Source organism: Passer montanus, unplaced genomic scaffold (assembly GCF_014805655.1).
Source record: "Passer montanus isolate IOZ18808 unplaced genomic scaffold, ASM1480565v1 scaffold102, whole genome shotgun sequence".
Lineage (NCBI taxonomy): Eukaryota > Metazoa > Chordata > Aves > Passeriformes > Passeridae > Passer > Passer montanus.
The window spans coordinates 342,169-482,290 of record NW_024356727.1 but is presented as its reverse complement, the minus strand read 5'-3'; the positions used below and the strand labels follow the sequence as shown (position 1 = coordinate 482,290).

General features: G+C 44.2%; 8 protein-coding genes, 1 long non-coding RNA gene and 1 other non-coding gene across 23 annotated transcripts; 1 reads left to right on the top strand and 9 right to left on the bottom strand.

The window, feature by feature from the left end:
• Window positions 1-34,954: 34,954 nt before the first annotated feature.
• Window positions 34,955-36,484, bottom strand: LOC120506263. The gene is made up of 3 exons (XR_005628465.1): window positions 36,456-36,484; window positions 35,263-35,326; window positions 34,955-35,036 (listed from the first exon to the last, which is right to left on the bottom strand). It is a non-coding gene; the product is annotated as an uncharacterized LOC120506263 (long non-coding RNA).
• Window positions 36,485-49,586: 13,102 nt separating this feature from the next.
• On the bottom strand, window positions 49,587-62,057 carry DTD1 (D-aminoacyl-tRNA deacylase 1). Of its 2 annotated transcripts, none has more exons than XR_005628445.1 (6): window positions 61,917-62,057; window positions 60,066-60,156; window positions 57,877-58,112; window positions 54,203-54,300; window positions 51,475-51,742; window positions 49,587-50,204 (listed from the first exon to the last, which is right to left on the bottom strand). XR_005628445.1 is itself a non-coding variant. In XM_039717492.1 (6 exons), exons 1-5 carry the CDS (start codon window positions 61,957-61,959, stop codon window positions 51,587-51,589), a joined length of 624 nt encoding a protein of 207 aa, XP_039573426.1. In that variant the 5' UTR covers window positions 61,960-62,057; the 3' UTR covers window positions 49,592-50,204; window positions 51,566-51,586. The 2 variants fall into 2 exon arrangements, 1 of the variants encoding a protein (XP_039573426.1); XM_039717492.1 differs by having other exon boundaries at window positions 49,592-50,204; window positions 51,566-51,742.
• A 937-nt stretch (window positions 62,058-62,994) lies between these two features.
• SMIM26 (small integral membrane protein 26) lies at window positions 62,995-64,467 on the bottom strand. The gene is made up of 2 exons (XM_039717449.1): window positions 64,287-64,467; window positions 62,995-63,454 (listed from the first exon to the last, which is right to left on the bottom strand). Exons 1-2 carry the CDS (start codon window positions 64,414-64,416, stop codon window positions 63,270-63,272), a joined length of 315 nt encoding a protein of 104 aa, XP_039573383.1. The 5' UTR covers window positions 64,417-64,467; the 3' UTR covers window positions 62,995-63,269.
• A 249-nt stretch (window positions 64,468-64,716) lies between these two features.
• On the bottom strand, window positions 64,717-79,532 carry SEC23B (SEC23 homolog B, COPII coat complex component). The gene is made up of 20 exons (XM_039717435.1): window positions 79,370-79,532; window positions 77,352-77,588; window positions 76,305-76,362; window positions 75,633-75,719; window positions 75,216-75,452; window positions 74,772-74,857; window positions 74,173-74,317; window positions 73,473-73,631; window positions 72,357-72,472; window positions 71,314-71,437; window positions 70,762-70,842; window positions 70,358-70,447; window positions 70,006-70,112; window positions 69,717-69,870; window positions 68,314-68,391; window positions 67,856-68,017; window positions 67,535-67,621; window positions 66,384-66,539; window positions 65,512-65,577; window positions 64,717-64,989 (listed from the first exon to the last, which is right to left on the bottom strand). Exons 2-20 carry the CDS (start codon window positions 77,570-77,572, stop codon window positions 64,900-64,902), a joined length of 2,304 nt encoding a protein of 767 aa, XP_039573369.1. The 5' UTR covers window positions 77,573-77,588; window positions 79,370-79,532; the 3' UTR covers window positions 64,717-64,899.
• Window positions 79,533-84,617: 5,085 nt separating this feature from the next.
• On the bottom strand, window positions 84,618-91,822 carry POLR3F (RNA polymerase III subunit F). 2 transcript variants are annotated; one of them, XM_039717605.1, is made up of 9 exons: window positions 91,721-91,822; window positions 91,165-91,282; window positions 90,253-90,320; window positions 90,041-90,108; window positions 89,652-89,764; window positions 89,046-89,189; window positions 86,761-86,868; window positions 85,866-86,057; window positions 84,618-85,294 (listed from the first exon to the last, which is right to left on the bottom strand). In XM_039717605.1, the coding sequence occupies exons 1-9, from the start codon at window positions 91,774-91,776 to the stop codon at window positions 85,217-85,219; spliced, it is 945 nt and encodes a 314-aa protein (XP_039573539.1). In that variant the 5' UTR covers window positions 91,777-91,822; the 3' UTR covers window positions 84,618-85,216. The 2 variants fall into 2 exon arrangements, with proteins under 2 accessions (XP_039573539.1, XP_039573546.1); XM_039717612.1 differs by having other exon boundaries at window positions 86,797-86,868.
• A 25-nt stretch (window positions 91,823-91,847) lies between these two features.
• Window positions 91,848-113,050, top strand: DZANK1 (double zinc ribbon and ankyrin repeat domains 1). 11 transcript variants are annotated; one of them, XM_039717594.1, is made up of 21 exons: window positions 91,848-91,907; window positions 92,882-93,005; window positions 93,631-93,784; window positions 94,843-94,960; window positions 95,281-95,377; window positions 96,129-96,241; window positions 97,216-97,301; window positions 97,960-98,077; window positions 98,953-99,066; window positions 100,021-100,113; window positions 101,999-102,121; window positions 102,837-102,998; window positions 103,607-103,829; window positions 107,150-107,253; window positions 108,459-108,530; window positions 109,439-109,535; window positions 110,335-110,423; window positions 111,481-111,561; window positions 112,098-112,225; window positions 112,580-112,654; window positions 112,845-113,050. In XM_039717594.1, the coding sequence occupies exons 2-21, from the start codon at window positions 92,897-92,899 to the stop codon at window positions 112,963-112,965; spliced, it is 2,277 nt and encodes a 758-aa protein (XP_039573528.1). In that variant the 5' UTR covers window positions 91,848-91,907; window positions 92,882-92,896; the 3' UTR covers window positions 112,966-113,050. The 11 variants fall into 11 exon arrangements, 10 of the variants coding, with proteins under 10 accessions (XP_039573528.1, XP_039573443.1, XP_039573463.1 ...); XM_039717509.1 differs by having other exon boundaries at window positions 112,580-113,050; XM_039717529.1 differs by having other exon boundaries at window positions 112,098-112,229; window positions 112,580-113,050.
• A 391-nt stretch (window positions 113,051-113,441) lies between these two features.
• On the bottom strand, window positions 113,442-114,997 carry BIRC5 (baculoviral IAP repeat containing 5). The gene is made up of 4 exons (XM_039717383.1): window positions 114,774-114,997; window positions 114,581-114,690; window positions 114,335-114,452; window positions 113,442-114,124 (listed from the first exon to the last, which is right to left on the bottom strand). The coding sequence occupies exons 1-4, from the start codon at window positions 114,885-114,887 to the stop codon at window positions 114,044-114,046; spliced, it is 423 nt and encodes a 140-aa protein (XP_039573317.1). The 5' UTR covers window positions 114,888-114,997; the 3' UTR covers window positions 113,442-114,043.
• A 755-nt stretch (window positions 114,998-115,752) lies between these two features.
• KAT14 (lysine acetyltransferase 14) lies at window positions 115,753-133,819 on the bottom strand. Of its 2 annotated transcripts, none has more exons than XM_039717333.1 (10): window positions 133,543-133,819; window positions 131,646-131,764; window positions 128,770-128,891; window positions 126,945-127,126; window positions 126,008-126,427; window positions 124,565-125,136; window positions 123,917-124,053; window positions 123,234-123,409; window positions 120,007-120,197; window positions 115,753-117,545 (listed from the first exon to the last, which is right to left on the bottom strand). In XM_039717333.1, the coding sequence occupies exons 1-10, from the start codon at window positions 133,796-133,798 to the stop codon at window positions 117,372-117,374; spliced, it is 2,349 nt and encodes a 782-aa protein (XP_039573267.1). In that variant the 5' UTR covers window positions 133,799-133,819; the 3' UTR covers window positions 115,753-117,371. The 2 variants fall into 2 exon arrangements, with proteins under 2 accessions (XP_039573267.1, XP_039573276.1); XM_039717342.1 differs by having other exon boundaries at window positions 126,008-126,424.
• On the bottom strand, window positions 120,347-120,483 carry LOC120506319. Its single transcript, XR_005628487.1, has one exon. It is a non-coding gene; the product is annotated as a U1 spliceosomal RNA (small nuclear RNA).
• Window positions 133,820-134,020: 201 nt separating the features above from the next.
• On the bottom strand, window positions 134,021-138,242 carry LOC120506147 (protein PET117 homolog, mitochondrial). The gene is made up of 2 exons (XM_039717355.1): window positions 137,524-138,242; window positions 134,021-134,206 (listed from the first exon to the last, which is right to left on the bottom strand). The coding sequence occupies exons 1-2, from the start codon at window positions 137,617-137,619 to the stop codon at window positions 134,057-134,059; spliced, it is 246 nt and encodes an 81-aa protein (XP_039573289.1). The 5' UTR covers window positions 137,620-138,242; the 3' UTR covers window positions 134,021-134,056.
• Between the last annotated feature and the right edge of the window lie 1,880 nt (window positions 138,243-140,122).

Sequence of the window (140,122 nt, the reverse complement as noted above, 5' to 3'; positions counted from 1 at the left end):
TGCCAGGGAGGAGAGCACAAGCCTTGGCAGAGCCTCGTGTGTGCATCAGCTGAGGCAGCCAGGATGAGGGAGTTAAGCAGGGCAGCAGGAGCCAACAGCCTGTGTGGATTCCTGGTACCCTTCCCCATCACCCTCAAGGGCTCCATGAATAAAGATAAGCTCCACAAACTCTCCATCCAGTTTTTCCCTCCAACATCATCCTACATGCACTCAATAAACTTCTTTATCTCTTTTGGTAGCAGTGACCTGAAAGATTAAACAAGCCAAAGCCTGAATAATTTAATGATATCCAAACAAATAGCTGAGGAAGATGATAAGGGAATACTTTGCTGACAGTGGTGGATGAACTAAAACTTATCTTTAGCTGACAATGTGGTCAGTGTGTGATGTCAGCATCACTTAAATTGCATCAGGTAAACAAAAAACAAGTTAGCTTGACATTTCTCACTGTCATTCGGTGATTTCAAGTTAAATGTCTGCAGCACTGAGAGACAAAAAAAAAAAAAGAGGAAAACATGTAAATGTGTTATGGTGTACTGTGAGGTTCAGGTTCTGAAAACCAAAGGGTTTTGGTATTGCATTAAATGTAAAGTTCTAAGCTTTTTCCATTTTGGTTTTGAGAGTTCTGAATAATTTCTATTTGACCCTCATGCTACAGCATGATAGCATCCCATTGTACTTCAGAAAAGAAAATTAGGAGATGCTATGCTTTTCTACAGAGTTACCACCCCGAGGCATATCTCTTTGATAGTCTTAGTTACTTAGCTGCTCAGATTTCACAAATCCTGCTAAAATTAATGCAGCCTACAAGTGTTTGGTGTCACTGAGCACTAATCACTGAGCAGCTGAGGCTCATACTGCAGAGTTCTGCCTCTGTGCCAAAACCAAGCTGTCACCTTGACTGGCACTGTTGTGCCAGCAAAGCCTTCTTAATGTGTAAAGCAGCAACGTGAACAAAAAGGAGATTCCAGTATTTGTTTAAAAATGCTGCGTTCTTAACTCTACCATCCGACATGGCCTGGCTAAGGTTCAAGTTAAATTGGAGGTGGAGGTACTCACAAAAGCAATATGGCATGCACACTTTTATTGGCATGGAGAAATTCTAGTTCAAATCATGGAGAATCAGTCTGTAAAGGATTTTTGAGACTTGCTTCTCCACTTCTTTGGCAACTGAGGGTATCCTGATATTTACGTGTTCTCTGAGCCACCTTTTACTAAAAGCACCAACAACTTTTAACCCTCTGAAAGCTAAAGGAGGATTTTAAAAGCAGGTCAGTTGCTTAGAAGTGTCACTTTGGCAGGTTTCAAAAAAATATGTGTCCTAGAAAGGAAGAAGGGAATTATTAGAAAATACATGAGGACTCCTAAGAAAAGCAAGCACTAAATTCTCGACAGCATCAGAAATTTCAAAGCAAGTAGAAGAGCAAAATAAACCCTCTAAGAAAAGAAATGTGGTTTATACATTCTAGAAAGAACACTGGACTTTCCAGGTAGCACTGGGGAACTGCTGGAATTACAAGAGAAAATCCCTTGAAAGTACAGTAAGGAATTCCCTGAAAGCAGAGAAGAATTCCCAGGTATAAGACTGAATTTATCAAAAAGAGGGGGCTTCCTAGAAGACAAGGGGGAGTTTTTAACAAAGCAAGTGACAGAAAGCAACTCTGGGACTCCCTACAAAGATCAAAGGAGAGAATCTGGAAAGACAAACAGGGAATTGCCAGAAAGAAAATCAATATTTCCTCAAAAGAGACCATCCCTGGGAAAGCAAGGACAAACCACTAGAAAGCAAATAAGGCATTTCTACAAAGCAGATTAGGAATTCCTCTTAGAAAGTTCAGAGGACTTCCTTCTATGTAGGCAGTCCTAGAAAACAATGAGGAATTGCTGGAAAGCAGAGCAGAAATTCACAGGATGGGAACATTCCTAGCAAGTGGATAGGAAAGAAGACATTGGGGTTTCCCAGAACATGGGGGGAAGCATAATCAGTCTGGAATGTTCCTGGGGTGGGATGTCTTAGAGATTAAACTGGTGTGCTCTTAGAAAATGTGGACAATTATTACAGGTGCATCCCAGGAATCCTAGACAACATCAAATGTTCCCAGAAAGCATCAAGGAGCAGTGCTAAAAAGCAGAATTTCTAGAAAGCAAAATGAATGGGTTCCTACAAATTGTGGAAAATTCTGAGAAATCAAAAAGCAGGGGGAGAAGCCTAGAAAGCAAAACCAGATGGAGTCCTAGAGGGCATTGAAGGGTGAGCCCTAAAAACCCCCATAAGGTTCCTAGAAAGAAAATAGGGGAGGATATGGAGAATGGAGAGGGTTGTGATCCTAAAAAGACCGAAACAAGGGAAAGCTTCCTGTCATGCATTATGAAAGGAAACATTGAAAGAAAGTATTATGAGGAAACCATCCTTGATTTTGAAGCAGCAGCAACATTCCAGACTAAGGACAGGACATTTTCCACACTAGATGTGCCTCTCAGCTGCAGGCATGCAACAGAGACACTTCTGAGGAAAGAATTTCAAAAAAGAATCAACAGAAAAATGTCTCCAGCTAAACCCCTAAATCTTTGAACTGTAAAAAATCGCTGAGCCTTGGAGAAGACAAGGGGTGGACAGAAAGTTCAGAACTTGAACTCTAAAGATAAAAAGGCAGTAAAGCATAGCAGACTTTGAGAAGTTCACCACAGGACATTTTACCTGCACCAACCATTTCCTCTTGAAGTATTGTGTGGGCTTATCTCCAGACAATGGTAGTGCACGTGTGTAAACTCCAGGGAAATTGAAAAAGAACAGATTTTTACAGGAAAGTCAGAATTTATACACAGAGGGTTACCATGTTATCTTACAAGACTTATCTGTGTGCCTGTGGGGAATTACTCAGCAGCCCTCTGTGTTAACATGTGGGGTGATTTCATCTTGGAGCCTTATTCCTGTATTAATCTGTGTATTTTATGTAAACTACTACTCCAAGGCGCAACAGAGAAAAGCAGCTACTGCCACTTTTATCTTTAAATGGAAAACAGATAAGGGAAAAATATGTGATTCCTCACTGTCTGGGAGAAAGTTATTAATCAGGTTCTTGGTTCCCTGAGCCATAAGCTAAACCTTTGCTGGAAATTTGGCAATGCCTGTAATTGCCAAAGTATCACAAGGCTTTGCTGCTGGTCTAGGTGATCCACCCCTCCATGGACAGCAATTACAGATTTGCCACAAAACCTCCAGGAGAGCAGGATTAAGGGCCTATTTTCTGTTTCATTACCTGCCTTTGCTTCTATTTACATAGTGGCTGGCTTCTTTCCAAAGGAGAGAACCTCTTGTGAGGCAGGATTTGACTCCCATCTTCCCCTCCCACACTTCTCTTTCATTTCAGGAATTACTGGTTGGTTTGTATTCAAGGGACACTCCATAAAAATGCCATATGTTTATTCATGACCATACCCTAGCAATCTTGCAGGCATGGTGACAGACTGACAAGGCAAAACCACACATTTTTGAGCTCACCTGAATGCTCCTGCCTCAGGTGGCACACAGGGAATGGGTCACAGCCTTTGCTAGCAGGAGGACATCAGCCATGGAAACCTCCAAAACATCCTCATTTTCATTCCCATCTTAGGTGTGAAGCACTGGAAAGCAAAATGGCTTGCAAACAAGGGTAGTTTCAGATGGGATTTTGCAAATAGATGGGGTATCTTTTTAACCTTTAATAATATAATAATTGTTATAATACATATAAATAAAATAATATAATACAATGAAATAATACCATAAATTTGCATTGCATCTTTTTAACCATAGCAGTTTGGGAAATGCAGGTAACATATCTTAAATTAAGGTTGGTACCCGTGAATGTGAAATAACTGAGGCTACCTCAGGCAGAACAGGAATCCCAAACTGCTGCATTCAGTACTGAATGAAGAGAGAGAATGCTGCCCCACAGAATTCTGGTCACCATTTTAAAAACAGCACTGGCTGCAAACAGGTAACAGGGCAGTTGCACCCTTTACAGTGCCAAACCTCTAAAATCCCAAATAGAAATAAAAATTGAAAACCATGCAGTATCTCATGCTAAATATAAAACATGAGTAGGCAAAGAGTGGATTCATCTCCTTTGGCAACACTGGCCATTGAAGTTGGTCTTGAACAACTGCTCCCAGTCCTGCCATCCCTCATCCCCAGCTACAGCTCAGCAAGTGATGTTACCTCATCCAAATTCCCCGTTGCTCAGGCCAGCCCCTGCCAGAACCACCCTGCCTGGGAGCTGTTCATCCAGGAACATCCCTGTACCCATCCCACGCTGTCCCTTTGATCCTTACCCTGGTGGAGGGCTGTGTGCTAGGGATCTGGAATAAAGCTGCTGCTAAAATAATCCCAGGGAACAGAGGGGAGAGGGTCCTTGCTGGGAGATCCTCCTCTGATGACATTTCCAAGGGATAAGAACACAGCACCCACATAATCCCAATCCCATTACAATATTCAGAATACACACAGTCCCAAGGCATGCAGGGATGAGCCCAACCCTAACTGAGAGGATGCACAGGAGGTCACATAAAGGACATAGATGGTGCCTTCAATCCCTATTTCAAACTCCAGTGGCACTCACATTCTCTGAACAGAGAGAGACATAATTCTCTCTCTCAGGTTTTTTTTTTCCTGGAGAAGCACAGAGAGAAGAAAGAGAAAAAACAATTCTTATCTCTACTTGCTGCCCCTGTTGTTTTTGCACATGTGGAATGTGTTAGGAAGATTGTTTACCTGAATTTCTTAGTTGGACACCAGTGAAGGTTGTTTTGTTTCCTTGGCAATTAGGTCAAAGCTGTGTCCTGGCTGTCTCAGACAGTCACAAGTTTTTCTTTAGTATGTAATTTAGAATAATATAGTATGTATTTCTTTAATATAGTATAGTATAATGTAATATAATATAGTTTTAATAAAGCAATTGTTCAGCCTTCTGAATCAATGGAGTCAGATGCCAATCATTCCCTGCTCAGGGGTTATCCTGTTTTATTATAGGATTCTATTCCAACTTACATCCTCTGCTCCTGCTTCCATCCCTTCACTGTCTCTTGAAAACACATTTTAGAGGTTTAATTCAGATGTCATCCAAAAAGCATTTGGCCAAAAGCAGCTATGCAGAAACAGAGAACCCATCTCCACTTTCAGGCATTAAGACACTTCTGTGAGCTAGTGGAAAACACACTTTTTTCATTCAAATAATATTTAATTAAAAGACAGAATTGCAAGGTTTAGTATTTGGAAGAGTTTTTAGTTGGGTTTTGGGGTGTTTGTTGGGTTTTTTTGGTTTTTTGCTGCTTCTTCTAGTCAATTCCCACTGCTGCCCCAGAAGCAACTCAAATGCCGTGTGATAAAGACTCCTAATTAAAGTGCACAGCCAAACAACTAAATCAAGAAATTGGATTGACTTATTTATTCACCACCTGCAGAATCATAGAATGGTTTGGGTTGGGAGGGACCTTAAAGCTCATCTACTTCCAATCCCCTTGCCGTGGGTGAACAAGTCCCTGCACTTCCACAGAAATGCCCAAACTGTGATGGCCCATCAGTTTGCTGTCGGGGTACCCGGCAGGGATTTGGGTGGTCAGGGCTGCATCTCAACAGGTCCTTGAGCAGAGCAGGATCTGCAGCTCCTGCCTTGTCACAGCCAGGAGTGCCAAACCCCGTGGACACACAGATCTCCACCACAGCACGTACCTGGGAGGGACACGTTCCCAGCACTAATGAGGCAAAGAAGACTCACCACTTAATTAAATTGCACACACTGAGTAAAAAAAGTCACATTTCTCACCTTGAAGGAGAAGAAACTCACTCACCTGCTGTCCTTACAAGCCCAGTTTGATTAATCACTTGAAGTTCTGCCTTAGACCTCCACTACCTTTTCCCATTTTTCAGCACTCATGCCTCTCCCAAAACTTGCAGGCAAATGTGTCCTGTTGGGAGCAACCTATGCTTGGGGAATCTCCTGACACTGCCAGGATGGGTCAGCACCTTCTGGGGAGCTGCCCAAGACCTGCTGCAAGGTAGCCCTGCAGGAGGAGGGGTGATGTTTAGCACAGCCTCTCCACACCTATTCCATGCCATGCTCATGCTGGCTTCAGGCTCAGCAGGACAGACTTGTTCAAGGCACAACCAGCCCTAAACTCTGCTATCTAGTCCTGCCTGGTCTGGGTCACACAGATATCAACTAAATACCCTTTTTTATTTCATCCTTAAAATATCATGTTTTGCATTCTTATTCTGCAGCCATTATAAATAATATCAGAGAAAAATATCAATAATTTCCAACAAATGTTTGACTCATGATTGCCAATGGCAGTTCCATGGGCATGTTGGAACTGGATGATCTTCCAGGTCCCCTTCCAACCCAAACTATTCCATGTTTCTAAGAATAATGAAGCCATTCAATGCAACACAAAACCAGTCTGTTGTGTTGGGTTTTTTTTAATAGAAAGCAAAATTACTAGAAGATTTTATATTTTAGTGTCTTGCAGACTTCTATGAATTATCCCAAAAGTCTCCCAATAACTGAGCAGACAATCTCTTTGCTCAGCATTTTTCTTTATGACAAATTCATCCCAAATGTTTACTGTGAAAAATGCAGGATACAGAAGCTTTTCATGCATACTGCTATGGAGGCTGTGCTCCATGCCAACAACAGTTATAAGGAATCAGAGAGGGGAAAGTGTTCAGCAGAGTGCAATGCTAAGCAAATTATTCTGTCTGCTTTTCTAGCATCAGAGGTTCTTTGAAAATATCAGATATATGCAATGTGTGCGCCTGAAAGAGAGAAATAGTAGTTTGAGAGTCAAGAAATTGCTCCCAAACTGATGGCCCAGTAAGATAAAATAATTGCTCAAACAGAATAAAACAAGTAAGTGGAATACTAATGACTATCTAAGAGCTACATCCTTCTAGGTAAGCCTGTAAGTGGTTTACTCTGGTTTTTATGCTTATATGAAAAAAAAAATCGTATAATATGTAAGTAGACAAAGAAAAGCAGAATTTTACTCCCTTCTTTCACACACACTTTTTCAGTAGTACATGACAAATTGGGCTGTAGAGCATAAAAGCCCCCTGTTTTCAGGAAGAAATCTCTGCCTCTGTCACACAAGCAGCTTTTTCCAACAGAAGAGCAAGAAGAGCATCCCCCATGCACCTGGAGATACAGCAAGGAGATGAAGTTTCTCTTTTTTCCCTGCTCAGGCAGGATTCAAACCTTAAATCTGCTGAAAGAAAATAATTAAATGCATGCTCCACTGATAAGCCTGCTGCACTGGCAGGCAGCAGCTGGGGGAGGTAACCTCAATCTGAAGTCACCTTTAGCTCTTGGACAGAGAGGTGACACAGGCAGGAGGGTCACCACAAACCCTGGGCCTGCAGGAGTGTTAGCTATGAAGGGGCAGCATTTCTGAGTCACAAAGGTTTGCAGGAAGCCCAACAGTGCCCCATGGTGTCAGTTGAAACTCCTTGAAATTCCTTCCCCTGCAGATATTCCAGGCTCCACTGTTTTCTGTTTGCAGTTCTTTCCTCCTGCATTCCTTTGCCAGGAGAGATGAAGGTCAGAGGAGAGCAATTCAGCTCAAGGTGACCAGAAGTTCAGAGCTCACCTCACTCCACAGATGTGAGGTATCAAACCTCAAGGACAGCACCCACTTCCCCCTTGCAATACGTGCCAGACCCCAAAAGTCAAACCAGACTGTGAGCTACTCCCTTCCAAACACATTTTATTTGCCATGAAGTCTATTCCAAGCAACGCTGTGTGTCACCTGTCAGGGTAAATGCAGATGAGACCTCCCAGGTTTCAAATTCAAGTGGATGCACATTTCCCAAGCAGGGAGCTACAAATGTAGTTTTGTGTAGTTTTTGTAGGGTTTTCTGGGGCATTTCCCAGCCCAAATGCCATGGGTTTAACACGATGCACAATCTCATCAGGGCACCAGAGGTACCCAGGCTCCCAGGCAGCTTCCAGGGTGTAGGAATCCATCTAAATCTGTGCATTTGTCATCTAAACTTCACACTGCAGCATCCTACCAAGGATGACAAGCAAGTAAATCCTTCATCTCCCTGTCCCTTTCCTCTTCTTCCCTGTTCCTAGCAGCTCTTTGGTCTGCCACTGCCTCTAAAAGGTTCCTTACTCCTTGTAACTGCTGTGTGAGAGGGAGGCTCAGATCTCTGGGCTGTCAGAGGGGAAAGGAGACCCAAGAAGCAGCTGGTTTGGAGAGCAGAGGCCCTCCAGCACGGGAGCTCACAGCAGCAGGCAGAGATTTGCCTCATCAGGTCCCTGGCATGGTTTGCACCTCACACACACAGAGCTCAGCAAGCCTGTGCTGCACAGGACCCTTCTCCAGAGCAAACAGGTCAAGGGAGTGATAACAGCATGGGGGGAAAAGAAAAAAATACAACCAAGCAGAAAAAAAAATAAAAAAAAGAAAAAAAATCCAGAAAAAAACCTACCACCCCATCACACATCACTTTTCAAGACTGACCTAAACGAGATGAAGCATTAGGTCAGATCACAGGTTTCAAGGACCTTTTTTTTTGCCATCACAGCAGGTCTGATATCTTAGCAAATTATCAGTGCAAGCAGACACAGCACCAGCAGGCCTTTGTTTTTCTTCCCCTGTGAAGGTATTTTTATTACCAGAGTGCAGCTAAGGCTCCCAGATGACAGGAACCCCCATGTCCTTGTGCTGTGCAATGTCCTGAAGGTGTCACACCCTCCTTTGAATGAGCACCTTGCAGCCAGGGGCTCTTAGCTGCCAGGGGAGGCATCACACACAAGCGGATTCTGTGTTTAGAAGCAAGCAACATCCCTGGCAGCTGGTATGGTGAATATTACTTAGAAATTCACACCATTTATCTACTTGTTCCTCTGTGACAGGCAGAGGTAAAAGCAACACAAATATTGATCCAGCTGGGACAGAGATGTGTCATCTTATTTAACACCCTCACAATCCTCAGCTCAAGGGGCTGGAGTTTAAAAGCACTTTGCAGACTTGGACAATCTAATTTTGAAAATTACCTGAATTGTGCTTTAATTATTCTGCATTTAATCACATTGAAATGGCTTTATTTCTGAGCACAATTCTCCCACCAGTTTCCTCAAAGAAATTAGTTTTTAAAATCTGATTCAGAACAGTTTTATTTGGCTTTCAGGAGGGGCAGTAAAGCAAAGGATGAGATACACCAAGGACAGTATGCATACATTCTTAAAATAAACGTCTTCTCTGCTAAAGAAACATTTAATCTATTTCTTTGTATGCAAAGAAATTGATTTATTATCTGACTTCTTTCAAGAAGCAAAGATAATCAACAGTATTATACAAATGACCAGCAGAGTAACTAATCAGAGCTGGTGTAAGAACAGAAAAAACTGCAGTTAGAAGCCCAGGTTAAGGCCAAGGAAAACTTATAATACAATAAATTATAAATTTCACACATGACACCATTTAGCTCCTTTTGGGGTATGATAGTTTCTGCTTTAAATGCAGATAAACAACACTAAGTTAATATAATTAAAATGAAGAGCTGTCAACATCAATGCTATTAACAAGAACAGATTTTTAAATTAAGTCTGAGGCAGAACAAGACTGAAATCCAGGACATTTCCATCTTTGTATTTGTTTCCTCCTAATCTGATTTATGAGATGCTGTGAGGCCTAATACCCAATATGAGATGAAACAGCAAGATTAAGTAGCATGAAAAACAGGTTTTAGGGTCCCTCCATAATAGATGTAATTAAAGAATTAAACATAGATATTGGTCTTAAGTTATAAAAAAGAAACAAAAATAATCACGTTGTCTTTTTTAAAAAGTACCAATTAAAACAAATTTCTCGGCGCTGGGATTTATGGACACTAGAACAGGAAAACCCCACTCTAACTCAAAGCTTGGGGAAATCACAGAGTCATTTTTGTGCCGTCTTACCTATAGAGAACAACTCCTGAGCCTGGGTGCTGAGCTCAGCTAAGGGTGACATGGCTCAAGAAGCCCTGGGACTGGGACAGTGACAGTGCCCCAGAAAACAGTGCAGCCCCTTCCCTCAGCCCTTCCTGCCCAACACATTGAATTCCTGCACTCAGGGGAGAAAGGAGAGAAGCCTGGCTTAGCCAAGCACAGGGGCACAGCCATTCCAGCCTGGGGAACAGAAGGGAGCTCATTTGCTCTGCTAATAAACCAGGCTTACCAAACTGGTGTTAAACCCTGGGTAACAGCCTCCCGTTGCCTGGAAATCCCTCCAGCAGCACCCATGCACCTGGGAAATGGCCACCCATTGCTTCCACCCCCCTGTACCCACACAAAGAGATTCTTGATGGCCCCATCACCAGTTCTCAAAAGTATAGGGAAAGTGGAGTACTGCAGTCTAAAAAATTTGCAGTGAGACTGAAGGGTTTGGGGGGAGCTTTGGTGGGTGTTATCAGGGAAAGCTTAACTCCCAGGAGCTGAGGGGCACCCCTGGGTGTAGTCTGGATTAACTCAAAATATAAAAAAGGAAAGATTTTATTAAAGAAAAAATTGATGGTGAGTAGCAGGCTGATCCTGGTATCTGAGTGTATGCCCAATAAAGAGGGTCCTTCAGCCTGCTGCTTTTGCTGCCAAGAGCCTGGATCAAGAGGCTAATGCTGCTATCTCCAGCAGTATTATTTGGGCCACAGAGGTAAAATAAATAGGGCTTTCAGCTTGCCTGAAGTACCAGGCACAGGACAGGGCCTTATTTGTCCTTTATTTCCCAGGCTGGAGGACTGGTTTTATAAAATGCCACTCAGCTCCAGAGGCACAGCATAAACATCCAGGCAGGCACACTCCAGACTATGGGGACAAGCAATGTGGCATGTTAAAGCAAGGATTCCAGGAGCTCTTTGAAAGAAGCTGTTCCAGCATCCCAGCCTGCCTCAGAGCTGGGGTTTGCAGGGAGCTGAAGCCGTGTCAATGCCATGGAATCACACCTTTGGCTCCTGCCCCACAGCTGGAGCAGCACTGGCTCCACATTCCCTGTGTGCTCTGCCCCTCACTATTGTATTCATGGGGTTCCCAGACCAAGGAATGATGGATCTGACTCCATGTTCTTAGAAGACTAATTTATTATTTTATGATACTATATTATATTAAAGAATACTATACTAAACTATACAGAAAGGATACAGACAGAAGGCTAAAAAGATAATAATGAAAACTCATGACTCTCTCCAAAGCCTCAACACAGTTTGACCCTGATTGGCCATTAAGTCAAAACAATTCACATGAAACCAATGAAAAAACCACCTGTTGGATAAACAATCTCCAATCACATTCCAAAGGAGCAAAACACAGGAGAAGCAAATGAGATAATTATTGTTTTCCTTTTTCTCTGAGGCGTCTCAACTTCCAGGACAGAAATCCTGGGCAAAGGGATTTTTCCAGAAAATATGACTGCCACACCTCACTGACCAGGCTGAGGGCTCAGCCTCAGCCTCACAGCTCAGTGCAGCAAGTGCCTCACTGCCCCAGCACATGCCATGCCCTCTGCTGAGGCTCAGAAGGCTGTGGAACTCTTTTAGTGGCCATTTAGTGCATTACCTGACAGGTACAGTCAAGGTAAGAAACAGTTTTGTTTTCTCACCAACCAAAGAGTTGTCAGGGTGAGATTCGTCCCATTGTTTAGCTGACACTGGCTTAAATTTGGCTCTTTTCCTGCCTTGGGTGTGGTGGTTGCTGACAGTCTGGTCATAGAGAAAAGTCAGATAAACTTTCCCATGCACTGCTCTGGGGAGTTTTGGGAAAACTCAAATAATTAAAATACCTTTAATCTTTGCAGCTGGTGTTTTGAACATGCCATTTACTTGTAAGACGTTTACAAGAATGGTGTTGTTCCTAATTAGCCAATGATGTGAGGGGTGTTGACGGAGGAGCAATCAGGTCCCAGTTGATTGGAACAGGTCCAGTTTATTGGAACAGTCTATAAAAAGAATGTGGTGTGTAATAAACCTTGCATTTGCCTTCTGAGAACACAGGAGTCTGTGTCACTTCATCCATCCATCCCTAACACAGCAGCCACAGGGTGTCTCTTGCTCATGCTGAAAACACCACACAGAAATTCCCAGCAGCGAGCACAAAGTCAAACACCACCTTTGGATGATCAGCTTTGTTCTTGCTGAGCATTCCCAATACTGGGAGCAGCGTGGGGCTCCTCTGCTGGGGAGAGCTGCCATCACCTCCAGTGCAAGAACAGCACCAGGCACTTGCTGACAAGAAGGCTCATTAAGAGGCAGCTCTGACAGTCTTTTTTAAGATAATTACATCCTGAAAGAGAAGACACCTTTGCAGATGGCTGGATATGACACAGCCCTGAGCAGGAACATGGAGAGCTACTGTGGTTTGTCTGATCGTGTCAACGGGGGGAATAAACAAAGATATGACTGCTTAATATGGCAGAAATTAGTACCTACTAATTATGGTAGACAAACACGTGGTGATTCCCTACCTGCCATCACCTCCTAATGCTGGATGCTTCAGCTGTAGGCTGAATGTACCTTTTCCTTTTGAACTGAATTCTCCTCTTTGCAAATGGAGCAGTGGAATGGCCCCCAGAGCGTTTCCTTTTCATCCCTCACATGCACACAACACTTGAAAAGCAGTAAATCATAACAAAAGAAGTCTTCTATGGCACTGCCTACCAGCCCTCATTCCAGTCCCATCACAATCACTCCAAAAACCAACAAAGAGGAATAGATGCAATAGATGAAAAAAAAAAAAATAAATGTGACTATCTGAGAGGGACAAGGACAAGCAAGCTCTGAAATTAACAGCTGGGGGAAGAAGGAACCTCAAGGAACTTGCAGTAAATGGAAACAATTCAGTTCCATCAGAAATTGTTAAATCTTTCCCAGACAACTCACAAAACCAGGAGAAAACTGAAGCTTTACAAACTTCTTTGGAAGGAAAAATAATGCTCTTTTGGATGGATGAGGACTGAACAGCCAGGGGTGGGACAAGCTGAAGGACACCACAGACCAGGACTATTTTTGGGTCCCTTATTCTCCAATTCCCTGGCATAAACACAACAAAGCAAAAACAAATAAACAAAAATCTCCTAACCACAACAAAACAAAGTGAGAGTTTCTCCATTATTCCCCACCTCTTCCTGACCTGTAATTAATAATTACCAAGCTGTATTCATGGATGGCTTGTCAAGATTGTCTTGCAAGACAAATGGCTCTAGTGGGTTTTAGGCTGCCAAGAATATTTATTGGCTATGAAACAGACTGCTCCTGACTCCCAGGAGGATCCAAGGGCCATCACTAGGAAATGTACTTCCAGGAAAAGGAGAGCAAAAGAGCAGCACCCCTCAGAAATATTAGCACAGGCTTTTTAACAAGCACCCAGCAAATAACACATTTTAAAAAAGGAAAACCATTACCCTAGGTTTATTTACTTCTCTCGCTATCAGCAGAGATGCCTTGACCCAAGGGATTAAACATCTAAGGGGCCTCTCCTGACTCTAAGGAGAAATGGGTCAGGCAATCTGTCACTCAAAATTGCTCATGTTAGATGATGTCAATCCAGTAACACCATCTTAAATGCAAGTTAAACTGAAAATATACTGCAGCCAGTGGTGTAGATGTCTTGAAACCATCAGAGGTAGAGCCTCAGCACACAGTGTGCTGACTGATCAAATACATATGGAGCACGCAGCAAAATAAAGCACGTATTAACTCGGGTAAATAATACTTTTGTCAAAATATCTCCTACAAATTTACACAAGTCTAAATGGTGTTTACCCAGGAGTCCAAAATAACTCCAAGCTACCACAGTATTCTGCTTTTTCCCAGGTTAATTCAAGTTCAAGTTTTCACAACTGTTGATCCATGTTGGAGGTGCACTACCAGTTCCAAACAAAGCCCCCATGGGTAGAGGTGGTGCTGAATTTTTGGGGAATGTTTATCCTGCCTGTCATACATGGATGTTACACTGAAATGGAGCATCTCATGTTCTCATCAAACCCTCAACATAACCCTGCTTCTGAGAGTTTCATAGTTGCATCATCTGAAGTTCATTTATTTTATGTTAAATGCTCATCTTTGCTGCTTCTGCTGCACCTTTTCAATGCTCCCTGCTTTTGCAGCAAACACCATCCCTTCAGCAGCAAAGCCTGGGGCTTGTTTCCTTCCCCACACATTGCCAGCACCCCTGTAAAATTTTAGTGTCAGCAAGGTTCAGCAGATATTTTTTGGGAGCTGAAAACAAGCAGTAACCTGTGTGGCAGTGACTGTGCAAAAGGAGAAACACCTTACCTGTTGCTGAAAACAGCTGACAAACCCAAAAGAAAAAAAATAAATAAATAAAAATAAAAATTTAAAAAAAAGGAAGCTGGCAATAATCTACAAGAGCCATTCCTTTGGGAATCAACCAAAACTGCTCATGTCAAGTGTATGTGGCGGCATAATCCCAAAATTCCTTTCTTTTCACTGCCTTTGGGTTTTGTTGTTACTCCTTCCCTACAGACCCAGCTGAATAAGCACTAATCTCTTGAACTCTGCCTGCAGCTTGCTAACACAGCATTTAGTTCAAGCCCTATGAGAAGTAGGTGGAAACCAGTAATTACTTGCAGGAGGAATTACAGTGTACCACTGATAACCAAAATGGCTTTGTTCCTTCCTTGCTTGTATTTATTTGTTTGAAAGGCCTTTGGATGACACAACTTATTCTATCAGACTCCACACAGGCCAAAGGAGAGCCCATGGCTCTAGTTCAGATTGTGCAGAATAACCCAGAATTGTTAACCAGAGCTTGTAATTACAAACAAATCCAAGAAGCAGGATAAAATACACCCACTGTCCTCACTAGCCAAATTAACACTTCTGCACTCAATACACCTTACTTGTCCCAGCTGCCTTCAAACACTGTTCCTTCACTCTGCTCAAGTGCTGTTTCTTTCAAACTGCTTCACTGTGAATCTCTTTTTCTGCCTGGTCCCAGCACTTACCTTGCTGATACTCCTGGTGCCAGCCAGGGAGTTTGGTGGCTGCAGCAGGCAAGGTGGCACCAGGGATTTGGGCAGCATGAGATCCCTGCTCCCTGTGCACCACACAGGGAGAAAGAGCCTGTGTCTCTTTAGGCCTTTCTAAATTAATTGCCTTTCCCTAAATGCAATCAGAAAATCAATCACAATTAATTGACCTAAGGAAAACATTTCCCTACACACACAGACACACAGAGCATAATTAAACAGTGTCAGAGCCCTGAGTGTTCTCAATCACCCTGACCATCCTCACCTGGGACCCCCAGCCAAACCTTTGGCCACCGTGCAGAAGCTCTGGATAAATTTGGGCTGCACTCCCACTCCTCACCTGAGCTGTGTAATTGTTTTCATCCCTGTCTCCCAGCACAGACTCTGGACCTCCCTTGCAGTCATGCATCTCCCCCTGCCCACCCTGCTGCTGCTGATGTCCTGCATGGCCCCAGTGTGGCTCCTCTTTGGCTCTGAGCTGCTGAACCCTGGTACCAGCTCCCTGCTCTGCAAAAGGAAACCACTGGAAGTTCTGGGGTCCCCCTTGGCTCCCAGCTCATCCCACACCTTACAAAGGAGCTCCCTCACAGGCAAGGCCAGAGGAGTGCCTCAAAGTCAGCAGTGAACTTTCCAGAAAATTGAATTCTTTACAGAAGAAAACATCCCCAGGTTTTACAGCTCCTACAGAGATTCAACCCCCTCCTCCAGAGGTCTTAGTTCAACCCTTATGGGTATTCAGGTATGCTGCACTTAAACCTAAGCCTAATTTCAGGAAGTAAATTAATCTGACCTTTGAAAAAGATAGAAAACTCCTTTTGTCCCCAATAGGATGTGACTAGGTGTTTAAGCAGCACAAGCATGGCACATCATCTGCATTTCACAGCAGAGAAGCAATTTGTATATAGACCAGCAAGCAGCACTACCAGGAGTGTGACAAAAATTATCCCTCCCTGAGTTTAAATAAAAAAATAATTCTGTTCAGTTAACTTTGCCTGCACTTAGCCATGATTTTTTTTCCATGTATCATTAGGAAAAATGAGAAGAAGTCTAACTATCCACTGGAAAAAGCTTGTCCCTGGGAAGGGCCAGAATTAGGATCAGGACCAGAGAGTTGTAGCTTTTTGAAAGCCAAATTCAGTTAAATGAAGTTACTGTGCTTCAGATGCAATGGGAAGAAATTGAGGGAAGTGAGGAGTAAATGAGGTGAATCAGGAGTTCTGTTTGCATAAAACTTGTTCCACTACTGCAAAAAATATAATGTAGCAGCTGTAGCATTCAAAACAAAAGCTATTTCCTAGAGTATAGGAGAGATAATTGTAACTGCAGAAATTCTGTAAAGAAAACTAGATGATCAAATTAGTGTAGACAAAAGGTTTACTGCTACATTACATTAATATAGCCCCTGGAAATATAAAATACAGGAGAATGAAAATTCAGAGATTGCAATTTGGGAATCAGATATTAGAGCTCACTGCTAACTAAAAGAATTTCTGAGCCCATCTCACTTTTGAGGGGACTTTTGGGAAACATAAAGCAATGCTTGAGGTAAAGAAGGGCTGTGGTGAATCACCCAGGAGATCAGACAGATTTAGAGGAGTAGTCTTTAATCACTGTTTGCCTCTTCATTACACAAATCTAAGATTTACTACAGCATCCTCTCATCCCAGTCATTTGCTCCAGTGAAACCATCCCACCTCCACTGGCTGCCACCAGACTCCAGCACAACTTCCCATGGGGACACACACTCATGCAGGCTCTGCAGCTCTCCAGCAATTCTTTATTGCTTCTTCCCCTGTTTCCCTCTTTCAAACTCCAAAGAGTGGCTGGGCTGACTTGTGAAAAATGTGTATTTTATGATTGGCTTTTTGCAAATATTAAAATGAATATTGTATGTGTTATGTTAGAAAGTTGTGCTGTACTAATTTTCTTAAGTAGTGTGTTAAATATAGTTTTAGATTACAACATTATGTTAAAATAGAAACTATGTAAGTATGTAAGATACTTTTTTTAAAGAGAGGACTTGAGCAAGATAGCAGCCACAGGACACCTAAATCTTTCATAGAATTTATTGCCCCATTATCAGAAGAAACGAACTTCTTCCTGCCCCGCTCAGCCCTGAAGATGCAGTTAGGATTCAGAGGAAGAAGCTGCCACTGACCAGACAGAATCCTGTGTTTGAATGGAATTTATGCATCATGTATGAACTGTATGAATATGCAACAGGCTGTTGCTTTTAAGGGTTGATCCTCTGTTAACGTGGGTCCTTTTTCGGGCTTATTTTGCCCAGAAAGAGATACCCAAACTGTCCGTAACTCTTTGTTTTTATTGTCTCGTATTGTCCTAAATCCTAATTGTCCCAATTTTTTATTACTCTAATTACATTACTCTTTCATAACCATTTTGTTCCTATTAAACTCTTATAATTTTAAAAACAAGTGATTGGTGTTTTTGACAGACTGGCTCTGGATCTCTTGCCCTGGCTGGGAAAGCCTGTGATGGCCTCAGGGATGGCTGGAGCTGTGCCCCTGGCACACCAGCACTGCTGCCATGCCCTGGGGAGGCTTCCAAGAGCCCTGGACTGAAGCTCCTTTCTCTCCCTCTTCTTCCACTGGCTTCTCCTGAGATTTTAGCTACTGGTTCACTTTCTTCTCAATGCCTCTGCAGACAAAGTCATACATAAACATCTATCAAACTAGGATATCAAAAGCTGTCAAACACACTTCCCTTCTTTGCCCCACGTAAAAATTCTCTTCTGCTCTCAAGCAATTAATTTTTTTTCCTTTTCTGTAGCTAATAAAAGCCATTTTCCTGCAAGCAGAAGCCATGGGGCCAGGCAAGCAAACCCATCCTCTCTTTAAATCCCAGGCTGTGCTTTGCTGTCAGCACCATACAGTGACCTGTCCACACCTGGCCGGAGACAAACCAGACTTCAAACTCTTCACAAACCTCAAGTTACACCCACACACTTCTTGAAACAACTCAGATATGTAATTGTTCAACTCATATATGCAATTATCTGGACTCTCATTTCCTAGTGGCACTCACTCCCTATTTTAGTATTTGGTTAAAAAGAAAAGAGTTTAAAACACTGAAGGACTTTCAAAGGTATTTGATAGAGCTAAAAAGAAATGACAGGAACCCCCATCCTGCCCGTGGCAAAGGGGTTGGAACTAGATGATCTTTAAGGTCCCTTCCAACCCTATGAATCTCTGTTAGAATTGCACTAATTATATGTTCATTAGCCCATTCAGGTTAGGGGAGTCTGGACAAAAAGCAGAAGTAGACATTTACAGTAATAACTTTCAGAGACATTCTGAATTGCTGACAACAGTTAATACTCATGCCATGAATTATCCTTCAATCTGAAGGCAGAATGGAAAAAAAAAAAACCAAACAAACTTGAAATGGATGAAACAGCACAGCACAATCTGGCTCACCCATTTCCTCTCTGTTACTGTGAAATTTATATCCTTGTCTCAGTTGGTACCTGATGTCATTTAGATATTGAGAAACATTGGACTGTACCAGTGCTCTGCTTCTTTAAGACCTGTGGGTTTTTCTTGACCTGTCATTGTTTTCCTGCAAAGTAATGTCCAAATGGCATCTCTGACATTTCAAAGTGACAGCAAACAGGCTGAGTAAGTGCACTCTCTGGAGGGAGAAAAAAAAAAAGGAAAAAAAAAAAAAAGAAAGAAGCCAGCAATAGAAAAAAGAAGGAATTTGTTTAGAATAAACTGAAATTTGTTTGCATGAATTCTCAGAGCTGGGCTAAGCAGACAAACTGCTACAATGAGGATCTGAGAGTTCTCACTTGAAGGTTTGGCTGCTGAACAGTAGTAGGGGGGGTCCCATTAAGTCATTTTGTGTAAGGAAAGGTGAAAAGAGAACTACACAAATCCATCTGGGAAGCATATGAACACTTATTATGAACACTGCTATCAAGTTTTCCAGTTAAACCTGGAATGGATCAGCCAGAAAAAGTCAACTCTCTGTTTATAAATGGAAATAAGCACACAAAGCAAAGCAGTGCCTATACCAAGAAACCTCCCAGATGCTGGAAACCTGCAGGAGCTGTCAGGCCAGACATATAATAACTTCCAGCATTCTGATATCTCATTTCAATAGGACATAAACTAATGACAGTGGGAAAATATGCTAAGTGCAAGAATGATACTTTGCTGCTCAGCAAGAATTTCTGAAGATCTGAAGTGCAGCAGTCTCTGGGCTATTATTCAGATACAGTGGATAAAGCTGTGCAAGGCAGCTTTGCACTCTGTGATAGAAGTGATTTCTGAAGTGAAAAAGGAGCTAATTCTGTGCAAGGCTGAATGCCACAGCAATCCCTGTACATTCAAATGAGATGGAGATAATGGATGTCACACTGGGAACAGAGTACAGCACCACAGAATCACAGACAACTCCCCATCAGGCTGCTGGGTAAAGTCACTGGTAAATAGAGCACTTCAGTCTTTATTGCCAAGGGAATGGATACACACAATTAAATGCCATTTTAGGAAAAGCACCCTCCTCCTCCCTGCCAGAGTGAGGCTGGCATTTGACTTGACATGAAAACAAGGAATGTAGGCACTGGCAAGCAGAGTTCACCTTGCACTTTCAAGCAAGGACCTGGTCTGCCCCTGCCCTAACACAAACGGGGAAAACATCCACTGAAAACAGCCAGAACTGGGAAAACTGGAGGGAAGACAGCTCTGTTTCCTGTACATTTCAAGAGCACAGAGTGCCAAACCACCTGATAATAAATTACCCCACTCCAGCTTCAGGGGGCAAGCTGACAAATTGCATTTCTTCTGATTTACTCTTTCATAAGAAAATCATCATGCCTTCTGGAGATGCAGATATTGCTGTATCAGCCTGCTCTTTGCAAGATTACAAAGGGAGCACTGAAAAGCATTTTTAGCAATTGCTTTTCACAGGTGAAGAGATTTGCAGAAATTCTGACTACTCACTCAATTTTATCTTTTCCTCCCCAGTACACACAGCAGACACACATCAAAACATGCCTTGAGCTAAAACATCATGGAGTAAACCTAGAATGAACTGAAATAAATAAAATTTATTCATTTAACTTAAAAATGAAATATTATTCTGACTGAAGGGTTCAATTTCAATTCCCACTCCAAGACAGTCTCCAAAGCCTCTCACCTCATGTCAGCTTCACAGAGGGGAGCCTCCACCAAATTTATGATGGCTGACGGAAAAACTGCTCTGAGAGTCAAGCCTGGGGTCTTCTGCTAATTCTCAGCTCAAATAGGGTCTGTTTCTGAGGATCATCCTTCACAAAAGATACACACTAATGAGAAAGTATCCAGAGACTCCAACTCAGAGAGATCAAGGCTTTAGGAAACATGGTCTCATGGGATTAATCAGAGGATTAATAGACTTGGGGTTTAATGTCAGGAAGGTAGGAGAGAGCTGTGAAAGAGCCTTCCAGTATTCCAAAGGATACTGCAAAGGAAAATTGGATTAATTTCTCCCTGTGTTCCATGCTGAGCACAGGGAGTGGACAGGGATGACAGGAGCAAGCTTTTCACCCAGGAGGAGAAGACAGAGCTGCATAGCCAGAGGCTGGTAAGGGCAACACCAGCACAGCAATCACAGAGCAACTGAATGTCAAGAATTCATAAAAAGAAACATGCTGTCAAAAGAGCCCAAGTCATATTTGCTCTTGTTCATTCCCATTTTCTTAGCCTGCACTAAGCCTTCTGAACTTCCATTTATGCACACTCCAATCTCTCAGGAATTAAGGGAATTTTATTCCATAGACCAACTTTTTCTATCAACTAAGCCTCCATACAACCTTCTTGATAATTGTTGCATGCTCAAAGCCCCAAGGTCATCCAAGCACTGGCAGTACTGAAGGTAATAGAGGTTGGAGAGAAGTAATTCAAAAGACTAAAATACTGGTGAGGTTTTAAAGACCACTTTCTGCTAATTGCATCTGAATTTTACACAGTGCCTACACAGGCATTGTAAAAATCCCTTTTCCCTTGGAAAGGACTGCAACTTGCTTTAACATGATTGTGGATTTTCCTCACCTTCCCTCAGAGCACTGGAATTTTTCTGCAAATTTCCTGACTTATTTTGCAGATCAATTTGGGCCTGCAAATATGGCTCTAGAGGCTAATTCTCCCTATGCTGGCACTCTAAACATACTCAAGGAAAAGCAGCAGCTGAGGACAGAATGCTGCTGCACTGCCAGGGCAATGTCCACCATCATTGGGAACAGGAGATAATGCTCTGCAGCTGCCAGGATGTATGGGATCTGACAGGTCCAAGTGACCCCCCAAAACCCACTGGAGAGGGCCCTGCAAGCAAAAAGGCAGGTCCAGATATTTTAATCTTTTAGTCTCTAGACATTTCAAGTCTTGTAATAACTCACGGAGAAGAGGCAAATGCTGTTTAGTACCCCACATAGTTTGTCTGGCATAATTTAAGGGAAAAAAAAAAACTGAAACATTTCTGCTTGCTGTGGGAGCAAAATACTAGAAAATAAGTGTTAAATCAACATAAATGCTCACTTCAAGTACAATCCAGCATTTCCTAGCAGCTAACAAACAGATTCTTACATTAGTCGACATTGTTCTGATTCAGCATAATCATCCAACAATCAATACCTCCTCTTGTGACAATGCATCAATTCAAAAGTTGCATTTGAATGCTGCTCACTTCTAGGCATTGCCAAATCTGACTCTGGTTCATAGAAGTCACTGCTTTTTAGGCCAGCTGTCCTTTCCTGAGGGCAATGGAGATCAACAGCTCAGCTGTACCCACACCAGACTAAGGGTTATCCAGACCTCCCTTTATTTCCTCCATCATCTAAAAGGTGTTATACAATTACATAAGGTTGCACATTATTCTGCTATTACTACTTCCTAAATGCAAACTGGTCAGATTCTATTACCCTCTATGTCCTGAACTTGCCAACAATGAGGAACAAGGGCTCTTTCCTCAGAGGAGAGAAAGAAATGTAAATGGACAGGCACAATTTTGAAGTCAGTGGAAGTTCTTTCCACCTTGCTCCAAATTGTGCAATGTAACCTAAAACTGCAAAATTCACTACTGCTGGGGAAAGGGGGTAAAAGACCCCTGCACTGGGGTGTAACTGGGGACAAAATTGCTCCTCAGAATAAATGCCCTAACCAGGGGAACCGTGAGTGTAAAACTCACACTTGTTTGGACGCCGTCTGCCAAGATATTAAAAATGCAATTCCAGGCACAAAAAGAAGCATAACAAATTCAAGAACCTGCCAAGCATAAGGATTCTGAAATCCTAGCTCTGAGAGGCCAGGAAGAAAAGAATTGACAAGATGAGAAACATGTTTCTTGCCACAGATGGTCACACCATAAATGTCTACAGTTCGAAGATAAGCCAGCACAAACAAGAGAGCACATTTGTACTTTTAGGAATCAGCACAATAGCTGGGTTTGAAGTACTTGTTACTTGAAAATTATTTACTGCGTACTCTTTTTCTGTATAGAATGTCATTAGAATGGAATATTAGAATGTCATTATATAGAATATATCTGGCCTTATACTGTAAATATTTTAGTCCCAGAAACACATCCAAGAATTTACTCATGGCTGCTGCTGGCCACTGTCTCATGGAGTGGTATTCCTCAGAGGCAACTCCACCCTGCACTTCAGACAAATGGTCAGTGTAAAGCACCACCAGCATCCCTGATTTCTACATATTTAAAATTCAGTCCAAGACATTAGACTGAATGAGCTTCAGAAAGCAAACACAGCCCTGATACAGCTTTCCCTTCCTATTATTTTGGATTTAGAAATTATTCAGATTAAAATATTCTTGTGAGTGCTGAAGTCAGAGGGTAAAATGCCAACAGGCAGTTTACAGAAGCTGTTACCTCTGAAAGCCAGATAAACAACAGGATGTCTGTCCTGTGCTCAGGCTGCTCTGGGTGAGGGTTAACTGCACAACAGTTTCTAAAGAAAGGATGGCCAAGCAAAAATAAATAAATAAATAAATAAATAAATAAATAAACTAAACCTTAAAGAAGAAGCTACAGGACCCAAAACACATCTTCCCTGTACAAGGTATAAGACACAGGTGCATTTGCTAACATGCCAGAATAATTTTGTCCCATGACTCTCCTATAAAGATGTCTGTAGAGATTATTTCCATCCTAAATCTCTGGGGAGGACCTTGCCTGCACCCCTCCTCCCCCAGCCTTCTCTAGCAGAAACTGCCAAGAAAATAAACCTTATCCCTTAAATTGGTATTGGAGCAAGTATTTCAGATGAGACAGGACCGTGGCTTTTGGTGACCTCCTGGACTGTCAATAAGGCTTTTAATTGATCAATCAGTCACTAATCCATGTAGCCTGCACAACTGATTCAGCCCATGGCAGCAGCACCCTCAGAGAGAGGAGGGAAAACAGCAAGAGGAGCTCATTTGCCCTCTCTGCCCCTGCCTGGGGAAGCTGCTCTCCATGCCCTCCCCGAGGTATCCTGAGCAATAACCCTGTGCTCCTTGAGAAAGGAGTGGGGACCAGGCTTCACACTGAGATAAGGCTCCACATTAAATTACAGCACAGGGATTTGGTGCTAAACTGTCTCATCACTCGGTGGCTTAGCTGACCTGAGAACCTCAGCTTTCTGGGCTCAGAGATAAATGGCTTTAAATGTTCCACCCAAATTCCCTTCCCGGCATCCCAGGGCACATTTCACTCGCATCACCTGTTTTTTCAGCCACCTCAGCAAGAAACTGGATAGTGCAGTTAGCTAAGTACAGTCTGCAGCAAATGACCAACATCACAGTTTCAGAGCACCTTCTCTTTATTCCTTCCATCAGAAAATGAGTGGCTTTTGCTCTGAAATTGCAGAGGAGTAGCCAAGGCCCAGCATAGTGCTGTAAGTTATGTCTCTTTGGAGTAGACACAGCTTTTTTTTGCTGTTATTTCCAAACATCCTGTCACTGCAACAGGATCTTGCCATGTTCAGGAGTGAAGTTCCAGACCATTGGTGCAGGACTCTTAGATATTTCTGAGGCTTTTCAAGCAGAGTATCAGAACTACCTCGCTCCTGTTTGAAAAATATCAGCTTCGCCCCAGTCTGCAGAAGAAGCAGAGCTCAGCCAACATAACCCAGGAGCCTTGAATTCACAGGGCTCTGGTGCTGACACAGGTGCAAAGAAAGCCCCCTTCAATAAGTGGGAGATGGGATAAATTGCAGGAAGCCCCTGGGTGCCAGCACTCCTCACTGGGGAGCTCAGCTGACTTGGGCAAGAATGTCCAGTGCAAATGCAGCTCTGAGCACTGTGAGCAGCCAAGGCTGAGTGCTGCCAGCTTCAGTCAGCAACAGCCTGCAGGCAGAAATAATGGCTGGCCTAAAAATAGGGAGGGGGAAACAAAAAAAAAGAGATGGTGGTGGACACACCCAACATATCAACAAAGTCAGGAAAAATAAATTGTTTCTGTAAAACCACACTGGTGAGTAGATGGTTGAAATCATTCCCAGCTGGGCTCCTGGGCTGTTGGATGACAGAGGAAGATGGGATGTGTTGGCACTGCTAACCTCTGCATGCAGAACAGGGAACCCTCTAAAGGTGATTTGTGGGAAAGTCTGATCACCATCCTCTTCAGGGATTAGTGTCCACATATTCCTGCAAAAATACAGACAAACAAGGCCAGGTAAATTCCAGGCCAAGGCCTCCAAGAACAACTGGAGACCCCAGATAGGGCTGCACTGGTGTTTCTCATGGCATAGCTCGTGCAAATTTATACAGCATTGTTCTGGCTTGAAAGCAAAATCAGTGGGAGACTCCAAGGCAGAAATGCAATTTATTAGGAAAAGGGAAAAAAACAAATACAGGCAATAATACAAAAGGAAAAAAAACACTGACAGTATCAGAATACAACCTGACATCCTGCTAGTTAGGGTGGTGGTAGCAGTCCAGATGAAATTGTCTTGTTGAAGTGGTGATCCTGTAGAAATTATCTGGTAGCTCTTGTCCTCTGGAAACCCAGTGGGTAAGGACGGCCATTCCTCTGGGAATCCAGTGGAAAGCCTGCTTGTTGTGTCCCAAACCCAGATCATATCCAGGTGGGATTGCTTAGCTCCTCCCCTCTGGGCAGAGCATCTCACAATGGGCTGTTATCATTCTGTGAGTCATGTTTTGGGTCCATCAGAAAGAAATGGCTCCAGAGGGAGTTATCTCCGAGTCACGGGGAAAGGCACTGATGGGCCCATTGGCAGGAAATAAGGAAAAACAATGCCCCTCCTGGTTTCAACAGCTCTTGAGGATGGGAATAGAATACATCTTTATATTGTAACCTAGGACAAGCATGTAAAGAAAAAGTGGGATTTCTGTAACACACAGGGCGAGAGCTGTCAGAGCTGGGATTTATTATTGCAAACCCATTTTCCCCTCCGTTAAGACACGAAGCATGCTGCTATTTCAGGCAAGTATCCCAAAGATAATACTTTTTGTTCCAGTGTGTATTACTTCTCTCACGTCTATTTTGCATTTCTAATGAAAGATCTGTTTGTTGCTTAGCTGAGCAAACCCTGATATCTTTTTCAATGGGGACTTGCTTGGGTATATTCAACCCAATCCATGCTGGAAAGATGCTTCCAAAGCCAATGATTTCTCAGAGCAGCGAGGAGGAGAACAAAAGGAAACTGGGTGAAACAGCAGAGCAGAGAACCCCACTTACAATTGTGAAAAACGCCAATCACTTGGTTTTAAAATTTTAAAAGTTTAATAGTAACCAAATGGTTATAAAAAGAGTAATATAATTAGAGTAATAAAAAATTTGGACAACTAGGACTTAGGACAATATGAGACAATAAAAACAAAGAGTTACGGACAGTCTGGGTATCTCTTTCTGGGCAAAATAAGCCCAAAAAAGGACACACATTAACAGAGGATTAACCCTTAAAAGCAATAGCCTGTTGCATATCCATACAATTCATACATGATGCATAAATTCTATTCAAACAAAGGATTCTGTCTGGTCAGTGTCAGCTTCTTCCTCTGAATCCTAACTGCATCTTCAGGGCTGAGCAAGGTGGGAAAAACTCGTTAAGAGAGCAATAAATTCTTTATTCTATGAAAAATGTAGGTGTCCTGTGGCTGCTATCTGGTGCAAGTCCTCTTTTTAAAAAAAGTATCTTATATAGCATAGTTTCTATTTTAACACTATGTTATAACCTAAAACTATATTTAACACACTACTTAAGAAAATTAATACAGCATAACTTTCTAACATAACGCACACAATATTCATTTTAATATTTGCAAAAAGCCAATCATAAAATATGCATTTTTCACACGATGCCCTGGGGGTAGAAGGGTTTTGCTTGTGAACTGGGAACCCCCCATCCCTCTCTCCTGAGAGCTGGCTGATCCCCCCATCACTGGTTGTGGATTTTCCAGCGTGGGAAGAGCTCCCCCAGGCTGCTGCAGGCGGTGCCGGTGCCTTGGGAGCACCCAGGGAAAGGGAGAGCTGACTGCTGGCCGAAGCCATGCCATCACTTTAATTTCTCTTCATCCACATCAGGCTCCTTTCAAGCTGCCAGGCGTCCGCTGCTCCTCCCAGGCTCACGATCACCTCTCTCCTTCTGCCTTCTTGGATGTTTGCCATTCCTGCTTTGCGGCTCCCCAACGCTCTCCCGTCCCTCTTCAGCTCCCCCAGCCCTTTCTCCCTGTTGTGTTTGTCAAGAAAAAATAATGAGCTATTCAGGCACACACAAAAATCTATACATCTTCTGCATTAAATAAATACCAGCTCGTGTTTGACTCTCTCTCTCTATATATATCCTGAACTTTCTGTCTCTTTAACATGGTATCCTAGGCAACCTGGATTATCACACTGGAAATACAACTATCCCAGCTTTTCTTCTTTTAATATAAAGATTAACCTTTGCACATCATCTGAAATTTTAAGAAAGTTCATAACCTGATTATGCCTAAACTCCATGAATTATTCATTTGTCTGCCAGTAAGTGAGATCAGATTTAATTACATTTGAGGGACATCTTCTACAGAATTAAATATTGAAATCCTTGTTTGTCTTTGTTGGAGCCTGAAACACAACATTGGCCTTTAAATGAACACACATACCCATGGCATTAGTTAAAAAGTTAAATTAAAATCAGTTAAGAAGTTAAATTTAAAAAATACCAATACCTCATTCAACAAAACAATAGGCATGTTTAATTGTTTGTATATTAAACCAAACACAACTTTATCTGACAACAAAATTAAACCAGCAATAAATTAATACTACATTATCAAGAATGTGGCTGTGAGTCATATACAATATTTATAGCACAGGAGATCAGTTTCTTCAACAGCTATAGGCTGATACCAGCCATCAAAAAGCATGTATCAATAACAAAGTCACAGCCTCTTGCCATATTTGGCATGCCTTAAATTCAAATTCAAAAGAGAACTTTAATTGTAATCGATATTAGTTGTCTGTGTAAGCACTTTACAGAACAATTTTACTCTGAAGCACTGGTAAAAAGCATCTTACAAGAGCTATAAGAATAATAATACAAATGCTTCCACCATTTCAAAGAAATTCATTGCCAAAACCCAAGATATAATCAAGGTTTTCACCCCACCAAAATTTATTCTAAGGACTGACACACCCCTGCACCTCAATTCATACACATGTGTAACCCAGAAAATTTTGGTGTAGCCATTCCCCAGTAAAACTAGAACTATATCCCAGTTAAGCCACTCCACAATTTCTCTGTATTGAGAGCTTTAATTTGGAGGTTTATTTTATTTGGGACTGCTAATGCAAATCTAAATTTCAGGACAGCAAGCACTCTTGTTTGTAGGGCCTGATGCACAGGCTGGTTCCCTTGGCAGCCAGAGGAGATAGAGCCACATTCACCTTATCCCCCATCCCCACAGCCTGAGATGAGACTTGGCAGGGGAAGAATTTACACTGCCTCACTTTTTCTGCCTAAAAGTTGATGACACAGATATTTCTTCTCCTACGGTGTTTCAAGCCCTACTGAGAACAGCCCTATTTAAAAGGCTGCCTTTTAAAGTGTGTCATTCCCAAGCCAAAACAGAGAGGTTGGTTTTTACTTGTATCTCCTGGTGGTTTGATTTTCCTGGGTTTTTTTTGGCTTTGTTTTGGTTTGGTTTTTGTAAATGGAAATAAGCACACCTCGTGTGTCTGTGGGCTGGGTTTTGGTGGGCAGGTTTTGGTTGTGGGGTGGGTACAGGGCTGCCGTGTCTGGCATCCAGCCAGGGTCAACCCACTACAATCTGAAACTCTCCCTGGATATTTGCCTTTTCCAAGGCACACTGAAAGGATCTGGAGAGCAAGCTCAGCACCCAATTCCTTCAAGCAGCTCCTCTTCAAAGCCTGCAGCTGCCTTAGTGCAAATTTACACCTGCACATGCAAAAGCTCATTGGACTGGGAAGCAAACATAACATTTGGTGACATATAAAGGATAAGGCTTCCCAAACCTCTGCATAAAGCCAGCAGCAGCCCCCTGAACCTGCCATAACCAATGAGAACACACAAAAATCACCCTTGTGGGTTTATCCCAGGTTCCAATGTATAGTTTAAATGTGTGTGGCTGCAAAACCAGGACAGATCCCAAAAATTGCTCCCCTGCATCTTTTTTAAGCCCCCAAAGCTTTACATCTAAAGTAATTTTCAAGTCTACCCTGGTGGTTTTTTCCTATGAGATATCTTCTTGTGGTTTGTTTCCCATTGCAAGGCAGCAAAATGGATAACATTATATTTTAATACTTTAATATACAACATTTTATTGGTTAGTGAAATATTAATGAGTCCTCAATGCATCCTTATGTAACAACTGTAGGTGTCTAGACTGCCTGCTTCCTTCAAAACTGCTATGCTGCATAAATTTAGGTTTTCTGTTACTTTTCCAAGTGCATCATTTTCTTATGGGAACAAAGACTTTATGGATCATTTTTTCCACATAGCAGCTCTCTGAGCCCTGGGGTCTTTGAGCCCAAAGTCTTGCAGGGATTCACAGGAGGATTTCAGGATGCACAAAGATTACCCTGACTCCTGCAGTATCCCAGTAAATGTTATGTTCCCTCCTTTCACAAATCAGGATATTGCATTATACAAACACGTTCTTTCAGAGGCCACAACTCAAACACACATTTAGCCAGGCACTGCAGCAAGAAATTTAGCACAAGCTAAAATCCCGGTGGTCTTATATTTGTGCCAAAATGAAGCCTCAATGGGACTTTAAACACGTGCTTGATGCTAAATCCATAACAGGCCTGGCTGAACTGAGACAGGTTCAGACATGGGCAGGGAAGGCTCTCCCAAGCTGTGGGGAGCTGCAGCTTTTCCCTGCTGACATCAGAAAGGCACCTGCAAAGAAATTGCAGAACATGCAGCAGAACAAGAGTTTCACTCCGGTTTGGGGTTTGCTTTTTTCTTACTAAAAGCAGATCAGTTTTTTTCCACATTTATCAGTTTCTCTGGGTCTGGATTGAAGGAGACAGTAGTTCCTGTTGGGACTCAGGTGTTTATTATTTCTTATCAGTAAAACAGTCTCACAACCATGAGTTCAGCAGCTTTTCATTAGCAAGGCACAAAATGGCTACAAGGTCTTAGTGCTCCCCTGGGGGTCAGGACACCCCAGAGCAGACAGAGAAATATTCACTGTACCCTAGGTTTCCACACACATGGCAAAATTTGAATTTTCAAATTTATCTATTCAAAAAGACTGTCCGTTTGCCTGGTGTCTCACTTCCAGTCCTTCCTTATTTCAAATCCCAAGGTGCATTATTTTTCAGTACATATAACACACACAATACATGAAAATTTCACTCAAGTTTTCTGAGATTTTGATGGCAAAGAGCATAAAGTCTGTTAACCACCCTATGACAAGAAAGTCTAAAAGCCAGCTACAAGACTTTAGAAACCAGGGACACTCCTAGGTGCTGCTTACATGTTCTGGAGGAGCAGTAGCTCTGAGATCTTTCAGTTAACTTTTTCTGCTAAGAAAAGCTAAAACAGAGACATTTCTTGCAACTTTGCAGGGGCAGTTTTCTTCTGTGAGCAGCTGCCATGTTCCTTCCAGCAGAGGATGCTCTGGTTTTGCATGTCCTTACCACTATAACATCAAGATATGTACAAGAAGGAGCACAGGGCAGAGTCCTTCAAACTCAGTGTTTGCTTCCTGAAGAAATCCTCTCCTGGTTTTAAAGCATGGGATTGTTACCCTGGGGAAGCATTTGACACCTTGAAAAGTCAAGCAGTTTATTGATGTCTCCTGAAAAGGAACCAAAAATATAAAATAGAGGCTCCTGCCTCTATGATTTGTTCAAGATCATGCAGCCAGAACTAGTAAAGACTATCTCCTCTTCAGAAACACTCTTGATTTGATGAAATTCATGTATTTGAAAGCACTGGCCAGAGCTGAGAGTAGCAAATTATGTCTGAAATGTGCCTTTATGAGCCCATCCAGCTCCCACAAAAATCAATAGGATCCTGCCCGTGTTCAGCTCAGAGCCTGGAAGACAGATTACCTTCCTGGGAGTGATCCTTCACAACAGAGCTGCCTGAGCAAAGAAAAGGGAGAAGTTATTTCCCCAGCAGATGTGTTCCCTGGGCCAAATGCTCTGAGGTTCTCTCTCCTGCCACTCAGGCACAGCACAGCTGCCCTGCTTTCCAAAAGCTTCGTGCAAGTGTGGGGCTGCAGGTGAGCACTCTTTTCACCCTGACCCTGAAAAGCCTTCCCTCCCTAAAAATATGAAAAGTCAAGAAAGAGATTAAAAAAATAAATAAGTGTTTTAATAACCTGGCATTTAGGAAGAAAATGGCTAAGAAGAGTGAAAGGGATGCACAGCCATTCTCCTTAGTCTTTTGCCCTCCCCTCTGAGCAGCTGCTAATTTTTTCTGCTCTGTAAACACTGTTATTCTGTGAGCAATGCTGAGCTCCTTGCTGTTTCTGGAATTAGCAGAGCTCATTGGAGTCACCTGGAGTTAATGCTGCTGGTTTTTAATCCCCTCTGATCTATTTCAGAACCCCTGGTTGTGGTAGGATGAAAGTCACTCGAGTTCTGAGTTCACGTTTGTTGTATTTCCCCTGTGGATAGATGGGGGCCCTGCTGTGGAGAGGCCTGGAATGAAGTCTGAGATCCCCCATGAGTGGCAATCCCTGGATTTTAACAGGGCTGAGTTCACTCAGGCTCTTCAGGAAGACCCTTCTGTATGGCAAACCCTCCGCAGAATTCAGGGGCTTGAGCTGAGCCCTCCCCAGAGCTGGAAACACTCCTTGCTTCAGTCCCTCCCTCTCTACACAGATTTCTTCCAGGAGATCTCACTTTTTTTGACCCTCACACCACAAGTGAGGGCCCTGCCAGCCTTTCAATTAGGAGAATATCATATTGTCACTTGTCAGGACTCAGCTTTGAAGACGCTGGAGACGGCAAACAAGAAAAAAGTGAAGACTCTGCTTCAATCCAGAAACATGGTCCAGCCCCAAATTCACTGACACAAACCACATTTTGTAGGAAGAGGGCTGGAAACTGAAAAAAACCCTCAGGATGTTCACAAGGATTAAAAACAGACTCAGGTGGAGAGGTGGAGGTGCTCAAAGGGGTTTCAGTAGAAACAGGTTTTGCTTTTTGTTGGCTCCATAAGGCTGATATCATTCTTTGTGACACTGGGCTAGGAGTTTTATTCACACCTCCTGCCAATTCCTGTTATGCATGTCAGTTTTGGTTGCCTGTAGTAGGGTGTCTTATTGATGTCACTTCTTTTCTGCAGTGCTACTGCCTGGGAGCATTTGGTTGGAAACTCAGCTTCTAAAAGCTAAACAACCTGAGAAGGTCAATCCAGGAGACACAGATCCACAACGTGCAGTGGGACAATGCAGAGTTTGCCCCTGTCTTAAGGTGAATTTAAATGCCTTGAGGGGAATGTTACTTAAAGTGAGCCGGCCAAACCACGTGGCCAGAATATGAGCAAAACTGGAAATAAAACTGCTCCTGTCATCATTGCTGTAATAGCAATTAGGGACTGGGAAAAAGTATAAGGGGAAGCTTTAGAGTCATTCACTGGAGACATTAGGACAAGATTATCCTAATCTTCAGTTATAATATGTTCCTTAATGACAGAGGCAGTGAGATCAAATGTTTTAGCACATTCTTACCAATAAAAGTGGGATTTCTTATGGTAGTCTATAAAAAGCACTAAAACCTATTGCACTTCTGTAGTTTTGATGTTGTTTTCAAACAAAAAAGGCAGCAGCTCCCCAAATGTAAATCTTGGCTCCAGCCTACTCCCCTAATGACCTGCTTTGTCCATTGATTCTACAAAACATTATTCAGTCACACCAGCAGCCAAAAAAACATGAATAAAACTTCTTAAATCTATGTTTGCTTCACTCAGTTCAATCCTAATACTCAGATGCTTTACAGTACCTTTGGTGTTCTAAAATGAAAGTCGTACTTTGGACTGCAGCAGAATTCAGCTTCTTGGGAAACAAACGCTTCCATTGCACACTTGCTATTTCCTATCATAATATGAAATATGTTTTTGAAGACAACTGCATATACATCAAGTCCCTAAACAGTTCTTTTAAGGCACAAAAGAAGCTGGAGGTTGCACAGAAACTTTTAGATTTGTTATCAAACTTTAAGTGTTGTGCAGCTCAAAAGTGATCCTAAATACAAAGATAAGAGAGACCCTGTTGTCTTTCCTGTAAAAACACAGCCTTCTCTTCTTAAAAAAGCTCCAAGCTGAGAAGAAAATTAATTCATTCTTACAAGGACAATGGTGAGCAAAGTAACAGCTGCCAGAAGACAGCATCTTCTTGAAGCAAAACTATTTAATTTTACAATATTGCAAGGTTCCAAAGAAAAAGCTTTTCTAAAAAAAAAAAATATTTCATTACATCACCTTTTACTCCCATATATGTGGAAAAAAATCTGATTTCTGTTATAAAGGAGACACAATGGGCAGTAAATTCAGTGTGCCAGGGGCAGATGTCAGCTGGAAGTGTGAACACCAGTTCTTGAACTTGCCAGCATGAACATTCCACTTTTAATTTCCCATGCTCAGTCATGTGATGAGCTCAGCTCAAGCTCTGAGTCCTGTAGGGGTGGGAAAGGCTGTATCTCAGCAGAGCAGCTGCCTCCCTACCTGCTGCTGGTTGAGCAAATGAAAAAGGGAAAACTTGTGGCTTTTTCTTCCCCTCCCTCTCTTTGTGTTTGGTCTCTGGAAACTGAGCCTGCTGTGCAAGGACAGAGCTGCTCACCTCCTGTAATTTCAGCAAAACTACCAAGGATGCTTCCCAAAAGCCTGGGCAGTGCAGCTGCCCATCACATCCTTGCTTCTCCTCAAAAACATCTTCAAAACTCTTAGTGACAGGCTCACTGACACAGCTTTTGTGCAGAGGTAGGCAACTTGCATACACACAAAAACGATGAAAGAAGGTAATCATGCTTTTCCTATGTAAAGTTTCAAATGGAAGTGGAAACAAAGAAAGAACTGTAATTAAATTTCCCCAGGCAACCCCTTTTGTCATTCCAAAAAAAATATGCCAATTAATGCTAAATATAATATTCCAAAGAAATTCTAATAACATTAACACAGTTTTATCACCCTTCAAAGAAGAATTTTGTTGGATGTGAGTCAGTACTGAAGGCATTTGAGCACAAGTTTCCAAGAACAATATACATATTGTTTCCTAAATTCTATATACTAAATCTGCTGTTGTAGAGGATGGCATTTGAAGACAAAGAGCCATTGAATCTTTTCCTTTTGGCTGACCTCGTTTTGATTATAGAATTGACAATAAGCTGCAAATATTTATTATGATAATCTCTGCTGTTTGCATTTTAGTTGCTATTAAGTGCTAAGATAGCAGGGTAGACACTTTGCTATAAATACAAATCAAATTCCAAAACTAATAAACAAAGTCAGTGGGATATTGTCTAGAAAATGTAATCAAATAATACTCATTATCATCTCCCAAATTTTCTAAGAGGCTGAACAAATCATGTTAGGAAGGTGCAGTTCTCATTGACATTCCCTGCCCATACCTGGGTTTTCCCATGTGAACTCATCTCCCCAGCTCCCAGAGTGAGTCCCAGCTCCTTCTGGGGAACAAAGGTAGCCTCTAAAAAGCAAGAGCCTGTCACCATTTCCCATTTTTTTTTCCCTCATTTAAGGTTGGAGCTGTACTGGGAGCACAGGTTGATGTGTGTGCTCTCAGCATCACCTTGTCACAAGTGCTGGGGCTCATGTGACAGCATCTCAGGGACTTTCTAGAGCATTCAGTATGAGGCACACACATCACTTGGAAGGGGATACATATCAAAAATGCCTCCTTTAACCTGAAATAAACACCACAATCAGCAAAATGCATTCAGATACCATTTTTTTTTTCTGCAAAGGTAACTGTTTCTGCCCCTCCCCAGGTTCTGGATAATGCCTGTTGATAATTTGATGTTCTGTTGGGTAGGAGCACAGAGAGCTGTTTCCCACTTAGGTTCTGGAAATTGGGGCAGGCAGAGGGGATTTTGCCAACTGTACCACTCACCAAAGGGACTGCTGGCAGCCCAGGCAGCATCCTCTGCAGAGCCTGAAAGGTTTTACTCCACAGCTGAGAGTCCCTCCCAGCTCATTACCTCCAAAATGAAATTAAGGGCATCCTTATCCACAGGGTAAATCCCACATAGCCAAACACTCCTCTGAAATTTTGACACAAAATTTTGCACACAATAGCACTAAAATAATAAAGGAAACAATGCACAGACAGCTGTGCTATTTTTTAACAAATCCTTACCCGACTTATATCCTGAGGACAGTAAAACATCAAAAGCAATTCTAAAGTCAATTTGACAGTATCACCCTTGCTAATGCAATCAGATATCCCTCTGTTTCTTTTTGAAAGGAAGTTAGGCTGGAAGAAAGTGTACCTGCTTTCCAAGGGGAATGCCTCAGCCTCAGGCAGCACCTTCCTCTGCAGAATTTTGCTGTTCCACTTCTAATTCCAAACTCTCCTGCTACCAGGGAGGCACTTTTGGAGGAGAGAGGGAAAAAAAACCACTCAGATGAAGCATATTTACTAATTCCAAACTCTCCTGCTACCAGGGAGGCACTTTTGGAGGAGAGAATAAAAAACACTCAGATTAAGCATATTTAGCTTTTGGGGTTTTTGTTTTTATACAGAATTAACAAGCATTTCAAAGTCTCCTTCCACCAGAGACTGCATTAGTGCATATTCAGGAATTGGTCTAACTTACATTTCAGATCTTTAGAGCGTGTGAAGAACTTTTAATGATGGCTTCATTGGCTAAGTGGGGAACACTGTGGGGATGAACAACTGTTATGGTGTTATGTAGGATAAAAAGCCATGTCATTCCTGCCTAGATCTACAAACATTCCTGAATTTCTTCCTGAATGGGAAATTAAATGTGCTAAGTGGAAAAAAAAATTAAAAATCAAACCAAGAATCTTTAATAATTTGCTATTTTCAAAGAGATTTGTGTCAAAGGTTCTCCTGTACACACTCTAGTGTATTTTTTTTAATAGTTTCCTCTTTCCACATTATGGGACTTCATGTTTGACTTCAACCAGAAGAAAATAATATTTTATTATAATTTTTAAGCAATAAATGACTAAAAAATATACAGGGGAGAATCCCAAAAGCCCAGCTCTCTTTAAGAAAATGGTGATTTTGCTTTGCCACTGGCAATGGGTAAACTGCAAAGAACACAACATCAAACTCTCGTAAATACTTTTAAAAGTTACACTCAGCCAAAAAAATTTTTACTAAAATACATTTGATATCTCAATGGTATCTGAAATATAAATCAATATTTAAAACTAAGTAAATCTTAAAATCCTGCATTTTTCATGGAACTGAGTAATAATTTTAATGACATTATAAAGCTTAAATGATTTTGGTAAAAGCTTATAAATATGGAAGTCTAAGCATCTTTTCATGGATAATAAAGACCAGAAGAAAATACAAATAAGCCATACGTTTAAATACAAGCTTATTTCTATAGGGCCTAGCTAAGATCTACACATTACCACCCAATTACTTCTATGGGATAAAATGCCAATATCAGAGTGGTATTTTTACCCTGTTGTTTTGTCCCACACAATCTCTACCTGAACCCATTTCCTTCTCTCCTGACCGTTACTTTCATCTCCTGTATCTTCAGACCTCTTTCTGTGCATTTGAAGTTATTCTTGTTGCTCAGCCAAATCTGGGGTCTCATACAATATGTTTGATATAGGAATAGAGAAAAGATGTCTTTCTCCAGGTAATGAGTAATTTTTCTAGATGGCTTTCTTCCTATGGAGAGAAAAGCAAATGAATTTTTTGAAACTGAATTTTACTGAATTTAGCCTTCGCACACTCACTTCTTTATTTCAGATTTTCTACAACCCTCACTAAACCTGATCACAGTAATTAATTACCACATACCATCCTTTGAAAGCACACGTTGGACTAGCCAGACAAGAGGTTTGGAGATTAGCAGCCCTTATTTAAATAAGCACCACAGCATTATCTGCTTCCCAGGTGCCCTGCACAGTAAATTCACTGAATTAAAGCCACCTGACAGCAGACAAGCAGCTGATCCCCGTGCTGCTCATGGGCTTCAACTGCATTAGTTAAGAATCATCCAAATAAACTTCTGGTGTTACAAGGAGTATCCTAAATTACTCCAGAGCAGGGGGGTTGCATGTTTCAGGAGTATCTTCATTAAGCCTAGGGACAGACAACACCGTGCCCACCTGCTTAGATTTCACCTTCAAGCTGTGGCACATAAAATAAAGCCCTGCATCTCAAATACAGGGACTGTCCTAATACTGGGAACAGGTTTAGGACTTACATCCAGCTGAGCAGCTTTGGCTTCGTGCACAGCATGGCACACAGAGAAAGTCAGTCAGGATTTTCCACTAACCCATCCTTCCTGAATAGAATCTAACTAATTAAGAGTCAATTTGATTCAATTACAGCGGCAAGCCAAGTTCCCAGAAGACAGAGATGAGGCTGATAAGGCCTTTTGAAAGCACAAAATCTAGACTGCAATTATGTTTTACAAGGCTCCCCTTCAAAGAGCTGAGTTTCCCAGGGGAGGTCTCAGCAAGAGGGCTTGGCTCTTGCAGGTGGCCCCAGCCCCACACAACATCCAGGTATCAAAGGTGTAGCTCTGTCACCAGTATTAGCAACTCCAGACAATTTCAAATATCTGGAGCCACTAATTATCTCGGAGACATTATGGAACAACTACATTTTAATTTTTTCTTATGACTGAGTTTGCTTTGAAGAAGAGCATTTCTTATTCAACCACTAATTATCTCGGAGACATTATGGAACAACTGCATTTTAATTTTATTTTTTTTCTCATGACTGAGATTGCTTTGAAGAAGAGCATTTCTTATTCAGTAATATTCTCCTAACAAGGTGTGCTTCAGCACTGATTTACATCTGTGACTGGCTGTGTAAATTACACTGCACACAGAGGCTCAGGTGCCTCTAACACCCTGTTTTCCATTATTCTGAGTAGCCAAGCAATAAGTGTGTTTTAATTGGAACCAGAAACACATACTTGATGTGACCAGGAGTGCCTTTTGCAGTGGTACTGGGTGGCTTGCATTTAGATCCAGGCTTCCCTGGAGTTTAGAGGTGAGCATGTGAGCTGCAGCTAAAATTAATATTTCCTCCTTCTGAACACTGAGATATTGAAGCAGAAAAACAATCTTATTCCATGGCTCACCCCTCTGACCTGCATCCTCCCCAGCTAACAAGGGCTGGGGGAGAGACACTCTGCTACTCATTTATTGATGCTGCTCAGAGATTGCAAACTTCATGTTGTTGCAAAAGTTGCAAAGGCTGTTTTTGATTTAAAGAAATCACAAACATCTCTGGCACTGACAACTTTGCCAGCCCATCTTTCATTCCTGAAGGGTTTAAGGAAAACCCTCACCAGCCTGGAAGGAGCCCTCAGTCTGACACACAGCTCAGTGACAGCTCAGAAAAAGGTCCCCTTTTTTTCTAAGAGTTAAGATCAAGCATCTCCTCATTATTTTGCAGTTGTACACATTTTTCATCTGTATTAAATATCTTTCCTCCTAAATGCTGTCAGTCAGGTGCAAGTCGTGGGATTCCAGGGTGAGCTCTTCAGTAACATCCCAACCAACCTTGCTGAAATCTACCCCCTTGACATGTGGCAACCCTTTTCTGTGTAGTGAAGAATTCCCCTATCTTCAAGGAAAAGCATTTTCAATATTTGGGGCTGCATAGTTCTCCAGACCAGCACAATGTCCTCACCCTGTTATGAAGTTAATAATAAAATATTAAAAATGTAATCCTTTGGTATTAATTATTTCTGCTGCACTATTAAAACTGCACTGAAACAACATAATGCAGAAGAGAATCACCTCCTCCACATAGAGAACTCCATGGTTTAACTCACATGCCAATAATCTTCCTCAGCTGACAGACTGTTGGGTTCATACAGACACATATTATTAGTGGCATATTGCCTGCTAATAATAAAAAATATGTGAGAAGTGGAGCTGTAAATCATATTCATGGCTCATTACCATCTACAGTCCTACTTAAGTGCTACATGTGGTTTTCCACTCCTACTCCAAATGGTTTTGCACACCTGCTTGCAACTAAAAATCGATTGAAAACTCTGAAATTTGACACTGCAATGTCCAAAAGTACAGCTAAACCTGTAAAACTGTATCTGATGATAAATCAGTGAAAGTCTAAAATCCCACACTAAGGCAATGATGACCATTACCAAGGGGTAGAAACTTTCTTGAATTCCCCAGCTTTGCACACTGAGCAGACAAATGTGTAATTCAAAATTATCCCCACATTGCTGAGCTGCTCCTTTATCCTGGATTGTTTTTATTTTATTTCAGGGACTTGTGTATCCCTAAAATAAGTTGGTTTCTCTCCCTTAAAAAATGCTATAGAGCTGACATAGCCCATTTTTCCCCCCACACATTACAAACAGAAATCAGAAAAAATGCAGTATATTCAGTACTGCAAATATAACCTGAAACATTGGTGGTGGAACAAATTAGACAAATTTAATTTCATTTTTCACATTTGCTCATTTAGCCAATAAACAGAAATGGAACTCAAATTAGCTTATTAGAACCACTAAACCAATACATTTCTGTTCTGGAAATAGGTCATATGTCTCACTTATGAAGAGTTATTAAATAGAAACCTTTCTCAAAAAAATCTCTTAACAGATTCCCTTCCCAAACATAACAAATGAACTCATAAATAGACACAATATTCATAATACCTAAAGACTTATTGCTGTTGTAGTCTCAATGCATTCTTTTAGTGCATTCCAACTCTATTCAGACTGCCTTACAGCTGGCAGGATAGGGCAGGAAAAAAATCACCTAACAATGGAAAAACTATACAAAATGTCATTCAGAATGTGGCATTATGTGAAAATGGGGTGGGAGACTCCAAGGTTACCTGAAACAAAGCTTGGGGCATGGAATTTCATCCAACATCCACACTGGAACAGGCCAAAATGCCTGTGTGCATTGCCTGTGTGCCCATTTTCAGCACCTTCAAGGCCAACAGGAAAGTGAAATTATTCTCATAAAGAAAATATAATTAAAGGATTCAATGCACAATTCAATTTTTTTCCACTAAATTTTTACTGCAATAATCATAATTCTTTTGCTGGTTTCCTCCCCAAGGCAAAACTAATTTGTCCTAAAGGATCACACAGTGCTGGTTTCCAACTCTGTGGTCTGGTCTAAAAATCAAACACACACCCCCCCTCCCCCCTTGACTTCTGCTGGGTTTCATGTCAAACAAATTCTTTCCAACATTGCACAGGGACAGGACAAAATATTTCAGAGATGAAAATAAAGGTGTAGCCAGTGATTAGACAAAAGACAAGCACATCCCACTCCCTTCAGGAGGCACAGCAGTAGAAATCACAGCTAAACTTATCAGTAGCTGATTTCTTACCCCCAGAATTAAAGCACTTTATTTTAAATACACTCACTACACCTACTCACACTGAAATGTGGAAGTTCCTGCAAATAAGAAGAGGCAATTACTTGTGCAAAGCAGTCAGGATTAATGTTAAATTTACCATCTGATGATGTTTAAAGAGCACTTAGAACATCATTCTCTCTGTGTGTTCATGAGAAAATGCTGGTTTTCTTATTAATTAGAATTTCATTAGATGGGTATAAATGATAATTTGAAGCTGTAGGAACTTTTTAGGCCTAGGCATGGGATGTAATGGTCTGAGTATGTGGGAATAACAATTTAGGTCACACAGACCTTGCCTGTAAAACTCCAGGTTAACAAGGGGTTTTAGTTCTGATTTACACCAAAGGTGGGGAGCACAGAATCATAGAAAAGATTCCTTATTTACCTTCACCTTAAAGAGGATGTGTAAAGCATTCTTGCTGATACAAATCAAGATATAAATCAATATATAAAAACACCAGCAAATTGTCAGGTCCCCAAAAAGCAATCACTGAAAAGAAGGAGAAACCCTTAGAATCACAGAATCATTAAGGTTGGAGGAAATCTCCAAGATGGCCAAGCCCAACCTTTGACCAAACACCACCCTGGCAATTAAACCACAGCACTGGATGTCACATCCAGTCATTCACTGAACACTTCCAGGAATGGTGACTCCACCACCTCCCTGGGCAGCCCATTCCAATGCTTGACAATCCTTTCCATGAGGAAACATTCCCTGATGTTTAACCTGAGCCTCCTCTGGTGTATCTTGAGGCTGTGTCCTCTTCTCTTGCTTGTTTGGAAGAAGAGGTCAGCCCACACCTGGCTACACCCTCCTTCCAGGGATTTGAGCCTCCTTTTCTCCAGGCTGAACACCCCCAGCTCCCTCAGCCTCTCCTCATAGTATTTACTCTCTAGATCCTTCACTAGCTTTGCTGTCCTTCTCTGGACATGCTCCAGTGCCTCAAAATCCTGTTAAAATAGTAGAAATCTAGCTACAGGTTTTTTTTGGTGGGCTGCATTTCTGGAGTTTATATAAGCACGTCTGGGGAAAAAAAAAAAAATTAAAAAAACCCAACCTACTGCTAGAGGTGTTTATATTAAAAAAAAAGTAAAATTCAAAGTACTGGCAGCCAAAGCAAGAAGCAAGGAATTCACCAGAAATAGTCTGTGAGGGAAGTTAAGAACCATCTGCTTGGAAGAAGTCTTGTAACTGCAAGGAGTCTCTAAGGTACCAAAGAAGGCTTAGGTTTCACTGCAAGATCAATGAAGAATTAAAAGAAAATACAAGTGTATGCAGAACTGTCCAAAAATCAGCTGAAGTGAAGTACTCCTGATGCAGCATTTCTCCTGCTTCAGTTTTGCTTCCAGGAGCATCTCCTGTGACAGCTGGAGCTGCTGCAGGGGTTCTGGCATCACAGGCTCTTGTCAAACACTTCTAAATTCAAGGACCAAATAAAAGGGGGGGGGAAATGAAAATAATAAGAATAATTTTCCCCAGTGGTTTGTCCAAACATGTGCATTGTATAACACAAGGAGCATTATCAGCTGAGGATGGTTGACAGACTCCCCACTTCCCACATCCATTTAAGCTCTCTTGGACCTACTAGGAGAGATTAAAAAGGCAAAGTCTTGCAGCTGAGGCAAGGGATCATTCTCATCTGATAGACACTGCAGGCTTTCCCAGAGAGACCAATAACGAGTTATCACATGGCAACATCATGAAATGAGATGCTGCAAACTTCAATGTGCCCTGCAGCCCTCAAGGAGACAAATTTGGGGTGAAGGAAGAAGTAAAACTGCTCCTACAGGCTCTCTCTCTCTCTCTTCACTTATTGTGAAGCTTGTACAGCAACACCTAAAGGGCCAAAATATACTCCAGATATTCCACTTTGTTACTGAAAAGGCTGTTCAAGATTTCTGTGAACAGGGTTTTTATGGGTGAGAACACAGGTCTAGACAAAAATCTCTTGAAGTATTATTACACTGTGTTTTATTATACAGTAAATATTTTTATTCTTTTTGAGAATTGGATAAGATGAGGTGAACTGAAGCCAGTTGTTCCAAGAAATGAGCAGTACCACTTCAGGAAAATACCCATGCTAAGCAACACAACACAGGAGACTCCAGCAAGGGCAGAAGTAAATTGTCTCTGAGTGAGGATTTTGACAATCAAATCAGTTTGGAAAAACAGAAGCACACAGAATTTAGCACAGTCTGTGAAGCAAAAACCTGCTGGGCCTGCTTATGTCTAAAGTTTAAGGTAACTTCAAGGTTGATCTTAATAAGAAAATATTAAGTATCCCTGGTTGGATGTGACAGATTTTTGAGGATAACCCAAAATGTTACTGTATTCCATAATTCTTTGTGTCCAAAATTGTTATTGTCTCTTTAAGACCCTGCAAAACACAGATGCATATGTATATTCATATATATGTTATATATTATATATATTTATATAGATGACATGCATATATGTAAATTTTAAAGTGGCACTTTTATAGTGCCACTTCATAAATTTCATTTAGTTATATACATATATACATACATACATATATATATATATATGCATTTTCCAGCAAGATCCATCTTGAAGGAGAAAAGCTGGCAAATCTCCAACCAATCAGAAAGAAAAATGCTGTATGAAACCCTGTTGCTTTGAGGACAGAAAATAAAAATACCTACATTCAGGAATCCAAGCTGGTTTGACAAATTTCCTGAATACAAAGAGCTGCTGCTGCAGTTTCACCAGCATCTCTGGATTTGCCCATCAGAAACATAATTTTCAGCTTATTTAAGTAAACCCTCTGTCCACCCACACTCATGAACTATACCTCACTTCACCCAGATGCTGTTGATGTAAGAAAACTGAATGAAGTGAATCTGATGACCACACTGGCTAGCTGGAGGTGAAAACCATCATCATACAAATCATACCATGGCCCAAAAAGTTATTCCTCAGCATCTTCTGCACATTCTGGATGGGGGGCCAGTAGCAGAATCTGTCTGGGACCGTATGGCACAAAGTTCAGAGTGTCTGTGTAGCACAAGGTCAGGGTGTCTGTGTTCCTCCTCATTGCTCCTGCTTCCAGGAGTGACCAGCCCCTGGATTTTTGGCCTCTGTAGGAAGCATCCTGCAGCAGGTCCAAAGTAAAGCTGTGGTTTTGGTGTAAAACAGACTCAACAGGAGCAGCAGAGAGGGGACAGTGGATGGACCTCAGAGCTCACAGATCACACTTCAGAGATGTACAGCTCCTGGAGATGGCTGGGAAATATTGTCTTACACCAACGCAGCAGGCCAGAAAGATGCAAACAAGTGATGGCCCAAATTCCTGCCTCATGCACATTTAGAGATGAAGAGATGACCAGTCTACAGGCTCCACTTCAGAGCTCCTCAGATTACAGGTCAATGTATTTTATATTTTATTTACAACAGCATGGCAACACCATTCTGCATTTAATTAATCTCCTATGGCATCTGCACTTGGTAATGCTGGGCATGCTGCCATCAGTGTAGAAACATCCAGTTCACACCTGAATCATCTTTTACTCCACTTGGTTTGCTCCAAGGGAAAAACCTCACAGATTCCACTCCAGCTTCCAGCTGTTCCCCTTCTCCCTTACTCACCATTTCCCCACTGGGACCTCAAAGGGATTTATGCCTGAGAAGGAAAAAAACAGGTTTTTTTCCTTCTCGTCATCTTTTACTTTATTTTTACATCCTTCTAAATATTTCCAAAACCAAAACAAAGACAACTTTGCAAGCTGAGCTGGAAACTGGGCTTATGCAGGACCCCCAGGGGGACGGGTCCATTTTTCAGCATGGGGTTACAGTGGACAGAGGAGCAGGAGCTGATCAGCTTGGTGATAGGGAAAGAAGGGATGCTGGAAGGCAAGATAAAGTGTGCTCAAAAGCAGTGCATCTGGCACCTCCCTTAGGAGGCACAAGTCAGAAACAGGAATTAAATGTATTCTGTGTTTATCTTTACAAACACGTGTATTTCAGGTAGGAAATAACAGGGAAAAATGGTGACTGACCTGGCATTGATATGCAAAAATCTTTCTGCCTTGTCTGGTGCAGATTGGAGGATCACCAACAGCAGCACCCACATCAGGAGCAGCACAGCTCGTCCCAGCCCGAGATCCTGCTCACCCTGAGAGATTCCAGGAGCTGGCACAGGTGAAAAACAAGTGAAAACATCAACACAGCACAGTTCCAACACCAAAGCAAACAACAGCAAACAAGATTTGAAGTTAGGGGGTTGTAGCTAAAACTTCTGGGCTATTTTGAAATCCTTTTTCCTAAAACATGTTGAATTTTTCCTAAAATATGTTGAATACAAATGAAACTGTTTCAGTTTTAATGTCAGCACTTTTATCCTTTCAAGAATGCTGCTCTTCAAAATGGTTTTCTTCTCAGCATGTGGCTGCATATGACTCCATGGACTTCTCAACAATAGCTCCTGTTAGAAAATTACATTAGTCTGAATCTAAATACTCTGATCAATTTTCTTTATGGATTTTAATCCATAATACATTATATTTCACTGTAATTATTTGCAGGAACATTCTGGCTAGCTCAGTATATTTTCACCACTGGAGCGTAATGGAAAAAATACAATTTGTCCTACCATCAGAAATATTTCTAATCAGTTTTATAGAAGAACAACATGGATTTCCCCAAAACACAGGTGGGGAAATGGAAATTTATTCATAAAAGGTTTTGTTAGATGTGTTAAAAATATGTGGATGTTAAACTAATTGGAATAAAAGAGTTGCTCACCTCCCTCTTCTCCCCTGAAACACAGAGGCAGTTTTGCAGCAGGCACACAACAACTTCATGGTTGCAGTAAGTACTTCAACTTATGAAGCCCATTGGCTATATTCCAATAAATTTCCTAAAACTTAACGTTTTCATTGGTACTCCTTTTAATCCATAAGAAACATCTGCATTGCTCCACTCTCCCTCCCATTTCATCAAGTGCTCACTATGTATTAGCACACCATAAACTATTCTAGCAGGTTCAGGGGGATTTGCTCAGGTTTCTTTTCTAAGGATGTTTATCAACGTCTTGGAAATTTTCCACGCCAGCCAGGAGTTCCTCGGCTGGGCACCACAATCTTGTTGCCCCCACTGCTCCTCTTCCTAAAGCACACCAGGGAATGCTGCCTGGCTGATTGCTGTTTGTGCCTGCTTCAGGCACAGCAAACCTCAGCACTGTGAGGCCATGACACAATAATCAACTCTCCATAGGGAGAAATATTCCAGCTGGCTGCCCCATGGAAACATCCCCCTGAAACCAGAGCTTTTCCAATGTGAATGTATTCTAGGATTGACAACCACTGTGTTTGCTCTTTACATTCCTGTCTTGTGTCCCCCTAACCCCAAACAAACAAAGAAAAGCAATTAGAGAGAACTTCTTTGGAGCTATCACGAGGTAGAAATAAGAATCCATAGTAAAACAAACAGTGTGTGTGTACTGAGGAGCGAGAGCACCTCAAAGAAACAAAATAATGCCAGAATGAAAGAAATGTTCATTTTCTGATTCAAACTGCACCAGCAAAAGCAACCACCTCCCCTAAAAGAGATCCTGTAGACACGAATGTGAGTAGCATCATACCATAGCTTCATTCAAAAGGCACCCACCTATTTGTCAGTCCTAAGGAGTGATTGTAAGCACTGGACCCCTCTCAGGAAATCCACCTCCACACCCAGAACACATCTATTGGTGCTGCCAAAACTGCAGTCCTGTAGCTTGACAGAAGTGCTCTGGCCCGAGGAGCTGAGAGGCTGAGGCTTCCAAAGGGCAGCCCAGACAGCGCTGATGGCAGCACAGGCTGTGTGAGCTGTGGTAACAAAGGGCTGCTGCTTCCCCTCGCAGCTCCTCTGCAGGGCTGAGGGCTTTGCACAAATGTCATGCTGATCACTGGGTTAATATGCAGAAAAATTAATGTATTTGCACAGTGGAGAGTGCAAATACTTAGACCAAATGCACTCTGAAGAAACAGCAGCGTCAATTATCACTGGAATGGTAATTTTTCTTTAGGGAAGGAGTCGTTAATGAAAACCACCTTAATCCACTGTAATGGTTTTCAATTTCTTAGGTTCTGCTGACACCAGGTGGCACAAAGGGAAATAGTCTCAAAGCAATAAACATCCCTGGTCCTGCTTCAGCAGCCAGTCACACCTCACCCTCTCTGAGTCAAGATTTGCCATTTCCATTACCACAAAACCAATACACTCAAAGTTTTGTAAGGGATGCCATGGAAGGCTTTTACAGGTTAATAACATCTGCCATATGAACTGTTCACCCCCAAGTGCTCCAACCTTTTGCATACATACAGCTGTGTTAGTGCAGAAGGATTAGTAAAAAGACATATATATGCTCTATACAGCCAGAGGCTTTTTAACAACCCTTATAAATGAGTCCTAGTTCTTAAAGGAAAAAAAATTACTGTCATACCTCATCTGACACTGGTCAACATCAGCCAGATAAGCTAAACACAAGAAGAAAAACACTTGTGCATGAAGTGCACACCATAGCAAGGTACTGTCTTACACAAAGTTAAATCTCTTCTTCCCAAGTCACAACTGAGGCACATTCCCCACACATCTATATGTTGACAATGTATTTATTAAATCAATTAATTAATCATTTTTGGGCCTGGAAAAACAAGGAGCGGCCCTAAAATATTGTGGCTATTAGGTTAAACTCACAAAGAACAAAAACACATTCAGATACTGCTGGCTGCAAATACTAAACTGTTTATTAAGTCAGAGGAGCTCTCAGAAAGGAGAAACTCCAAGACCAGCCACAGCTCAGGTTTCCATGGTTTATTTTCAAAGACCATTGTCAAAAACCCCTCATGCTTCATCCTGGCTCCTCATCCCTTTGAATGAGCTCAGCTTTGAGCCATTTATGCCAGGGTGCGCAGGAAGCCACTTTTCATAGGAAGGACTGGGATTTGGCCTGGCAAATGACTTTGTCCATGGACTGGGGAGAAGACAGGGTGCTCTCCTCCAAAGGCATTGGGAGTAGAACAACTTACAATAAAATTGAGGTTGGTGTGAGAATGAGTGTGTACTCCAGAATATGGAAAGGTGACCTGGCTCCATTGTATTTTCACAGCATCTGCTCTGATTCCTGCCAGGCCCTGCCATGTCACTTCCACTGAGAATCAAACACATGCAAAGAGTTTAGAAATCTCTTCTTAAATTTTCACCAAACCTTTGCTGTCTGCATAATCCATAGCTACATGCAGTTGAGCTGACAGAGGACCACTTCTAAACAAAATGGGCATTTCTGAGAACATTTTGGGGCTGCTCAGGATAGACTGGCAGCCAGACAAGAGCAGACACTTCACACCAGCTGAAAACCTGCTTGTGGAGATCTGTCTGCCCTTTGCTGGGCAGGTACTGAAAGGAGGAAACTCCACTAGTCAGAGTGGGGGTGCTCCATGAATGAGCATATCTGCAAATGAGAACATTTTTAATTTATTGTCCACACTAGCTTCTAAACTATGAGCTTAGCCACTGGGTACTTACATCAATAGTCATGTTATTTTGACTTTGATTACTGTATTTACATCCCAAAATAAAATACTCTGATCATTTTTCCAAACAGCTTTGCAGAAACATCACTTATTCTGACTGTTCCATTCTTAAAATCCTATTTTCCAAACTATCATAGCCCCTAGGGCCAGTATCTCAATGGAGATGTTGGAAAAACACCTGCAAAAGTTTTTTAGTGTTATAATAATTGTATTTTCTGGTTTTAGGCAGTTCATGACAATTAGCAGCATTGTCAATTTCCATTGGAGGTGTCTTCTGTTGAGAAAACATTTTTTCGTAAGAAATATCAAGCAGAGGAACAAGACACAGGAATTCATGCATCCTGGGTTTTGCTTGCAGCTCTGTACAAGCAGAAATATCCATGGGATAAATATCCAATTTCAAAGCCATGTGACTGCACTTGGAAAAGTGGCCTTGCCAAAGTTTGGCTGGCAGTAGAGTAAGGTAGTAACTTTTGTAAAAGTAAACAGTACTTTTAAATGAAGTAGGCTTGGCTGGTTGGTGGTTTTTTTGAAACTAATTGTGATGCTTAAAAATACTCTGGGCACAGGACAACAAGAAATATCTGTCCCAAACCTACAGCTTTTCCTTATATTGCATATAATGGATGTGGCATTAACATTCTCTGAACAGAGAGAGACATAATTCTCTCTCACAGGATTTTTCCTGGAGAAGCACAGAGAGAAGAAAACAATTCTTTTCTCTACCTTCTGCTCTTGTTGTTTTTGCACATGTGGAATGTGTTAGGAAGATTGTTTACCTGAAGTGATTTGTCAATTGGATTCTGCTGAAGATTGTTTTGTTTCCTTGGCCAATTGGGTCAAAGCTGTGTCCTGGCTGTCTCAGACAGTCACGGGTTTTTCTTTAGTATCCTATCCTTTTAGTATTCTTTAGCCTAGTATGGTATCTCTTTAATATAGTATAATATAATATAGTCTTAATAAAGCAATTATTCAACAATCTGAATCAATGGAGTCAGATGCCAATCATTTCCCTGCATCAGGAGTACCCCAGATTCAATAAATGGTCACATTGGAAATTAATTCTTAAAGGCAAGACCATGTGTAACACTTCCTGCCCTCTCACCATTCCTTTTCAAATGCCAGCTTAATGTAATATAATATAGTCTTAATAAAGCAATTATTCAGCATTCTGAATCAATGGAGTCAGATGCCAATTGTTTCCCTGCATCAGGGGCACCCTGGATTCAATAAATGGTCGCATGGGAAATTATGTCACTCTTAAAGGCAAGACTACGTGTAACACTTCCACCTATCCTGCCCTCTCACCACACCTTTTCAAATGCCAGTGGTGTAGCTTGCCAAATCTTTACTTAAGCTTCATGGTGTTTAAATAACCATGTCAGGGTGCAGCTCTAAATCTCCTGTCTTGGTTGACTGATATTTTACAATACAAGCAGCCTACAAGTTAAATAATAAAAACCGCAGTGGTTACACGGCGTGCAGCACTGTAACTGTGCTGTGCATTTGGAGTAAAAGTTATCCCAACAATCATGGAGAGAGCTGTGCATCCTGGCAGTCACAGCAGGGGCCCAGGGCAGACTGGAAGGGCAAGGCAGACCTGGGGAACAGCAAATACAAAAGGTGCCATCATCTCTGAAAGAAGTCAAAGTGTAACAACCTGCAGTCTTTCATTTCCCCCGAAGCTTTCCTGGCAATTTTGCAGCTTCTTCTCAGCTCTTGTTGTTTGCTGGCAGTTTCCAAATGCTCATCTGCCTCCCCTGATGTGACAGAAGTGTCTGTCAGCAGCCCTGGATGCAGTAGGTGGAGCAGCTGTGTGGCATTTTGATAGCCACCACAAAATAAATGACTTAGATTCTGTGTTAGAAACAGCAAAGATTTCAGGTCAGCAGCCTGATTTCTAACCTTCCACAGAAAGGTGGGTGAGCTGAAGCAAGATGTGTTTCTTGGCCTACTACTTTAGCTCTGTGTCCCCTGCTTTGTGACACCCAGGAGTGACTCAGGGAGTGCAATACACAAACACCAACAGGCACTCAGCTGGCATCATTTGTTTAATAAAGTTTTTTCTGGTTTTAAAAAAGTTTACAAGACACATGTGTTCCACATGATAAACAACTAGAGGCTGATCTTCTCTTGTAATAACTTAATCCATGCAGAAAGACTGGACTGCCTAACCTGATGCTAGGCAGCAGCTAACAATTTACCAAAATATGCACAGATCTGCACACTGCAATGGAAACAGATAGCACACAACACCACGGAGTGAGAATCAATACACAAGCCTGCTCAGAGAATTTTCAGAATTCAAGTGTAAGTTTAAGGAAAAACCCTGATTTATTCTTTAAATGGAGCTCATGTACTGAGAGTGAAATGCTCTGCTACAATCTGCCTACAGTCACCCTTTACTCAGCAGTCGTGTGAGAACGCATACACAGAAATGTCACAAGTCCTTTTCACTACTGACACTACACATTAACAACTGAATCTGATAGCATTGCTTTGGTTGGTTCAATACAGAATGAAAGGTTTCTAATGTCTCAGCTCTGCTTTCCCATTTTCCATCCTTCTCCAAAGTCGCTGAAGAGTGTTGCTGAGGCCAGTGTTGGGTCTTTCTTCAAGAATTCAGTGTAGCATTTGTGTAAGAAACTGTGGAAGGCAAACAAACAGGAACATTACTGTAGGTAGAGCAGAAATACTGAAGGAGTCCTCCAAACCCCATGGAGAAAAGTATCTTTACTTATTGTCACAGCATGAAAACTAATGCTAGGTTATCTGTATGCCACATTTTAGAGACCTTCAGCTCCTTAGAAATCCAAATGTTATTGGAAAGATTGGACTGACCCAATCTTTCCAATAACATTGCACACCCTCTAAAATGTTCTTATTTCAACACACAACCCAGAAACAGTGGGGGGGAACCCTGTACAGAACAGAAATCATCACCTAATGTCTGACCACCTGGGAAATTATGGATTTAAAAAGAAAAAAAAAAGTAAGGAACTTTGTGAGCAATGAATGATGCTGAATTGTATAAATCACAGCCAGACTAAACTCTGGGGACAGGAAAATGAGAGAAAAGTTAAACCTTAACTTTGCAAAGCTGTTAATAATTAAACTGCACAGCCAGCTCAGAGCTTCAGTGTGCAGATGAGGATAATAACACTTTCTTTAGAGCTTCGACACATTTGAAAAGTCAAAATCAGCAATGTAGCTTTTTGGGGGCAGGAATGGGTAGGGAAGGTAATGAAAGCTGTGTCCTGAAGGCTTAAAGCTGACTGGAAGAGTATGATAAACACATATCTACATAGGCAGATAATCCATGACAAAAGATTCAGGTCTGTATTCAGCCTAATTCCATTCACTGATGTCTAGGCATGTCCTGCAGGTCGAGTGCCTGAAGGCAGAGAAGATCTCCTGCTGCTCAGGCAAGTTTGGCTCTCAATGCCTGCCCCAATGTCCTTATTAAATCGTGGAGGTCTATAAAACAGCCTGTGACTAATTCATCCTGGGAAAAGAACAAAACTGAGGAGGGGCAGGTAAGAACCATGAAAGGAAGCTGCAGTTCTGCCCTGTCTCCAGCCTCAGCTGTTTTCCACCTCCATTGCTGAGGACTGTGTTGTATTTGGGCTGTTCCAGAGCGAGCTCCCTGCTAGGCGAGGACAGACAGAAACACAACCCTGTGCCTCTGTCTATCTGAAGAACACAAAGCAGGATTCTGAGTTAAGTCACTGCTGTATTATCAGATCAAACTTTCAGATTTCCTGAGTCAACATGGAAGCAGTCACAACTGGGCCAGACCCACAACTCCAGCCAAGCTGGGAAGAGGTCAACACCCACCCCAACATTCTGGTGTGCGACTGCAGACGGGAGCAGAGGTTGCAAAATTTATAAAACCAACAAGATTATAAAATTTCACCTTCCAGCACTTCTAATGCCACTCTCTACATGTGCTGCTTCAATAAAACAGGCAGGGAGCCAAGCATTCCAGAGGAGAGGAGCAGCCAAACCTGAGGCCTGCCTTGGATGAGCTAAGGCTCTCTTTCCGAGGACACATCTCCTTCTGCTCCGCTGCTGGCACTGGGGTCATCCTTGTTTCGGGGGGCATTTCTTTCTCTGCTTGACTCAGAGGGCACCTTGGTTCTGGTCTTCTCTTTTCTTTGTTGCTGTTTTTCAAGTTTTGTCAGCTATTCCCACAGGAAGGAAAAAATACATCATGTAATAAAATTATTTCAGAAATCTATTTCTAAAAAAATTGTAAAAGTGAGCATTTGTATAAAACTTGAAACTTAGATTCACAACACCAATACATGTATCAACAAAACAAAAAAGAAAGAAAAAAAAACCTGAAGGCTGAGATTTTCAAAAATTTTAAAAAGACAGTGAATTACCACCATAAGATAACATGATCACCCCAAGTATAAAAGAGAAGTGATTTATTTATATCCCTCAGCACAAGTAATACAAAAAATACATTTGGATTGACTAATCCAAATGTATTTTTACTAATTACATTGCAAATTACTTACAAAGTTCTGATTACCAATTACAAACACAGACAATTGCTCAGACAAAATAAGATATTTCACTGTCACATCCAATGACATAAAAGAGCTACTCATCAGCAATTATTTGTCTAATCTCTTCCTGTTAACATCACATTAAACACTGCAGGATGGTTCAGTTATCTCTTCCTGCTAAAGCTGAAAGCTCAAATATAAAAACCACACCATCCCTAAGCCTTACTTCCCATGCTATAAACAAATCAACAGATTTTTGTCAGCAAAAAAAGAATGCAATTGCCAGGGAAGAGGAAGGAGAACAACAATTTAAATTGGTTCTCCCTCATCATACTATGCATGATGGATGTCTTGACCCCACCTCCTCTTGGAATTTATATCAGCTGAACATTGCTGGCACCAGGAATGGAAGTTATATTCGTTTTTTTCTGTATCTTTTCTGTTTCTTTCTTCTAATTCCCTCTCCTCTGAGTTTTCAACAAGTTAAAATTGAACAGGTTTTGAGTTTGTGAAGCTGGATAGGTTAAGCCAATGCTTTGTGAAATGTTTTGTGTTAACTGGATGTTGCTCTAAATTTTTGCCAAAGCTGTCTGATTTTCTGAAGGTTACTAGTGAAGCTTTTGTTGTTTTGACCCCTTGAAATTCCTGTTGGAATTTCTCCCTTGTGTCTAACTCAGGGCACATGAAAAAGGTTGGAATTTCTCCCTTGTGTCTAACTCAGAAAAAACCCTAAGCCCTTTTAAGAGGCTTGTCAAGGGAGTTTTCAGACTTACACTGCCAGAGAAAGTTTAAAAACCCTGTCTTCAGCCCAAGTTGTGACCACCAGGAAGGTGCTGTCAGATGGATAAAGCAAGCAGCCTTGAACTGGGAAAGCAAAACCTTTAAACAAGCCAATATTCCCCAAGAAAGAAATGAAACCTTGCAGAATCCTGCACACCTTGGTTATTTTACACCTACACACTGGGCAGCAGTTCTCACTCCAAAAACAGAGCTGCTGCTGCTAATTATGCATGGTTTGGCCTGAGAACTCTAAAACTCTGAGGGTACAGAAGAAAAGACTAGAGACAGAAGTAGATTTTTTCAGGGGCTAAAACATGATACAAGAATCTAGAACAGAATTTGAAGGTAAAAATGAAACCGACTTCAAACCAAGTTGTTTAAGGCAACCCAGGGCACTTTTGTCTGCTCGTTTCACAGTTGGAGGACTTGTTGATGTGAGGGACAGTGACAAAAGCTTTACTAAAACCTAGAAAAACTGAATCTACCACCTTCTCCTCCTTCACTTGGCAGGTGACCTTATTGTAGAAGAGCATGAAATCAGTTAGACAGGACTTTCCCTTTAGAATCCATGCTGACTGTGCAGTGTCCTTTAAATGCCTTTCAGTAGCACCCAGCATGATCTTCTCCACAATTTTTCCAGGCACTGAGGTGAGGTTAACAGGCCTGTAGTTTCCTGATTCTTCCCTCATGCCCTTTTTATAAACTGCAGTAACAATTTCACCAAGGTTAAGTAAAGCATTATACAAATGAGGTTGGTGTGGCCTTGCTGAAGCACAACAATCCCCTTTGCCCCTTTTCTCTCAGCCTGGAAAAGCTGGCCCCTGTTGTGTTTAGGGGATGAGGAAGCCTCAGCACTGCATTTGGCTTTCAGCACAGCTTGTGCTGTTCCTCAGCAGAGCTAGCTCACTCTCCTGTCCACTCCAGACTTAAATTCAGGATTGAAATTCACTATTTCCCTGTTTCTGACAGAGAGGCACCTCTTCACTTCCATCCTGTCACCCACATGCCAAAGCTCCCACATGGCAAGAAACTTCACTAAAGGCAGGGGGGTGGTCCAGATTTATTAAAAACATTGTTAATGAGTCATGATTAAACAACAGCTTTAATGAGGATGAATAAACTGTGAAAAGCTGTTCTGCATTACACACACACAACCTTTCACAGGACAACAGGCAGTCACCAACAGGCCAGGGAACTGAAGAAAACAATGCAATTATTTGACTGTTCAGAGGCTGCACAGGAAGGACAAGGTCCTTGTACCTGATGGAAGCTTTACTGCTTCACAACAGGAATGCTACAAATTTGCAGAGGATACATCATCCTTTCCAGACCTTTTGAGTCACTTACTTGTTTAGGATCAACAGTGGCTGCTGGGGACTCCAGTTCTATTGTTACAGGACCATCATTCTGGATGTGGACCTGCATGTAGGCACCAAACTTGCCATCTGAAAAGGGAAGAGACAAGTGCTCAGAGCCCTTGGGAGGATAACACACACCAAAGTTTTTACCAAAAGTGATACAAAAAAGAAATAAAAAATACATAAAAGGGCAGCTAACTGCAGAAAGCTACTAAGAAAAAAACCAGTGTATGTGCACCCAGGTATGTAGCTTGACACTCAGAGAGGATAAATACACAGCTAAGTGGAGAAACATGCACAAAGCAAACCAAGTCTACAGGTAATCAGTGTGTCCACAGTCAGGACAGGCAGGATGGTTCTCACTGCCACGAGATGACATTTCAAAGGCTGTAACAGATCAGCCTAGGGATCCAGTCCAACTGACCACTTGATATTTTGAAGAAACTTTATAGCTAGGCAAAAGGTAAGAAGACCTGAAGCCTACTCTGAAGCATTTGACAATTGAATACTGTAGAGCAGGGACACTGGGGTGCAGCTCAGTCCCAATCTGCTACAGCCATTTCTACATTCCTGCTGGTAACTTAGGCTGGTCCTTCAGAGTTACACAGATGTAACCTACACCCCGTGACCACAAAACCCAGTCAAAACTAATGCATCTTTCTTTAACAAAATAATAAACAATGATTATTATCTTAAACTTTATTAGTGGGAGCACAACTTTCCAAATTGCACTCTACATCCCTCTGCTGTACTTCACTTACAAAAAGGGTTGGTCTTTTCCATTTCCCATTCATATGTATGGACCTAAAAAAAAGTAAACTCTACATGCCCTTTTTTTCCAGAGGCTGATAAAGTGGTCAAATAAACCTCTAACTTTACCAGAACATTCAAAGTACTCCCATATCATAAGCATTTTCTATCTTGTTTTGGCACCAGAACTAGTGTCAAGGAACATCTCCTTGTAACAGTTCCCTCCCATTCTCCTCACACATTTAAATTTCTAGTTACTGCTCTTCATCTTTCCCCACTGTAAGACTTCTGGACTGATCAATTCATCTTGCAACATCTTCTGCAATAAAATAGGATCCTAGAAGTATTATAGTTCTTCAATTTAATTTAATACTTCTAAACAGAAGTATTATTAAAATGACAAGTTCATTCTACTGGACACCCACCTCTCCAAATTCCTTGCCTCTAAAAGCCCAGCACACATGCCTTCCTCAGATGGAATATCTGCACCTGACATGAGTCAGAGAAGCCACATCTGAGCCATAAACACTTGAAAAAGAGGCATCATTTACTTCCAGAATATTTTTGTACAAATTTCATGACTTATGACCTAGAAATTTCACACTGGTTTTATACTTCTAAGCTTGTCTACTTGGAAAGTTATTCTTAATTAACCTCATGTGAATACTGTTGCTCCAGATAAGAGCACTTATTCTGAAGTGACAACACTCACAAAGGGAATTAATCAGGGAGAATAATTGTGCTTTCAACTTGTACCAAACCTTAATCTGAGTTAAACCCTTCCTTGTGGAACAACCTTCTCATATTTACTCAGATATTACTACTAAGGGAGTAAGACATTTCACACTCCTTGCCATGTTAACCTTTACTACCTCAGAAAAATAAATCCACATTCAAGACAGAGAGCAAGGGCCCTGAAACATAAGGAGGAGCATTGGTAGGTCTGATATTTGGACATTAGCTTGCACAACAAGAGTGCTGAGGCCTCAGACACCAGCTCTGCTCCCCAGAGGGGAGTGGGATGTTTAAGAACACAAGAAAGCACTGAAGCACAACAAGCAGGGACTTCTGATGCATCCTTTTATTTTCTAGATATGGGTGCCCATGTGTTAAACTGTGCTGACCTAGGAACTATGGCTCTGAACTGAAGGAACCTTCTCCAAGATTTCATTTGTCACTGTTCTTGGTGTGAAAGAATGGGTTGTGCCTCTGTTTGGGGAACACTTCCCACCCTGAGCTCCTGGCTGGCAAGCTCCAGCTAGACCAGAGAGTGGAGAGGAGCTGCCTGCCCAGCACCTACAACTTCCAACAGCCAAATTCTCTACTGGAATCAGAAAACACAAGGCTCTTAGGAGATAGGACAAGACCTTTACTGATCTGTCTTTGCCTCAGCTACACAAATTCCACTTTCAGTGATTAAATTGCTCCTCTAAAATGCATTAAGCAATTTGTAGGATCAAAAAGGGAAGGGCACCTACAACAATCCACAAAATCAAACTCTAATCTCCCAACAACTACAACTGTTGTGTTTGTGCCTGTGTATATGTAGGGGCAAAGTGAGTACAGATTTTCCAGACAGCAAAGAAGCAAAAAAAAAAAAAAAAAAAAAAAAAAAACTGACAAAGCAATTGGCACAGCAGAAACTTCAACCTAGGAGAATCTTAACAGACTTGGGTGCAACACACCATAACTGGCACAGCTTAATAAGAAAGCAAAATCATAAACTGACAGGTAGTTCCAGTGCTGCCAGCAGTTTTTAAATTCATGTGTTATCTGACACAATAGCACTCTTGGGTTTCCCAATCTGTGCTTTTAACACAGAAAGAAAAATGCAGAAGTGAAAGCTCGTTTTGCAGAAAGCACTGGCAAAAAAAGTGCCAAAATAAGGGCACTTAATATTCAATTCAGATACACAACTGCTATTCACTGAGAGAATGAATTCAAAAAGCTGCTTTCAAAATACAAAGTGATTGAAGGGGTATCAGAAATGCATTCCTTATCAGGAACAAATGTTGGAAGAACATATCAAGCTAGAAAAGCTTGAAAAAATTGACATTTTTGGACATGTGTGCATTTCACTGTGCCTCCTTGGAAAGCACTGGAATAACTATCCTAAACTAGAGTCAATATGAAAATTAGCCTCTAAATCTTTCCTCAGCTTTTTTTACTTTTTTCCTCATCAGGAAATTGAGGCCAACCACTATCTACTAGCAGACACCATTTAAAAAGTAGTCTAAAAAACTTGTCTCCTGTCAAGTGTAGCAAAAAGTCAAATCTGAATACGAAAATGGACAGAAAGTACTCAGAAAACCAAACAGAAAAGATTGAGTGTGGACAGAGCACAAATGAACAGGAAAGCCAGGTATTTTCTGATAAAGAGAAAACTGCTCCACACATGACACAGAGTTGAGGAAAGAGATTCTAAATCAAAACCTGTTCTCAAGTAGCACATTACACCTCCCACTGTCACAATTCCATTTAACAGGATGTGGAAGTGACAGATGGAACTGTGCTGTCCATCACACACTGGTGACACCTGAGAGCCTCACTAAACACACTCCTCAGAAAAAAATGCTTCTCTTGGGTTAATCTATTTGTACAGCACAAAACATCCAGCAGCCTTTGAGGGAGCCTGAGCACAGAGCTTGTTCTCAAGGCTGCAGCCTCTCTGGGCTGCTCATGTTGTGCAGCCAAAAGGAAAACAACATCTACATGTCATCCAGAGGAAGGCCAGGAAATGGGTTGGCTAGAGGAAGACTGGAGCAATCACCCTGACAGACTCTAGTGAAAGTATTGTTAACATCCCTTCAGCTACAGAAAATCACAGAATAAAGAAAGCAACAATCCAGAAAGGACACACACAAGGAGTGTCCCCTGGTCACAGCAAGGACCTTACCAACCTTCTGTCCTTACCTTTAATAAGCTCTGGTTTGTAGGCTTTTCTTAGCTGCTCTAGGAAGTTGTTATAAAAAGACTCCGCCTGCTCCGTGGGCATTGCCATGTGATAGTCAGGCTTGTTTCCCTTCAGGATGCACTGGAGAGTAAACTGGCTCACACACAACACTTCATACTGTTTGTCCATCACACTTTTGGACCAGTGCTTCCCACTTTCATCTTCGAAGACTCGCAAGTTCAAGATCTTTCGAACCCTGGGAGGAAGAGAAGATAATTCCTAAATTGTCCCCTGTAGGATCAACAGGTACCATACAGAATGAGATAACAGATGCATACTCAGTCTGCCTCCACATAACATGATATCCCTCTGCCCCTTGACTCCCAGACATGGGAATCTCACCACATGAGGCAGAGCCTTTACCAAAAGAGCCCTCACAAAGCTACACAACAGTGTCAGGGCATTAATCCACACTATCATTTTACAGTGTGGCACCAGGGCAGAATAAATGCATGTTACACAGCAACATAAAGATGGCACAGGAAGTAAGAAAGCTCACTCTTTACTATCGGCTTCTATGTGTCACAACATTATTTAATGTGTGAACAGCTTTGGGAATTTGAATCCTCCCACCACACCAGGAAATCACACTCAGTAGGAAATGAGATCATCCTAAACTGTGTTTAAAACTGTGGGTTTTTGTTTCCAGTCATGATTCACATACACTCCTCCTGCTTTGTCACTTCCTAGCACTATTTCCAGACCAGGCCCCATAAACCAGATGATGACAACACTTTTTCATCGGGATGAGAAGAGGAATCCAAGGAACAGGGCAGAACTGCAGCTGGCAGCAAAGTGGTTTGAATTTGGGCCGATTTTCTAGAGACAGGGGACAGAACTGACTGGCTCAACACAACAAGGGGACTTTCACAATGGATCCTGCAACCCAGTCCATGTCAGGACTTTGATAACAGGACTGCATCCAAGCCACTCTCCTGTCTTTGGTTTCTTCTTCTGGCTTCTCCACGCCTGCAGCATATCAAGGGAGCCTATCAAGTACAAAGGGTTTCAACTGCAGCCATCAGCCAGGCATTTTGCACTGCACCAGAGGTGAGGCAGTCAGTGCAAGACAGGGTGAGACTTTGTTATGGTCTAGCTTCAGGGTTTTGCCATCACTAAGGCAGTCACAAGAACATCCTTGCCAATTTGTCTGTGTCAACAGCAAACAGAATTAACTCCTGAATGAAGTGGACTGTTGAAAGCATCCACTGGAAGGCCCCAGCAGAAGGCTTAAATCATCACCACTGCTCTGTTTTCTTCATAGAGGTGTTTGTTGTTTCATTTACAGGATTACTAAAGTTTCCTTTAATAGGACCTGAAAAGCCTGGTTAAGCTGCTTTCTCTCACTCCTTTTGCCCAGGTGCTGGCTTCCTGCCCTTCCTGTGTCAGCCATCCCAACAACCTGGTGCTGAAGGCACGGTAGCTACAGATCTCCTGCCTGAAAAATTCAAAAGCAGCTTCTACATCCACCAAGGCAGGGATGGGAAGTGATGGCAGAGCAGATGCTACACACTGGGGGAGGCAAACAGGAAGGTAAACCAATGGAGCCTGTGAGAATAAAAACCCCTTCTTCTTGACATCAGTCAGCTCCATTACCTGTTTCTTTTTTACCTTTGCAAGGACTGAGGTCAGCCCTAGAGCAATAACCAGTCCAAAAGAGACAGAAGAAGCCCCTGGAGAGCTCTCTCTTGCATGTGTTTGCTGGCTGAATCCCAGTATTCTGTGGCCATGGAGCAGATGGCCAGAGCCAGTTCTCCAGGCTGCCAAAACTGATTCCTGTTTGCAGACAAACAACCGACAAGACTATCCCGCCTTTAGGAAGAACACAACTCATGTGCAAGCTAAAACGAGAGCTTGAGGATGCTCATAAATCCCATCATTGAAGGATGGATTTCTTTTGGACTCAAAAATGTTTTAAAAGACTCTGCTCTTGATAAAAAACACATAGAGGAAATTGGGACCAGATTTTTCTCAATGGAACATGAAGAGAAAACTCTAAGAAATCTGTATTCAAGGTAAAATCTGAAGAGAAACTAACAGGCAAACCTGTATTTCCCAATAGGAATAGCTGATTTGTTTGGCTACTGCACAGGTATCATCAATGCACAAATAGGAAAAGGAACAAGGCAAAAGGAAGGGAGTGACTTACATGTGCTCCAGCTCTCTTTGTGTATCCTCCAAAGAAATGCCCAGCAGCACACAGAGGCCTCGTCCTATTGAACTGATTTGTTCACCACCCACTGGAGAAAGCAGAGAGGGAAAAGAAAGATAAGGCTAAATGCACTGTCTTGTTTTATGGCACAAGTTAGGACTGGTTTCAGTCCAACCAATAAAGAAAACAGCATTCTAAACCCTGTTTCCTCTGTCCTAAATTTGTAAATTTCAAAGATCACGCTGAAGCATTCTTTCAAAAGCTTTCCAAGCCACCACTTCATCAGATTAGGTTACTTATTCCAGCATTTAAAAACACTGTATGAAGATTTTTTTATACTACAATTGTCCTAAACAGAAAGGTGGTAAAACTCTCCCCAATCCTCGAAAAATTATCCACCTGGTTGATGCCACTAAGTGCACTCAATTTCTCTACTCCACCATTCCCTTCATACTTTGCCATTTTTTTTGAACAGGTGATTTCTACCTGAGTCCTCATGGATTTTTTGAAACATGATTTTCAACAACCTGCAAATTAGACCCTCCTAATTGGGAAAACAACCCCTTTAATGACATTTACAATAAAACACAATCTATCGCAGATCTGTTGTGTTTTCCTAAGAAACGCCTTAAACTATCTTAATTTAAATAAATTATCTTAATGTTGTTCATCCTGAGATGACTGTAGTGAGAATAAATGCCTGCTGCTGAGATAAGCACCAGCTGCCCAGCTGCTAAAATTGCATCCAGGCTCATGACTGGGACAAAAAGCTCCAAATATCTCACTGAATGAAAGGAGATCAGGAATCCAGTGAAAGCTGAAAGTGCCTGTGCACTGGTGGCTGGATCAGGGTATGAGTCCTCCAGTCTAGAAATCTGTCCTGCTAAGTACAGCACCGTCCTCCTGCTCAGTACAGCACCGTCCACCAAACTCTTCAACGGCCAGGAACAACAGCTGAAATTCTCCCCAGAAAAGTGGAACTAAGGCAGCAAGAACCCCCATGCTGACAGGGTGTGCCAGCTGTGGCCACGGTGCCAGCTGTGCACACAAGCTGTGCCCTCACAGACACGCCCTGCCCGTGCTGACAAACAGGCAGAAGCTCTTCAATAACTTCCCACAGCAGGCACTCACTGCCTCACGGGCAAACTTCTTGGCGATTTGAAGCACCCCGAGCACAGAGGGTCCAAAGCACTGCAATGGCAGGGACATTCCACCAGCAGAGCAGTGCCCGGCGGTAGCTGGGACAGCAGCACTGACACGCACAGGCAGTGCAAAAAGACGAGCCAGGCTGCACTGCCAGCACGCCTGCCATGCACGGGGGTGGCTGTGACTGCAGGGCCAGCGCATGCAAAGGGGAGAGGGACACCGGGATGGTACTGCCAGCACACGCACAGCAATGCACGGCCGTGCAGGGCAGCCCCGCCAGCACAGCTTCAGGCGCTGTCACAGCACCGAGCCGGCCGGAGCCCAGCAAGCGCCGGGACAATGCTGCCCGGCACACGGTGTGACTCCTGGGCTGTCCTGCGCAGGACTCCACAATCCCTGTGGGTCCCTTCCAACTAGGAACACTGTGTGATTCCGCGAACACGAGCGAAGCGAGACCACTGCGACTGTGCTGCCAACACAAAGGCGCTCGAGGAGGCGATGGCAGCGTGTCTGGAGCCCAGGCCCGCCAGGCAAGGCTGCACACAGAGCTCCACACACAGCCCACACACGCACCCGCGGGGGCCGGGCCGCGGGGGAGCCGCGAAGGAGCGGACCCCGGCGGGGGGACAAGGGGAGGGGAACGCCCGCACGCACCCGCACCCACACACCCACAGAGCAGCTCCGCGGCGGGGACGCACTGACCTGTGACGCTGGCCTGGGCCACCCGCTGCACGATGGCCTTCATGGCGCAGCGCAGCGCAGCGCAGCGCGGCCGGCGCCGAGCGGGGACAGCGGCGGCGCCCGGCAGCGGCAGCAGCGGCCGCGGCCCCGCACAGCGCCCCCGGCGCATCGGAGGTGCCGCCGCAGCCCCGGCACCGCCGCCCCGGGGATTCCGTTCCATTCCCAGCACCTGGACACGCACGGGATGTGTGTGCAGGTGCTCGGCCTTCCTCTTATTGCCTGTAGGGATTTGGGGTGCCGTCCAAAAGGAGAATATGCGCGTAAGCAGATTGGCATCCGCTATAGGAACAGCTATAGGGAGACAGAGGGGTGTCCATAAAAATGAGTGGCTGGGGGTGCGCTCGGGAAAAGGAAGCGGTGGCTGTAAGGACCTGAGGAGTCCATGTGGAAAGGTGGGTCTGTAGGTGCATGGGCGGGGTGTGGTTTGGGTTGTAAAAGCTCCTATGGAATCAAAGGTGTGGGCTGGAAGGGCAGGGACACTTTGCACCAGGCCAGGTTGCTCTAGGTCTTATCCGAAACCTGGCCTTGAACACTTCCACAGCTGGGGCATCCAAACCTCCCCAGGCAGCCTGTTCCAGTGCCTCACCACTCCCACTGTCGAGAATCTCTCCTAATATCTAACTAAATTTCCCCTCTCCTTATTTGTACCAACTCCCCTTTGTCGTATCAGCACAGTTCCTGATGAAGAGTCCCTCTCCCAGCAGCATCCCCCTGCTGGGCCCCTTCAGCAACTGGAAGGATCTGGAAGCTGAGGTGTGTGGGCAGAGGAAATGGAGACAGCTTTCCATACAGCAAGATGGGAAACCTTAGATCCCCTTGTGGGGCAGGGCAAGATGTGTCCTAAAAGGGCTGTAGGGAGAGCCCCAAGAGAAACAGGGAAGGGATGTCCGTAAGGACTAGGGAAAACCCCACAGAACGAACATTGTTTCTGGCCACAGAGCTGAGGGACAGTACCCTAAAGAACAAGATCCCTAAAGAACAAGAGCCTGGAGCAGAACATTCAGTAAGACTTTAGCTTACAGAAACATTTCCACACTTGTAACTCATCTCTCGAGCTTTTATTTGAAGGACCATTAAGAGCTCCAAAACATTAAACTACATTCCTCGCCGTTTACTCATCATTCCTGAAGTATCCATTTCAGAGCTGAGGAGCTGAGGTACAGCCTGGATGGCCTGGGTTTGTCCTGCTGGGAAAGCAGCTCCACACCAGCGGGGCAGAGCTGCTGCTCCAGCAATGCAAGGGACAGTGTTCCAGCAGTGCTCTGGGATGATGTTCTCAGAGGTCCAGCACAGCGTTCCGAGCTTCTGCACAGCTCACTTTTCAGAAGGAGGGTCACCATTAGGAACAAAGAATGATACCACACGCCTGAGCAGCCGAGTAAGAGGAGGCTGAACCTCTTTGTATGTTATTTCTGTTGTCACTGTCAATCCAAAAGGATATTCCTTAGTGTATACTTCCTTGCGGGGCCCTTGGTTTGCCTCAGGATCATTTTCATTCTCTAAGGAATAGAAAGGATGGTAAGGGGGGGCAGGGGAAGACAAAAAATAGCACATCAATAAAATGTTTTATCCCTTTATCACTGCAGCCACATGGGCATTCAGTATTCTTTTTGCTTTTTCTTCCATTCTGAGGATCAGATAGGAAAGATCTGTTAACCATAGCCAGAAAAACGGATTTAATGGGATAAATCAGATACCTGCACTGGTTACTGGACAATTATCAGTACTATAATAGCAGTAACAACAGGTTTCCCAAGCTATCCACATCAAAGCTAGCCCAAGCAGCCCAGTGCAAACACCCATTAATTCCATTATCTGACCGCACTCGGTAAAGAAATGCTTCCTAATGTCCAGCCTAACCCTCCCGCAGCACAGCTTCGAACCATTCCCACAGCGCAGATAAAAGCAACAGGTTGGGAAGAGCCTAGTGCCCGCTCCTGTGACTCGAGACAGAGCACGAGCTTCTCCCATGGACACGGGATTCACCTCCCTTCAGGAGGGCCTGCCGGGGGCGGCCCGGGCGGACACCCGGCTCACGCAGCCCGAGCGGAGCCCGAAGCGCTCCGGCAGCCGCACAGTGCCCCTAGGGGCGGGCGGGCACCACCCAGCGCTACCTTCCCCGGCCGGGAAGCGCTGGGAGCGGGACAGGACGATCCCGGTGCCTGCCCGGGCAGCGAGGAGAGCCCGGCACCGCCCCCGGCCCAGCTCCCCCTCACGCAAGCCCCGCCCCCCGGGCAAGCCCCGCCCCGGACGCGACGCGCGCCGAGCGGGCTGTCCCTCAGCGAAACCTCCCCACCCCCCGGCGGTGACCGCAGGCCCCGCTGCCGGTACCGGTGCCGGTGGCGGTGCCGCCTTTCTCCAGACGGCTGTAGTAGATGAGGCCGCCCAGCGTGGTCCAGGCGCCCAGCGAGTAGAGCAGCGCGGCCCGGGCGTTCCAGACGGCGGCGCGCGCCGGCTTCATGGCCGCCCGCGCGGACGCGAGAGAGGCCCCGCCCCCAGAGGGGGCACGCGCGGGGGGCGGGGCCAAAGGAGCCAAGAGCCGCCCGCGGCACCGGCAGCGGGATTTGGGAACAACACTGAGGAGCTGTGCTCCTAGCCGGCTTTATTGTCACTATTACAGCCCCCTGCTTGCTGGGAGACCTCTTAAGGACATTAAATGTTAAGGTAAAGGCTGTCGAAATCTCTGTTGGCTAAAACACCTTTCAACTCTAATTAGGATGTGTGGAAAACACAGAGTGAACAGAACACAGACCAACAGCAATACAAATAAATTAGAAGGGAGAAGTAAAAAACTCTCCCCGAATGTTTATTTCGTGTAACAGTTAAAATCCCTAGTTTAAAAGAGAGGAAAGGAAATGTAAATAAATTGGTCCACGTCTGTCATCAACACGATCCATGTAAAGATCCATGTAAATCCTCTGCTCCTGCTGCTCAGTCCGACCAGTCACGATGCACTTGAAACCGCCAGCTTTTTAAGGTGGTCCATGAACACCTGGAGACTCACATCATCTGTCAGGATCGGAGCTCCGGATTCCTGCAGAAGAAACAAAGTAACAACGAGCCTAAAACACTGTTGCTAACACAGGGGAAGAACTGAAAGTAAATCAAAAGTCAGCACTCCGACCTAATTGCCTGCTAAAACCTTTTTCTCCCGCAGCAGACAGATGCTGCCCTTTGGCAACAGCACCAGCATTATCCTCTCCTACAATCTGAACTGCTGCAGGGAAGTCTCTTCTTCCTAAAGCACTGGGAATTTTGCTGCCCAAAGCTCTACACAAACAAGGTAAGCAAAGAGGATACAAAGTCTAGTATTCTCAGCTAAATTAGATCCATATCTATCCATATGCTAGTTGCTTTTTCCAGAATACTGAAAAAGCATGACATGCAGGCTTGAAAACTCCATTCTGATCATCCAGTGCTGCCATGATAAGGAGCCAAAGACAAATGTAGCACTGTTTGTGGCCACTTGGTGAGACAGGATGGCCACTGCACACACAAACGTGTCCATGTGTATTTTACAGCACTCCCAAAGATGAGCAGCTCCTCCGTTGCTTACCTGGCCCCAGGCATAGAGGTTGTTGTGGGTCTGAGAAGGATTCACTTTAGACAGGAGGAACCGGGCCTATAAAGACAAAAAGAGGAGGAGTTTGGTAAAATGAGAGACCTGTCGGCTCCCTCAGGCTTCATCTCACCTGAGATGCATGGTCAGCAATGTTCCTCTGCTTTTGCAAGGTACTGAGTTAGCTTAAGCATGTTTCAAGTCCAGAAATCCCTGCTCCACAGACAGGTTGTCTCCAGGGGCACTGAGTATCCAGGCTGTGCTCGCCTGGCAGGGCAGCTCTGATTCCACGGGACAGGAACCCATGGCACAGGAAACACCAGCACTGTTCTTCTCCCCATGCCACATCTGCTCCTCCAAAAAGGGCTCAGTGCCAGACCAGTGTAACAGGGTCACAGCAAAAATCAACACCAAACCTTTAGTTTGGAGCATCAGTTCCTGCCCTTCACTGCTACAAACAACTGCAGCACATTGCAATTCCAGGAAGAGTGAAAATAGGAACAATTTTATATCCTCATTCAGTGCTTGAGAATGAAGATACAGATGGTGAATCATTCAGCATTACTGTCCTAGCAACCTAACTATAGACACATAGCCAAATCATTTATTTCCCACCTTTTTACTGGGGAATAGAAACATATTTAAGTTAGCTTTTCCATTTCTTTTTCCACCCTCAGATTTTATAACCATATCCAGCACGTGATCAGCCTATTAAAAGACAGAGTTGTAGTAAAAGTTGATAAGAAAATATGCAAGCTCTGCACTTTGAAGAGCTAAATTGTGTTTGACTACCAGAACCTTTCAAAAAAGCAGAATGAGTCATTTGCTCTAGGCAACAACAGAAAGAGTTCCTCCAGAAACTTCCTTACCTGACTGCCCCCGTGCTCAGTGTGGATGTAACGTGGCATTGGGAATCTGGTCTGCAAGATTTCCTGGGCATCATCCAGTGGGGCTTGCAGGAGGTGCTTAAAGTTTTCATATTCAGGCATGTCCTGGTATCCAGCTTTCTGCCACTGGGCAATAGTCTGTTGATGGGACAGGAAAAAAATTAAAATGGAGCAGGGATGTCTACAAGCCTTCCCTTTTTACCCTGCATGTCTCAAAGCAGCAGAATGCTGCATGTGCTTCCACTTAGGGGCAAACACACACCTTCACCACTGTGCCTACAACATTACTTTCTGTCCCCAAATTTAAGCACAAGAACCCAACACAAAAACTAGCAGCAATTTGTGCAGTGCCAGAGCAGTTTGTTGAAAATCTTCAATATGCTTCAGCCTGTGCCAACACAGAAGCATTTATAAATCACTGACATTTTGAATCTGACTTGGCCTTACAGTATTTTCAAGGTATCCATTGCATGCACCATATGTCTGCAGCAATTCCTCTATAAGTACACAGGCCAGACACTCAGCTCTTCCCTTGTCTGGTTTTTACCCAGTTACTGAGTGTCCTGCTCTGCAACAGAAGACAGAAACTCCTTAAGGTAACTCCTGAAGATTTTTAGAAAGTATCTAAGCACTTCCCTCAGTCATGAGAGGAATATAGCATCAGCTTCCAAACCCATCCAGTATTTAAAAGCAAAAACTGGAAAACTGCCTAACTGATTTCTTGAAGAGCCGCAGTACTTAAGTATGAAAACCCTGCAACCAAAATTCTGTCACTCCTCTGAAAATACTTGCAACCCTGTCAAACTAGGTATCCTCTTGTTAACTCTGCCCTGCTTAATTTCCAGTTTCTCTGGCCTTTTCCAGGGATGGTAAGGGACCACCTTCATGGCCAAGCTACCACAACAGCTGGTACTCAGTGCAGAACATATCCTTAGTGGTTCCAGTATTATTTTTACTCTGACAGTGGTGGGAATTGTATTACAACAAGCAGCACGTACATGACATCGTCCTTATGCTGTGTGGGCTTTGCAAGAAGTTAGTCTGTTCATATTTCCTACTAGCAGCAAAGCTGTCTGCATGCATGGCAGGAGGGAAGGGGCACAAACAGAGAAAGAGAATGTGTTTCACCATACCTCACCAAGGTAGATAACTATCTGGAAGAAAGTATCCATCAGCAGGATTCTGTCAGGAAGAATACTGCTGCTGTCCAAAAGCACTGGCTGGGGAAAATAAAGAACAAAGTCAGGCACCCCTATGCCCTCAGATCTTAAGATGCCAGAGAGCAACTTCTATGCCCATCCAAGTGTAATTTGGTACGATCTTGAATAAAAGTATCTTGTCCTTTAATAATTTTTTTTAAATCTACAGGGGCCTTCTGGCTGAAATAGTGTTACTTCAACTGAACACTCGTTATTTTGAGTTGATTGACCTCTTCCTGGAAAACACAGACTCACCTCAGGAGGCCCATGGAAAGAATAAGCATAAAGGATGGGCTGGATCATAATGAGGGACTGGGTCAGATCCTGCCTGGCAAAGTGGTGCCGGTAATAGGAAGACTCATCTGGGCTGTTGTTGAAGACCTGCAGGAATGGCGAGCGGCGCAGGTGGAAGATGAACTGCACCACAAAGAGGAGTGACACAAGAAATGTCAGCCAAAGTTGCCAAGGCATCTGGAACCAATTCCAGTATTTTTGAACAGCAAATTCTTTGGGAAAAGTGTGCCCCTTAATAACTCCCCAGATTTCTTCTCTTATTGGTCTCTTGCAGTGCTGAACTACAGGACCAGTCCATTACATTAAAAAAGCACCTGTTCCTCCCCTCCTGAATCTGATAAATAGTGCAAGATGTTTTATCATCATTCCCACTCACCCCTGCACACTTTTCCCATGGCTGTGGGAAGTGACATTCTTACCTGAGGATACAAAGAAAATGATTCTGACAGCCTAAAGGAGTTGGGATCATCTTTGTTGTATTGTCCAAATTTCTGACACTGTTGGAAGCAAAATGGGTACTTTAGTTATCTGTTTTTTCTACTTTTTCCTTTTTTTAGTAGAATTTACATCTCTTTTTCTACAGAGTGTTCTTCTGCTAATTTTTAAACAATCAAGGCATGAACCTAACAAGAACAATAACTACAGCACTTACAGGCTATTTTTCTTTAAATCAGTGGTTTCTCTGTCTTTCTGGAATGAGAATGAATATTTAATCTATTTTGATATATATATATATTCATAAAGTCTAGACTTGAAATTATCAAAGAATGAAAGAAATGGTGCCTCTACAGCACTACCCTTTTTTTTTCCATTCATTCAGGGCTATTACACCTAAACTGTTCTGTACCCTATAGAACACTTCTTGCAGAATAGCAGATCAGTATTTCACTCTTTCACTGAAACTAAGTATCAGTGGTTTTAGAAATTAAACTCTAAATTATCCCACAGTCACTGCAGCAAACAGTTTGCTCCTGTTTGTGCTTGTGCTCCAATCTCTATTTGACTGGCCCTGGTTTTTTAGGGTCTGATGTGCCATATTGTGTTAGTACCAACCCCACATGGGTGTTTGGACAACCAGCACTGATTTAGACAATTTGGGCTTGTGAAACTGAAACCAAGAGACAGTAGGAGGTTGCAGAATTATTTCAGATTACTATCCTGAACTTGCCCACATCTGAATGCTGTGCCCAGCTTTGGGCTCTCCAGTGCAAGACAAACATGGACACACTGGAATAGCAGAGACCACCAAGTTAGTCAGGGGTTGGAGCGTCTTATGAAGAAAATGAAGCTGAAGAAGATGGGTTTGTTCGGCCTGGTGAAGAGTGAGATCAGGGAGTCAAGCTTGCTGTCTACCTGACTGGTAACTGGGGAAATGGAAATTCTGATTGAGAGATAGAGGCAGGGAAGAGAAAAAAAAAAACCAAACCAGCGACTATGACCAGACATTGGAACAGGCTGTCAAGAGAAGCATAAGAAATCCCACCTTTGGAGATTGTCAAAACACAACTGAACAAGACTTGGAGCAAGCTGCTCTAACTTCAGAGCTGGTCCTACTTTAAGCAGGAGAACTGAGCCAGTGACAATCACACCTGCATTATTCTATGTTTTGCTATCCCTTATTCAATCCCTTTCAGCATGATGGGATGCTCACCTATCCCATCCTAAATTTGCTGATCACACTGGGTTCTGAGTTATTCCACACTACACCTCTGTGACCATGATCCAAGCACAAACAAAGCAAGTCAATCTGAACAAAGACTGCTGTTGTCTCTCCCATTTTCACTGAAATCAAGAATGCCCCCAAGCTCAGTGTTGGTCTTACCAGCCTGATGAGCTGCCTGTCCAGCCACCGCAGAACATCAGGGCCCTCCTCAGACTCAGCCCTGTACACTCCCAGCCGTGCCATGAGCACGGCAGCTGCCTCCTGGTCGAACGCGGCCTCGATGTGCTGCAGCTGAGTCTGTGCATCTGCCCAGCTGCAGGGTGAGCAAAGGGTTAATGCCACGTGCACCCACGTGTGCCAATGCACCCAGCAAAAAGCCAGGAATCCCAGCACAGGTGGGAGCTGAAGCTGCTGCCACTGTGCCAGAGCACTGGCACGGGGTACTCACTTTCTGGCTACGGTGGTGACACGGATGCGCTTCTGGGTGCTGGAGTGTTGGTACTGGGTGACAAACTGCACTGCCCCTCTGCCCCCCTGAGGGATGGGTGCATTGTGCTGCAAATGAAACAAGGGCAGACTTCAAAACACGATGCCTTTTCCAGAACTCTTCCCCCACAGCACACAAAAGAAAGAGACACACGCAAAAAAAAAAATCTGAAATTATTTTCTCATCACAGAACACTTGGCTGCTTTGCAGCCATCCACCTGCAACACAGGGGGTGTCATTGCATTTTCTAGACCTGTAACAACTAGTTTGATGAGTAAAAAAGATGATTAAAAAAAAAAAAGCCAAGACTGACCTGATTTACCACTTCAAAGTAAATAGCCAGAGTTGTACTGGGATCCAGACTACAGATTTTCCATTGAGATGTCCCTCCAATTCCAAGTTCCTGCACAGAATCAAAAAGAAAGCAGCAATTTTCCTCTAGCAGCAGGAAAGGGAAGCTTATGTTAAATTCTGATCAGAGGTACAATAAATGGCAGGCCTTCTAGATTCTGCATATTTTGGGTGTGAATGAAGTTACTGAAGGCCATACAGTTAAAAGAAACCCTTAGGAAGCAAGAATTTAGTCTAAGAAAGACTGTTATTTCCTAGGGATGTTTCCTGGAAAACTGGCATTCTGGTTCAACTGTAGGTCTAGACAGAAACTTTGCATTGTATATTTACTTCTTTGTTAAAGATTTTTCCATGTCACAAACTTACATTTTCAGACACACACGGCCCTTTAGCATTCAGGGATATGCATGGTCCAATGGCTCCTGCAATTTTCAGCTCCCTGGAGGTCTTGAACAAGGTAAAAAAAAAAAAAAAGAGTTTGGTTTTTTTTATGAAGTCAGTCAAATAAAATACACACAGTCTAAATTAGTTGCTCAGCTTTAATGAGATGGTATTTTCCCAGACCATCCACTACTACAATTAGTGAAGATAAGAGAATCTACAGAACCACATTTTAATAATGAAGACATATTTACAGGTATTAAACAATATGAAATGTTCCTTGTTGAGTGAGAAGAGGCTGCTTTAAATAAAACATAACCAAACCAAACAAACAAAACAATAAAACCCACACAACAACAAAATTACTATGCTTCCAAATAAATATCCCTCCAGTACAGTACTTCTCCCAAAGAAGCACTACATCTGACCTCAGATATGTAGACATTCCTGCACCCCAAACATCCCAGAGACTTAAAGTGACTTATTAATCAACAGCACTTGTATTTCCCCATTACTGCAGTCAAACTCATCTCTCACCTTCACATCCAGATTTGCACCAAAAGCCATCCTAAATTCCCCATTGTAGCCTTTGCTAAACACCCTCTGGAAGGTCTGCTTGAAGAGAGAAGTGTTGAAGGAGTCTCCCATCACCATGTGTCCTCTGGGAAAGAAAAAACAAGGCAACTGAAGCAGCTGGGAACTAGAAGTACAAAGGATACACCCCTGAGCCTCTGACACGTGCAAACACATGCAGTTACTGCTTTAGAGCATGCCTTTGCATAGGCAGGATTCATACCAGGGAGTATGGGTGTCTCCTACAAAGCCACACAGGTTAGTGCTCCACCTTTGTCATTTCCTTTCTCAGTTCCGTTTCTTGCCATTGCTTCAGCTGCCTTCAAAACGTTTGTGTTTCAACTCTGCTCATCCTGCTTTCCCTGAGCAGGGCTGGAACCACCCACACCACACCAGAGGTGGCTGCACCACTGCAGCACAGGGAAGGTGCTGGGCCTCCCCTAAGTGTCCTGGCAAACCCAGGTCTGACAGATGCAGCTCAGTAACACATCCACAGGGTCAAACAGTCTCTCTTCTCCTTGCTGAGCACTGAGGGGTTATTTACAAACACCTTGCACTTGCAGTAAGACATGCCAAGTCCTCAAAAGGCCTGGGTTAGCACACAGCCTTCCTCACAGAGACCAGTTCTAGCAGTACGGGACAGAGACCCTTACCCCTTAAGACATGTCACTTAAAACTGAGCCCAGGGAAGTCAAGAATCCCTGGAGAAAGCATAAGCGAGCTGTTAAGCAGAGAAAATCTGGCCCACACAAGGAAAACTTCTACCCACCATTGAGTTTTCTAACAGCAGTGCTAATTCACATGCTGCTTTGAGACTCCAGAAATGTAGACTGGGATCAGGTGAGGCTTGCCATATAATTCCTGGCAAATTCAAACCACAGTTTAGAACAGAACGATAAAAAACCTTCTGCCTTGACAGCACACCTAATTGCTTCCTGAACTTCTCCCCCTCCAAAAACACCCCAAAAAGCAGGTGCCAGCTGTGTGCTGCCCTGCTGTGAACATACCCAGTGAGGTTTGCACAGCACTTCATCTCCAGCAGCCCTGTCTGGTCCAGGGCACAGGCGTAGATGTCGATGCAGTGCCCGTTGGCCGCAGAGCGGTTGGCCAGAGTCTCGTAGTGCTGGGAACACACACACAGGGGTTAGGAGGCTGCAATTGCTGCAAGTTCTGCAATTTCTGCTGCTCCCCACCTCAGGCCAACACAAGGTACAGATGGGGAAACCACCAGTGCTGTGGTGTGGTAGCTGAAGAGATGTTGGCTACAGCTCCCTTCTAGGATGAGGGATGCATTTGGATGAGCCTGAGCTCATTGTCTCAAATATAAACAGTGCATAAATGACAAGGGATCATCTAGTCTGTGATGACTCGCTGGGAACCCAAAGAACAGTCGATGCAGTGCCCGTTGGCCGCAGAGCGGTTGGCCAGAGTCTCGTAGTGCTGGGAACACACACACAGGGGTTAGGAGGCTGCAATTGCTGCAAGTTCTGCAATTTCTGCTGCTCCCCACCTCAGGCCAACACAAGGTACAGATGGGGAAACCACCAGTGCTGTGGTGTGGTAGCTGAAGAGATGTTGGCTACAGCTCCCTTCTAGGATGAGGGATGCATTTGGATGAGCCTGAGCTCATTGTCTCAAATATAAACAGTGCATAAATGACAAGGGATCATCTAGTCTGTGATGACTTGCTGGGAACCCAAAGATAGTTAGGAGAACAAGTGTCATCCTGCTTTCTCTAAGCTGACAGGCACATTTCATATCTGACATTTTTTCTGTTTTAATGGTTGTTTTATGTCAAGAAGACAAAGGAGGCTTTCTGGAAATAACCAGCTCTTGGGAGATTTGTTCCTCTCCAGGAGGAGATACAATAATGCAGGTGAACAAATTCTCCACCCCCATAAGCTAATAAAAAACACTGACATACTTTCTTCTCTGAGAAGACACAAGGCCATGATGGAGAACTAACTAGGAGGAAGCTTTTTTACTCTTCCCTTAAGCATCCTCATAATTTAGCATACACAAAGACTCAGATTATTTCAAGGACAACCATGCAACCCACGTAGTGCTCTGACACAACATTCAGTTTCAGCTTTTAAACACAGCCATCAAGCCCTAGTACCTACTTTGGTGGCCTTCTTCATGAACCTTGCATTATCCTTCTCTATGTCATGCCAGGAACGGATGGGTGTTTTCAGCTCATCTCCCACCACCATGCCTGGCCCTTGCGTTGGTGGCCCGCCTGTGAACAGCATTATTCTGGCCCCTGTGTTTGGAAATGTGCCCTAAAATAAAAACAAAGACTTGTATCAGAGAGGGGGAGGAGGGGGAAAAAAAGGGAAACTGATTAAATAGTAACAATTCTTTCTTTAGAGAAGGGTCTGCACGTGCTCCTGCAGTGTCAGTGGGGACCTGTCCTTGCTAGATGCTACCTTGATAAATAGTGATGCACTTCCTGACAGTCACAGCACTCAGATAAAGTTTAAACTCAAACCATGTCAAGCTTCATGTCTTCAAAACAGGAAGCAGGCGGTTTCTGTTCTCTTTACTTATATCTTAGATAATACTTAAATAAATCCAGTGCATAGTATCACCTCTTGTGTGGCAACACACACAAGAATCAGAGACCTTTAAACACCTGCAAATTTAAATTCCATTTAGATGGAACCTTCCAGCCCACCAACATCAGCCAGTGCTAGCACAGCTCAAATGTCAGCAGACAAATTGCACCTCTGCATCCCACTGTAACCCAGCTGCACTCATCTCAGCAGGTATGGCCATGTGCTTACTTTGGCCTCTCATCTCAAAGCACAGCATTGGAAGTACCTCCAATAAGCCAACTGCAATTGAAAGAGCCACTCCAGTAGATCGCAAGGGTCTCTTTCCCTGGGTCACTGGCCATGGGTCCCTCTGCAGCTCTCCAAGCAGATCTGTTAAATTCATGTCAATCTTATGCACAGGCTGGAGGAACCTGCAAAAATTCAAAACAGTGTTTTCCTGCTTCTAAGTTTGGAGAAGAAAAAAGCTGCCTCTTTGTTTCTGGCACACATAAAATGCACTGAGACAATAATCAGAAGTAAAGAGACATGCAGCAGGTTGTCTTCTTACATGCAAACTTTCCAAGATAACAAGCCCGTGCAAAATAAAAAATTTGACCAAAGGAAAACATCAGGAACTGACAAGAAGGCAAAGTCACATAAAGAACAGGAAAGAAGTTCAAAAGTGAGTTTGTTGAAAGGCATGAGAGCTACCACTGAAAAAGAGAAGCTGAGAAAGAGAAAACTGTGTTCAATGGAGGTAAATAACTGTGACAAGACAATACCATTTAAATCTCCTTTCCCCTCCTGGGAAACCCAGGGTTAGAAGTGTGATCTATGGGTATAAAGGAGCATAAAACATCTGTGTGCTGTGCTGGTGAAGCTTACCTGCTGGAAATAACAGGCTGCTCTGGAGTTTGAAGAGGTCTTCCCTGTTGCATGGGGACAGCTGGCCTCGAAAGCCCAAGCATATCCTAAGAACAGGAAAGAGGAGGCAGAGATGTACTAGTCAAACACTAACCATATTACTTGTATTACTACTTAATAACACCTGCAATACTGCGGCATTAAATATACTTAAATCTGTAAAATTATTATCTTTGCACTGCCATTAGGAATGGATCATGGGTCCATTATATGAAATATAAAAACTCAATCCTGAACAAGCTTCCGAGACATTTACAAAAGCAAAAAGACAGGACAGGTACTGGGAGAGCAACTGGCTCACAGTTGAGAGCACCAAGCCCTCCTTTCTCCCAGAGAGCCCTGTGCTTGAGAGCCCAACAGAGCTGAGAGGTACAAGCCCCTGGCCTGAGGGATGGCAGAGCACACCTGGATTTGCTTGGCTGTCAGGTCCTTGGTGCCCCGGAACACGTAGCTCTTGGAAATCCCTTCACAGCTCAGCTCGTGAACCTGGACCATGCGGCCAAAAGTGATGAGCCCCACCAGGGCATCGGGAGGCAGCAGGCTCAGGGACATCTGCAGGGACTCCTTCAGGGCCTGCAAATCCTCCTCTTCCAAGCACGTGTCCACAACATACAGGAAGATCAATGGCGTCTGCGGACCTCGCTGACGTGGGAAGAAATGACATTTTATAAAGCCTCCAGCCAAGGAATAAAATGAGCCCCTTCTTAAGCACCTTGCAGACATGGTATTTATTTGCATTATCCTAAGAAAATTTTACACATATATCATTTGTCACAAACAAGACAATTCTGGAAGCTTCAACCTTGCCTGTGGTTCATTTACCTGCACTATGTATTCAATTGTTGAAAACTGAGGCATAAGCTCTGCTGGCTGATTGACTTCAGAAATGCCAGCATATGCTGGGGGGAACTGAAAAAGAGAACAAAAAATTAGGACAAGGAAGTTGCAGGACAAAAATGTAGGGCTCTCGTCTGCAGCACAGAGCCTGCCCTGCTGATGATGTGGTTATTCAACTTTTTATTTACTGCCACTGCACCAACCTGATTAATTCATTACAAGAAACCCACAGTGCTTTTCCTAAGCACTGACAACAAGTGGACAGCAGGAGGGACACCTGCTCAATCCAGTGTAAATAAAAAGTAAGGCTACAGCAGCAACAATGTAGTAGTTGAAATTCTTTTAGCCATAGTTTCTGATGGCAAAAGTCTACTCAAATCTAATGAATTCCATAATCTGCAGGAGTATTAAATATCAGATGCAAGAAACAGACTAGGACACATAGAATAAAATAGCATTTTTATCTCTTTACATGCTCTGCATGCCAGTAAAATCACTGACAATATGTCAGATAAAGCAGACTGTACTCTACCCTGGGCTCAGCAAGAGAAGAAAGCCAAGGGAAGGGATCTAGAGAAGCAGAATTTATGTTTAATGTCCAGGGAAGGCCATCAATAAATTGTTCACTGAAAGGTGGAAGTGCTTTTTCCAACATACCTGGTTTCTCTGAAAACAGAAGTTACAAGCCCAAAGCTTGGCCCGAAAGTCAACTTGGCTGCAAGGGAAAGATGAGGCATTGGTGTGACTTCAGGAACAATTTTACAGCAAAGCTTCACAATTAATTCATTAATCCATGCTGGTTCGCAGCACTGAGGAAGAAAAAGACACTCCAGCTTGAACAGCAAGTGTTTTAGGGACTCAGACTCTGGTTCTATTACCAGGAAGTTCATTAGCTAATCCAGCCCTGCCATTTCCAGGCTTGTCAGCACGAGGAACCACTGACAGCTCTCTGAAGCTCAGCCCTTGGCAGACACAGACTTGGGTCTAATAACAATTTCACTACACTCAGGCTCATCTCATTGTCTTACTGTTTGTGCAGCTGTAGCACCAAGTGCTCCAGTGTCAGAGCAGCAGGAGCCATCCACCCAGATCTTGTGCAAACACAGAACAAACAGGCTGTTTTCCCTGTCCTGCAGAGTTTACTCTCCTCAGCCCAGTACAACATCCTGCTAGTGCAGGATGCCTCGCCACGTTCTCATTCCATGGCTTTGATCTCGTTTCACTTCCTCTTACTGGCATTCCCTGCTTTTTCTCAGCCCAACACCATGCCCTGACTATGCATGATCATCACATGATTTTGGAACCAAGATATTCCTCTAAAATTACCTCATTATGCTCATACTGGAGCTGACCTACAAGCAGTAGGACGTGTAGGAAGCAGGAAAACAAGTGAACATCAGAGTCCAGAGCACATTATCAGTATAATGGGCATCTTTGTCTATTACGAGTTTCCTCATTCACCATGAAATTCTCTGGGATGCTGAGTACTCTCTGCCTTAACAGCCTCCCCAAAGATCCTCCTGTGTCCTCTGCTCTTGCCAGCTCTAGCACCAGGCATGTTGATGTATGGATTTTAACAATTCCACCACATCTAAACGAAAGAGGCTGCCAGGCACAGGGCAGAGAATAAGGAAGCAGTGAAGCTCAGATGACAATTAGGCACTATCCAGCCCTTTCCAACATCCCCAGCCCAGCAGTTCCTACCAGAGTGGGTTGAGCACAGCTTTGCAGGTGGGCCTGCTGCAGAGCACCGGCTCATACTGCACGGGGGGCAGGTCCAGACGCTCCTTCAGCGGCGTCAGGAGACAGGCCAGGGGCACAACCATCCTGGTGGCCTCCAGCCTGCTGGAGGGCCACACGTTCCAGCTGAAGCGCACCCCGTCACGCTCCTCGTTCTGCTGGATGAACTCCAGGTACGTCGCCATGGCGCCGCAGAAGCTCCTGAAGGACACAAGAAGGCACCTTTGGGCAGCAGCCACCTGTGTGGGCAACAGGCCTGCAAAGGAGCTCAGCAGACCAACCACAGGTGGGGGCACAGGACACTGCAGCACAAAGCCAACACAGTGCAATGAATTAATCCCATTATCAAACAAACCATGTGACTCCATTAATCTCTTCTGTCCAGTGCTCCCATCAACATTACAGCCAATTAAAACACCACCAAATCCAACAAAGAAACAAGAAAGTCGACACTTAAAGTCAGAATGCAAGAGGTTGGGGTTTTTTTCCTTATGATTCACATTTAACATCTCAAAATCCAATCAGCCTCATGCTGGCCTCAAGGCAATCCTGCCTGACTGGGTCAGTAAGGGAAGACAAGCCAGATTTGCAACATGTCCTGGAGCCTTCAGCTGAAATGCTGCAGGGAAAAAAGGAGGCCAAGTCTGACACCAAACCAGTCACAAATGTCACCAAGCTGCCAGCCTGACCTGCTTACAAAGGGAAGGGAGCACATGACAAAATATCAAAAAAAGGTCTTTTGGACACCCACTCTGCATGGCATAATTGTCCCACTGCCAGTAAGAAAGGAACTGAGAGTCCAGAAGACTTCAGAAAACATCAAGGAGGAATATCCCCAACACAACAGAGAAATCATTCTCTGTGCTGTCTCACTAAACTCTCCAAAATAAGGCATAAAAAAGAGCCTCCAGGCTATCACTACTTTTGATTTCTCTGAGAAAGGCAAGAACAAGCTTACCAAAAAACTTACTTGTCAAATCCAGACCACAAAAACACCACACAGCACTGGCAGCAACTCACAGAGCCAGAAGCAGCAGCTCACAACCTGCTCCAGACAAGGAAACTCAGAGGTTCACCTACAGCTGCTCCAGGATTACCTTACTCCTGGTCCTCACTGCAGGTGGGATGTTCAGGAGGGCCACACACATGAAAAATCAGAAGCAACACCTCCCCTCAGATGAGGGGAAGTTTTGGTATAACATTTCCCTACAGAACTCCAAATTCACTGACATTTTCCTCTTCCTTACTATTAAGGATGTAAATCAAGCATAAGGGGAGAATTGCCCCACGTTTCCACCTCCCTCACTGGATGGACAAACAGAAGGGCTCACAACACATCCCCACCACAAACAGGTCTGTCAATGAGAAAGTCAGAGCCTGTAAAAGATCCCGCACACCAGAACAGCAATACAAACATCTGACATCTCAGGCGTGCAGCACAGCCGCAGGGCAAATTTATTCCATGTTTTTTCCAGCTGTAGACCAGCATCACTTCCCTGCCCCAGGCAGAGCCCTGACCGCCATGGGCTGTGGCCCTGCTTTGGGGTCAGGACAGGTGTAATCCTCCAGCTGCTGCTACAGGGGACACCACAGATGCCACCTCGGCCCCGCAGAGCACTGACCCCCGGCTCGGCCACGGGGCAAAGCGCTGCCGCCCCTCCACAGGGGACACGCCGGACCCCAGCCCTGCCCTGGGGGACACTGCCGAGCGCCAGCCCGGCCGAGGCGAGCAGCGCCGAGCCCGCGCTGCTCCGTGCGACACCGCGGATCTCCCATGGGAGCACCGCGCCGGGGACACCGCGGGCCACCCTCAGCACCCCCCGGGGACACCGCTGACCGCCCCCTTCCCCCTCAGGGGGGCCATCACCGACCGCCTCACACCGCGTCCCCTCAGGGAACACAGACCACCTCCCCCATTCCCATTCCCATTCCCATTCCCATTCCCATCCCCATTCCCATTCCCAGAGCCCCGCCGCTCCCACCTGCCCGCGCCGCCGGCTCGCGCCGCTCCCTCCCGGCACGCCCCGCGCGCCCGGCAAGGCCAGCTCAGCGGTCCGCGCTGCCCGCGGCCAAGATGGCGGCGGCGGCACGCCCGCCCCGCGCCCGCTGAGGGCCCGCCGCCATCCTGGCTGAGGGCACGCCGCGCCGCCCCTCAGAAGGAGGGGAGAGGCGTGACCCGGCCGAACGTGGCGGGGCGGCGGCCGCAGGGTGCTCGTCTTGGTTCCGCCCTGCCATGGCGACGGACGGTGTGTCCCTGCTAAGTGTGGGATGCGGAGCCGCGTTCCTACCCCGGCACGGCATGAGGGAAGCAGCTCTGCCCTCAAGGGGCTCGGCTGCTTGAGGGCGCGCTGTCGTGTTCAGCAGGGAGCACAGAACTTCCTGGGAAGGTGTTACGAGTAGCACTCCACTAATAACGCCGAGACACTTTTTAAATAAATAAACTGCGAGCCCCACACAGTCTCACCTTTGTCTCAGTTCCCGGCTCCTCTCTCGGGCCGAGGGTTCTGAGGCCATTCCATCCCAGCAGCAAGGCAGGGACAATCCATCAGATTTTCCTCCTCATCTGTTCCCTGACCAAGCTTTACCCCCACATCTGCTCGAGGCCACAGTGGTTCACCATTCTGCCAGGAAATCCGTACCCCAGCCTACTGGGGAGACCCCTGCAGCGCCCAGACCCTCGGAGAGGAGAGATCCAGGCATGGACACAATTTTCAGGGAGCCTGAGGATGTGGGTGGAGGTTTGGCACATCTGACTTGCCCCAGGAACTTGTCTCTGCCTTGAAATTAGGCAAATATGTGTCCCTCTTTCATTGCTTCCATCTTGTGTTGCTTCCCAGACTCTCTTCCCAAGGCAGGGAGGTAAAGCCTTTTCCTAGTGAGCCCAAGACAGGAATCCTGCCCTGCAGCTTTGTGTGATGCCATGCAAGTAGTATTTGTCCCATCTGAATGCATGGATGCAAATCCATTCCTGAATCCTGCAGGCTTTCACACATATTCGAGGTGCAAAGGCTTTGCAGTGAAATACCTCAATCTGCTTCTTATAGTTTGAGTGTTTGCCTTACATTCTTGCAGTGGTCAGCTTACAAATATCCCCCAGGCTTCTGTGTGGGCACTGCTCCACTATTGCTTAAAGGAAATTATTGCCCTGTGATCATGTCTACTCACCCATGCCCAGCTCTGGAGTTTGTTTTTGTTTCTTTTTTTTCCTGTTTTCTTTATTTTAAATGCAGCAGAAATCTGTGTTTGGAATGTGCAGAGTACAATCCAGGTCCAAAACAAAGCAAAATGAAATGCTGTCTGAGGTGAACGTTGCTTTTGCCATCCCAGCTTCCTGACATCCCAAACACAGTGGGAATAAAAAAGTAGAAGCATACTACTGATGTGTGTATGATAAAATGTGTAAAATTCAAATTACTAGTATTGCTGTCATTGTCAGGTGTAGGACTAACATTCTCAGCCCAGGACTGGCTCTCCAAGTAGGAGGCAAAGCAAATCTGCTCTTCTGAAGTTGCCTGTTTACAGTTTACATCCTCCTCCCACTGCCACATCTCAACACAAAGAGTGCCTTACCAGGACCCAGGGCTTCAAGGCCATAGTGCACCCCGCTGCAAACATTAGATTAACTAAAATATTGAGCAACTATTGTAAGTCTGTGTCTTGCTTTCAACTTTCAGAGTTAATTTTCCTGCCTCAGAGCTGGTTTAGTGCTGCATTTTTTGATTTAGGATGAGGAAGATGTTGATAACACCCTGATAATTTAGTTCTTGCTGAGCAATTCTTATGTTTAATCAAGGATTTTTCAGGTTCTTCTGGCCAGCCAGGAAACTGGGGCTGCATAATAATTTGGAAGGGGACAAAGGCAAGACAACTGATCCCCAGTGGCTCAAGAGATATTCCTCATTCCTTATCATATGGTGTCATGCTGAACGATGAAACTGGGGAGAGTTGGCTGCTGGTCTCCAACCTGCTGCTCTGGTACTTGAGCAATGGTCAGCAGAGGAGGAGCAACTGTATTGTTCATCACATGATTTCTATAATCTCTTACCATTATTTTCCCTTCCTTTTCTGCCGTGTTAAACTGTCTTCATCTGAATCTACATGTTTTGGTTTTTTTTACTATCGTCTCTCCCATCCCACTGGGGAGGAAGTAAGGGAACACCTGTGTGGTGTTTACCTGTCTGCTGGGTTAAACCAAAGCAGTTTGGAAGAGGAGCACAATCTTAAAGCCCTGTGTCCATGGAACAAATAACCCAAGTAAAAGCTTTCCCAAAAGCATTTCCTGAAAGAAGCACAAGCTTGCTCAGAAAATGGGAGAAAGGAAAACACCACAGGCTGCCTGTACAAACCCCAACTTGTGTTTTGTTTAACAGCTGAAAGAGAAGAGAGCTTTGAGCTCTGCTTCCTGTCCTCCCGATTCCCCAGAAGACCTCCTAAAGAGTGAGCAAAGTGCAATGACCAGCTTTCTCATGGTGGAAGTGAATATTTTTGACAAGAATCTGGACACCATCTGTGGAGCTTGTCACCATACCTTTTAGTCTCCTCCAGGCTGCAAGCTGAGATGGGCTCAGTGTGGCTGAGGAGAGCCTAGCCATGCATTTCTCACAGGTGAAATGACAGAAAGCCCCAGCCAAGCAGAGCAAGAGGAGGGAAAGGTGGTCTGTGTGTGGCAGAGGACAGCTCTGTTTGAGGTGTCTGTACCCTGTTTCAAAGCATCAAGTGTTTAGCAGCAATAGGAGACCCAGTTGTCTCCGCTCACTACAGTTTCTTCCCAAAATCTGCTCTGCATGTGGAGGCAAAAAAGAAATCAGTATGGCTTAAGATAGAGCTTTTTCCATGTTGGAGCCCTGGGGGAGCTATCCCAGGAAGAGACAGGAGATGGTGCTCTAACAGCACCACAGGAACAACGATTACCCATCCCACCTCCAACGGGTCAGTTACCATCAAAGTAAAAATACAAAACCCGCAGCCAAACAACCAAACCTAGGAAAAAACTGAACAGCCACTCAGCCACGGGGAAAATGTTTTCACTACCAGAGCTTCAAGTTTGCTATTCATCCTGATGTTTTAAACTTCGGAGTGTAAAGGCTACGCATGCCAGGCAATTCCTGCCAGCTGTACACTGTCAGTTCTCAATGCAGCCAGTTACTGTAGTCAGTGTTTATCTTGGAATTAAAACACAATTTTGCACTCGATCCCCTGTGGCAGCTGGGTGTGCCCACCCTCCCACTTGCCTTTGGACAGTTGGCTACTACTAGTGAGGCAACCACTCAAAAGAGGCTCAAGGGTTGACAGCAGGATCAGGGCTCATGAAAACAAGGATGGGCTCTCTCCAGCTCAGGAGGGATCTCCTGGTCCTGCAGCAGATGAACTCACCTCTTGCATGAGGCCTACGAAAATAAATGAGCAGATCCTACTTCCTATTTGTCATGCACGTTTTACGGGATAATTCAGCTTTCTATACCTAAGTGTTTTCATATTGAGTACTGGAGCTACTGTAGGATCTTCCTTAAAACATTACATTTCATACCAGTTTGGAATAGGGACAGCTTCGCCAAGGAGATTGACAAAACTCAGGACACTATTAATCTACCTTTTAGCATTTACTCACTTTTCAGATAAGAATGTCAGACTGATAGATCAGCCAGGTTCATGAAGAACCAGAGTGACAGAAAGATCATTTCTCTGATTCATATAGAAATAGATCAGACAGATTCCTATCTGTAGGAAACTGAATTGAAATTACTTTTCCCTTATAGGCACTTTTCCCCAAATCTGAGAAGTCTTGTTACAGCTTCAACACTAAGAAGTTTCAGATACCACAAAGGTCATCTAAGCCAGATAAACCTAAACCCGCAATTTAAAGAGCTTAATAAACCATATATCTACTTCCTAAAGCTGTTCACTGAGGAGAAGCTTTCTCTCCTTTTTCTTATTGCCAATGAATGTGATTATAGAGCATAAAGTGACATACCTGCATGATAAAGCCTTGTTGTTTCCCTGGAAGTTATCTTCTAGCTGCAGTGGAGCATAAACATTGTGTTATCTCTGCAGCAGCAGGCTCAGGACCCCATTGTGTCAGGTCCCCTTTGAAGACAGGAAGACAAAGGCAACCCCAGCCCCACATCTCAATGAAATTACCTTGGGTGGAATAAAGGATGTCTGATCCAAGGCTCCTTCCAGGGAACAGAGCAGCATTTTACCCTTGGCTTCTCTGTGCTGAGTGGTTAAAGGGGGCAGAGAAAGAACAAAGCTCCAATCATTTCACCACCACCTCTCTTTCCTAAGAGCCCTTCTGCCTCTGCAGAGATATGCATCCCTTTTCCCTGGAGACAACAGTGCAGCAAAAGGAGAGCCTGCTGGCAGTGCTCACCTTGCTAGGACAATCAGAGCCTTCCAGGGACTTGCCAGCTTATCAGTGCTCATTGTTTGCTCCAGTACACACCTAACTGCTCCCACACAAGGAGCCTTTCTCTCTGCATCCATACCCTCCCTGCATGGGACAGGAACCATGGGAGGTTTCTTTATTATTTGTACAGCACCCTCATTAGCCTCTGTCCTCTAAGAAGAGAAATGGAAATCAAGCAAGATTTGAACACTTTCCTATGTGATCCAGACTGCTTTTAGAAAGTGCAAACTCCTGGACAGTATTGAAAATACTGATGTGAAGTCTCTTACCCTTATGAGGTAAACTCTTCCAAAACCTACGTTAACCCTCTGTCAGGTTACCCAGGATGCTGCTAACAGCCACAGAGGTGCTCTCCCACCACCCTCCCAACACAGTGTCCAGAGGGCTTATTTTGAGCCAGGCACACTTGAAAACAGCCAGATGCAACAAGCCCTGTGTTGTGCTTGACCCCCTGATTGCCCCCCAGTGCTGGAAGACCACTGTGAAGATACTGAGTAATTGTGGAGAGATCCAGCCTGGCCAGAGGCAGCTGAAGCCACAGGCAGCAAGTGGAACAGGGGCCAGCATGTCTGTGCACAGGCCCTGTGCACCACACCCTGCCTCCTAGTGTGTCATTCCAGCCCTTTGCCACTCTGGATGCTGGAATCTATAACATTTTTCTCTGTAGCATCAGGCCAGAGCAACCCTTCTTCCCAGAACACCTCTACTCAAAATTTCAGTGGAGACGTCCATGTATGTGACGCAGCTGCAGAAAACACCACCAGAAATTTGATGATGAAGGAATAAATACAGCAGGCAGCAATACAGGAAATGAAGCACAGATGTACATAAGAAAAATCAGGGGTTTAATGATAAATAAGCAGGTAAGAAAGATAACAAAGAACCAGTAAGTGTTTGACATATTCAGTGTCTGTTTGACATATTCAGAATCTTTCCCACATCAGATTCATAGTCTTCAATTAGATGGAATCTATCGTGGGAGAAAAGTGTGAGCTTTAGAACTTAAGCATTCATCAGTAGCATTAATCTGAAAGCAAAATTTGGGATCTCATTCTTGGTATCACTTGTTACAAGTTTTTCTGATCAGCTCTGAGGGACTGAAAAATGTTAAGACTAAAATGTCTCAACCTTGTTTGAACTTTATTTTGAACTGTTGCTTAGAAATCTATTTTATTAACCACCTTAGTTGCCATCTCCAATTTTGATTGAAGAATGGATCTACATTTCCACTTCAGCGTTGATCTTCAGCACTGACTCCACTTCCAGTCCACTCCCAGGATAGTTCACACAACTGATACATGGCTGCTTTGTCACTCCATGTCCTGAAGTTGCTTACAAATTTAGAAGTCCGCTTTTAAAAAAAGCATTCTGCTTTGCCACTTTGGCTGTGAAGGATGAATCCAGTTTACAGTTTCCTTTCACTTTAAAACTCCAACCATTCTGTCATATAAATACAATTTGATGGAGAAATCTCACCACCTTCATGACAATCATCAAAAACCTGCAAAATAAAGCCCTGTGTCAGCAGAGTAATTACTTCCAGTTGGATGGTGCTTGCTGTGTGTAACATGCTCCCATGTTTTCTGCTGCTTTCCCAGTAGATCAGCATTAGTCTAACAGAGGCCAAAACCTAGGAAGTTTTATGGCAGCTCTGAGGGAGAAGAGAAAAACAGATCCCACCACAAAGGAACATGCTGGCAAGTTTCACCTACAAACCGGTTCACAGCCCAGAGAGGAGAGACTAAAAGCTAGAGAGAAATAATTTAGCTTTGTAAAAACACAGGCAAACCTGGGGTCAGAAATAACATAATTTGGAACAGGCTACACTTGACAGCATCCTTTCACATAGAGTCTAGTGAAGAGACATGCTGGAAGTGGGAAACACCTGGCAGAGCAGGTGTTCAGACCAAATACAGAACCTGTTACACCACAGCTAAGGCAGCTTTTAAGCACAGCTGGCTTAGTCCTGAGGCTGACTCATGGGCAGAATTTGCCATGTGCCATCTGGCCACTGCAGGCCTGTGCTCAAGAGCTGCATGCACCACTAATGATACACAGAATTAGTTACTCACAGGGCAGAGTCCACAGGGTGTCCTGACCAATCCAGTGGGCTGGATGAGAGGACTGACGGCTCTGTACAGCCTCATCTGCCCATCCACGCTGCCCACTGTGCCCTCCTTGGCAGCAATAATGGTCATCTCCACTTTGCCATCATAGATCAGAGTATTCAAAATGGTCTCAATGTCTTCCATTGACAACTCTACCTAAGAAACAATTTGTGAAATAGATGTTAGGAAAGATGCATGCCAGTGAGTCCTGCAAGGAGGAAAGGAGCAAACACCATGGGTAACAAATCCATAGAGTTCTAACCTAGTCCAGAAAAAGACACCAGTCTCACTGGGAACTTGATGGAGTTGTGCAGATGCAAAAAGAAAAGCAAATACTAATACCTCCTACCTCCTGAGCATTTCTGATTTGCACTAGCCTTGGTCTCACCAAAAAGAACTTCCCTATGCACCTGAGATGTCTCCATCAGCCTAGCACAATACAGGAAAACAGTTATGAAAGAAGACCAAGACAAGACTGCTAAAGATATACTTTTTGATATACCCAGTAATGGTGGGGTATTTTTCCCCTTCTTTTTTTCCCTCCCCTAAAATTCCTTGAAGTGCATCTGTAAACTTAAAGAGAAATTATGAAATCTAAACCAGCTGAGACAGTTAACAAGGATGTGAACGCTAATTCTTTTACACATTGTTGAAAACCCACGTGCACCAGCTATCCTGGTATGCCAGGCAGTATCAATAACCTCCCCAAAAAGCAATGAAGCCACAAAGCTCACCTCCAGTACACAAGCTGTGTGGCACTAAGACACTTATGAGACTTTCAGCAAGTTTGCAGTACCCAGCTCCTAGTGCTAATCATGCCCTGACAATGTGAACAGCAGTGAGATCAACCTGTTCTGACCTTACTGATGCCCAGTTCACAGATGTATTTCCACACCTCGTGGGATGAGGCAAACGAGCTGTTCCTCTGTATCATGGGGTTCTGTTTGCTGTCTCGAGCTGCCTCTGCCTGAGAAAAAGCAAAGGATAGTTAGAGTCAGCACTCACTGCCAAGAGCCTCCTTCGTGGTTCAGTTTCAGGCAGACTCAAAAACAAAACTTGTTTTCCATTTCTGGAACACATTTAGCATTTAAAGCCACATTCTTAAAACTGGTGTATGTGAGACAATGCAGTGCACATTCAAATATCATTTTATGAGATAAAATTTACACTGTAATTCAGATTAATATGAAGGAATACCAGCATTTGACATTTTGTTGAAAAAAAAAAGTTTCTGCTGTACCTATAGTATTAAAAATATATTGTAAAGCAACAGACAAATGCTAGAATCTGCAGAAATATTTAGTGAACCAGGGACAATTTAGACTAGGGGCAATTGTGTTCTAGGCAGAGCTACCCGACTGACTGCTGCCTTACATCCTCTCAGAAATTAGGTGCTCTGCAGAAACCAGAGTGACTTTTCCTAGATTTTTTTGGTCCTGTGGTCTTTGCTGCCTGGTTTGTGTCTTAGTTTAAGACAATTATATGGGGTGGAGACTCCAAAATGAGTTATCCCCCCTTTAGTTTTAACCAATCTCCTTCCACCAATAAATAGACAAAATGGGACAAGGCAGAAGGGGAAAAAAAGTCAAATAAAAGACAACAGCCTCCGCGAGTGACTTTTCCTAGATTTTTTTGGTCCTGTGGTCTTTGCTGCCTGGTTTGTGTCTTATTTTAAGACAATTATATGGGGTGGAGGCTCCAAAATGAGTTATCCCTCCCTTTAGTTTTAACTAATCTCCTTCCACCAATAAATAAACAAAATGGGACAAGGCAGAAGGGGCAAAAAAGTCAAATAAAAGACAACAGCCTCGGCAGTTCCAGAACTTCCACAAACAACAGTCAGAGGGGAACAGGGACAAAACAAAATCTGGACAAACAATTTTTGGTCAAAAGGCTCCAATGCTGCCAAAATGCTGGAAAAAAACTTTCCAGCAAGTTGCAGGTCCACCCCCTCCTCAACAAACAAACGGCAGGCAGCTGGAAAATCGCAGAGAGAGTGTCTGACTGCTCCTTGGCTGGAAAACATATTGCCAAATTCCCTCTGGAGCAGGTCTGGACTGCAAAATGCAGCTTCTCGGGTGTGAAAAATGCGTATTTTATGATTGGCTTTTCACAAATATTAAAATAAATATTATATGTGTTATGTTAGAAAGTTACGCTGTATTAATTTTCTTAAGTAGTGTGTTAAATATAGTTTTAGGTTACAACATAGTGTTAAAATAGAAACTATGCTATGTAAGATACTTTTTTTAAAGAGAGGACTTGACTGAGATAGCAGCCACAGGACACCTAAATCTTTCAGAGAATTTATTGCCCCATTATCAGAATAAACTAATTTCTTCCCGCCTCATTCAGCCCTGAAGAGCCGTCAGGACTCAGAGGAAGAAGTTGACACTGACCAGACAGAATCCTTTGTTTGAATGGAATTTATACATCATGTATGAATTGTATGAATATGCAACAGGCTATTGCTTTTAAGGGTTAATCCTCTGTTAACACGGGTCCTTTTTCAGGCTTATTTTGCCCAGAAAGAGGTACTCGGACTGTCCATAACTCTTTGTTTTTATTAGCTCATATTGTCCTAAATCCTAATTGTCCAAATTTTTATTTCCCTAATTATATTACTCTTTTCATAACCATTTTATTACTATTAAACTCTTAAAATTTTAAAAACAAGTGACTGGCATTTTTCACATCGGGTATGACTTGAAGACCCGCCCCAGGCAATCCCCTCAGGCACCCAGGGAGAACAAGTGTGTTCCCCTCATGTCCATTTCTGTTTTTATGGGGATCCTCCACCCTCCCCTTCCAGGATAAAACACACAAGTTCCTCTTTCCCGGGTTGCTGGCTCTTAGGGATGGTAATACTCTTGGGCAGGCTGGGACACAGAAGATAAGGAATACACAATTTAGGGTCACCTAGGACAGTTAGTCATTGGACCTTGGGGACAAAAGGCTTCCCTCCTTGTCCAGGGTGTAAAAATATCCATGATTAAATACAACACCATCACATCTACTGTGACAGAAATAACAGTCCAGTATGGATTTGCCAATCTAGCTGCAACAATGGCTAACACTTATGGAAAGCCTAAGCCTTGCCTGGCACCTGTTTACACAACAAATGCAGGTGACTTTGGCACTCACCTTGCTCTGCAGGAACTTAAAACACTGCTGATTTAACACCTCCACAAACTCGGACTCGAAGTCCTGGTCACTGTACCAGGCCCCTCCAGTGACGGAGCGGTCGGGCTGCAGGTTGTACAGCATGTAGACCTTCTTCTTGGATGCCTGGGGAGGGAAACGTACAGCTCTCAACAGCTGAAAGCCTTCAGCAGGAAGGAACATGTGAGCAGATCATCTGCAAGAGAGGTTTATTACTCCTACACCTAAGGCACAGCAACCCATTTTGATTCCTGATCATTTTATAGCATGGCGTTGGAAGACCAGATCTTTCACGTGAACACAAACAAGCTACTGCTTTGCTGTGTCCAACTTCTCTACCCCCACCTGCTCTACCAGACCCAGTGAGAACCAGACAACTGGAAGCAGACAGCAGAGAAGCTGACCTGGGGACCCAGCACCTGCTGCACCTCAAACCTGCACACTAAAGGCAGGGAGTCAAACACTGGTGCACAGTCAGAGAAAGCTGGAGGCAAAATGAGGTTTCTCTGCCCCCAGGCCCCTGTTAAAGGCATACAAAGCATGCAGCAGATGTTTGAAATGATTAAAAAAAGGTCACAAAATACTCACTGCCACAGATTTAACTGCTTTAATTAATTTCTTGCTTTCCAAGTTTTTCAGTATCTTGTTGATCTCTGTTAAAGGCAGATTGCTTTTGTACCTAATGTCCCTGCTCCAAATACCTGTTAAAAAACAGAGAAGTGAACAGAAATAAATAGAAGAAACCATTTGTTTCCATACATACCAACCAAAAGTCACATCAGAACACTGCCTGGGTTGCCTGCCTGCCACTCCCAGCAAAAGGGAAGGAATGGACAGAAAGGATTGGGGAAAAACAAGCAGGTATGAGGCATTAGATTTTATATTTGTATTGTCTGGGCAAGCATTTGTGACTTTGGACAGGAATGCTCCCATAAGCAAACAGAGTTAGTACCATTCACAATCATAATTTAAAGTACCTTTGTTGCCTGCGTCCTCTATGATTTGGTAAACCAGCTTCTCCTGATTGTCAGAACCTTTCATTTTACTGTAAACCAAGACAGACATCAGGATTTTTTAAAGGTCCAAACTTTGAAAGAAGTTTAATTTGTTTTAAACAAGAACTGAAGTTTGATTTGTTTTAAACAAGAATTGTGTTCCCAACATACTTACCCAGCAGACACAGGCTTACCTGGCATTTTGGGAATCTTTGATTCTGTACAGCAGACCTGCACTGCTCCTCAGAAGGTCCAGCTGCCCCTAGGAGAGATGGGCACAATGCATTTACTTTCCTTCAAACAGCTTGTTTCAGAAGGTGTTTTAGAAGAACACTCTGAAATTCTAAAATAAAAACCTTATTTAATGTGAACTAAATAAAGAAAAATGAAAACTAACATTTCTAACCACTGGAAACAATAACAGCCTTGAGGATATTTTTTTCCCCTGACAAATTTCCACTTATCATCAGCTATCAGAAATAACAAACAGTTCCTGACCCTTCCCACAACATCTACACAATTCCTATTATTTCCCCTGACTTTCACAGGCTACAGGGGACATCCAGTTCTTGCACACTTTGCTCTCAGCTCCCACCAAAGCACTCGTTTGCACGGCAACCCAGAAATCACGGCGGAGCTCTGGAACAATTCCAAGTTCCAGCAGCAAAGTTCTGCTTTTTACTTAGTGGCCATCACTGGAAAGCTGCCAATTTTGATGGGCAGTGCCCCTTAGAGCAAATTACTGCCATGTCTCACACACACCAGGAGATTGTGCATGCTTGTGGCCAGGCAAAGTCCTTCTTTCCTCTTTTGAAGAGGAAAGCAGTTGGACAAGCCTAAGGGTGTAAGTGTGTAAAACAGCATTAATCAACATTCACTCTCCCATTGCCAGCTGATCCTTTCCTACAGCCTTGGTTCTTACAGATCTGGCAGGTTCCTGTGTGCCTTCAGAGCAACGCACGAGCTTGGGGTGTTGTGGGGGGTTCAGAGAAGGAAAAGCATGGGCTCACATCCTCCTTTTCTCTACAGCTAATTAACTCCCACCCCTAATGGGCCTTGTGGTCATGTATGTGCTGAGGAAGAAGAGGAAGGCGGGCTGTCCCTACCATGGAGAGCAGCCTGTTGATGGCCACAGCTCTCTGCTGGGCTTCCATGTGAGGCATGTCATTCTGGATCACCTGGTCCGTGATGCCATGGGGGAACTGGTGGCACAGCTCTAGGATCCTGCGGGAGGAGACAAGCAACCTTAAAAGTCCTGTTCTGCTCCATCCAACCCCAAATCCAAACAGCACTGGAGTCGGGATGGAAGAGAGTGACAAGAGCAACCCAGGGGAAAAGTATCCATCAATTGCTTCTTCAGGGAGCTCGGCACCAACTCCCTGTGCCCCATTTCCCTTCCCAAGACCACAAAAACTCCGGGACAGCCGAAAGTGACCTGACCCAACCCTCACTACCCCCTAAGGCCCTCCCAGCACGAAACCCTCAGTGTCCCCACAACCCTCTCCTTCAGCACCCATCTCCTCATTAACACTCGGCCGTCGAACCACCCCCCTCAGCCCTTGAACGGCAACGCCCCGCCACGCCCGCTGCCCCCCGCCCCAAAACCCGTCCTTCGTGGCCTCCACACCGCCACTCCACGGCCGCCTGCGGCGCCCGCAGCACCTGCTCTCGATGTCCATGGGATCGGGCACCTCCGGCTTCACCTTCACCTCCGCCATAGCGGGGGGCTCCGGCGCGGACGGATGACGTCAGAGAGGCGCGCCGCAACGGCCAGTGGGCGGCGGGAGCGGCGTCCCTGGAAACGGAGCGGGAGGGGCGGGATCCAGCGGGACCGGGCGGGATCCGGCGGGTGAGCAGGGGCTGGGCAGCAGCCACGGAGCGGGGCGGGGTGTGGGGGCCGCCAGGGATGCGATCCCAAAAGCTGGAGCGGGGCCCGCGTAGCTTGGGGGTGCCCGGAGCGGGGGGAGCGTGAGGGGAGGGATGAACGCCTGCCCCTCAGGACGGGGAGGGATGAACGCCTGCCCCTCAGGTTCGGGAGGGAGGAACGCCTGTCCCTCGGGTCGGGGAAGGAGCCGATCCGCCCGTGGTTCGTGGGTGTGTGTCAGAGGATGGAGCGGGCTCGGCGCGGTGGTGCCCAGAAATGGGACAGAGAATGTCCACGGGAAAGGCTCAGCCGCACCCTGTGAAGGAGCACTGGGACAGATTGGCCAGAGAGGGTGGGGAGTGTCCCCCACTGCCTGCAGAGCTGAGTAGCATCAGAGCTGTTCTGGAGCACTGCAGGGTTGGTGGCAGAACCAAATCCGTGGTTCCTGGCCCTAAGCACCAATTCCTAAGATCTGGAGTCCATTCTCTTTGTTTTGTAAAATGTCATCATATCCAAATGCGATTTTTCATTCTTGAATTACAAGACATGGTGATGGCTATGTACAGCAGGATAAATCAGGTTTGGCACCTGTTCCGTGGATATATTCTGGATTCACATGATAACTGGCATAAGCTTAAGAAATACCTGGTTTTCTTTAGTCCTCTCCAGGGCATTCTGTACTTACACAGGTGGCCATAGTGGGACGAGGATGGTTTCACATCTGCCATGGTTAGGGTGGAGATTCCTGTCCCTTCCTCCTTCCATGTATCACTGACATGAGGTGCTAATGCTGTTAATCTCAAACACATGGAATCACAGTCACAGGATGGTTTAAAGAATCCAGTGTTCCCTCTTTAAGAGAAACAAAGACAAGGACTCATGCTAAAAGACTGTATACCTCAGTGCATTCTTCTTTTTAGGAAAATGATTGTCTGCCTTTTTACTTTTCTGTTTTAAAGATCACTGCTGAAAAAATGACAGCTGGCTCTGTCTCAGCTCCCCAGATCATCCCACTTCGAATCCCACCTCCAGGGAAAGCTCAGCGGGAAATAGACACAAATACTCTCATAGAAATAAAATCAGGTATGAACAAGAGCTTTAACTCCACCTCAAACCTGTACTTATGTGTGCATTGGAAATAGTTGGCCTTTATACTTTTTTCACATTTAATCATGATTTTTGGAGTGTGCATTTAAGGAATTTATAAAATTAACCAGTAGGTTTGATGCACCAAATATACTTGCATGTAATTTTATGCATCCAAACAATATTACTGACGTAAAAATTATGTGTTAGCAGTCTTAATTGCTTCAAGGCCAAACTTTTAAGCTGTTGTATTTGGCTTTGACTGCAAAAACAGTGCTTGAAAGAATCATATGCCAGGCTCACTCCCAGTGTTGTCATTACAATTTTTGAATTGTCACCTTTTGCTGTGGTAGAAAATACCCTTTCTGTCATTGGAATGGACAAGCTGCTGCAAGGTTTGCATGCAAAATCATATTTTGCTGTCAGAAATATTGCTTACAGTGAAACTGCTTTTGTTGAGTAACTAATATTTCATGGGAGAAACAGTTTTGATCCCAAACATTCAGTCACTTATGGACCTGCTTTATTTTCTTCATGTGAGAAAAATCAAGCAGGGTAGTGAGTACTTTGTTTTCCCAAAGTTGCCTACAGTGTGAGGAATTAATTTTTCTGCTTCTTTCAGATACACCTGGGGCCTCTATTTATTACACTTTAGATGGAAGTAAACCAGAACTCATTAGGAAACCTGGCCATGGGCCATATAACACTTTGGAGTATAAGGGCCCTATCATATTGCCAGAGGGGAAAATAATGGTCAAGGCCCTGGCAGTTACAAAGTGAGTATCCTGTTTTGGCTTATTTTAGCCCTGTTTTGGCAAGGGACAGACATCCCTGTCATAGCCTGTGTTGTTTAAAGCACTCCAAACCCTGCAGGTGAGAGATGAGCCTTTCCCCAGGCACTTTGCAATCTAAATGATCCTCATGAATAGCACTGACTTGGCTTTCTCAGGATAATTTTTATCCATTGAGTGTTTGTGTAGTTGGATAACCTCTTGGGTGTTATCCCCTGGTCTCTGGGTGTCCAGTGATCCCAAAGGCTGTGGGTGAGAAGCTGATGTACTGTCCTGAGAGCTCATCCTTTGGAGTGTGACCATCAGAAACACCAGAGAAACCAGGCTGGTGTTTCTGGGGTCACCCAGTGGTTCTGGGGTTTATAGAAGCTGGTCTTCCCAGGAATTTGCTTCATTTCTCCCAAAGGATCACAGAATGCTGGACCTCACAGCTTAAGTACAACATTGGGTGAAGCAAAAATACAGTACATTGAAAGGAAAGTGGATTTTGCTGCACAGCCACTGACTTTGTCCAAACTAACTTCATGCTTAGAAACAGAGAGAGGACACATCGATTCTTTGTCTGTACTTTATTATCTTTTATTTCCAAGGGAGCAGGAATTTCCACTCCACTTGGAGATTGGTGTTTGCTGTTCCCTGTTAGCAGCACCTGCAGCCAGCCTGTGCTTGTGTCTGCACTGCAATACAACATTATATCACACACAAAACCCAGACCTATGTTTGTTTTCTTGCTATCACTGCCTAGATAAACACTTGTTTTCAATCTGTTTTTACTAAGACATTTTCAGAGATTCACTATAATGACAATAAATCATGGAAGAGTGGTTTGGACATTTACAGCAATTTCAATCCACTATTACATTTTAATAAGTATTAGAGAATGACAGTTGTTTTAGCAAATAAATATTGCTCAGGATTCTACTGCAATAATGACTGCAAGCTTGGAAAGGATGTTCCACCTAATAAGCCACATCCATCAGTGATTTTCTTTTGCAGCACATGGGTCTGTGGCAGGTTCTTAGTTTGTGAATATTGATTTTCAGGGACTACAGGGAGAGTTCAATTGTGACAAAGGTGTTTGTGGTAGAGTACCAGCAACCAAACTCCGTTTTCCCTGTTGAAGATGATGACAAGAATTTCCTGAAAGATATGGCCACACAGGTAATTTTTGGAAATTGTAACCCCTTGTGTGAGTATAAAATTTATATGATATGTGATATTATGATATATGTTATATATATGATATTATTTAGAGATTAAGCTTTGACTGCCAGTTTTATTCACATATCTTATTTTCTCTGTTTGCCCATCTTTGCTGCCTTAGTCCTTTTGTAATGTTAAAATTAAGCTTTTCACATGCTTGCATTGAAAATAAATACCTTAAGCATGTACTCTTAAAATTTTAACTAATAACTATAGCAAGAGAGGATTAGAGCAAAAGCAAAAATTTTATTTGGAATTCAAATGGAATTACATTTTAGAATAAGGAAGGTGGAACATTTACTACAAAACCTAAGAAGAATAGACTGAATGTGGAAATCAAGCCTGCCTGGGGGGAAACATCCCAAGACCTTCAAGGTAAGCACCACTTCATAAAACTGAGATAGTCTTCTGTTCTAGCAGAAAATAGCATAGAGTTTCCCTCTTGTATCACTTGTAAAATGTGGGTAATTTTAAAACCCTCTCAGAGGACAGAACATCCTCTGGAAATTCCAGTTTGGATTGCTCAACACTGCAAATAGAGAACAAAATTTACCTTCCATACATTTCACATGACTTCTTAAAAGCACATTAAAACATCATTCAGCAGCACAACAATGCCCTGTCTGTATTTCCCTTTGTGCCAGAAGATACTCTTAAATTGATGGGATTGCAAATCCTTTACAGAGTCTCTTTACTGATGTTTGCTTGCAGCAAGATTCCAAAATAAATACACTGAGCAGAAATGAAAGCTTCACCCAGATTTTCTCTGTAGATAAAGTCTCTTATTCCATGGCAACAGCAATGGGACTGTTTTAGAGCAGGTAATTATATTAATGTTTACTCATTAATTTACTCTTAGGAGCTGGCGTTTTTTAGCATGCAGGAAGGAAGAAAACTGTAAATGAATTAAAACACAAAAGTAAGCTCTGTCAGAGAGGTGTGGGGCTTCTTCTAGTTTCATTTCCTGTAATTCCTTGCAGTTTATTTGAACCCAAAATGTGGATGCCAAATTTGTTTTTAATTATGCTTAACTAGTATGTAACATTCCTGTTCAGATACATATTATCTAAAGCATGAAGTGGGTGACAGTGGAATAACAGGGTTGTAATTTTAATCTTGGAAACAGACAGAAAGGCTACTCAGAGATCCCCTCAAGGACCTCAGCTCCTTGCCAGTGGTTTGGGAGCCACAGAGCACAGAGAGGAATCCACCTCAGCACAGCCAGTGGAGTCATTGCAGGTGAGCCAAGGGGTAGGCTGAAGAAATCTCTGCAAGGCTGTCATCAGGACAGAGGTCTAAAAAAGGAGGAGGTGAAGATTTGTGATCTCTCAGCTATTAATGCCTTTCCCTGGATTCTACAGTCCTGATTTAAATGTAATGGTAATGATGCACGAGAATAGGAATGCCCAAAGCAGGACAGAGTTGTCAGTGTGGATAAAACCAGGCAAAGGAAATCAATACTGACTACATTCCTTCTAATACATTTCTGAGTCTGCAGTTAGCAAATACTTACTGCTGTTTGTTGGCAAGTTAATATTTAAAACTCAATATTCAGTAATACTGTGGTGGAAGTATGAGCAAGGCATTGATTTTTTTTTTTTAATTTTTTTTTTTTTTTTTTTTAAGAGAACCCGGGGGTTCTTTATGAAGCATCCACCTCAGCACAGCCAGTGGAGTCATTGCAGGTGAGCCAAGGGGTAGGCTGAAGAAATCTCTGCAAGGCTGTCATCAGGACAGAGGTCTAAAAAAGGAGGAGGTGAAGATTTGTGATCTCTCAGCTATTAATGCCTTTCCCTGGATTCTACAGTCCTGATTTAAATGTAATGGTAATGATGCACGAGAATAGGAATGCCCAAAGCAGGACAGAGTTGTCAGTGTGGATAAAACCAGGCAAAGGAAATCAATACTGACTACATTCCTTCTAATACATTTCTGAGTCTGCAGTTAGCAAATACTTACTGCTGTTTGTTGGCAAGTTAATATTTAAAACTCAATATTCAGTAATGCTGTGGTGGAAGTATGTAGCAAGGCATTGAATTTTTTTATTAGAAGCTGTGTGTTCTTAATGCAGCTAATAGGGGAAGGAAGGCTCCTCAAAGCAGTGCATTTCAGTGCAGTTTATGGCAAATTGCATCACTAGCTGCTTTTTCTATCTTTCTATATATTTTGCAAATATTTCCTTACTAAAACATAAAGAATTACCTCTATTTCAGTTTGCAAGTTCCTCTGCAGTGACTAGCCAGAAAAGTTTAGCAAGCACACAGGTGTCAAGGATCCAGAGTGAAACAGATTTCTTTAAGTAAGTGGCTTCTCCTTTTGACATATTTGTCCTTTGGAAAATATCTGATCCTTTTGCAACCAAGCTGATAATATTGTGGGCCTCTATAAAAAATAGGAAGGCAAAGACAGACCAGACCCTGGCTCATAGCTGCAGAGTATAATCTAGATAGGACTTTGAAAATTCAGTTTCTTAAATGCAGTTTTCAACTGTCAGTTATCAGCTGTCTTATCATCCCTTAAAAAAACTCCTAAGACCCATAGGATCAGAGGATAAACTGTCTTTTCAAATTATAGTACACCCTCAGTGCTGTAGGTGAACACTTCTCACAGGAGCAGAGCATTAATGCTTATCAGTATTGAAAAAGTTCTGTGATCTACATCGGTGGCTCCCCATGGTGCAGCAGTGAGGCCTGACACAGACTGCCTGTCTGGAGACCTGTTTATGTCCCATGATGAGGAGGAAAGTATGAAACTCCATAGTAGCCAGAGAGCTTTCCACCTTGCAAAGCTGTTTAGAGTTCAGAACTCCATATCGTGGATGTTGGGGCACGGTGTGGTGTTCCACCACAACTGAGAAATCAGTGGGCTAAGTCCTGTCACAACCAATGCCAGATTATTCATTATTATGCAGCAGTGAAATATTAAACCCAGCTCAGCCAGTTTGCTCTTATTTTCAGATGTGCACATTGCTCTGCCCCTCGCCTGTCTGAGCCCTTGGCTCACTTCTGCCAGAAATGTGGATCTCCTGTCCCCCCAGTGCCAGTCCAGCGCTTCCCAGTCCCCGAGGGAGCACAGGTCAGCAAAACATCATAGCAATCCACACACCATCCTTGCAAAGAACAGCAGCCTCTGCAACTTACACAGTCAATGCTGGCAAACTGTTACCTACTCACACTTTCATTTCAAAGTTCTGCTCTAATTGCTTTGTTCTGCTCAATACCTTTAGCACTGGACCCAATGAAATTCTCCAGCAATGGGTGAAACTGACCATAGATTTCTTCAAGGGCCATGTGTTCTAATAAGGAAAACAAAGAAAAAGTAAATTATTTGCCTATGTCAGGAAGCACTACCAGACCTGAAACTTTAAATGGTGGCATGTGTGGGCAACTGCACCAAGTTTTTGGAGTGGTATGTGTAACTGTCTTGTCTAAGCTCTTCCCAAGAGATCATGACCTGATATAACAAGTCAGTGGTTGTTTCCCTTTCTGTATCATCAGAGAGTTGTCTGGTCTGAGCAATGCTGTAGTTTTAAGTAAGACTGAGATTCACCACCTCCTTAGATTAGGTTCAGAATTAGAATTTCAATTACCTGTGTGACAGTGGAATAACAGGATTGTAATTTTAGTCTTGGAAAGAGAAAGAAAGCCTTCTCACAGGTCCCCTCAAGGACCACAGCACCTTGCTAGTCCTACTTTATTTTATCATTTTCATTGTGTTGAAAATTACCTTAATACTTTTCTGGCATTCTCTTTCCAGATGTCTTAATATTTTCTCAATATGATCCGTTGATCTTTAAGGCTCAGTATCAGCATCAGTTGCTGTCAGTTGCTATGTTTCCAGTGACCTTGCTGCTGATGTAGATTCCAGCTAGGAAAATACTGAAATCTCATTACAACCTTAATGATCTCATCATGGTCCTTAACATAACTGTGATGTGGCTTCTCCTTCAGATGGCACCGTGCCTTGAGTGCAGACATCTTGTGCCAATGAATACACCCACTTGCATTATCTGTGAGGCACCAATAGCTCCACAGCTGCAGCCCCAAAACAACATCTGCATAAAGGTAATTGAGAATAAGTAAAACAAAATCGTCATTTAACTCCTGGCATGCATTTTTCTAACATATGACTTCATTACAAATATTTTGATCCAACCTGGCCTTGTATAATTACATTATGGACAGCTTTAAGAGTTAGTGGGATTTAAAACAGCTCGAATGGAAAAGGGGATTAAAGATTTCCCAGTACAAGAAAGACATGGACATACCTCCCTTGAGAAGAAAGGAGCAGCAGAGGCAATGTGTGATGAGCTGACCTTAACCCCCATTTCCCTGTGCTCCTGAGGAGGGCAGGAGACAGAGAATCAGGAGGAAAGTTAAGTCCAAGAAGGAAGGAGGACTGAGGGGAAGGTGTTTTTTGAGATTTGGTTTGATTCCTCATTTTTCTACTCTGATTTGGTTGGTAATAAATTCAGTAACTTTGCCCAAGATGAGTTTGTTTTTCCCCTGACAGTAATCAGTGAGTGATCTCTCCCTGCCCTTAAACTCATGAGCTTTTCATCATATTTTCTCGTCTCTGTCCAGCTGAGGAGGGGAGTAATAGAATTACTTTGTTGGGCACCTCGTCTTCAGCCAGGGTCATCTCACCACCAGAAGTCTTTTAAGGCACCTCATAGTATTATGGTATTATATTATTACTCATAATTGTCTGTGCAGATACTGGGCTGTCTGGTTTTTGTGAGTATAGTGACTAAACAAACTGAAACCAGAGTATACAAAGACCTGGAGATACTGATACTGCATGTCCTAAGGAAACTATACCATAATTTAAAATAGAATAGTCCCCATGTGATGAGAGGCAACATGGCCTAGCCAAAGTGTGAAACAGCCCAGACTTGAAGGATATCCTTATCTGCAGGGCTGAATAACTACAGCATTTTGTAAGATTGTCTTCTTCTTTGTCTTTTTATTGACAGTTTTCAAATACTATGTGAAATGTATTTTCTCTCTGTTTAAAAGGGCAAAGTCATTTGTCAGGTGTGTGGCACAGGAAATCCTCTGCACCATAAACACTGTGCAACTTGTGAGAGCAAGCTGCCTGAAGTACATTTGGTAAGACTTCAATCACACTGGGGGAATCAAACCACAGCACAACATCCTTTATCTCTGGAAAACTGAAGTCGTGTCCCCGTGTCCCTGTGTTACCAAAGCAGAGATTTTCTCCCCAATGTCATATTTAAGCCCCGTCCTCCCACAGGAGCTCCACCACAAATGTCCAGCTAAACATAAGTGTCTCATGTATCTTCAAGTTTCTCACATGGAAGTCAGGATTGTGAATGCCATTGAGAAAGCTCAGAAGGCTCTTAGAAAATGGGTAGCCTTGACTCCAAGGAGTCTTGTTTGTGTCGAGATTACTCTCAATTGCAATAGAAAAGTTGAGTATATACATCAGGAACATCAATCACACTGATTTCAATTTTCTGAAAATAGAATACACTTTTGCATTATTTTTCATATCTCCACTTTTACATTATTTTTCTTATCTCCACTTGCTGCTTCTCCTACATGCATACAGCTAGCATGCTTGTATTGGGCTGTGACTGCACAGAGGTGAGAAAAGCACTGAAATATTACCCCTAAAATTGCTCTGTTTCAACTCCCCGTTTAGCTTGGTTCCTTAGAAGAATTTTATTTTCAGTACTGAAAAAATCTTGTATGAAAAATGTCTAGTACATTTCACTTCTCCATGTTGTCATAAACATAATAATGATAGAACAATAATGGTTTGTAAGTTAAAATCTTCAGATTATAATGATTAACATCCTGAGGTCTAAAACTGTCCATAGCTAGAGGCAAAAGTCTCTTGTATAGCTACATAAGTGTCATTTCAAAGTGAATTTCAGTAGGATTCTGCACTTACCTAAGATAAATGTATGTTTGGCTGCTTCACTGAATGCAGATATGTGTGTAGATATTATGTAGCTGCATATGTAGTTAGGCATGTGACTTGAATGTGAGACCTGTATTAGCTGAATAAGTTAAATGCCAAGAATTATTAATAGTAATCAGAAAATTTGCTAATAATAGTGATGAATTAGTGATAACAAGAGTACTTTTAATAATAGTAATCATGATGATCTCATTATTAATGGCTATTAAGTCATTTATATTTAGAACATACTTAGACTTGTGCTTTTCCAAATTTTATTTTCCAACTGAACCCCCAAATTACATTGTTCAAATTGCAATGCAGGCCACAGATTAAAACAGGGCTATTTTGTGTTTGCCTACTTGCTGTTATGGTGTAATCAAAATAATTTTCCTTGGGTTCTGTCCCCTGTCCATATTCCTGACTTGTAGAGAAAATAAATTGCAAAAGCCTTAAGGCAAAACCTAACAAAACATTTTTAAGTCCTGTTTGTCCTAACTGGGATCTGTACTTAAGCTCTAGAAGTTTCAGATGAAAAACCTGTTTTGCTTACTCATATAAGTTAATTGTAGAAAAGTTGAGTAATATATAATTTGCACAAGAGTGCAAAAAATATTTATGCGGCAAATTCCAAACTGTGAGGAAACTCTTTGCCTAAACACATTCTCCCTGCCATACTACTATAAAGAAAGGTACAAGGAAAATGGTGTGTTGGATTTGAAAATGCAAGTCAGTAGAGAAACCTCCATCTTAATTCCATCTGTACTTATACATAGGGCCCTACTAATAAATACTCAGATTAAAAGCACACCATTGATAAGGTTATTTTTAGTGCTAGCTCTGCTAAAAATATTTTCAAATTAATTAATGCTACATTTGTAATGAATTTTGTAATGAAAATTATAGGTTAGATCCAAGTCACTCTGTGGCTCATTGTAAGCTGCAATAATTCCTTTAGGCTGAATATTACTTTATGTTGCCAGAGCAGCTTGCTTTCCTCTTTCCCCTCATTAGGCCTTTGGACTTTCCTTCCTGATTTCCTCCCTAATGCTTGTTTTGTTTGATCAGCCCGTGTTTGGAGGAGACTCCTGCCCACCTGTGCAGGGCCAGCCAAGGAAGACAGCTCAGTGCTCCAAGTGCAGCGGCGTGAACCAGAGCGACGCCCGCTTCTGCGCCTGGTGTGGGGCCAAGGCACGTGCTCCTGCTGCTGTGGGGACAAACCTGGGGCTGCAGCAGTGTCACACTGCTCTCTGCAAAGCTCCTGCCAGTCAGTCAACACGGTTATCATTGAGAAACTTGCTTAGAGCATAGAGGATTGTGTGTGGAAAAATGAATGGCTTAGGAGACATCCTGACCCCACATCAGTCAGTGACCCCAGGGTTTAGAGCTGCAAACAAATTATCATGGGTCAACAAGCACCAGGTCATTGCATCAGCTGAGATGTAACAGCCCTGTGCTCAGGCAAAGTAGCTTAACCATCAAAGGTTAAAGTACAGGCTGACCCAATGCAAGTTTTCCCATAACAGCTCTGGGCTATAATCACCTACACAGGCAATTACCAGATATGAGATGATGCATGCAATTGTTTTGACTGAAGGCCTCCTTAACTTCAGTAAGGACAAGTACTTAACTGCTGCTCAGTAGAGTTATAATCAATGTAAACAATTTCCCCTTGTACAGTGCTTCTATCTAAGATCACACTCAAGGAGAATTTATTCTCTGTGAACTGAATGCACATAAAATTTGAAACACTCCCCTATATGCATAAATAACCATTAGTCCTGTACTGTACTAGGGCACTCAGGATGATACTTTACTTCCTTTTAATTCATTCCTCTGCTGTTATAATTTCTGAGTCATTCATCCTATGTTTCTCCAGTGACAAATATTGCATTGAACTTTCCAGCCTGGACCTCCTCCATCCTACTTTACTTGTTCCAAGTGTGGTACCAGCAACCAGCCCTATGCTCGCTTCTGCGTGTTCTGTGGTGTCTACATAGAGCCCCCATCCAGGCAGAGCTCTCCTGGCAGTCCCATGGACCGTGGGGACTCCCTGGCATCCTCTCAGGTAGGACACCCAGTGTTACAAAGCCAGGTTTGAGCTCAGCTGAGAGGCTGCTGCACTGGGGGTATGGATCAGCACAGCTCCATTCATTTCCTTGGGACAATGCTGTGGGCTGGGAGCACAAGGAGGACAAAAATGTTTGTTTTGCTTTCTGCTGCAAAGCAGCCTCAGCCCAAGGCCTCAATCCAGCCTCTTTGTAAATGGCAAAATGAGAAACAATCAGCCTTTCAAAAGTCTTAGCTCTTCAAGTAGTTTTATCTTACTGGCTGTGAATTATTTGTGGTCTGCTGATACAAGGTATTCTTTCACACAAATGTAGTAGTTGTTTTTAAACTGTTTAAGAAAGAGCCCAACACTTAACAAGGCCAGCTTTTGCCCTACAAAAGCATACCCATCCCCTGGCAATCGTGAAGAATTTGGATTTTGCTTGAATATTTGTGATAAGTTGCATTGTTGTTACAGACTGGTAATTAAAATTTTAAAATTGGTAATTATTCTTCCTGACAGCTTTTTAATTCTCTTACAGTTTGGTGTTCTGGGTAGTTATGCTTGTAAGCCATTGAATTATATCTATATTACTTACATTTTCCCTTCTCCTCCACCTCCGACAGGCAAAACTATTACAGGCTGGCTGGCAAACTTGTCCTGTTTCCTTGCCCAAATCAAGGGCAGAACTAACAGAAAGAGAAGATAAAGGAACCCAAACCATTGGACTTTTTTACCCATCCAGCAAACTGTTGGAAAAGAAGGAGCTTGAGCTGATTTCACAAAAAGAAAAGGTGGAAAAGATGAGTGATCATAAGCCTCTCCTGACAGCCATTAGTCCTGGCAAAGGTTAGAAGCTCTGATTTTATGATTTCTAAACAATTCATGACCTTGCTCTTTTTCTTGAAAGTATTATAGTGTATGGAATGTGGCATCAGTAGGACACTCATTTACATTTTTACAAGTCTGTTTCCACCAGTCACTTGTAAAAGCACTGCCTTAAATCTCCACCAATAGCTAAAATAAAGCTATCAGCGATACCAAAATTTGGGTTACTGAGCCCTGTACAGCCTTACTAAATTGTTAGCAGTTTGATTTCTTCAGATCCCACAGGACTGGAGGCAGGTGTCCTGAACTGGAATTGGAAACCACTGAACAGCTCCCAGTTCCCAGCACCCTCCCCAGTCCTTGCCATGTGAACTTTTGTGGAGCTGTGATGGCACCTGCAGGGATATTGATAAACAAAACTCTGAGACACGGGATCAGAGATCTTGAAAATATGATGAAGCTTGTCTACATGAGGAACTTGTTTGGGGTGCTGGTGTGGAATAAATTATAGAAGCTTCAGAAGCAAAGAAAACTAAACTAGAGGAAGGGATTCTTAATAGGATTATGAAAACATCACTCATTGAAGAGTCTTTCCTCTCACAGACTACAGTAGGAGCAGTATCAGTAGTGCAGAAAACTTTCTTTCACAGGGAGTTTTGTGGTCACTTTGTTCTTTGTGGAATCACTTGGCTGTTTGCTGTCATTAAATGCTTGCCATTTTTAGAGGTTTTAGTTTTACGATCCTGAGAAATCTTCAGCTTTCTTGATCCCAAACCCTTGAAGATAGTCCATTGGTATTAATTAGGGTTCTAATAAATGACTCAGTGGGCAAAATTGTCTTTAATCTCACAGGGCAGTCCAACTGGGCAATCCATAGAACGAGTTAATTTTAAATCATTACAGCACCAAACCTGGGTTTAGAGGAGCAGTTACTCTTTTGCATCCACTTTCTCATCTAGCTCTCTTCAGCAATCAGATGATCAACCCCTCAGGCTGTTACCAGAATTAATTTTCTATTGGGTAGTAAAAGTTGCTAATGAATGTTAGAAATTTCTCTTTCAACTCTGTGTGTCTGTATTCAGATGGACTCTGATTTTTAAAATAATCACTGGGGAAATCTGTTTTTCTTCTCCCTTCCTCTGAAATATGACATATTCTCTTAGGCATCACTGTAAATACAGCACTTGACTCAACATGTCAGGGAGCTTAATTTAGTCAGAGATAAAAAAGGATTGGCCCCTAATAGTGCCAAGAAAAAAGCAAAGTCACACTGAATATTTGTATATCTCTGTCAGAAGTACAGCTCTTGGCTTGTGAATGAGAACTGCTGTCACTGGGAAAGGTTGGGCAGAAATTCTGAGCTGCTTTTCTGTTGTTTTCACTTTTGTCCACTTGGCAGAGGTAACTTTGTTAAGTTGCACTGTGTAATGTATTCTCCTTTAGATCCTGCCAAGGACTGAGGAATTTATTCCATAAATCAATAAATGTCTCACAGTCAGTTCATGATGAGTCCTATACATGGCTTGAAGCTATCAAGTATCAACAAAACCATGCCGTATCACCCAGGAAAATCTTGTTTATGTATGCCAAATATGACATTATTTCTTCATTCAGAATAGGATCAGACATTTGATATTCAAGTTTTTTAATAGAAGTGATTAAATAAAATGGTGGAGGTTATTATTTCTTGACCATACCAACTATTAACTAACCTTCTTTTCATGTGTGAAGATTAAAAAAAAAAAATTAAATAGTTAAGAAAGTAAGAAAGGGCCAAACAACAGCAGTACCAAAACACTGATGTATACTGTGTTTCTTTTTTTACTAATCCTCTGATGTATACTGTGTTTCTTTTTTTTGCTGTACTTTCAGTCTGTTTTGAACAGGAACCAAGACATTTACCATGTAAACTTTCCAAAGAACTTCCTTTTTCTACTGTAACAAAGGTTAAATCAGTGTGATATAGGTATAATCTGCTATTGGCAGCATGGATTCAAGTATTCCATCAATGCTGCCAAAAATCCTTCAAGATCTAATAGAACATCAACCATGCAAGAATATGTTCCTGACCATCTGGATTTTTTCAAATAAAATCTGGGGATCTGGGCTAGTTATGAACCACTTTATTGCAAATAATACTGAGTTCTATGGAGAGATCACTCACCAAGTAGGTTATTTAAGATGTTTTAAACACTGCTTTCAGCTTGTATTAGTTTTTGCATATGAGACTACAACATGGAACAATTTATGTTGTTCTGTGGATCCTTCTTTTTCTATTCATTTAAAGCTGATTAACAAGTAAGATTTGTTGGTTTAGTTTGCCATAGCATCATTTGTCAACCTTGAGTCTTCCAAGCACAAAACTCCTTGTGCCCTTGTTTTGTCTTGTAAAAGCCAGAGCAGCACTTTCCTTCTGGCTTGGTCTCTTTTCACTGTTTTAAGCTTCACTTAACATGAAGGAAAGGATAAGGTCAGAGCAGCTGCATTGTGTCAGTTAAATGAGGTTACCAAGCCTACACAGTTTATTTACAATAAAATGAATCATGCTCTGTATTTACCATGAGGATGCTAAAAAGGAAAATCAGCCAGATCCTGAAAACAATCAGTTAAAAATGAGAACAAGTCCATTTGTGTTTTTTCTCTGATGAAAACAAAATGTAGCTCTGGAATTGCCTGGACAGGAGGTGCAAAAGCTCTAAATGGCTTAAGATGAGTTTTTAATCCAGGCACATTAAGCCCCTTATGTTTTGTGCCCTCTATCAGCATAAAGGAATGCTGACTCTCTCAAAGAAATCCTGACAGGCAAAAGAGCAGGAATGCTTAAGCTTTTAATATGGTCTCACATATATAATTAAAAGGAATTTATTTGGAGGATAATTTACACAGACCAAAGTGTTGTGTATCCTGCGTTTCTGTGTTTGCAGTTTTCAGATTTGGCTTATTTTTCCCTGTCAGTTATCCCAAATCAACTAAAAATCAGTTCAATAACATAATTGCTTAATTGTAGTATTTTACTTTTTTCTTTTCTTATGATCTTGAATGGTCTGAGATTTTTCCCTTCACACAGAATCAGTTTTGACTCCTAAGGATCATTCTAAGGCATGGCTTTGTTATGAATAGAGGGCCCTAAGAATGAATTGTCACTACAGATGAAGCACTGTTTCACCTGGCATTTTAGGGTATAACTTCCTTCTCATTTTCTTGATTAGATGAATTTTCTACAGATTTATTTTTTTATCTCAGTGAAACTGTGCTATCTTTTAAATCTTCCATCACTTGACGAGAAGGAATGTTAATCACATTTTAAGGACTCTTCTCCTGCTTAAACTCCCTGTTGGCAGGTTACTGGAGAAAACAGCTGGATCATGTTTGTGCTCATGTACGAAGCTATGCCCAGAACAACCTTGAATTCAGAACACTGATTGGAGAACCTCAAATGGGAAAGGTAGGAAGGAGCTTGTGAGTAATATCTTCCTATGAAGGGTCATGAAAAGATTATTGTGGCTGCTACATAAACACTGGAAAAAATAAATGTCTCCCTTTTCTTTAGATGTTGATCTGTTTGTGTGTGTCATTTGTCTTGTTTGGTTGTTCCATTTTTTGGTCAGTCTTCTCCTGAAGACTTTTTTCTGCTTTTTTTCCAATGGCAATTCCTATTCTCTCACCTAAGAGCTGTAAGGGGAGTGAGAAAGCCTTGCTCAGCTGCTTTTATATAGTAAGAAAGTGGAAACCTAGGATTCCTCCAGTAGATACTTGACCCCTGATTTCTATATTCACTGAGACCTATTGTCCACCAGGATGTTCAGAAGCTGCAGTGCAACTGTAAGAGAATATCTGCTTAACAGAGTTGAGGTACAGTCCATTGCAACTTGTTTCTTCTGCTAGAGGATTCAAAAGGATACCCTGAAGAATATAAAATTGCACAGAGAAGGCTATTCCTGCTGCTTCTTGGTCTTTTGTCAGTTTATTGTCTTAAAAGCAGTGCCCCCAGAAGTAACAAATGGTTCAAAGCAGATGCCAACTATCTGGGTTTAATGCTGCTTTTTCAGTTTTTCACGTGGATTAGAAATATAATCAACCTTACCTCAAAATTCTCAACCAACTGCAATATAATCTTCATTCCACTTCTTTATAAATACCTGTGCACTCATTTTTGTATGCCTTCCATGGACTTGTTGCCAGCAGTACTGCCTCAAGGAATTGATACACAAAAGTACCAAATTTTCAATACAGACTGTGCTTCTCCAGACTGGTGTCACTAAAGCAGCCTCCTGGATCTGGGAATCCCAGGAACAACACAGCCTTTTGTGCAGCTGCAACATCTCAGTGAAGAATGACTGAACTTCCATGAAATGCAGCCTCATTACAGTTTTGGATTAATTTGGCTGGTAGATCCATTTGGTTTCAGTTGTTGTGAAATTTCCAGTTAAACAAAACACACGTGCCCCTTTCTCATTGACATGGGAAGTGTTGGTACAATATCACAAGGAGGCAAAGGCCACACGTGTGATTTTGTGCATTGGCAACAAGAAACACCATCAGCAAGAATTATTCTTTAAAGTACTTCTGTGGGGTTTTTTTTTGTTTGTTTGTTTGGGTTTTTTTGGGTTTTTTTGCTAAGATAAACTCATGGCTGCTCTTTCCTTTTAGATCAATTATGCCACCATCTCTGAAGATGACTGTGAAGTCACTGTTACGTTGAATTTTGCTGCTGTTAACAAGGTCAGTTCATGGGATGGGGCCTATTGAGAGGCAGCTGGTCTAAAGCTGTCACTAGAGCAGTGTAATGCTGATGTATTTTAAATTCAGGTCTAAACAAGAAATGCTTTTGTTCAGAGGCTGTTAACTGACCTCTTCAGAGAAAATAATATTTTTCTTTCTCTGTTGGAGCTGGATGAACAGTTATCTTTATCTGATTAAGCCAGGCTTCATGGTTATGTTGCTATCATCTCACATTTTGTTAGTTTGCTCTTAGTATTAAATTTGTTCTTTCAGCTGATGTTGTCTGATGATTCTAGCACCCCTTAGCTTTTGATCTCAGAACCTGCTTTTCTTCAGCCTGTGAAGGATGCTCTTAAAAACTAATCTTAGTAATTTTCAATAGTTTGGAGATAACTTTTGTCAGAGCTCCTGTTAGCTCTATTCAAAATCTGGAATCTCTGTCTCAGGAATTACCATGTTCCAAAAATCACAACATACACAATTCCAGCTTTTCTAGATGAAAATCTCTTATTTCAAAAATCAAAAATTCAGACTGTGTCTCTTGTGTGGAATTTTGGAAAGCTTACCTTGCTATTGAGGCCTGAAAAACTGTATCACATCATTTCAGAAGTGAAATTTCTCAAGTGGTAGAAACATTTTCTTTTGGATGAGAATCTTAATTTCATTAATTGAGGTTGTATCACTGTTTTTTTCTAAATCAAAAGAAATACCTAACACAAGGTTCAGAAAAAAATGCTACATAATTTTGCCTCAAAACAGACTTCAATTACATATGATAATGTCTTCTGGTAACTTGACAGTGATATTCAAAGCCTGTGTATCTTCTCATAGGCAAGTGTTGTGCCACTAAGATTACAGCAGCATTACATGATAATCTTAGTAACTGCCTGCATTTGATGATTTTACAGGATATTCATCCTAACAGAGCAGTGAAGTTCAGCAATGATTACCAGAGTGGTGGAACAGAACTCACAGATGGACAGGATGGCAGTCAGACTAATTTTGGTGAGATTTTTTCCTCCCTGTCTTTACAGTAGACCATAAATGGAGCAGTCAGGAAGACAGAAGTGGTGCTTGGAAGCCTAGAGATCAAGGCAGGCAAACATTCTGTGCCTATTAAAGTTGATCTTTTAAGTCTCAAAACGTGTCCAAGTTGAGATTTAAGCAATGTACAGATGCTCTCAAAAACTCCTGGCAACTTCATCCCTGGAGAGCTGAGGAGACCAGTGAACTGCAGCCACAGGTCACAGCAGTGCTTTTATTATAGCACTCAAACTTTAGGTGTTTCACATACTCTTTTCAGTAGGAACCATAAATATCAATATTATCTCTACTCCTGAGCTCTGCATGGACTGCCAGCTCTGACATATTTTGCAGAGATGAGAAATTATGAAATACATTCATGTGGAGATGTTGTTTAACTGCGATCTCCCACTGGTGTCAGTAAGAGCATTTTGGGCATCTCATTTTGGACTTAGGTTCTCATTAAATCAACTTTACAACAGTTGTCATTGCAATTCAGGAATTCCTATAGCATCATTTGACATACTTAATTCACATGTAAGTTTCATCTACTTTGTGCTTCCAGTCTGAGGCTTGGCAAGAGGCAGTCACTGCACTGGGAGCTGTGCAAACCTTTTGTTAAAACCAGTTTGAACTGCAACAAGTATTTCATCACTTTCTCATGTGGAAAACTGATAAATATTGCTTTGATTTTAGATAAACTATTTCCAGATCTCTGCTCCAAGTTCTAGTTAGGATACTGACTTTGCTTTGAATTAACACTTGTTTTCCTTTCTGGTAGGCAGAGGTGATCCCAATCTTCTCCATTCAAGAAGCAAAATAAAGAGAACCAAGTCAAGAACACTCATGGGACAGGAATATAAGCTCTCTGTAAGTATCCTCTGCAAAGACAGGAAAAAAGATTTATAGAGCAGCACTAACATAAAGGAGGGCATCCAGGCATTAAAATAGAAAGGTTTTAACTCTGACTGGGGGCAGGAGATAAAAGTCCAACTTAATACAAAACCTAGACATTGGTAACTGACATTTAGTTCAGAACTGAAAATAACTAATTTGTTTTTCTAAAAGAGTTTAATTAGATTTTTTCTCTCATTTTGAACCCGTTCAATTTTGACACTGCATTAGGCCTAAGGACTGTTGCAGTGATTCTCTTACAGATTTTTTTCAGAAGCAACATCATATGGAGGTGTTTTCATCTTCCCTTGACTTTACATTTGACTCCATAGAGGCCTAGTTTAATTCAAGAAGCAAGAATTTACTTTCACTGGAGACCAAATTTCCTGAAAGAACTGTCTACTAAAGGGATTGTCAGTAATGACATGGAAAATTTCAAAAGAGGAATGTACATTAATCTAAGCTTGGATCAGTCAGCCAACTCAACAGGTGGGAGGAGATACAGAGCTCTGTGATATCAGTCCAGAGATAAAAATGCTTGGTCAAGTGACTGAGCTTTAAAAATGAGAAAAGGTTGAAAGCTGGGAAGAAATAAAAGGAAAAGGTTTTAGGTTTTGTTTGTTAAGATTTAGTAAACTAATTTCACTGAGGCAAAACACACATTTTTCAAACAAAATACTTCCACAAGTTCTGGAAGCTTCAAACTTTACTCCTAAAAATGTAGCCATGTTTAATTTTACTGTGCTGAGCAGATCTTTGTACAGCCCTGGAGAGCTGCGCTGACATAAAGTGAATAATTTGCAGACACACATTGCTGAACGGAGACCTCAGTAGTGAGATATTAGCCAAGGTTACCCAACTTGCTCAGGTTCAGAAAGACATTCCCAAAGTCAGGGATTAGTAACAATGAGGCTCAGATACATCAAATTCATGCCACTGTGGGCATTTTGCACTTTCATTCCATGCAGAATCTGGCCCACCTACTTGTATTTTCCCTGTGTGAAATGTTCCTGGCTGTTGTGTGTCTCCACAGCCAGAGTCCAGACAGCAGCTGGATGAGCTGGGTCAGTCTGGGAAAGGAAGAATCACCTTCATAGAACAATTGCTCAGTGATGTAAGTAACGCTTGCTGAAGTTTCCTTTTTCAACTCTTTGGCCGTGTACTGCATGAATATTAGCCTGGAATGCAACTTCAGCTTGATGATTAGAAGGCAACAGCCTTGCAATACCAGTCTTCAGATTGAAAGAGCATTTTAGAGAAGATAAGGCCTATTTTACATTTACAGATTATCTCCCCAAATTTCTATTTGATCAATGCATAAGGCAGTCTTCTCTGGGCTTGTCAAAGCCAAACAAAAAAAAAAAGTATTAGTTTTATCACTTAGGATCAAGTCCTCTATATAGCAAAAGCAAGCATAATCTCTGTGTTTCTGCTCTGTATCTCATTTGGCTACTGTTACACACATTAACTCTGGCTTTGAGCTAGGAGATGACAAACATTCTCAGAAGAAAGCAAAACAACACACTTTGACCTTCTCTCTGTCTTGAGCACGAAGCCCGTTTGCCAACCTGAACTGGCATAACACAAAAGCGAGGTGGCAGCTGAAGAATCTGTAGTTTAACCAGCCCCTTTGCCTCTGCTCTGTCCCAGGGAGCTGACCCCAACTCCCTGAGCGAGGAGGAGCGCCCTGCCCTCACAGCTGCTGTCCTGAACAAGCACACAGGAGCTGTCTCCCCTCTGGTGCAGAAAGGGGCTGACATTGACCAGCAGTCAGGGCCGTAAGTGAGTTCCGATCCTCTGCCTCGGCTCTTCCCAGGTCTTACCAAAAGAAATCAACATGCTCCAGTTTCAGAGAGAACTCAACCCCATCTCTCCTCCACAATTATGTTCTTTTCAAGGACAGTATCCACACTCACTCTTCCAGTTGCCAGCTCTGAAGATTCCTCATAACTTCTGTTATAAAAGTTGCTGTTCTATTCAGTTCCTTCCCCCACCCGCTTCAACTTATTATGATAAACATCACCAAAACCTACCACACTTCTCGTGTGTTCTGTGTCCTCCTATTCATCTTCCTACATTTTATTTGCTAAGTTTTCTTAGGTACAAGTGCACTGCTCATTCCTCCTGTGCAGGCACAACAACACAGCTCTCCATGAGGCAGTTCTGCTGGGACTGGAGGGAGAGGAGAGCATCCGAGCCCTGCTATGGTAGGTAAGCTCAGCTGCAGGCTCCCCCCAGCCTGGCACCACCACTGGAGGGCCACAGCCTGCCCCGTGTCCCTGTGGGAAGAAGCATCCAGAAATTCCAAAGTTACTCCACATCAACATTCACTGCAAGCCACTTCATCACTGAGTGCACTGAATTTAAGCAGTTTAAACCAGTGTTCTGTACTTACAGCTGCAATGCAAGCGTGCAAAAGAAGAATGCAGCAGGGCACTCAGCGCTGCATTTGGCTGCTGCAGCTGGAGATAATAAGGTTATTTCACTGTTCCAAGCAAGTGTGGATAGAGAACACTGAGCAAACTCATGTGACACAGGAACACTGTTCTCATCAATGTGTTATTACAACAAACTTTTCCCCAAATAAAGCTGAAGGTTGTTTAACTTTGGGAGCACCTGATCACATGTGTCCAGCTCTGTCTGCAGAATCCTTGACCCTGTGTGATCAGCTTGGGCCCTCTAACAGTCAGATATTTCTCCAAGACTGCCCCATTCCTTTCCAGCAGTTCAGAGCTCAATTCCCCTCTGACTGCACTCTACTCTGCAAATTTCCTTTCCAAACAGAGGGACAAACCAAACCTTCCCAGGCACAAATACATTTCAGTGTCTCTGAAGTGTCTGTAATGCCTGATGGACACTGCTTATGAGAGTTTGACACTTGAGCAACAGCACTGCAAGCTGTAACTCATGAGCTTCATTTCCTTTTTGATGTTAAAACTGCAGTCAGTGCAGCCCATTGCAGTAAAGGTCAGAGCCTTGTCCTCCAGAAAATCGAGTAAAACTGCTTTGTTGTTCTGCCTTCAACTTTTATTTATGCATCAACACAAGGCAGCAGCCAACTACAAACAGAAGTTTACAAGAATACCAGGCACACTAAGGTGTGGTATAACTCAGTGTTATTAGCCACAATCCTAAATCCCTGAAGTATTTTTAAAACTCCTTCTCCTTTCTATGTCCCAAAGTATCTAAAAGCATCGGTATACTCAGTACAAACATGGAAATGCATGTCAACTCCTATGAGAAACTTAAGTTTTAGCACCAGAGCTACCAGTATCTTTATGAGACAGCAATACCTCTAAACAGGTGAATTTACAACAAAACATAACAAAAAACCACAAGTAAAACCACAAATAATAATCCTTTAAAAAACAGCACGAAAATTAGGAGATTCTTTGTAGAAAAAGATTTTGTATGCAATGCATCAAACCCCAGGTACTTCCCAGACAGAATGGGAGGAGTGAAGCAGAATTCCCTCTGCTCCTCAGGGACAGCCAGTCTGGAAGCAGCCTCAGGAAACACGGCCATTCAGTCACAGGGGCAGTGCCACAGCATGTGGACAAGACAGATGTCACTGGCAACTGTGAAGCTGCAGCAGTCTAGGCCAGATTCTTTATACTACAGCGCTGGATCTTGGCTTTATCTTCAACCTTGGTCATCTTCTGAGAAACCTCTTTTTTCTGCAAAGAGTAAAAGCAATACGATGTTACTAAGTGGAGTATGTTCAGCTTCGAGGAGAAAGCAGGATACATCCTGCATGGATGAGAACCGGGAAAGGGGACACCGGCTGATCCAGCCCGAGCCTGGATGCAACAGGCACTGTGCACAAAGCCTTGTGGAAAGGAACGAGGCCAGCTCAACAATTCAAAGACAGGAAGCCGTGTACGTACAAGTGCCTTTCTCGTTCGTATTTTTTCCAGCTTCAGGAATTCCTGCACCGTCAGCTTAGGCGGTTCTTTCTGAAGAGAAAGAAAGCCACAGGCGGCAGTGTGTTTTTTGTGCTCCTCCCTGAAAAGAGGCGAAACGAAAGAGAAGATAAAAGAGGAGGCAGCCGCTCTCCCCTGCCGAGCCCCTCGGTTGCCACCAGCGGCTCCCCCGGGCCGGGGCGGAGGCCGAGGGATCCCCCCGGTACTCACAGCGGGTCGTCGTCGGGCTCCCAGCCCTCCAGCTCCTTGAGGCAGTAGAAGCACTGCGCCACGTCGGGGCTGTTCTCGCTGGGGCTGTGCACGAAGCCCGCCGCCGCCATCTGCGGGCACAGCGGAGGCCGTCAGCGCCCGCCCGGCCCCGCTCCCGCCGCCCCGGCCCCGCCGCCCCCGGCCCCGCGCTCACCCGCTCGGGCGTGCAGGCGCAGCCCTCGGTGAAGGGCCAGTTGTGGAAGGTGGCGGCGCGGACGGAGTCGAAGTAGAGCCGCCACACCTCGGGCAGCCCCTCCCGGCCCGCCATGGCCGCGTTCAAACGGCTGCGCGCGCGGGGCAGGGCGGGAGCGGGGCGGGCCCGCCGCCCTCAGGGAGCCCGCGCAGCCAGCCGAAAGGAAGCCTTTCCTTGCGGCAACGAATCGGCGCTCAGGGAAACGCTTGGGCTCAGGGAAACACTTGGTCTTTGCCGCCCTATTAGGAAAGGCTGAGGCTCCGCCTTTATTCTCCGGGATAAGCCGTGCTTTGTCAGGCTGTGCTCGGCTCCTCCTCAGCGCTACGGTCGCTGCCCGGCGGCGGGAAGCGCGGAGGAGCCGAGCCGGGGAGCAGGGCGGTGTTGGCTCCTCAAGCACAGCTCGGGCGAGCCAGCAGCCGGCTCCCGAGGCACCAGAGGGAAGCAGAGGGCTGGCAACACCGTTCGGCTGCTTGTTTCACTACGTGCCTTAGAAGAACCTCACTCCTTACAAATCCATGGCTCCCACCCCGAGGATCACTTCACCGCCTTTGAGGATCGGGGGTTAAACGAGGGACCTGGATAAAACAAGCTGGCTGCAGCTCAGCGGTGACACAGGGCTGTTATAACACAATCGGCACGTGGCAGTCCCTGAGGGACAAAGCCACAGAGCAAGATGGTCCTCAAGATCTTCACGGTCACCTTTGAGAACACAATGCACACAACCAGCTATGTTCTTCAGACTACTTTGTATTTCCTAATTCTGTTTGGAAAGGAGGAGCTTGCTAAGGCCTGCATGTGGGGGTGGCCGTAGGGAAATGAGTTTCTTGCCTTGGTCAGCTGCCCACACATATCCTCTTAGGGCCATGCTAGACTTTGCCAGATTCCAATGAAATAAGATGATGGAGAGGCATCTTAACAAACAGTATGACTACAGACAAGCTTTTCCAAGGGAAGGGCTTTAATTCCATTCATAAAGACATATATTTCTTTTCTTTCAAAGTCCAGCTGACTCATAACATTAAGAACACTGAAAATTTTCACAGTCATGAAACAGGCAGAAATGTGCATGAATGTCAGGGCACACAACCCTCAGCTGGGCTGGTTTTCCTTTCCACTACCCCTGGTTTTGTGTTGGTGATGGTGGACACTGGCTACACAAAAACATACTTTGTGTCCCTTTCTCTTCTGTTACCAAAATGAAGACTCCACTAAGGCAATCACTGCTATAGTCAGCAGATACACACAGTAGATTAAGGAGAGAAGTCACATTTGGTGTGTAGCTCTCTGTGGGCTTGATGTAAAAGGAGCATCCCAATGGATGTGATCCATAGTTAAAATGCACAGCCTTAACTTAGGTCTGTGCCGCTTTCTGTTCATCTGCACTGAAGGTCAGGCAGAGAGAGAAGCTGCTACATTGTGGAAAAGGACACGAGCCACTGCCAGAGAAAGTGTTTGGGGTTGTGTTTTTTAATTCTTGGGTATTTCTATTTATTCTTCGCCAGGTGAGCCTAGGTGCTTCCAAGAACTAGATCCAGGCCACCTCTACCCTCTCCTCCCTCCAAGCTGCCAGCAGACTGCTTCTACAAATCAGAGCCGGCATTTCAAACATCCTCGCTGACTTTTGCTCTGGGTTTCTTCCAGCCAGAGCGCCTGCAGCAGGAGGAGGGGGGTGCTGGAGCCTGTGAGGCTGCTCTGTGGCTAGAGGAGTGCCCAGAGGGCTGATCTGCAGACCAACAACCACAGAGAGGTGGAAAGACTCCAAAGAGCTGATCTGGCAGCTGTGGTGCCCTACCTTTGCTAGACACAAACGCACCTGACACCGCTCCTGAACACAAAACACTGCGCGCCACGAGAACGTCACACTGAGCACGGGGCAAGCAGGGGGAGGGAAGGGAAGGCAGCAGGGAAGGAGCAAACAAAGGTGTCTCCTCGGAGCCTTGTACTTGGGATAACGGGAATCCACACGCTCTTCAGTAGTCCTGAAACATGGTTCCAGGACTATGATTCTGGCATGTGCAGAACTCTCCTAACATAAACATCCGGCTACAGGCACCAATACCTTACTTCCCTTCACAGACTCTAGACAGTTCCTAACAAAGCAATCAAACCACAGAAACACTGAATGGTTTAAGTTTAGGTGTTCATTTTTGCTAATAAACAAAAACAGAGACAAAAAAACCTGCAACATTTTTTTGGACAGGTTTCAAAACTTGAAATCCATGGGGCCCCTCTGAAATGAGAAACACTTTTTTGTTTGGTATTTTTGTTTGCTAATGAGGCTCTCCAAAGTAGTGGCAGGAAAATTCCCCATAAGGAATTTCAATTTTCCAGTGGTTTCAGTGTATCCTAGTTGGCATTTCCAGGCCTCTCCCCTTGGAGCACAGGAATCAATCCTTTTGGATTGCGTTTTCCACACACATCATCTCACCGTTGACATCCAAAGTCCTAGGGATAAACACACCAGCGTGTTCCAGCTCTCCTGTGGCAGCCAACATCCTCCACCAAAAGCTGGGGAGTTTTTTGGATGGATTGGGCTTTTCCCCAGAGCTCTCCCGCAGCTCAGCGCCGCAGCCTGAGGAAGAAGGCGTGCTTGCACTCCTTGCTGTCCAAGGGATAGTACTTGTCATAAAAATCCAAAATGTACTCCTCAGTCTTAAATCCAAACTTCTGGTAAAGCAGCATAGCAGGGTTGCTTGCAGAGACGTGAAGGGTGACGTCCTTGCCCATGCAGGTCTGCCAAAGGGAGGGGGAGAGGAAAAAAAAAGGAGATATCACTGCAAGAGAACGAGACAGCCTCTGGGGGAATGCGGAGGTGAGGAGATTCATCAGCTCAGAGATCCAAGGTACTGAGGAAATGTGAGAAAAGTCACAGGAGTTACCACACATAGCAACAGCAAAGGGAGTGCTGCTGCTGCTCCTCCAAGCCTTTGTTTCTGGGAAACGTGGATTCTCTGACAATGAAAGGTTTGGGATTATAATTTGTCATCTGCCCATTGTAAATTACTAAAGTAATTGTTAATTAAAAATAATCTTGGTGTACAGCCCTGATCTTAAATACAATGGCCTGAAGAAAAGACAAAACATGCCAGAGGATCAGACTCTGCACTCCTCCCTGTCAGCAAACAGAGCTGAGCTCTGTGGGACTGCCTGAGCACCTCTGTGCTGTCACACTGGAATTCCTGCCTATCCCACCCAGCTCCTCTCCCATCCTTCAGGGCACAGCACTCGCCTCCTCAAAAGGCAGGAAATTCAGTTCAGACAGCAAATAATAGCATGGCTGAAGTTACCTTGAAGATCCTAAATTATTCTAACCAGCAACAGTCTGATTAAGATGCTGAAATAATTTATTTTCTGCTTTCATCGAGTGATTTAATAGCATTCCATGTATATTGAGTGTATTGTAACTCTAAAGTGGGAACAGTAATACCCTCTAGGAATCTCCAAGATAGTACATTCAAGGGGAAAACTCTCACGAATTTAAGGAGGGAAGGAAAGAAAAAGAAATAACTGGAAGCTGTTTTGGGGGAAAGAAAATTTGAAAGAGATCATTAAGAAAATGCAGTTTATTCCTCTGGGACAGATGCATGAGAGGATAAATTTTGAAGCAAAACCAGCCATCACTATTTGCATCAAACCATTTTCCTATTAAGTTATGCTGTTCCCAAGAATTCAGCCCCAAACTCAGCACACTGATCCCAAAGTCAGCGACCTACTCTTAATCCAAGCAGGGCACCAAAGTATCTCAAGCTACTGAGAGGAGACCCCAAGCCCAAGCAGGCTGCAAAGCAGCACCTACAACATGAAGACTGAGGAACAGAAGGTCACAACCACCATTATTCCACAGGACTAAACCACTGTCAGAAAGTCAGCAACAGCAAAATAAACCTCATGTGAGCCAAACATACAGTGCTGATCTCTCATTGCTAGCGTGCCTAATCAGACTCAAATCTCTCAAATCTGCTTGGCTTTTCTCAACAGGGAATTTCATGCAAGCAGGATTAGGTTAATTGATGTGATACATCCTACAAAAAGGTGTGAGGATTTTCTGTGGCTGACTTGCCAACTCCAGCATCCCAGCTCTGCTGGAGAGGGAAGTCTGAGAGTCCACCTGCTGGATCCCTGCAAACCTTGGCGCCTGTTCCCACTGGGTGTTGACATCTCACATCAACACACTGAGCTGAGGGCAATTTCCTTCAACACCTGACACAGAGCTGCCTGGGAGATGCAAGGGCTGAGTTTAAGAATATTGATTAGAGGCCTGTGTCAGCACTGCAGAGAGCTGTGCAGGTAGCAGAGTTACCCTCGGGCAGCCCAGGAGCACAAAGTGCTTTTCCAAAGCAGGGATCACTTTCCCCAAGGCTCTGCCAGCACTCCCTACTTTGCTTTAGCCAAGAAAGAAAGAGGATAAAACAGTTTCAATGGTGAGTTTTTGTTAGTGAAGCTCATCTCGACTACAACGTTCCCCACTGGCAGCTCGGCCAAGAGAGTTCAGGGAGTGGTAAAACTGTGGAGCTGGGCTCTTGTAAAGGACATACATCTTACTCATCTTTACTCACAATTAAGCTGCCTTTCCTGCAATTGAATTCAATAAAGTCAGTGGAATTAAGGCCACTTGAATAACAGCATTCATTCAGAGATTTAATGAAGTTTAACTCCTTTAGTATCACCCATTTAGTTAGCTAGATTAATTTTCCCCAGTATTCCTGTGGAACAAGGCCCAGCACAAGCCAGTTTAAACAACGAGGTTGCAAACACTTCAACATTAACTCAGCTGTATTTGAACCAGAGGATAAAATGAAAGTGAGTGATTGAGATCAGTAAGTGATTTACTGCACGGAACAAAGCTCCAGGTGTAGTCAAGAAAGCTGCAATCATTCTAAGTGACCCTGCCCACTCTTACCTCATTTCCTCCTTAAACCCCCCATTTATAGCATCCCTTGTACACAAACTACTGACCACTGAAGAACAGAGTTAACCCCAAGACAGCTGAAGTGTGCAGCATCCCTCTAATTCTGAGGACATGACCAGGATGGTTGTTTTCCTAAATGCATTTTGATTTCCAAAGCAGGAGTTATTCCCTCCCATAAACATTCACAAAAAGGGTTCTTACTCTCCAATATCTGCAGGTGTGCACACAAGGAAGAAGTGAGAGCTGGTTCTTTGGCAGATTCAAGGGATGATTTCATTTCATTACCTGAATAAGATGGTAAATCATGAAGGTTGCAATCCCAGCTCTTCTCCACTCAGGGTGCACCAAGAGAAAAGAGATGTAAGCTTCGTTGTACTTCACATCTGGCACCATAAAGCCAAAGGCAATGATAACTTTCTTGTAGAGGACAACAACACTGAAGTCTGGATATTGCAGGCACTCTGACAAATCAATTCCTAGGGAAAAAGAGAAACAGCAGTTGGAAGCACTGAAAACCAAAAGAAAAATGTTGTTCAAATCCAGGGGTTTAAGGCATTTTAGAAATCAATCCCTTCTTTTTACCTTTATTTCAAATTTGTGGTAGCAAGAGATCATAGAATAGTCCAAGGCCCCTGCTAGAGCAGTGCTGTTACCACACATTATATGGCCAAATTCCCCACATTTTGGGAAATCCCAGGGGTCAGGACACCCAGAGTGCAGGAGATGTGCCTGATCGTGGTGCCTCCCCTGCCAGGTAAGTATGCAAGGGAAAAGATGATACAACAAACAGACCAAACAAGACCTGCTCAGCAGGGAAGCTTGCGTGGAAATACTAACAAAGATGATTTCCTTTCAAATGACTCAAGGATGAAACTGAAACTTAACTCTCCTCAGAAGCAGCACACATGAAACCAGGCTTCAGCTTTGGTAGCATGACCTGCTGTGGTTTCTGTCTTTTTCCTCCACCTTCCTTACTGCCGTCTCTTGTGCACTCAGCTGGTTGTGGAGCTGCACTGTGAGCCTGACCACAGCTTCCAACGCTATCAAAACACTTGCTTTTGGCATGCAAATTCTCTGATCTGGGAGATGAAGTAGCCTCTCAGGCAGTGGTGCTTCTGTGAGTCAGAGGCCGAACACAGAAACAGACTGGGAGTTTGCTACCTTGCCTAATCACCCTGCTGCTGCAGTCCCAGAGCATCCACGCAGCCTGTCAGCACCCAGCAGTGCAGCTCGAGGCACTGAAGACTGACTGCTTGATAATTTGTGTGGACAGACCCTAAATGAGATGCAAGACACAGAGGAAATGTGCCAGAAACGTTTGCTTCAGCCTCAAGCTGGCAATTACAATGTATTTGGAACACGGGGTAACAAAATAGCAGAGTGTGTTTTCCAGTAATCACTCTTGATGAGATGCAAGACTTCAAAAGGCACCAGGCAGCGAGAAGTGGGCGAGTTATTTTCTTACTGGAGAGTAAGCTGGGTGGAGCAAGACGTGGGAGGGATCGATTGGCAAATTGGAGCTGTGTTAATTAAGGCAAGGCTGCTGCTGCCTGTGGAGTGCCTTGCAGCGTGTCTGGACAGAACACTCACTGCCCCGGGCACTGGTGTCGCTGCAGGGGTGCAGTTTTTCCTGTAGGAAGATGCTTAGCTCAGGATGGTTCACCACTGGAGACACTCCCCGCTAGGGAGAGGTTTCCCGTTAGGGCACCGAGGCACTGTGAGAAACAACACCCGGGAATCTCTCTACCTGGAAATCTAGTTCGGCCTTGGGAGAGGCAAGAACAGCTCTGAAAGGAAGGATTTGGAGGCATAGAAGAACTAAGTGCTGGCTTAATGATGCTCACCCAGCTGCATATCCCTGCCTCCCACCCCCAAGCTGTACCAGCTAAACCCTCTCCAGCCCAGGCTTTACATCCTGCATCAATTCCTCACTTCCCCCTCCTGCTACACAGAACCAAGATGCAAGAATCATATCCCAGCACCAGAATTTTTTCACCATGAAAAAAACTTGGATTCCTGTTTGAAGATTGATGGGGGTGTCAGCTCACAGTTGGGTGGAACACACCCATGCTCCCTATGTTAAATAAAACAGGGTGAGTCCTGCAGAACTTAATGAACGTGCAACCCAACTTGGCCAGAACTTCAAATGCATTATCAGGAGAGGAGAGACTATGACAAAGTGGTTCAGCCTCTGCTGGGATTGCAAGAGTCTCTCACAAGCTCTCAAACAGCTTGTGAAAGGAAAGGCGTGCCAGGTTATTTCCCCCCACACCGTGCAATTTGCATAATGAGCAGCAAAAAGAGCTCCCATCGTGACTGCAGCATGCGGGCACTGCTGAACTACAGCCCTGCTGAATCACCACCAGCAAATCAAAACACAAAGCCAACAGTTACCTGGAATAAAGGTGTGTACTGTTTGCACTGGCCTTTTCTAAATTAGTCTGCTGCGCTGTTTGCTGATCAGAAGCTGATGCATGCAGCAGATGAACATCTCTATTATTATTTCAGAAGAACTAAAGAGTGCAGCCTCGTAACCACACCCAGAAAGCGTGGCCATTGTCCCCAAAGAACCTGCAGTTCCAGAAAGGACAAACCTAAAAATACAAACCTAATCTTTCCCATACCTTGTAAATACTGAGGCTGGAAGAAATAAAGGACATCACAGCAGAGCCTACAGTTGTAAAAGCAATTCACTGAATCACAGAATCAGCTGAGTTGGAAGGGACCCTCAATGATCATTGAGTCCAGCTCCTGGCCCTGCACAGGACAACTGCAAGAATCACACCATGTGCCTGAGAGTGTTGTCCAGACTCCTCTGGGGCAGGCTTGGAGCTGTGACCACTGCCCTGGGAATCCTGTTCCAGTGCTCAGCCATCCTGTGGGTGAAGAACCTTTTCCTAATGCCCCAACCTAAACCTCCCCTAACAGAGCTTCAGAGCCATTCTATTGGGTGCTGTCATTACAGAGAAGAGATGTGTGCCTGTCCCTCTGCCTCCCCTCCTGAGGGAGCTGCAGCCCATGATGGTGCCTCCCCTCGGTCTCCTCCTCTCCAGGCCAAACAGACCGAGTGACCTCAGCCACTCCTCATACGACTTCCCAACTTTCACTCTGACATATGTAACTTATGGCTGCTAGGAAGAAACCTTCTCACAAAGGTAATGAATAGTAATCTCTGGTATAAAACTGTTTATTTCAGCCCCTGATTCTTGCAAAACATTTCAATGGATGCTTAAGTTAAGTTAACTACTAACCTACCTACTACTCCTATTAGCACCTATTTTTGTAAGTGCTGTGCTAATTAGGGCCTAATTGCCCAGTTTTATGCGATCTCAAAAGACAAAGACACCAAACCCACGCCTCCACCTCAAATACATTCCTGTAACATCAGATAATGGGTTTCTAAGAACCAGCCAAACACCAACTGAAGTAAAATTTGGCCCAAGAACGTTGTTTTTTTTTTTCTGAACAATACCACTTCTTTCTTGGAAACCCAAGCACTGGAGGAATCTTACCAGGCCAGAAGAATTCGTGGCACATGGAGTTTATAGTGGGGATGTGATTAGGGCGAACATAGCAGTAATCAATGGGTGCTTCTGGCTCAGCTTTCCAGTTGAGATCATTCCTGTGTGGATTCGCCCGGATTTCTGCCAGCAGCCTGAGTTTTGGAGGCTTTGTCTCATAATCACGTCTGCCAGGAACGTGAAAAGGAAACACAAAAAGCAAGTGAGCAACAAGAACTGCCACTGCAGCTACATGGGTACTGCCCATGAAATATCTTCTGACATGCTCAACTTTAGGAAAATAAAGAACAGTCTTGCATTCACAAGGGGAAACAGCCCCCAGCTCAGCAAAAACACCCTTGTGCCAGAGGCCAGGACACTTTCCAGACCCACAGCATGTCCAGCCAGTCTTTCCTTAGAGCAGGAGCAAGGAAATCACAGCTCTGACCCAAGAGCAGATGCAACTCGCATTGAATGGCTACAGCAATGCCCTCTCTGCCCTTGCCCCCTCTTGGAGATTCCCCTTCCCAATGCAATCTGTTTCACTACTCAGCTAAATCAAATGCTATCCCTCCAGGGTTACCATGGTGCACTGGGTTGTACTTTGAGGAGGAGTGAGGAGCACTGCCCAAGAAAGGTGTCCTCTCCGTGGGCTGGCGGTGCACAAGCCAAGAGCAAGCTCAGGCCCTCTGTACCTGATGTAAGGCTTAAGGACTCGGGAGGTGTAAGGGCTGACAATACTGTGGTCTGTCAGCAGGTCTTCCGAGCCTACCAGGCGGTACAGAAACTTGGTTGTCTGCTGGCGGTATCCCTTCGTGGCGGGCAGCATCGTCTGCAGGCACAGAAAAATGCACAACAATTGCAGGAAGGTCAGGCAGAAATTTAACAAGGGAATTGTATGGAGGGAGAGGAAGGGCCTCTCAGTGTGACAGGGTGGACTGGACCATGGTGTTCCCACCTCTGGACTCTGCTGAGCACTCCCAAATTTGGTGCCCAAATCTGAAAGTGTTGCAAGTCATCTCCCTCCTACACACATGAAAGAGCATCTACCTGTCTGGGTGCTTCCAGGCCTCCACCATCAGCATTTGGGCAGGGCTGGAGTACAAACACAGTGACATTTGTGGTGCTGACACTGACAGATAGCAGTGCTGAACCAGCATGTCCCAAAAAGAAAGGGACTAAGGAGAGCACTGGTGGGGACACAGCCCCAAGCCAAAATGAGACTTGTTCACATGATTCTTTTCACTTCAGGGGTAAGATAACCTCAATGTGACACTGCTGGCTGCAGCAAAAGCTTTAAAATAACCAGTGCCAAAACCTAACTTAGATTTGGGAACACCCACCTGGTATCTGTCCAAGATCCTGAAGTCCTGGCTAGTAGTTCTGTATGTCGCTTGCCCTACTGGGGACCTAGAGACACCACCTTCTTTGGCTCCATAGATCCCATCAACCAGGAGCAGAGCAGCATTCACAACCTGGTCCAAGTCAAAGAGTGGCAGTCCTCTCTCCCTCTTGGCCTGCCTGACCAGCAGCTTGCGCCTCAGCCTCCGGGCCTCTGGCGTCATGCTCAAAGCGTTGGGACAGGCTTCCAGCCTCTTCAGCAGCAGCTTTTCCTCATAGATGCTAACTGAGGTGTGCTTGGGAACTCTGGGTTTAGCATCCTTCTCCAGCTGTGACTTCCCCTTGTCTCGTCCCCTCACCTGCAGGGGTGTGTTTGACTCTTCAGGATCTTCACTGTCACCTTCCATCCGTTCTGTTTTTTCTTCTTCACTCTCCACCTCCTGCTTGATCTGCTCGGCTGTCTTCACTTTTTTCCTGCTTGCTAGCATGGTGCCAGCACCAGCTGTCCCACTGGGAGGGGGCACATACTCTATTCCTGGGTCTATGACTCCATCTCCTTCCATCTCCTCATCATCTGTAGAACAGATCAAAATAATTCGGGGGAAAGAAAAAATAATTTAAACATCAAAGTCCCGTTTCAAAAATGGCTGTCACAGAATTTTCCTGCTAAGGAACAATAATGTGGGTTTACCCAACACACTTCATTTTCTATGTACTCCCAGTTTTCCTGATTTTGGATGGGAGATGCTGAAATGAGTCTAATTTCAGGACACAGAATCAATCTTGCTCCTAAAGTGTCTTGTAGTTTGGCATCTGGAAACAGCGCCCCTCCTGAGCTGCAAGCACATGTTTTGAGGAACATTAAACTGCTGAAAGTTCCTAAAGGCTGGGAAATCAAAAAGTTAAGCTGGTGAGCTGTACCTTCAGCTAGCATACCCTCACTATTCCTGTCACCCAGAAGACTGGCTCCTTAAGGAACTAAGAGAATTCAGCCTGCATCAGTGCTCTGTAATCTCACTGAAATTTAGCATCCATTAATCAGCACAATCAAACTTATAAAATACTGGGATATTACCATGGGAATAAAATTTCTCCCATGAAAAACATTTGAGACAAAACTAGACTTGCTACATAACAGTGTTATCTGTGTTGCAGTGAAATGCTTATGATGAGTGGTCCAGCAGTTGCTGTGTGAAGCCTACAGACTGTTTATTCAGGATCTCTCAGGAAATGACAATGGGGGTTTCTTTTGGCCTTAGAAGCTGGTCACAAAACTATGGAAAACCAGTCAATTCTCACACTCACTGAGACAACAGAATATCACCAGTTACTTTCCATCTTATCCTGAAAGGATGCTGCACCTCACTGGGAGCTTATATTTTAAAATATATTCCTGGAAAACTGCACACAGTTCATCACTAACAGAAACCCATGGTGGCTCTCACCATGGAAGAGCGCCTGTGGCGGCATGACGTCCGGGATGAGATCCGCCTCCGAGAGCAGGCTGGGAGTGGCCGAGTGCGAGGCGGGAGTGCCGGGAGCGGAGAAGTCCAGGGACGGGGACGGAGAGGGGCTGGTCAGAGGCGTGCGGTCGGACGAGCTCAGGGAGGAGAAGTCGATGACCTCTCCTTTCTCCAGGACGATGTCGGGCCGGCGGCAGCGGCTGCTGAACTTCACGGGCGTGGAGGAAGTGCTGCGGTCCAGGAACCCGGCCGCCTCCTTCTGGGCTCTCCGAATGTCCTTGGCTTCCTGAGTGCGGGACCTCTTCTCCTTCAGCTCCATGGCTGACTCCACTGGATTGCGGCTCACCCGCTTCCGAAGGCCTTCCACGGTAATGATGGGATCCAGCGGGGGCTTGGAAGCTGCTAAAGAAGGAGTTTGCTTGTTCTGAGCTCCTGCAGTCACTGGGTTCACACTGTGCAGTCAAAACCACACTGACTACAGAGCTTAAAAGATGTTACCAAGAAATTCACTCTGGGACATGCAGCATTAAGCCAGGGTATGACTAAAGCCTCGTTAAAGCCCAAATTTTGTTCCTCCACACAGGAGAATTTGCATCTAGTGACAAAAGATAGAAGACATTTCCCAGGGTGAAGAGAAGTGGGAAAATTGTGGATTTCAGCTAAAAAAAAACCAGCAAAAACCACTCTGCACAAGCCTCAAAACCCTGAAAGTCGGCACAATGGAAAAAGGTAATAAAATATAACAGGCTTCTCACACTACAGTATATGCACCATAGTGCTCATCAGTCAACCCTTACAGCAGAACAAAACTAAGGGACTGTCCATGCACAGTGGTTTAACTGGTTTTAAAATTGGTTTTAACTGAACTTTTCTCACGTGTTCCAGAGAGGAATGTACACACTGCTGGGGACAGAGTTACCTTTTGCCTTCAGTGCAGATGCTGACAGCTTCTCTCCTTCAGGTTTCAGTGTTGGAGGTTTGTTGTGAACCAGCTTCCACCATCCTGGTTCTCCAAACTCCTGTGCCCCTGAGCGGAAAAACAAGGGGCTCCCCACAGACAGACAGCCAGCAACTGTGCTCCACCATGTTGAGGTCTTTTTCCTGTGGTGGGAGAGAAGAAAACAAGGGTCAGGTACCTACTCAGCAGCTGTGTTTCCATCCTGGACACTGTATTTCTGCCAGTCACTGACACACAATCACTGAACTACTCCTGAAGCGCTTTTTTGGCCCCTTGGAGGTAGGGAGCTGAATTTAAGCCTTTTCCTCTGCTGGGCAGTGTACACTTACTGAGCATCTGAGCATTTTTTGTTCCTTTAGGAGCTGGGGACAGGGCTAACTAAGATGTCACTTAGGGAAGAAGTGAGAAGAAATACCGAAGAACTGCCCTTGTAACCAACAACTGAGGTACTCCCTAGGACTCTGGAGAGTCAGGTTCATGGAACAGAGTTTAACCTCAGTTGCCCAGAATCTCAGGATTTCTTCTTGCCTTTGCACACCCTCACATGCAGAAACTTCTGTACTCGCCAAGGCTTGGCTGAGTTGGTGTTCACTGCTGCCCAGGCTTACACACCTTGAGGTACTGAACCTCAAAGATGGGAAATCAAACCCAGCTGCTGCAGCTCAAAGTCTGGGGTGTTACAGTAAATCTGGGTAAGCTGCACTTCAGTATGCCAAAGAAGATCTCTGCACAGTTTGTACTGCTACACACACGGTTCAGCTGTCTCTGTTCCTTCAGTGGCTTGTCCAGGCAAGCGGGAAGTCTGAGGCCAGGAATCACTCTCTGAATTTTAATCAGAGCAAGGAGTGCCCAGTTCCCAGGGCAAGTCTCAAAAGGCAGCAGCAAACCCTGGGAGGCACTGGTACCCTGAATGAAGGACAATGGGCCACCAGCTGCCCTCCTGTCAGGGTCCCTGTGGCTTCCAGAGAGGATAAATGTGAACATTTCTGAGAACAGAGCAAGGAGGCACAGACAAGCACTGAAAGCAAAGCCAGAGACCAAATCTGGTTAGAAAGAAAGGCCAGATCTTATGACAGAGGAAATCCCTGGGGAAGAAAACAAGCTGTGAAGTCAATCAAATCTACAACTTCCAAGGATTGCTCAGTTCCTTCCCTGCCTCCACAGCACAAGCATTAACAGTGAGGCTTGGGTGTGAGAGCTTCAGCACGCTCAGAAGAAATGTGCTGTTCACCTGGAAAATAAGGGCTGCCCTCTATGAGAGGGGCTCCCACTCTGACAGTGTGAACAATGTTTCAGTTGTTTAACACCTACTGTGTTAGAGCCATTTTATTAGGATCTGAAACAATCTAAAAGGTGAGGCTCAGTTCTTCTTGAAGAACTTGGTCCTTTGGCAAGCTTTATAGCCAAGGAACTTTGCTGGATCACATTTCTGTCCCTAAAGTTTGGCAATACCAGGATCAGCCCATTGTGACTGTTTAGAAAAACTCAATTCTTTGCAGGTCCATATGCTGCCTAAAGGAAGATAAGAAATAATCCAAAATAGAAGCATTTGTATTGCTTTTCTGTGACATTCCTGGGGTTGTTTTTCCCCGGTAAGAAATACTTATTCTTTCTCAAGTGTACCCTCCATGCCTGCATTCAGATTCTCAGTATTAAGTCCTCGCTTTTTATCACTTGTAAGGTTCAACAGAGATGTCACCAAATTAACCAAACTGTCCATCTGTATAACAGGTTTTAATTCCTTTGGCACACCAACCAGACCCTCAGGGAAATATCATGTCTTTACCTGTTCCCTAATAAGAAAGTCCAGTGTTTTTCAATAAAAGCACAAATGTCTTCTTTCCACCTGAAGTAGCCCTGACGCCCCGTTCCTTCCAGAGACAAGTTGTACATTGCCAACATGACAACCTGGAACAGAAAGTGTTGGACACAAGTGAATCCCTTCTGCTTTCTCTGCTGAACAGACCCCCACAGCTGCCACACACACACAGATCCTTGCTCCCTCATAAATATCTTATTTTTGCAACATCTCATAGGCAACTTCTGCAATCCATCTTCTTCCTGGTTTTGTGCTGCCTGTTCTTGTCTTTCTATTGTTAGATGCACATTCTTCCAGACATTTCTCCATCCCAGGGGAATAACAAGCTGCCTAGTTATGCAGGTTTGTGCTGAGAAAAAGAATTGTGCAGCTGTTGTATAAATGAATTACAGTACAGCTGAGGTCTGAATGTAATGTGGAGGTAGGGAAATAGTCTTTCAAATAAATAAAAAAAAGGGTCACAAATAATCCTGCTATCCAATACATCATAAACACTGTGACAATGGTCTTTCACACACTTCACAACCAAATTCACTCTAACTTGTTACATACCCAAACTAAAGGGCACCTTTGAAAAATATCTCACCCCCTTCAAGTAAATCCTAGGTGACCACTTGTTAATTACTTACTTAATTGTAATTTACTTAATTAATTTCAATTAATTTATTAGAACAGAACTAAAGTCAGCTAGGCTGGGATCATCTTTCAACAATCACACAGTCTTGGTTTGGCACTACTTCCAATAACAACTTGCATTTCACCCTCAGAGAAATCTGAAATCTGCTTTTCTCAGGGAGATGGGTCTCCTCACAGTGGATCTTGGCTTTCTGGGATGTATTGTCAAAGATGTCAAAATGAGGAAACATGAACAGCTTTAATGTGCCCTTCACCCTATTTCTACCCACAACCCCTCTCAGTTTGATAACCAGGATTTTGGGGGTTTTAAAGTCACATGGGACAATGTCTCAGGATGTCAAAAATAATTGTCTTTTCAACTAGTTAAAGATACAGATCTGTTGAGGCTACATACTCTGAAAAAAAATCCTGAAATCACTGTCCCCATTCTTCCTGCTTCAGTTAAGTTAGTTTGGCCTTTTCTCTCAATTCCACTCACCCAGAAGCAGCAGCAGCTCTGGCTGCTGGAAGCCCAGGGAGGTGGTCACATTTTCATTTTGTCTGCTCCTTCCCCACGGCACTCTGAAGAGACCTGGGCAATGCCAGCAGCCTTTGCTTTCCCAGTGGTCACATTTTCATTTTGTCTGCTCCTTCCCCATGGCACTCTGGAACCTGGTGAAACTCTGCCAGTCTGCCAGCACAGACCTCTGCCTAAACCAATCTTTTCCCTGCACTGGCCACCACGAGAAAGCAGTGCAGGAGTTACAATCAGTGTTTCAAATTACCTTACATGATGATAAGGCTGAGTGGCCATGGGTAATAATCAAGGGAAAGCCAACAAGGCTGGTGTTTTCAACAGTCTGACAGCTTGTCCTCAGGACAAGTGGCCTCCTGAGCTGGAAGATGGGGACAGGGAGCAGAATAATAATCTTGTTATTCAGGAGGAAGCAGTTGGGGACCTGCTGAGCTCCTTAGATGCTCACAAGTCTATGGGACCAGATGGGATCCATCCTAGGGTGCTGAGGGAGCTGGCAGAGGAGCTCACCAAGCTGCTCTCCATCATTTACCACCAGTCCTGGCTCACCAGCAGGGGTACCTGATGGCTGAAGGTGTGACAGCCATCCATAAGAAGGGCTGGAAGGAGGATCCAGGGAGCTCCAGGCCTGTCAGCCTGACCTCAGTGCCTGGCAAGGTTATGGAACAGATCACCTTGAGTGCCATAAGCACCTACAGCATGGATTCAGGAGGGGCAGGTCCTGCCTGACCTCCTTTTATGAGCTGTGGCACATCCAAGAAGGGCAACAAGGCTGGTGAAGGACCTGGAATGCAGATCCTATGAGGAACAGACACTGAGGAAGTTGGGGGTGTTCAGGCTGGAGAGGAGGAGGCTCAGAAGAGACCTTATCACCCTCTACAACTCCCTGACAGGAGGGTGCAGCCAGGTGGGGACTCAGCCTCTTCCCCCAGGCAACAAGAGACAGGATGAGAGGACACACCTTAAGCTGCACCAGGGTATGTTTAGGCTGGACATTAGGAAGAATTTCTTCACAGAAGGAGGGACTGGGCATTGAGGTTGGAGTCACCATCCCTGGAGGTGTTTAAGGAAACCCTGAAAGGTGCACTCAGTGCCATGGTGGTGTTAGGTCATGGGCTGGATTTGACAACCTCAAAGGTCTTTTCCATCCCAGCTCATCCTGTGATATTCCATGAAACTACACACCATTACAGGCCCAAAGGATGCAACAGATGTTATTTTGATTGCTCAGGTGTGCAAATGACTGGAACAGTGAAATCCAGCAAGGACTGATGCTAGTGCACAAGCGGCCAGGTTGGAGCTTTGTACCCAGGAGCTGGCAAGCTTTCTGTTTCTATTCTGCCACCTCACCAGTTTTACATTTCTTAGACACAAAAAACTGTTCGTGCCTGAAGCCAAATTGCATTTATTTTGCTTTTCCAAACTTGCTTGAAGCCATGAATTCATGAGCAATATGAGGGGAAGAAAAAAAAAAAAGGAAAGGAATGTGGTTTGTATGATTATCTTTCAATTTCCCTGCCAAATGCTGAAGTTCTCATGTGCAGGCAATCCTCAGCTAATTAATTTCTGAAGTTCATGCAAATGCTCCTTTGTTACCAATACCTGATCCTCCTTTCCCAGGTAGCATGTACACAACAACCAACAATTTCACCAAGTCCCACGGCTGTTCTGCTGTCACAAACATTTCACTTACTTGTTGCCATGTTAATCTCAGACGTTCAAATTGCTCCTTCCCATCTTCTGAGCAATCAGAGCAAGTAAATCTGAAAAAGTTATCTCCTTTGAGGTAGCTGAGCTGTTCTCTCAGTTGACCTAAAATGAAAAGGTAAAAATCAATCTTTTTGCCCTTTTATAGGAAAAAGTGCTGCAAAGGAAATTTGGATTTCTTCCAAGGTTAGGTTTGTCTGAACAAAAACCACAGAACCACCTGTAAACCCCCATGCACCCAAAGTTACAGGCTCTAATTCCGTGTTTCTACAGCAGAGGAAAAAAAGTCACATGAATCAGGTCTTCTAAACTCACCAAAGTTAGAGGCTCTAATTCCGTGTTTCTACAGCAGAGGAAAAAAATATGAATCAGGGCTTCTAAACTCATCAGGAGTTACTTTACACAAACATGCACAACTGAAAAATAGCATCGGAGGACAGGGAAACAATGTTAAGACAAGAGTGTTTCTGGGAAGTCACACTCAAAAGATGTTTGTCCACAAGGATGTCATCTCTTTTACTGTGCATTTTATAATTTTTAACATATGGGTACCCTGCTTCCATACTGAATTGCAGAATTCAAGTTGCAACTGCATCTGATGGGGAGAAACCCCCTCGCACTTGGTAAACCGAGAGAATTTCTGCAACTCAATGTAAAAAAGTGATTATTTGCCTGAGCACCTTGGCCATTTTCACATGAGACAACTGAACCCCCTAGAACTGAATGATCAGGAAAAAGCACAGTATCTCCCTTTGGCAGCTCGTTTACTCTGCACATTTGTATGTATCTACCGTTGCTTTGCAACTGGCCTTTTCTGCTTCTTGGATTTGTTCCACAGCAACTGCAGAGAGGAACATACTTGTAAAATAAAACAAGTTGAGTGTTAAATCAAGTGCTCCACATGAGATAGCTCAAGCTACCTTTAACTGCTTCATTTTTTTTATTAACACACTTCAAGTTAATATTTCCCTTTACTTCATAGGAGTTAAATAGTCTGGTGCTGGTTTCATTACATTAACACCTAAACATTCACTAACACGCCTTGAGAGACGATTTTTACACTATAAATTTTGGCAAATCCTAGGAAGGCAAAAAGGGCAGCTCTGACATATCTGCAAGGCAGGTGCCACCTAAACATATCCTGATTTCTAACCATAAACAAACCCCACAAAACCCCCAAATCAAATCAAACAAGCAAAAAAAAAAAAAACCTCCACCAAAACCAAAGCCAAGGTGTTCAGCAGTATCTGGCTCTTGAATGTAATAAGAGATCAGATAATCCAGAATTTAGAATGTAAAGCTGTCTGTTACACTGCTAACAGCATATATCTTATGTCAAGTGCCAGAGGAGAAGCACCAAATTCTGCAGCTTGCTCCTAACACCCCCCAGAGCTGGCTGCTGAAGGCTGGGCATGTTTCTAAGCCAACTTAAATTCACACTGGGAAAACATTAAGGTTGAGATTTAGCCATATGCTCCACAGATGTGACAAAATCAACAGGGAGGGGAAAATGGCAACACACAAAGTCCTTTTTCTCCCCACAGCTTTACAGCAAGGGTCATTATCTGAGTGAGCACAGAGGTCAGGTCTGTTTAGAGGCCCAAGCCTCTAAAGAGCTGCAAAGAGCTGCAAGAATCATCAGGGTGGGCATGTTTCTGAACTTTGATGTTCTCTAATAATTGAAGAAGAGTTTGACTTGCTCAGGAGAGCACCAGCTCCGCGCACACAGAGCTCCTGGACTGAAGTGTCTAACACAGCCCCTGCCAGCAGGCATCACCCACCAAGGCAGGACAGGCAGCAGCCCAACAAGCCGTGAAAGAGGAAGGCAGGACAGCACCAACACCTTGCAAACAGCCACCGCGGCCAGCACAACACAGCCTTACTTGCTGGGATCCACTTCTGGCACTTCTCACAGTAATAGGACATCTCCTCCATCCAGGACGCTTCGCCCTCGTCGCTGTTCAGGGAGTCCCCGCTCTGGTCGTGCGATAAATCCACGGAAGCCTGGTCCTCGGACTCCACGATCAGCAGAGTCTCCCCTTCCACCTCGCCCTCCTCCAGGCCCTCGGAGGTGGAGGTCCTGGTGGCTTCATCGTCGTGGCGGCTGAGCAGGCCGCTCATGTGAACGTTGTTGGCCATCCCAGAGGGACAGGGAGCCTGCCCAACAGTGAGCTGCTCCTGCCCAGCCTCACACGCGGGCCAAGCCTCCGCACTCCAAGTACCAATCACAGACGAAATGGGTTTTGGTCTGCCCTAAAGCTGCAGAGGCTGGATTATAATTATACGCAAGAACCAGTCTTTCACAGATTACCTCTCTTTGCTAAAACACCTGCAAGAAGCGAGATGCAAACGACCTTCAAACGTCTTTAATCAAACCCCTAAGGAGGCAGGCCGAGCCTAGGACTGCTGGGAGCGTTTTTCCATCAGCGCCTTGTCTCTCTCTTCAGTGAGCTGCTTTGTCAGAGCAATCTGCTCTTCTAACAGGCGAACGTTCTCCTTTTTCTGCCTCTGCCGCTCAAGATCTCTGACAACGCCGCTTCGCAGCCTCTGCAAACACAAAGGACAGGGTTTATCACAGCCCGGGGATGCTGATCCGCACCAGCCCCCCCCAGGCTCCACCCCTCCCGCAAGGCTGTTCCCTCTGCTGCTCCTGCGGGCTGCTGATCCGCACCAGCCCCCCCCAGGCTCCACCCCTCCCGCATGTTCCCTCTGCTGCTCCTGCGGGGTCTTCCCACAGCAACTTAGTAGTTGGAATCTTCAGGAGCCAATCTGCAGAATCACTACACCAAAAAGTGCTTTATTTGCGCTCACTTCAGATGGTTGGGTTTGCTAAGTGACCAAGCTATTGAGCAAATAAATGCTCGGAGCCTGTAATTCCCATGCCATGCAGGATGGATGTGACCTGAAAAATCCTGTCATCTCACACCTAAATCTTCACCAAATCACAATGAGCTCTCAAAACTTCTCTACTTGGAGGCAATTTTGTCACAAATTGGAAACTATTTTAAGAGAAATTGGCCTGTGTCTTCACTTGCTTCTTTCTGCTCATGTCTTAATCTTAAGAAAACACCCACAGCCTGCTTATGCCAAACTCTTGAAAAAGCAAGGCACTTGCTTCACAAATATCCCCTTTACCTAAACTGTTCGTTATAAATCATGTAAATATATAACACATATATAAATAAATATATAACGTGCAACACAACACCAGCAGCTTTCAACCTGGGGTGCCACCCCTCAAGGGGTGTAAAAAGTCCTAAGAAAATCCCAGCTGCTTCTTCCATATGCTTCTCTCTCTCTCTCTTACCTAGACATTTCTACTCACATTGATACTTTGATAATTAGGTGAAAGATCAATAATTTTTGACCCACTTGAATGATGCCAAAATGCACCTGCAAATTATTTGAAAGCTCACCCTGAAGTCACTTGAGAGGATGTCTGTGACTATTATTCAACAAGTTATCACGGGGTTTAATTGCTCACCTAGCAAGCCAATGACTGCACACTTCAAATGCACTCATTTCTCCTGTCAAGAAGATTTCTTCTGTCTAAACAGAAAGGTTCTGTTTAAGAAATAATTTTATCTTGTTAAGAAAATGCACAGCTGCATGTGTCTGCCAATAACCAAAACTCTCCAGAAATTAATCTAATAAAACCAGTTCCTTCCCACCAGCTTCCATCAACTGAACTCAGGCTATGAATTACTGTAATTACTGATTACTACAAATCAGTAATTTGAAACTGAACACAAAGTTCACACAGTTGTTATTACATTACTATTAGTTAATAAAAATAAAGATGTGAGGAGATACAAGGTAACTGATCAATTGCACCAAGAATGTAACCCTTTTTCCTTCACAAAACCCTGCAATCTTTCAGACGGTGGATGTACTTACTGTGAAAATGTACATTTTGCAAAAGACACCTTTAGAATTTGAGTGTCACAAGTGACAAAGACCTGAAATGAAAATGTTAACCTTCTCATCTTCCTCTATTCTTGGAAGTTAGCCCTGCTTGTCTTCTGCAGGCATGAAAAGCATGTGCAAGCTCAAAGCACTCTGGGCCTGGCACATCAATTTATAAAAGTCAAATGTTTATTAATCTGCATAAAGATAAACTTGAAATAATCTCTACACCAGGACTGTAAAATATCCAATTATTTATTTCCATTATGTTATCTAAAAAACTGGATCTGTTGAACATGAAGCCACTACTGCCTGACTTGGCCATGAAGAATTATAAAATCTCAGCTTTAATTTACAAAATATAAGCTTTGAGCCTTGGACCTTCTGAGTAGGTATTAGCCTGTAATAGGATTTGGGTCAAAAAGCTCCATGCAGTTTAGGTGTCCCAGTGAAACACCCAAGGGTGATGTTTACTCTGCCACTCCAGGACCCCAACAATCCCTGCCTGTGCCATTCAGTGTTCTCCAACCCTGCTCACACAAACCCCCCTCCTTCCTCACCCAGACCAGTCTCATCCTCCAAATTCCATCCCTCTCAAGCACTGACAATCTCTTGAGGGGAAGAAAATGTAATCCTCTAATTACAGAATGTATCACAGAGCCCAAGCAACATCCAGCTGAGCTGGGCTGTGGGTTGGGAAGTTGAGCTCTGATGTTCTGTAACTTCTGACTGCCCTGTGCCATTTAACACAGGCTGTTTCTGTGTGCAGTTTCCAGATTTTTTTGTATGTAAGTGGAGAAGGATCAGATGTGTGCCCTCATATAACCCTGGGCTCATCAGTAGGGTCCAAACCAGCACACTCCCTGCCCACACAGCACAGCTTCACACAACCCTGACACAGCTTTTAGTCCCAGGCAGGACTGCCCTGCTCCAGGCCTCACCATGGTCACACCTGACACCTTTTGGCTGTGGGCTCCCTGGCACGCAGGCTGCCTGCCAGGAACTCCCTGATTTTTGTAAATATAGCACAGAGAACAGCCCTGCTCAATTACCACACGGTGCTTCTGACAGCCTGCAGAACAAGAGGGGAGCAGGGACAGGGGCATGGCACGGCACAGGGCTGTCTGATCTCCAGGGGCTCAGGAAAAACAGGGCACACCAGTGGGACAGCACGGCCAGAGCCTTGGGAAAACTGCCAGGGGGGTGGCCTTGGCTAGAGGCTGCAGGATCACATCCCCTCTGCAGGCTGGAGAGGGAGGAAACACCTCCCCCGAGCCTCACCTGGAGCTCCCCGCTGCCGCGTGCTCCTCAAGGGAAACGCACAGGACAGCATCAGGGAGCTGGTGCAGCTAAAAGAGCGTGGACAGCACAGGGGCCAAGGCAGGAAAACGCGGGGAAGGGGTGGCCTGTGGAGAGAGCACCATCGGGGGCAGCGGGCAGGGGCTCTGGGAGCAGGGCTGGGCACACACAGTGCCCGCAGCCCCCAGTGCTGGGGCACGGAGTAGGTGTGGGCAGGGACAAGGAGCTGCAGGGATGGATGGATGGATGGATGGATGGATGGATGGATGGATGGATGGATGATGGATGGATGGATGGATGGATGGATGGACGGACGGATGGATGGACGGACGGACGGATGGATGGATGGATGGATGGGTGGGTGGATGGATGGATGGATGGATGGATGGATGGATGGATGGATGATGGATGGATGGATGGACAGACGGACGGACACCTGGGCTCAGGTGCGGGTCCGCACAGCGCGCGGGGCGGGGCTTAGCGGTGGGCGGGGCTTAGCGGTGGGCGGGGCTCCGCGCTGAGCCCGCAGGTGGGGGCGGGGCCTGCCGGGCCGCCAGGTGAGGGGGCGTGGCCTGAGCGCGGGGGGCGGGGCCTGCACTGAGGGCCGGGGCAGGGCCCCGCTCACCGCCTCCCCCCCGCGGCCCGCGGCGCGCACTCACCTCCAGCTCCCGGCGCTGCTGGATGTGCACGGCCGCCACGACGGCGGCGGAGAGCAGCGCGGAGACGGCCAGCGCCAGGCGGGAGCCCCGCGACATGGCCGGCGGGGCCGCGGCGGGGGAAGCGGCGGGGGCGCGGGGCGCCCCGCCCCCGGCCGAGCGCCGAGCGCAGCGAGCGAGGCCCGCGCAGCCGAGCGCCGATGCGGGGCGGGGCGGGAGCGGCTCCCGGAGAGGCCGTCCCGGGAGCGGGAGCTCGCAGGGTGCCGGCCGGGAATTCTGCCTCGGGGCGCTGAAACCCGGCCTTTGTTCCCGCAGCGCCCCTGGGGATTGGGTGCCCAGCTGTGCCCGCGTCTCCTGGGGCTGTTCCCTGGAGCTTCCTGCCGGAGGTGGCGAACAAAAGGAGGTTTGTGCGGCGCGCAGGAAGCATTCCTGGTTCTGTCCAGTGGAGACCTCCAGTTCTGCGCTCTCCTCGCCCAGGAATCCCGAGCTGCATGGGAGAAGCAGCTGGAGAAAGCTGCCCTTCAATTGTTTGGTTTCTTCTCATTGTTCAGTGTGTGGCCTTCAGGCCTGGCGTTTGCCAGTTTTTCGTGCTCGGGAGACAGAATTATTCCATCCCCAGCCCTGTCTGCGGTGGAAGAGGGAAATCAAACACACTGATCCCTCCTCATGATAATCTTTTTCATCTCTCTGCTGAATGAACGCGATTAAAATGAAATCAGTGGGGATGATGATGTTCCAGTCGAGTCTGGTGGCAGTGCTCACCTTGGTGTGTTTATTCTCATTGGGGTTTGTACATAAATGCTTGTGAGGGATCCAAAGCCCCTGGAGTGCCAAGAACGGATCGAGCCGGGAGCCTGGTGGGAGCCAGCACACCGCCACAGCACTGGGGAGGGGTGCAGCTCCTGTCGTTAATCCCTGGAGGGGCTGAAATCCCCGGGAGCAGGGAGCGCTCAGGCTGCGCTTGCACAGTGCCCTGTGCTTCAGGTGCTCCTGCTCCTCCCGTTCTCTCGAGGGCTCAGCTCCCCTGCCCTCTGCTCTGCCCCCTTTCCGTGCCCTGGGCTAAGAGGGACCTTTCCCAAACCCACTTTAGCAGCTGGCCTGGTTTAAATCCCGTTTTCCTTTCTCGGAGCCCGGCCGCAGGGGCAGGGAAGGGGTGTGATGGAGGTGGGCAGGGCAGGGGTGTGATGGAGGTGGGCAGGGCAGGGTGCCCAGAGGGGATCTGCGCGAATGGGGGATGTTTTCCTGCTGGGGAAAACCTCCCCAGCTGCCGCTGGGCAGAAGGACACGAGAGAAGAATTCAGCCCAGCGAACCCGAGCCTGGTGGCTGTGTCCATGAGACTCCCAAAGGGAGAGGCAGAGCATGGGCTCACACTGAGGGAGAGGTGGATCAGGAGGGTTTCTCTGCTGGTGAAACCCGTGCTGTGCCCTCTTTCCTGTGCCTGGTTCCTCCCTTGCTGGCCCGGGAATAGCGGCACAGCCGCTCAGGGAGGTGGGGCCAAGCGCCAGGAGGAAAAGGGCTGGGTCACACCTGAAGGAGACTGGAAAGCTCAAGGCCATTTTTCCCCTGGGCAAACAGCTCAGATCTGGGTAATGATCTCGGATAACATCTTCAGTCCATCCTTAGGGGGCATTTTTATCCTGGATTTCAAAGAAAATTCAGCTTGTGCAACCCCTGTGTGCCTCATCCACCCTCCACGCTCTTTCACAGGCATTTGGCACCCTCTTTGATAAGGCTGCATTGCAGGCCCTGTCTCACTAAGACTTCCATGTTTATTTCCCTGTTCCAGGAGCTCTGATGGATGAGGAGGAGTTCTGGCTAGGCTTTGGGTCACTCTGGGGAGCTTCCTGTGGAGAGAAGGGGTGGCAGTGTCAGCTCAAGCCTGTACTAGCCACCAGAAAAGGGGCTGCTCACTTGTGACTTGCCTTAGTGGCAAAAGAAAAAGGACTGAAGCCTAAGGAAGATATCCTGTAAGATGTGGAAGGGGAGGGAGAAAAGCACAGCCCATTTCCAGGTTTGGTCCTGAGCCACAGCCCCCTCCTGCTCATTCTGTCCCGTGTCATGTGCGGAGCCAACCTCAAGTTATCAAGTTAACCACCTCGGTCATCAAACTGCAAACTAACAAAAAATAATAATAGCAATTTCAGAAACCACCCTAAAGGCATGTTTTCACAAAGCTTTCTCGGTTTGCCCCCCGTGTTGTGGTGGGCTGCTGGCTGTCCTTCCCTGCCTGCAGAGGCAGCTCTCCCTCCCTCCCTCCCTCCCGGTGTGTGTGTGTGTGTGTGTTTGTGCTCACACGGGGGACTTTGCACACCCAGAGCTCTCCACTGGGACACAGGGCCTCGCCTGCCTCAGTGACAAAGACAAAACCCCCAAAACCTGAATTCAGCCTAACGCAGCTTCCATTTGCCCCGTGAAGCCGAGCGTGGCTGGCGAGTGTGGGTGTGGGTGCCTGCATGGCTCGGGGTAGAGGCAGAGCTGAGGAGGGGAGCAGGCTGTGCCTGCTGCTGTTAGCATTGATTTCCTTGTTATGGCAGTGCTAATTATAGCAGCAAAAAGTCTAATTGCTGTGTTGTAGGCACTTTTATCTCACCGTGATACCTT

Coding starts and splice junctions, on each gene's coding strand:
- DTD1 (XM_039717492.1), bottom strand. CDS start 61,959: ATGAAGGCCATCGTGCAGCGGGTGGCCCAGGCCAGCGTCACAG. Junction 58,113..60,065: donor CAAAGAGAGCTGGAGCACAT/GTAAGTCACTCC, acceptor TCTTCCTCCCAG/GGTTCGAAAGATCTTGAACT. Junction 54,301..57,876: donor CAAACCAGAGCTTATTAAAG/GTAAGGACAGAA, acceptor TTCCCTTTTCAG/ATGGCAAGTTTGGTGCCTAC.
- SMIM26 (XM_039717449.1), bottom strand. CDS start 64,416: ATGAAGCCGGCGCGCGCCGCCGTCTGGAACGCCCGGGCCGCGCTGCTC. Junction 63,455..64,286: donor CGGCACCGCCACCGGCACCG/GTACCGGCAGCG, acceptor TCTATTCCTTAG/AGAATGAAAATGATCCTGAG.
- SEC23B (XM_039717435.1), bottom strand. CDS start 77,572: ATGGCGACGTACCTGGAGTTCATCCAGCAGAACGAGGAGCGTGACGGG. Junction 73,632..74,172: donor TTGCAGTTGGCTTATTGGAG/GTACTTCCAATG, acceptor TTTTTATTTTAG/GGCACATTTCCAAACACAGG. Junction 71,438..72,356: donor TGCTGTGCAAACCTCACTGG/GTATGTTCACAG, acceptor TTTCTTTCCCAG/AGGACACATGGTGATGGGAG.
- POLR3F (XM_039717605.1), bottom strand. CDS start 91,776: ATGGCGGAGGTGAAGGTGAAGCCGGAGGTGCCCGATCCCATGGACATC. Junction 90,321..91,164: donor TCAACAGGCTGCTCTCCATG/GTAGGGACAGCC, acceptor CATCTCTCCTAG/GGGCAGCTGGACCTTCTGAG. Junction 89,765..90,040: donor AGAGGACGCAGGCAACAAAG/GTACTTTAAATT, acceptor GTTTTTTAACAG/GTATTTGGAGCAGGGACATT.
- DZANK1 (XM_039717594.1), top strand. CDS start 92,897: ATGACAGCTGGCTCTGTCTCAGCTCCCCAGATCATCCCACTTCGAATC. Junction 93,006..93,630: donor TCTCATAGAAATAAAATCAG/GTATGAACAAGA, acceptor TGCTTCTTTCAG/ATACACCTGGGGCCTCTATT. Junction 93,785..94,842: donor AAGGCCCTGGCAGTTACAAA/GTGAGTATCCTG, acceptor ATTGATTTTCAG/GGACTACAGGGAGAGTTCAA.
- BIRC5 (XM_039717383.1), bottom strand. CDS start 114,887: ATGGCGGGCCGGGAGGGGCTGCCCGAGGTGTGGCGGCTCTACTTCGAC. Junction 114,453..114,580: donor GAGCCCGACGACGACCCGCT/GTGAGTACCGGG, acceptor GCCTCTTTTCAG/GGAGGAGCACAAAAAACACA. Junction 114,125..114,334: donor TACGAACGAGAAAGGCACTT/GTACGTACACGG, acceptor TACTCTTTGCAG/AAAAAAGAGGTTTCTCAGAA.
- KAT14 (XM_039717333.1), bottom strand. CDS start 133,798: ATGGCCAACAACGTTCACATGAGCGGCCTGCTCAGCCGCCACGACGAT. Junction 128,892..131,645: donor TGAGATTAACATGGCAACAA/GTAAGTGAAATG, acceptor TTTCTGTTCCAG/GTTGTCATGTTGGCAATGTA. Junction 123,410..123,916: donor GTCCTTAAGCCTTACATCAG/GTACAGAGGGCC, acceptor CGTTCCTGGCAG/ACGTGATTATGAGACAAAGC.
- LOC120506147 (XM_039717355.1), bottom strand. CDS start 137,619: ATGTCGCGGGGCTCCCGCCTGGCGCTGGCCGTCTCCGCGCTGCTCTCC. Junction 134,207..137,523: donor AGCAGCGCCGGGAGCTGGAG/GTGAGTGCGCGC, acceptor TTGTGTTTGCAG/AGGCTGCGAAGCGGCGTTGT.